The following is a 141737-nucleotide window of genomic DNA, read 5'->3' as shown; positions in this document are numbered from 1 at the left end:
ATTTCAAACGCAAGCATTTTGGTATTCTGGTTATTGTGCTCACTTTCGTACTTCTTACTTTGGTTATAACCCCGTTTTCTTCGTATTTCATGCTTTATATACTTAGTACACATCTCGTACTGACCCCACTTCTTCTGGGGTCGTTTCATGCCCGCAGTACGTACGCTCGCTTTGGTGATCCGCCGGCTTAGGATATCTATTCTCACATCTTGGAGCGCTCCCTTGTTCCGGAGCCTATACTTTGGTACAGACACTTTCGTTGTATATATATACGTCTGTTCAGGGGTATGGCGGGGCCCTGTCCCGTCATATGATTCTGTTGTTACTCTTAGAGGTATGTAGACATATGTGTGGGTTGTGAATAGTTACTGTTCAGTTGTGTCCGTATGATTTATGTTTTGGGCGGTCCCATTCGCCGTGGCAGCCTTATCGGCTCTCGTATGTATATATGTTTTGGGATACTGCATGTTATGATAGCCTTGCCGGCTTGTGCGTTATTATCTGTGGAAAGTTGTAACTTCTCAGGGACAGGTAACCGTGATATATATGCGTATATGCGGCAGTTTTGAGACGACGTCTTGCTTTTGTATATGTATAAGTTCTTAGTATGCTAGTTGTGGACTGACTATAGTAATAGGTGTGTACGAGTGTCCAGCTCGGGCACTAGTCACGGCCTACGGGGTTGGGTCGTGACAATAACTGTATAAAATTTGTGTAAAGTTCATATTAAGGTTTGAAAATTTAATACAACTACAACAATATTGTATACAACTTTCATACAATATACATCCAAAAATCAACTACAACAACATAGAATATTGAAATTACAAGACCAACAACCAGAGAGGAGTAGGCTTTCAATGTGCCGCTCTTTTTTCCTTTTTATTGGTCAACAAGCAATCACTTTCCAACTTTTTCAAACTTCAAACTTGGTGAAAATTAGTTCTTTAGATCGGCTATTCTATTCTTGTTCACTAAAATACCGAAGGTAACTTATTTCCAACTTCTAAAGTGAACAAGTATAGAATTGAAGACCTAATATTCACGAATTTAAAAGTTGGAAAGACGTTAAATACTACACTTTGCTCACACAAGATGGTGGGTGCCTAGGTCGGAGTTGCACCGTCAGCGGCGAGGTAATGGGTGGGGAAGAAGAGTCGTTGTTGAGATGAAGAAATATGGGGTGAAGGAGAATGGGGAAGGGAAGGGTTGCATTTTAATTTTTCCAGATTTGTGCGTGAAGGAGAATGAGGAAGTGCAACCCTTTTAATTTTTCAGATCTGGTATATTTTGTAATTTTATTGTCATATTTTGTAAATAAGGAAAAGTATCCCTATGTTTTGTAATATAGAGTCTTAACTAGTATTATTAGGTTATTTCCTCAAAAATTAAAGATCAGTGCGTTTGAAGGTCCATCCGCACAAAACCAATTTATATTATAGTTAAAGAAAAGGGTCATTCGCACAAATGCCTTATTTCGGGGTAGTCTTTCATTTTTGCCCTTCGGCACTTTAAGTGGCCGAAAATACCCCTGAGATTCTGGGTTAGAACCCTAGCAGAGCATAAAAAAAAAAAAAAAACCGCAAGGCAGAATAGGCATAATTTGATACGAATTTCTGCTTTGAGATTTTTTTTTTTTGCCTCAACTGGGATTCGAACCCGAATATCTGGTTTCATAGACCAGCGAATAAGGGTACTTTGGCACACAAATTTTCATTAAATGAGAAGTAGGGCAAAAAGTAAAGACCACTGATTTGAGGGACAAAAATTAAAGACTAGTCCATATGAAGGACAATCCGTGCAATTTTTTGTATAGAAAATGGACTAAATCAGATTCAATTATACTGCTAGAAAATGAATTACTTGTGGTTGATACATTTGCGCTCCTATTCGATTGCTGCACCAATTTTTTCACTGCATTGTTTGTGCTATCGGAGCAAAAATTAGTTAAACTGATAATAAGAGTGATGTGTCTCAATCCACTCGTTAGTCCTTTAATTATTTCAATAGAAGCTAATGGGTCATTTGCACTTTTGATCCAAATTTGTGTTGGTCTTTAATTTTTTACCTTCAAATAGGCTTGTCTTTAATAGTTGCCCTTCAAAATTGAATTTATGCCTATAGGAATATCCACAAGTTATGCCAGCGCCCTTAAGGAACTTATGCTTCTATAGCCATAAGTTCAATTTTGAAGGCCAAAAATTAAAGACCAGCCCATTTGAAGGAAATAATTAAAAGGGAAAACTACGTATATATACATGTTAAGGAGAAATATTTACGAAACGTAACGATAGCTTTCCTTATTTACAAAACATAACGATATATTACAAAACATGACGGATTTTCATATATTTTTCGTTTTTTTATTTTTTTTCCAGAAAATATATATATTTTTTATATATATTTTTTTAAATATTAATTTTTTTTTTTTTGCTCAATGGCTTAAAAAATTACCTCATATTTCTGTGTATGAAAGTTGTATGAAATGTGTATGTGTGAGCAAAATTTTTAATATAATTTTCATATACAAAATTTTGAGCGAAAACTTTAAGCCTTGAATATTGTATGAAAATTGTTACAATGTTGTTGTAGTTGTATTAATTTTACGTAAATCTAACATGAACTTTATACATGAAAATGTGAGCGAAATTTTAAGACATGAGCAAGATACAAATTTCATATTGTTTTCATACACACAATTTTGAGCGGATTTTTTAAGCCTTGAACGAAATATACACATTTCATACATTTTTCATACACTAAATTTTGAGCAAACTTTTTAAGTCTTGAGCGAGATATACACATTTCATACAACTTTCATACATAAGTTTTTGAGCAAAAAAAAAATATTAATTTTTTTAAAAATAAAAATAAATTTTTTTTTTTTTTTTAAAAATAAAAAAATATTTTTTTTAAAAAATAAAAAAATAAAAAATAATTTAAAAATAATTTTTTTTTAAATATAAAGCATGTTTTGTATAGGATTTGTAATGTTATGTTTTGTAAATATAAAACTATCGTCACGTTTCGTAAATATTTCTCCTTAAGATGTATATATATGTCAAAGACCATTAAACCAGTCCATTTGAAGGACAAACCGTGCAATTACTTGGAAGCTAATCACAAAGCATAGCTGAAACTTTTTTTAAAAGAAAACCTGGACTTTGAACTTACATATTAAAAAATCGAGAGCTCACTAATGAATCAACAGCGAGGGTTGTGGTGTAGTAGTAGTTACTCTATCATTCTTAACCAGAGGTCTCGGATTCTCAGGTTCCCTATGTATGGAGTCGTCTTTGTTAGCGAGCAGCCCAATGTTGGATTTCTCTCGGCCCCTCATCCTGATATCGAATACCTGATTGAAAAAAAAAAAAAAAACTGATGCATCAAGTCTGGGGTTTCGCGTATATGGGCAGAAATATGTGACGAGAGAGAGTTATCGTATTGGAATAAAGCAATCTTAGAGCCAGAGAATCAAAAAGTGGCCAGAGAAAATTGACTTGATCCATCTTATGAAAACTTTAATAGACAGACGATCAAATGTCAATGCCTAGATTTATTCGATCTCTTCCTGATTCTTCTTCAACGATCTATAAACTAAATCAAATCTTTTCAAGTGATGAGGGGAATGTCAAACAGACAGCTTGCTTCAAATGTATGTGTCAATTTTGTGGAGGCTTAAATGGGTCACTTGTTTATCCATGGCAACCATCAAGAATAACAACTGAATAAGTCAAATAGAATATATAATACGACCACAAAATGATTCCCTCTGAAGAATTACTAATTAATCTTATAACATACCGTAAACAGAGCGATTGTTATAGTTAAATTAAGCTGCTTTGGAAAATAATTTGTTATAATGTACATGGAGAGGTATGATTCTTGATATGGAGTAGTAGAGAATCATCAAATATTTCATGGAAAAATGCTTCCACACTAGCACGAAGTTATTGACATTTATGACACCTCTGTTAATGGTATCCTGATGTATTATGCAATTAAAAAGGGTAGCCAGTGCACTGACCGACTTAAATTGCCTAAATCACGCCCTTGTGGCCTATATATAATTTCATATACCAAATAATCAATGCTAGTAACAGTAAGGTCTCTAGTATGCTTACAGTTAGTAACAATAAGGTCTTTGGTAACATATTGATCGTCAAGAAACCTAGCTTGATGTAAATCTAGTCATGTTTTAACCTCAGGAATTAAGGAGCTCATTTTAGATTCTTGAATTTACAAGTTGATTAGGTGATCAAAAATATGCCTTGTTCACTTTATTACTTCCGTTCATCAATTCTTCTCATCTTTAATTATGTCTACCTCGTATTGTCGTTAAGACAACATCTTTATGTCGTACGAATCACTGTAGACATCATACGAATGAACATTACAATGATATGGCTGGTCCCTTTCACGAACACGAATATGTTCCTTCGTTTCTGTGTTGAGGATAATAAATTGATTCATCATGCAATTTTAAATAAAGAAGAAATCCAAACACATGGTAATTAAATCTTGTAAAGCCAAAAGCTTTAAGTTGTGTGTCATTTTACATTATCAGATCACCTAAAAGATAACTGTAAGTAACCGTTCATAATAGTTACAATTAGAACCTGCAAAATAAAGCATGTAATAACCTGCTATAAAAGGTTCAAATACAATTATGGTGTAAGAATTTCTTATAGTGACAGTGCATATAATTAGGTTAAATGTTTTGTAGTAGACCAAGATTATGAGAAGTCAAAAGTAATTTTTCATTTTTATTTTTAATTAAAGAATGCTTATTTTAGAGAGTTGATGTATTTGGCCTTATTACAAAAACAAAATAAGCGCTTTTGGGTAGTAAAAATTTAATTTAAGAAGTTGGAAAAAATAGTTTCTCCCTAGAAGCACTCTTTGAACCCTTGGCTAAGTACAAATTACTTTTTCTAATATTGATAAAAATATCACAAATTATTTAGCCAAATACAAACTGCTACTCTCAAAAAGTACTTTTTCAAAAAAATATTTTCTAACAAAAAACACTTCCTAAAAATAAGTAAATTTGGGTCAAACAGCTGGCTTTAAGCTTCCACCCAATCCTCCCACCCATATTACCAATCTTGCCTATATGCCTATATATAGTATGTGTTGAACGAGTCATTAACGAATATGAGAGCACAAGTAGAAGGAAGAGAGGTCTTGTATGAAGATAAAGAGTCTATTTTGATAGCCAAGGATGACTTGCCTAAAATCTCTGTATGTAGGATTTGATCATCTTCATTAATGCTTCATAAATGATTTTAATTAGGTGTCATCCTTGGCTAATCTGAGAGGCTCTTATCTATCATACAAGATCTTCTCTTCCATATATATTGTATAATGTTGTAACGAGTATTAATCATGCAGAAATAAATAAAGATTGATGAGGATTGGAAGAGAGGTCTTGTATGAAGACAAAGAGCCTGCTTTGATAGCCAAGGATGACTGGCCTGAATTCTCATTCAGAAATAATCCATGAATATATATATATATATATATATATATATATATATATATATATATATATATATATATATATATATATATATATATCATTTTACGAATTAAGCTCCTGTATGGTTTTTTGGCGGTCATCTGAGGTTATCAAAAGAGGCTATTTTTCGTCATGCAAGACCTTATCTTTCATGTACATATTTACGTCCCATATTCAAGAGATTCAATCTCATGAAAAACACGAAACATGATCAAGATGGAAGGTACCAAATCAAAGCTCACTTATATATAGTCTAAAAAATTTCGTTACACAGTCGATACAAGATTAATCCAAGATTATATTAAATATCCCTATGCATGTCCAACCTGATAGCTCTCATGATATACATACGTCCATTTTATCTCTCTTATCCTAAAATATTTCTTAAAGTACATTACTTACTCAACATGAAGAGATTTTCATTTTATATTGAGTTCCTTAATCTTTGTCAATTTTCATTAGACTCGTGACTCGAGAGTGGATCCTGCGTGACATTTATCAATGTACCAATCTACTAAGCATCAGAAGAAGTGAAACTATCATCAGAAGAAGTGAAACTATCAGTTTGTGCTAAGTTCAAAATAAATAATTTTTTTGGCACTAGACTGATACCAAAAAAGCGTTCAACTCTATTTAATTCTTTCATTTCTTATTTTCTTAATTGTCTCTTTTGATTTAGTTCTTATGGTACTGATAAGTAATGATGCCATTATTTGTTCAGATAGCTACGTTCTGGATGATTTTGCAGTGTCATTTATCAGTTCAGGAAGGAGTCATCTGGGTAAGGGGCAGAAGGCAGAGGGTAATTTAATTAGGATCATGGTTTGGCAATTGGAGCTGGAGATCATTCTATAGAGGGCATATATAGTCTGATGGTTATTAAATGATTTATCATATACTTATTCAACTGCAGTACTTATATATTGATTTGAGACTGAGGCATTGTCATTGTTGTTGTAACGGCAGCACTTACTGGAAAACTGAGGATGGAGCTAAGAGGGATGGGTACTTGTGGAGGCTCATCCTTAGGTCTCATTCACCATAAATATGATCTTGTTTGTCATGCTATATATTAGCTTTTGTTTTTTGTGGAGAAGTTTGAGCACATGGCAATAGCTAGCCAAAAGGAGGGTGTTATATTTACCACATTCGAATTCTTTGAGAACATATTTGAGAAGTTTCTTGTAGCCATTACTTCCCTGTCAGGAGTACTCGACAAAACACTTGACTTATCCAAGGACCACAACCCTAGAGAACAAATATGCAGCAGTAACTGCTTGTATTTTAGAACCATAATCACATGACTCCCGCCCCACCCCATTCCAAACTTTATTAACGCAGATACATTATTTGCTCTTCTTCCTTTTTTTTTCTCTCTCATTTGAAGGGAAGTCTTAGAGCAAAGAGTTGTAGTCGTCATGTGATCAAGATGTCATGGTTCAAGTCGCAGTAATAACTTCTTGCAAAGAATGTAAAGTGAAATCTCATCCGATAGATACAATGTGGTAGTCTTTCTTTGGACTTTGCACGTAACTTAGTTTTGTATTAATAAAGTCACTCAACTTTTGAATTTTCTCTTGCATAGTCACTCTAATTGGGTTGTCACTTCCGATCATCAAAAAAATCTTACTCGGCAAACTAAACTGATTTTATGTCACGTAGACATAGACTCTACACTAAATAATAGTCTAATATCAAAAGACCCAGGCCCATAGTCAAAATGGATCTTGAATTAAAAAGCCATCATTCCTCTTTGTTATAACAACGAAAGCATACAAAATGACCCCAGACAAAATTAATTGGCAGTGGCCCTTGTATATATATTACTATACAGGACGTTGCTCTATCAAGTTAGCTATTTGAGAAATGATGAACATTCCTAATTCTTTGGTGGGAAAACTGACATTCAAAATCAAGATGTCTACAGTTTCAATTGTTTCAATCATACAAAACAAAAGCGCCTGTTTACTCGCGATTGTGGTTTATATATTTAGGCCATTCATATAGAAATTCAGTGCTAAATAACATACACATATATACATATATCACTAGTGAATAGCATGTTGGATCAATAGACCGTACCTAGTCTAAAATTTGGACAACTATACCTTAGCTTAATCACAAGGGGACACCACCTTATTGAATACTATAAAGATAAGCGTAAAAAACATACCCTAACTATCACTTTTTTTTTAGTTTCATACCTAAACTATCATAAGATTGAGAAAACTACCTAAACTATCATTATCTAGTTTCTGCAAAACACACCCGAACTAAATGTGTAACTCACTCTCCAAAAGGTAAGTGGTTCGAAATTTTCTCAAAATATTTGTCCACATGGCATAAGCAATGCTATGGTGGCACCTACATGGAAATTAAAAAATAACATTTTTTTATAAAAAAATTGTATATTTTTTTTAAAAAAGACTGCATTATTTTTTTTATAAAAAAATCAGCATTTTTTAAAAAAACAAATCTGGATTTAAAAAAAAAAATCTGAAAAAAAAAATTTGTAAAAAAATATCAAAAAATTTAGAAAATCAGAAAAAAAAAATGATTTAATAAAATGGAATTTTTTTTTTTAAAAAAAAAAAGAAAAATAACTTTTCCATTTTTTAAACTATTTTTTATTTTCTATAACTTTTGATATTTTTTTAGAAAAATTATTATTTTTCAGTTTATTTTTTAAAGCAAATAATTTTGTTTTTAATTTCCATGTAGGTGCCATTGTGACATTATTTATCCACGTGGACAACACTTGGCAACATTTTTATATAAAATGGAGAGTGTAGATCATATGTCATTCAAGAATAATTTGAAGTGTGTTTTGCAAACTAGATAGTAATAGTTTAGATAGTTTTCTCAACCTTATGATAGTTTAGGTATGAAACTCAAAAACCAGTGATAGTTGGAGTGTGTTTTTGACCCTTATCTCAATACTATATATACATATCAATGTCACCTTCACCCTCTATATGCCCCCACCAGGCCAAAATTAAATTGAAAACATTACAAGATATCCAACCCCACCCCACAAAAAACCCAAAAAAGGACAGAAAAAATTTAAAGAGCGAAGGAAAACAACAAGAGGGGACAAGGCAAACAAAAGTAATAACAGATAATCACCAAGGATTGCGGTGGAATAACTGGTTTTTTCATGCTCGATTAAAAGTTCCGGGTTCAAGCACTATAGAGAACCTTTCAGTATAATATGAAACAATTTACCTTTAGACTATTCAATCTACCTAAACAACAACAACAACAACGACAACAACAACAACATATAAAGTATAATTTCACACGTGAGGTCTGGGGAGGATAGGATATACGCAAATCTTACCCCTAACTTTATGAGGTAGAGAGGTTGTTTCCGATAGACTCTCAACTCAAAAGAAACAATAGACCTCCTCGATGTAAATCCAAATTAATTGTGTCAGTAAATTTTAGATATTGAATGACTAAAGCTAATAAAAATAAAAGCAAATAAGGCATGTGCCATGCAGGCTGCATCTCCATCGTCAAATTAAGAGGGTTAAGGTGGGACCTATGTCCCTTTGGCCCTTAGTCATTGGCTGCAGCAACTCAGAGAGGACCACCCCAGACCAATCGACCAGCAGCCTGCATGGGATTTGAAAATGATTTTGATAAATGCCCATATACCCCATGTGTGTTCTTCACTCCTTATCCCTTCAGATTTCCAAAACCAACAGAACAAAACTACTAGTCTACTATACTATTTCTTATGCTTAATACTATGTGCCTTTTGTTTTTGTATGAACAGATTTGAATAAATGACAAGGAAGTGAGAAATGAAGAGGACATTTTGACCCAAAATGTTTTGTCTTCTTTATGATGTCTCTTAGAAACATTTATCTTATTCTCTCCTCCAGTATAAAATCACAACAATAACATACCCAGTGTGATCCCATAAGTTGGTTTTAGGGAGGGTAGGGTATACACAGACCTTACCCTTACCTCGTGTGAGGTAAAGAGGCTAGTTTCGATAGACCTTCGGCTCAAGAAAGCCGTTTTCAAAAACAAGTTTGACAAATACAAGAGGAAAAGCTATGGTAAAGATAATCCAAGTAATTAAAGAAATAGCAGTATTAAATGTCTTCTATAATAGTATTGTTTTTCTTTTTTTTTTGTAGGGGAAGGAGGGCCACGTCTCATTAAAGGTAGGTGTGCATTATAGGGACAAGAAGTTGTTTCCAGATACATAACTAGAAATGTAATGCATAGAGAATCCACAGATAAATCAATTGACATAAGGAAATGGCACCACAGAATGATCCTTAGCCTAACTCATTTGGTTTGGGGGCTGGGGCCTTATATTTGAAATGATCCAAGTTATTCAGACCAATAGTTTAAAGAACTTTTAAAATATAGAACTATTATGTTTCATTTTATACGACGAAAGTTGACTAGACATGAATCAAGAAAGAAATATTTTTACCTGGCACATACCAATAACATATTAAAACTTGACATGTTAATTTGTAATCTTAAACAAGTCTATCTTGGATTTAAAATGTGAAAGCAACTGATAGTTATTGAAGGAAACCTGGCAACTGAAATGGGAAGCTTGTACATTGCACAGAACAGTATTGAGTCAAAGGATAGGGCCTGAACCAAGGGACGCCATTTGGAAAAAGAGTTTTATAATCTGTTATAATAAATATTTTGTTATACTGTCAAATTGCCCCTTTTAATAAAAGTGAGATTTGTGATCTTCTTGAAAATAAAGCAAATTATATGTTCAACAGGTAAAGATGATCTCATATTGTCACTTTTTTTTATTATGCTAAATAATTTAATCTCTTCAAAAGAAACAAGCAAAGATAGAAATCTAATACAGTAAAGCTTACACAATTGTCAGTCAAAGTAGAAAAAACAATTGCAAAGCTAATTACTCTGTTTGTTTGCCAGGATAACTCCAAATTTACAGTAGCCCCTTTTGTGATTTTTCCGTAGTCAAAAATAAAAACCAAAATCACCGACGAAACTTCCCTTTTTACTAACGTTCTCTTTTATTTGTTACTTAATATGTACGGAGTAATAAATAGTTTAGCGGAAGCCTTTATAGTTGTCCCCATTTGTCACGTCAGAGAATGCCTGAATATGATTTGCATTAAAAAAACAAATAACTTTGATGTTCTTTTGCTTCATCTGCTTCTCTTCCGTTCTTTAAGTTAATTTGCATGAGATAGTGACCCCAAACTAAATCTAATTTGCCGACATTGAAAAACCAGAATCATTAGAGCAACACACAACGAGACGAATTAGGGGTGGATTAATGAAAATTTTAAAATTAATTATAGCGATTAAGACTATTTTTCTTGGCAGGATTTGATAAAGTTTACTATTATGATCATTAAAAAGGACTGTCTGGTGAAAACAAAATTTAGGATCACATAATCTTAAAGCTGCCAACCTTATCCTTTTCATTTCGTTCCCTAGTTTTTGATTTAATTAATTAACTAGGGAATTTGTCCGCGACTCGCGCGGGATTTATAAAATATTATTTTCTAACATATTAAAAAATCTTAATTCTTTTTCTCTAATCATTGAATCCAAATAAATTAGATTTCAAGTTTTAAATAATTTTATTAGTATGACATTAATTAGTCTGATATTTATCTAACTTTTCTAGAATTTTTAATCTTCTTGAAATACTTGATTTTTGAATAAGTTGATAAAGGTGAAACTTATATTTCTTAAAAAGCAGGTAAATAAATAAAAGAATTTAAGGAAATCTTAACTTTTTTATGCGTGAGCTTAACAAAACTTAAAATATGAATTTATCTTTGTGCATTTATAAATATCTAATTTTTTTTTTTTTATCAAAGAGTTAAACTTTTGGTGCTTCATAATTTTCACCTTCTTTAAATCAGAAAAGATAATCAACAACAACAAAATAAATTAAATTTTATGAAATCTCTTTTATCACTTCTCCCAACAGTTAACAAATATTGACTAATGGAGTCACAAACATCAAAATATTCTTTGAATTGAAAATTTTGTTCTTAAAATTTTGTAGACAACAATTTTCACATTTTTTTGTTTGTTGCATATTGGTCAACTCCCTGAAATAAAATAAAAATATAAAAAATCATTATGTGTGGAGTAAAGCATATTACATATAGTTTCTATTTTATTCAAAAGCACCAGAAACACATACCTTTATACAAAACTCACAAAACTACATAATAGCAGCAAAAAGAAATCATAAAAATAATCGCTATCTGGCTAACTTTCATTTTCTTCATCTACTTCCATAAATTGGCAAGAGGTTACCAAAACAGACTAACTAAATAAACACAAAAAATGAGATGCTAATAAATTTAATAAATAAGCAATTATTGTGTGTGCGGGGGGGGGGGGGGGGACTTAGAATTAAAACACATAAATAAGTAATAGGAATTATTTTTAAAAAACAATAAACTACTAATTAATATGTTTTGGAGCTATAGTTTCTTGCACTGCACTTACAACATAATGACTTGGCATTTGATTAAGTGTCTAAAAGCTGTCATGGTAGCACAATTAAAGCACATGAACTGTGAATTGTTGAACTAAGAAAACGCCAAAGACGAGTGTATTCATCTTGCACCTATAAGAAAATAGAAGATTACTATTATTTCTAATGAATGAAACAAAATATCTATACGTTAAGTATTAACTGACACGGGTACTAGACACAACAAAGTATTAACTCTATTTCAAAGCAATATTATACTAATATAACAACAAATATCCATTGGATGGCAACAAACTGTTTTCTTTTAGACAACTTTAAGAAATTGCATCTATTTAATTTCCTTCGTAGAGGGCCAATTGTTCAAGATGTGTACACTTTTTGGCCAATTAGCACATATGCTTGATTCTGATACACACTAGGATTTAATGGGGTTGGAGTTGGGGGTGGGTGGGTTCAATTGATCTCTCGCTGATTTGTTATTTCCTTTGCTTTATGGGAAAATTGGAAGAGTTCTTAATGGACATATGATGAGATGGAGGGGAACAATATATGCTAAGAAGCCAAACTAGCTAGGTGTCAAATCCTAATTATTAATAGATACTCATTTCTTTAATTTAGTTCTGGTGGTTCTTGTCAACTGATGATTAGTAAACTAAGGATTTGAAAATCTCTCATTGGCTTTGTTGCTAGTATAAAAAGTTAGTTATGATTGTTGATTAAATTACTGTTTTAACATGTGGCTAATACAGTCTTTTATGTCTCCCATAAACAAAAACATCCCATGGAAATGTCTCTATAAACCACATACGATTGGACCAGATACTTGTAAACAATGTTTATAATGTTTCCTTTTCACTGCTATATCTTCATGGGCTCCCTTAACATTGGAGGCAGGTGCAGATGGTATTTAAAAGATCTTATTAGATCAAGGGAAAAAAACATATATGGGCAATATGTTAAAAATATTTACAAAATTATAGCAGTATTATTTGATTAACATTTCGTAACAGTTGCATTGAATAAGAGAATTCTTCCTGTTCCATAATTTTAGGGAGTGTTGTGTTAATTTCATGCTAAACTCACAATTGAGTTTTCCTCATCATTTATCTCTCTTCCAAAATAATACTTTTGCCATAAATAATATTTTATTAATAAATGCGATCTTACTATATTTTTGCTCATAAGATATCTTCTTAGATGGTTTTTCCCCTTTCTACTTCCCCTCCTAGTTGATTAAATATATTGACAACGTCTTCTTTTTTTTCACTTCCTCCCTAGTCTACTATGGTTGATTGGTTTCATTGTTCATTCATAAGTGAATAAAATCACGGTTCTGATTCAACACTATGGGAAATGTGTAGTACAATAAAATTGTTATATAGAAAGTAACATTCGTATAATTTTGTTATACCTTGAATAATACATTTTATATACCTAGTATAATCTTATTATACCTTATATAATAAATTGTATACCTCATATAATAAATGTTATACCTTGTATAATAAATTTTATACCTCGTAAAATTTGTGTGTGAACTAATAATATTTGTATATGCAATTATACCTTATATAAAATTGTCTTTGAGATGTGTTTTTTTGAAATGTATTTGGTGGATTTTTTAGCAATAGTTGTATTTTTTAAATATTTTAATGAGTCTTTCGTGTAATAATATTTTATACTTTGTCTAGACCTTGTGCAAATCCTCAAGAACTCGCATCAACCAAAATGAAAAAATGGATATGGGGGCAATAAATCAGAGACCCATTACTAACTAGACACACAACGTAAGAAGCTTTTTTTCCCTAACCTTAACACTCTGTTTGGATGGTTGTTTCCCGTGATTTATTAATGTACAGTATGGTATGATACAATATGGGGTTGTATTGTATTGTACTGTATTAATGAACACAATGCTTGGATAGACTACATCGTTTGTTGTGGTTTAATAACATTTGTATTGTTTGGTTTGATTGTATGGTACTGTATAATAACTTATAAGTTTACTAAAATACCTTCAACTTAATTAAAAATTAGTTTATATATCAATAAAACTCAGGCAAAGGATAAAATAGGAACTTTAAAAAATAAATAGGTGGTGGATGGGGGTCATTAGGTGGGTGGTGGAGGGGTGGGGTTGGGTGGTGGTGAGGGGTAGTGGGTAGGGTTGGTGGAGGGGTGGGTGATGTGAGGTCGGTGGTTGGGGTGAGTGGTTATGGAGGGGTAGTGGGTGGTGGATTGGTAAGGTGGCAGAGGGGTGGGGTAGTTGGGTTGGGGGTAGGGGTGGGGTGAGTGGTAGGGTGGGTTAGGGTGAGTGATGGGTGGGGGTGAGTGGTACATGGGTGTGGGGTGGTGGAGGGTGGGGGCATAATGGATAAATAAAATACGTAACCACGCAAAAATCACCAAATTCGTGGTTATAAAAATTAAACTTTTTCATGGTTATATAACCACTGAATTACAACGGGTTTACAACACAATACCACATAATTTTAAGAACAATGGATACAAACATGGTTTCATAGAAAATCATACATTAATGAACCACGGGAAACAACCATCCAAACAGGGGGTAAACCTTGCGTAAATCCTCTGTAACTTTATCAACCAAGAAGGAAAAAGAAAGAATGGAGGGATGAGTAATAGGAGATGGAGGATATATTGGTTGAAGAAGATGATTCGTTGGTAGGTGTTTATCTTAAATTAGAGAGATAAATGATGTTCGTTATCTTTTAAATGATGGATAAATGAGATAAAGACTAAAAGATATGACTGAATCCCTGATTTTGGGGATATTCCCATTCGTCACATACTTCTTTTAATGTGTTATATATGTAATAAACAGTGTTGTTTTTGAAGAATATGAAAAGTTCTGCTAAGTATGTTCTTAATTCTTGTATCGTGACTTTCTAATTAAGATCATTTATCAGATTATACTGATGTTCCATATTTGAAAATATGATTTGTTTTTAGAGATCTCTCCTCATGTTTTGCTTCATAACGCTGACCTCCTCTCATTTATACAATATTACGGCTACCTCTCTTAATTTAACTTCTTTGTAATGTGCTTATTTTATTCTATTTATTATTAACAAAATATATATATATATATATCTAAGAATAAATATAGTATATTTTTACTATAAAGTGATAAACACAAATTTTAAGAAATTGAACATTAAATGTATTTAATCATATAATTCAAGGACCAAAACTAAAATTATTTGATTATAATCTTATTAAAAGGACAATTAATCTCTTACTACTGGCTAATCTACAGTACTAATTTAGGGGTCGTTTGGTAGGTGGGATAGGATGGACTAAATTATTAATCCAATGAAATTGGAATTAATCCTATGTTTGGTTGGTGGGATAATTTTTTTGATATCCCATCCAATCCCATGTAGATGGGATAAAAGGTGGGATTAGTCCCACATAAAGGGTGGGATTAATAATCCCATCTTATCCCTCCCAATCTCATCTACATGGAATAACTTATCCTCCTACCAAACGACCCCTTAACTGATGGTACAGAACAACTTTACCCAGTATATATATAAAACTTAAATTCAACATGAAATGATGAAATTTCTAATATTAAGCCCCCGTATTAAACAACAATGAAGGAATATTTATTTACTGCTAGTAGGAAAGAAGAAGAGTACATTTTCTTTCTCTACATTATATTTTCCTCCTGTTTCTAGCTACACAGAAACACCAAAACACATCACACATATGGCTCTAAGGATTGGTGCTTTAAAATTTGAGAAGTCTACTGAACAGGAACAAAAGTATCTCCACAAAGATCTGTTTTAGTTGGTCAGTTGACTCTTTTGTTCTTGATGCACTTTTGATTACCACTGATTTGTTTTGATCCATCCATAGACCTTCCTTCGAAATTACTGCACAAATTAGAGTAACAAAATCTCAGCTTTTAGTCATGCACAAAAACAAAACAAAAAAATCACTCTAACTTAATTCTAATTTATATGACATGCTTTTTCTTTTAATTCTTCTAAAAAATAAATAACATAATTTTATATTTGAAATCATTTAATTTTAGATTTCTCATTTTACTCTTAATATGATGATTTATAGCACTTAAATGTTATGAAATATTTTAGACTACAAGTTTCAAAAGTCTTTATTTCTTTCTTAAATTTCATTTCAGGGAAGGGCTGATCTCATTTATTAATACAAAAAAAAAAGTGGTTAGTATTACTCAATCCTGAATAATTAATAATAAACTTTTAATTTGTCTTTGGTCATCGTCAGTACCCATAAGAGTTGTCCGTTACCCTGAAAACGATGTATATATTTGCCCATGTTTTAGTATATAATTTCTAAACAAAAATTTCCTAATCGCATTCTACAATAATTTTTTATTCTTCTTTCTTAACTTAAAGAACATTTCAAACAGGTGGCGACAGCAGATCAATCTTAAGTCAGTGCCTTTTAGTCTTTTGTCTTGTTGAATATGACGTATGGAGAATTATTATAGATGGCATTTTCTAAGAATAATATTATATATGGGCACCTGAGAAATGGAATTTGGGAACTGGAATTGTTGAAACATAAGTGATGTTGAACTATCCAGGAGAGGATAGCCACTAGTTGAGTTCGCCACTGCTGCTTCCAAGTCACTTGAACTCTGATCATAGTTCAAGGAAAATAGAAGAGTATTTAGCTTAATACATTGAGACCGTAAAAAAAGTTACACTATCAATATAATCTTACTCATTACAATAGATTGTTTATTTTCTAGATATCAAATTAGACTTCTTATGGACAGTTACCTATTGTAACATATCTATGTAGCAAGGAGCGGATATATGTACTTTGTCCAAGTGTCACATGACACTGCTTCGTCGATTATTATATATAGATATAAACAAAGTGATTAGGTATAAATATAAAAAATGATAGCGCTTGTCATTATAGTAATTTATTCACTTCTTTAATTATTGACACTATTTAAGAGAAATTATGTATAAGTGATTAAGACACTGTATGTACCTGGTCAGGTCTGACCATGAGAGCATCCAACTCCATGCTGAAGTCATAGTACATGGGGTTCAAAGAAGCAAGCTTCATGGATAGAAACTGAATCATAGAAAACATGATCATGTTGATTAATTAAAGTTTTAGGTGGTTTATTGATAAATTTTACGTAATACATTATTTATACATAGTAGTATAATTTATACCTCAACTTGGTTTTGCAAGGACTGGACATAGTTGATAATCTCATCCAGCATGAGGGCCTTTCCAGTTACCTGATTTCATTAATGCCACATGAAACTTGTCAGAGAGAGAAAATAGAGAGCATAAATGTCTATGGCATTGGTCTGTATAGAAGGTGACAGCATGAAGAGAAATTGTTGAAACTTGGTCACCTTGTCACAACCAGGAACAAGTGCTTGCAGTTTCTTCATCCTTTCACTTATTTTCTCTCTCCTCACCTGAAATCATGTCATTTAGCTAGATTAATCACTAGCAAAAAGTTTCAACAATAAGTTGAATTCAAGAACCTTGGTTTTGGAAATTTCATGCCTATTTAATTTTTATATATTATTCCAAGTCACTTCAAATAATTACAGATAAGGGGCAGTCCAGTGCACTAAGCTCCCGCAATGCGCGGGGTCCGGGGAAGGGCCGGACCACAAGGGTCTATTGTACGCAGCCTTACCTTGCATTTCTGCAAGAGGCTGTTTCCACGGCTCGAACCCGTGACCTCCTGGTCACATGGCAGCAACTTTACCAGTTACGCCAAGGCTTCCCTTCACTTCAAATAATTACAGATAAATACTTATAATTATAATAAGTGAAATCGACCAGTTGAAAATAAAACAGCCCGCTATAACAAGTTGAAACCAGTGCACGTAAGTTGAGGCTAAGTTAATTCCCTTGTCCCAATTTATTTGATACTTCTTACTTTCTGAGATTCAAATTGCATGAATATTGACTAACATTTTAAGATGTATTTTTTCACCAAATTGATATGAGAAAAATTGCAACTTATAGTACTTTCCATGTAGTTTTCAGATATATAAAAATCTTAAAATATTGAGCTAATCTAATCCAATTTAGCTTCAAAGTTTAGTCAAATTGATTCTCGGAAAACGAAAAATATCACATAGATTGGGGCTGAGGGAGTGTACACATTGTAAGGAATTTTTACTCTATGAGGCACTTTTACATGTCGTAGCAGATAGGGCTGCTTATCGGACGGATAATTACACTTGACGGTTCGGCTTATCAGTTATCGGTTTTTAAATGTATTAATCGGCTAGCCAACTGATAAGATATCGGGTTAGCAATTATCGGATGGTGTATCGGCTAAATATAAGAGATGATAAAAATTAAAATCAACATGTAAATTGCTACTATTTCTTCAATTACTTTTGATAAAGTACATTTGCCTACCATTTTTTAAGACTTCTGTCCCGCTTTCCAGTATCTAATGTCAAGTTCTGGCATTTCTTTGAAGCAATTTAATTGGATGTGCTCTAAAAAATTCAGAAAAAACATCAAGAACTCCTGTGCTATAGGGAATATAATACTTAATGTGGCTTTAGCTTTAGGTTTATAATAGATATTTCATATATCTAGGGTAAAAATATAAATATAATAATTCTTAACGGGTTAACGATTTACCCGATAAGGAAATTGAGTAATCCGTCCCTGCCCGATGAGCCGTTAATAATAAAATTTTAATCCGATAACCCAATACTAATAAGACAATAAGCCAATTTTGCGGTTGGGTTATCGGTTACGGTTCGGTTTTGAATAGCCCCAGTAGCAGGTAACCTGTCTTATTTTCAAAATTACAATTTTCACTTTTTTAGATTGTTTTCTTATAAATATCATTTGTTTGACAATATGGCCTTAAAATGGTAGAAATGAAAATGCAAGATTAATTCTACAGTAGTAGCAATTTTTACCCTTTCAGCAAGACTGTGCCTGTCTGTTGCCTGGCCCCTTCTTGCTCTAACATGAACATATCCTGTAGGGGCCTCTTCAGGTGCATTCTTCTCATCTTTCTTGCTAACCTTAGTTTTTTTCTCTTTGGTTACATGACCCTTTTTTTTCTTTTGATTTTTTCCATGATCAGCCTCTCTTACATTCTACAAACAAGAAATAATAATTACAACTTCATCAAAACAGAGAGGAAATATCAAATCTTTAAAACTTGACCACATACATGTAAAGAAAGTTACTTAATTACCTTGGATTGAGCAGAAGTCATGGAAGAATTAGACCCTTCACTATTTCTTTTTCTGTCCATTGGAGTAATTGGTTCCCTACTTTCCCTTTTATCTGTGACTGAAGAAGAATTGCTTTTGTTTGTCACATGAGAGGGTTCATTATGGCAGCTAATTTCATGAACACTACTCATATTGACAGGTAACTGTTGCAAATTAGATTCAGGTTGGTAAAATTGAGAAATTAAATTTGGTACAGTACTTCTAGTGTTGTTTGGTTCCTCAAAAAAACCAGACATCTCAATGGGCAGGAAAACTGAGTCAAGATGAAAAGAGTTACTGTATGGAAAATTAGCTGACATTGTTCTGTTTATGATATTACTACGATTTGCTTTGGAATTACAAATGGAAAGGGTTCAAGAAAGTGATGGAACACAAAAATGGTAAAATAAATGTAGCAGTCAAGGCAAAGGAGAAAAGGGAAAATATTTAAAGGTGTCTGAGAATTAAAATAGGGTCAGGGTTTATGTAATGATGAAAGGAGAGAGAAAGGGATATCCTTTATAGCTCATTCCAATGCAGTTTCGCTGCATTTGACTGGTGTTATCAAACTTGACTTTGGGGAAAGGTGGTAATGCCTCCGATTCAAAATTTTAGCATATTTCTTAAAAAATTACAACTCCCTCCGGATTAAAACGAGTATCCACTTAGTTATTTGCGCACCCCTTAAGAAAATACTAATTTTTAGAAGAAAAAAATAGATAATTTGAATAAACTGCCCCTAATTAAATTGGGGCAAATCTAAAAAAATAAGATTAATTCTTTCTTGATTTGATAACTGGACACTCTTTTTGACCCAAAAAGAAAAGCTAAATGGACATTCTTTTTTATCCGGAGGGAGTAGTTCCTAAACAAAAAAGGTATTTTGACTAGGCAAATCTTAATTAAATACTATCTAATCAATGTAGTTTCTCGATTACATAAAAACACACTTATCTAAATTGGAGTAAATTTTGAAGAAACTAATTAGTTCCTTCTTTATTATGTAAGTGAACACTTATTTTGAATCAAAATAAACAGGCTAAATGGATATTTATTATGTACCGGAGGGAGTAATAAAGATGATACTCTCTCTATCCCACTAATGTGACAGAATTTGACTGATCACGAAATTTAAAAAAGAAAAATTACTCCATCTTTCTTAATATTTCTAAACAAAAAAGTATGTCATTCTTTTTAGGGAATATTAAAAAATATGACACATATAAATTAGGATGGAGGTAGCAACATATTATCTACCAACAAACTTAGTGTCCTTTTTGAATTATTTTTTAAAATAATTCTCCTTTAACATATTATTACTAATTTATACTTTCATGATAATGTTGTTAAAACAATACAAGCATTTAAATCTTGTAGACCTTTCCGTTAAATCTAGTACTTTTTGTTAAAATTCATTTCCCTTCTTTTATAGTGTAACTAATTAAAAGAATTTAAGTAATATTAATACAGATGGTTGGTGTAAAGAAATTTTACATTATAAATGTATTTTCACATGCTATACCTTATTCACTACTAGAAATCTCTATTTTCCTACTGAATTTTCCACTAAAAAATAATCAATGGCTATTTTTCACTGAATGTTGGTGGGAAAAATAAAAAAAATAGTGTTTTCACGTGGAAAAAATAAAAAAATTCTCAGCGTTTCAATGAGAATTTATTTCCCATCATGCATTTTCCCAGTGAGCTAGCTCGGTGGGAATAAGTTGGAAAATTCATTTTTTGTAGCACAAATTTCCCATAGAATGTCGATGGGAAAAACCTCTGTTTTTAGTAGTAATTATCACTTTATTTTTATGTTAGATTTGTAAGAACTTACAAGTTTTTTTTGTTTTTTTTGTTTGTTGAAAAAATACTACTGATATATTCACATATACCTACTTAATAGTTACATCAGCGTTAATGGCGTTGGAGCCATTTAGTTGTTCAGAAAAGGGCAATTTGCAGGATTGCCCTTCGCTGGGGGTCGTCTTTAATTTTTACCCCTCAAAATGGCGGTCTTTAAATTTTGCCCTTCGTGCACTTTATATGGCACAGTGCACTTTGTTCAGGCATTTGCAAAATTCTGCCTGAGGCAGAATTATTTGCAAAGTCTGCCTCGCGAAATTTTGCCTTGAATTTTTATTTTATTTTTTTACTGAGCTGAGGTTCGAACCTACAACCTCAGGGTTTAGGCGAGGGGTAAAACTTAAAGACCACCAATTTGAAGGGCAAAAATTAAAGACCACCCCAAATAAAGGGCAATCCGGAAAAAAAAAAGTTCAGAAAAACCACCCTCATGGGTGGTAAAAAAGATACAGATCTTTCAAAGATAGTTCCAATTTTATCTGCCCAAAACAAGTTCGCTATACGCCAACTTAATTTAACAACGCGAGAAATTTACACACTATCAATAAACATATTTTAACCTCTAACTAAAAAGAACATGGCAATATCATTTGATAGTCAATTTTCAAGTAATAAATGGCCATGACTATTTATTGCCATGAACATTAATTATAACTACTACTATGTGCTATTGTGCCAGTTGCATTTATGATCCTCTTTGAGTCATAAATGAATCACAGATGCAAACATTGGGGTTATGATGTTTCGACCCAGTTAGTTAAATGACAAGTCACAGAGTAAGAAAATGGTACTCCGTCTGATTCAATTTATGTAAATTTACTTAACTGGAGTATAAAAAAAATTTAATTTGTGATTTTAAACATGTCACAATATAATGTAAGTTAATTTGTGTATAATTTTGCAGAGTGAAGGATGTTGTATAGGCTAGCCCTTCATAACTCTTTAGATTGTGAAGATGCTCATGGTTAGAGGTTTTGGTCCATAACTCCCTCTAACATATGTAACTTTTTTGCGATGAATTGACATGGTAGGGGTCAAGCCTAACCCCCAGACCTATGGGATCACAACAATGGTGATGGCTTATTAAAAAAAACAGGTCACAATATTTGGTTGGCTTATAATTAAAAATGCTTTTGAAACTTGTAATCTTAAACATATCATAATATTTATGTGGCTATGAAAGTTTCTTGTTAAGGGTAAATAAACACATTTAAATTGCATTCAGATTTAGAAATAATTGTTCTTTTTAAATAGATTTAAAAAAATAAGTTCGCATAAATTAAAATTAATAAATGAATAATAGAACTACTATATTGTTCATATTACCGTAATTAATTCAGTGGATTCATATGTTTCCGCATGGGGTCCTCATGATTCTTTCTTGAGAATTCAAATTATTGTGGTACTTAGCAGGAATGCCAAACACTTAATCCAATAAATTTTATACCAATTCAATCAAGACAAACGTGCATTTGTAAGTCAAAAGTGGGTTAAAGGTAAAGAAAAAAGGAAGCATAATAATAAGTTAAATTGGTCTATTACCCAAAAAAAAAAAAAATGAATTGGTCAAAGTACAAGAACGCATATATGTGGAGTTGGAAATTAAAAAAAAAAAAAAAAATCTATAGCTATTTATACTTTTCACGATCCAAGTTCATGACACGTATTGTCCGCTTTGAATATCAGTCCACACGATTTTGTCTTTCGAGCCATGCCACATCCAACCCCAAAAACATGTGTATCATGTGAACTTAAATTGTGACTTATAAAGTTCTTCACTTTCCTCTCATATTCCGCGTGAGTTTTGCATAAGATGTCATGTGCATCTCATGATCTTCAGAAGCTCGCCAACCTAGAAGCCTAACTTGACCCGCATTCATTAGTCCACCCTGTGTCATGAGCGTCACATACATCCCCTTTGAGACTCAAACGTCCTTGCAGAGGTTTGCCCAGTGAAAGAGTTGGTTTTTTGTCTTGTGATAGAAAATCCATGTGACAATTTTAGTCGGATGATTTCTATTACTTGGAGCCAAAGGATGATTTACTTGGAGCCAAATGATGCATTGCTTGGAGCCAAAGATGTGGAGGAGAATTGAAATGCCATATAGCACACTTGGAGCCCAAGTCATTTTATGCCTATAAAATGAGAGGCAATTCTTCTTTGTTCATCATCCCAAAAAACATACAATTCATTGTAGTGAGTAGAGAGTTGAGAGCAATTCTCTTAAGTGTAATCGGGAAATCTCCTTCCTTTGTTAATAATATAAAGACAAATGTTCTCTCGGTGGACGTAGGATCATTTTGATCCGAACCACGTTAAATCTTGTGTTCTTTCTTTTACGTTTCCGCTAACAATTGGTGTCGAGCGTTAGGAATCTTTGAAGATCCTAGAGGAAGAACAAGCAAAGACGAGTTCCATGAAGTTTGAAATCGATAGATTCAAAGGACGCAACAACTTCAATATCCGGAAGATCCAAATGATGGCGTTATCATGAGGGAAGGTTCAATCCATGCTATTGACGAAAGTATCCCGATGGTACATCGGCTTCGACAAGGAGAAGATTGAAGGAGATGCATTGAGTGTAATCCAACTGTCCCTTGCACCTAACGTGTTTTGTGAAGTGAGTACAAGTACCGAAGAGACGTCCAAGCAGTTATGGGACAAGCTACAAGGGCTTTACCAGGACCGATCGGTGACGACAAGGATGTTGTTACAACGGCGTCTTCACACATTTAAGATGGGGTCAGGTACTTCGTTACAAGATCATTTAGACGCGTTCAACACACTTGTCATGGACTTACAGATTACAGGAATTAAAAAGGACGAGGAGACGCTTGCATGTGCTTTGCTATTTTCATTGACTTCAAGATATCATGATATCGAGAATTCAATGATGTATAGCAAGGAGCCTATCAACCTTGAGCAAGTGCGGCAAGCACTTAACTCTAGTGATGTGAGGAGGCATTTTGAAGGAGACAGAGATGAACAGGCAAGTGGGCTCTTTGTGAGAGGTCGGACTAGCCAACAGGGAAGGAGAAAATCAAAGCACAGATCAAAGTCTCGTGTGAACAAGAAGAATGCAGATTGTCGCTGCGGCAAGAAGGGGCACTTTGAACGAGATTGCCCAATGTCAAAGTCCAAGGAAAAGGCGAGTGCATCCACAACAACAATTACATGATTCTGATAATGATTATGTGCTTACAACATCAAACAATAATGGAAGTTATGGAAACAAATGGGTGTTAGACTCAGCTTGTACTCTGCATATGACGTTCCGAAAAGACTGTTAGCAGCTATGAGAAAAGTGGAGAAACTGTAGTAATGGGCAATGATGCAACTTGTACAATAATTGGCATTGGCTCAGTTCGGGTTCCCTGCCATGATGGAGCCGTGAGGACTATTACACAAGTCCGTCATGTTCCTGATCTGAAGAAGAATTTGATCTCCCTGGGTACTCTGGATGAACAAGGCTACATTACATGAGCGAAGGAGGAACTATGAAGGTGACTAAAGGTTCTTTAGTCATGCTGAAAGGCAAGCTGGAGGATGGCCTTTACACATTGGCAGGAAGCACCATTGTTGGCTCTGCAAATGCATCTACAGTGCAGTTATCTAATGATGACAAGGCAAGATTATGGCACATGAGATTGGGTCATATGAGCGCACGTGGACTAGAGATGTTGAGCAACCGTAACCTTTTGAAAGGTGAGAAGATCAACACACTTGAATTTTGTGAGCACTGCGTTCTAGGGAAGCGTAAGGTCACCAAAGACATCGGCAAGCAAAAGACGGGAGGGTGCTAGACTACATCCATTCAGATTTATGGGGTCCCTCTAAACTTCCATCGAAGGGCGGAAAGAGGTATCTTCTTACTTTTACTGATGATTTCTCACGAAAGGTTTGGGTGCGTTTTTTTAGGGCAAAAAGTGATGCTTTTGAAGCATTTAAAGAGTGGAAGATTTTGGTTGAAAATCAAATGGAGCGAAAAATCAAGTAACTTCGCACGATAATGGCTTGGAGTTTTGCATCAAGAGTTTAATGATTTCTGCAAGGTTCATGGGATCTCAAGACATAAGACTGTTAGGCATACCCCACAGCAGAATGGAGTTGCCGAGAGAATGAACAGAACTCTTCCTGAAAAGGCTCGTTGTATTCTCTTACAAGCCAAAATGTCCAAAGTATTTTGGGGCCGAGCGCTCACATCGCTGCTCATATTATCAATCGATCTCCAACATCGGCGATTGACTTTAAGACTCCGAATGAGGTATGGTCAGGTGAACCCTCTAACTATTCATACTTACGAGTATTTGGGTGTACAGCTTATTATCATGTTAATGAAGGAAAGCTTGAACCAAGGGCTAAGAAGGAAATATTCGTAGGGTATGTGGATGGAGTAAAAGGGTACAAACTTTGGTGTTTGTCTTTACTCAAATTTATAGTTAGTAGAGATGTCACATTTGATGAATCCTCTATGCTTGATCCCCGTAAAGTTTCTGTGGAGTTTTTAGGAAACGAGAACAACGAGCAGGCGGAGCTTCCGGTAGAGCTTACCAAGGAAAAGGATCAAGAGACTCAGGTTAAAGATGAGTCAAAAGATGTAGATCTTAAAGAACTTATTGTCAATAAACCATACACAATTGCGAAGGGAAGGGAGAAGAGGAAGATACGAAGACCGGAACGCCTTATAGATCAAGCAAACCTGATTGCATATGCGTTCGTAGCTGCAGAAGAAGAGATTAAGGATCTGGAGCCCTCCTCGTATGTTGAAGCAACTTCTTGCAAGGATGTTGCACAATGGCGGTTAGCCATGACTGAAGAGATGGAGTCTCTTCACAAGAATCAGACATGGGTCTTAGTGAAAAGGCAAAAGGGGAAGAGGACAGTTGGATGCAAATGGGTCTCAGAAGAGAAAGGGAATTCCCGAAGTGGAAGATGCTAGGTTCAAAGCGAGATTGGTTGCAAAGGGTTTCTACGTAGGAGGGAATTGACTACAATGAGATTTTCTCTCCTGTCGTAAGCATAGCTAGCGCGTGCTACTAGCATCGGTTGCATAATTTGACCGAGCTTCAACAACTTGATGTCAAAACTGCTTTTACATACGTGATCTAGAAAAGACAATCTATATGGATCACCAAGGTTTCCTAGCCGAGGGAAAAGAAGATCATGTACGCTAACCGGTTAAGTCAAGGTATGGTTTGGAAGCAATCCCCTGACAAAGGGTACAAAAGGTTTGATGCATTCATGACTACACATGAATTCTCAAGGAGTGCATTTGATAGTTGTGTGTATCACAAGAAGATGTCTGTAACTCAATGATTTATTTATGCGACGTTGTATGTTGATGATATTCTTATTGCTGCTAACAACGTTACAAAGATAAATGCTTTAAAGAAACTGTTAAGTAAGGAATTTGACATGAAGGATTTGGGAGTTGCATAGAAAATTCTTGGTATGGAGATTTCAAGAGAAGACGGTGTTGTACATCTTTCTCAGAAGAGGTACATTGAAAGGGTTCTCGAGAGATTCAATATGCATACGTGCAAGCCTGTAAGTACATCGTTAGCTCCTCATTTTAAACTTTCGTAGTTACAAATGCCTCGGTCCGAAGATGAGGTGGAGCATATGTCAAAGGTTCCTTATGCCAGCGCAGTTAGTAGCATTATGTATGCTATAGTATGCACACGTCCAGATATTGCTCAATCTGTAAGTGTGGTAAGCAGATACATGTCCAACCCAGGAAAGAGGCATTAGGAAGCTGTCAAGTGGATATTGAGATATCTCAAAGGAGCTTCTGATGTTGGTCTGACCTTTCAAAAAGGTGGTGGAGGTATTTCAATTCTCGGTTATGTGGATTCTGACTATGCAGGGGATCTTGACAAAAGGAGCTTCACAACTGGATACATCTTTACTCTTGTTGGCAATGCCGTTAGTTGGAAATTGACTCTGCAGTCAATTGTCGCTTTGTCTACGAAGGTAGCGAGACATACATAGCAATGAGGCGGTGAAAGAAGCTATCCGTTGAAACATTTGGTGGCGGAATTGAGTTTGGTTCAACAGAATCAATCCTTAGACGTGATAGTCGTAGTGCTATTCATCCGATTAAAAATCAAGATTTCACGAGCGCACTAAACACATTGATGTCGATTTCATTTTATTCGAGATGTTGTTGAAGAGGGAACTATCAAGGTCGTGAAGGTTATCACAGACGATAACGCTGCAGACATGTTGACCAAGATAGTCCCGCTCGCTAAGTTTGCACATTGCAAGGACTTAGCGGGAGTACGCATCAACTGATGCAACTCCGAGAGAACAGCAGGTTAGTGTGGAGGTGGTATGTTCAACAATGGTTTGATTCTTCTTGTTTCTTACAACGGGGTTGCCCAGTAAGCTTAGAAGTTTTGGCCGGAGTTGTTCATACGCATGCTCGTGACGCAAACCAAGGTGGAGATTGAAAGAGTTGGTTTTTTTGTCTTGTGATAGAAAATCCATGTGACAATTTTAGTTGGATGATTTCTATTACTTGGAGCCAAAGGATGATTTACTTGGAGCCAAAGAATGCATTGCTTGGAGCCAAAGGATGCATTGCTTGGAGCCAAAGATGTGGAGGAGAATTGAAATGTCATGTAGCACACTTGGAGCGCAAGTCATTTTATGCCTATAAAATGACAGGCAATTCTTCTTTGTTCATCATCCCAAAAATCATACAATCCATTGTAGTGAGTAAAGAGTTGAGAGAGCAATTCTCTTAAGTGTAATTGGGAAATCTCCCCTTCCTTTGTTAATAATATAAAGACAACTGTTCTCTGGTGGACGTAGAATCATTTTGATCCAAACCACGTTAAATCTTGTGTTCTTTCTTTTACGTTTCCGCTAACACCCAGTAATATTTTACTGAGGCTCTACAAGAAAGAAGACATTTGCCCACAATTTTTTTTTGTTGTCATAGTATTGACGTATTGTCCGCTTTCGGGCCTAGGGCCACATGGATTTGTCTTTCGAGTTACATCACATCAAGTTCCAAGAGCGTGCGTACCATGTGAATTTGGCTTGTGTCTTATAAAACGCTTCAGTTTCCTCTCTCATCCCAATGAGGGATTCGCCTAAGGTGTCATATACACCTCATCTTCAAAAGTTTATCAGCCTAGCTAGAAACATGTCAGTCCTACTTGACCCGCCCTCATTAGTCAACCTTTTGTTATAGACGTCAAAATTCTAATTTAAATTTATTACTATGAAAAAACTAATGTGTAATCATATTTCATACTTGTTAACTTAAAAATCTTGAATATGCCTCTCTATGCCTATTTAGTCGTGTATCTTTTTTTTAACTCCGTTGTTAAATAAAAGAACATAAAGCAATTTAGGATCTCTCATTTTTGGGCAAAAGTCATGTTTTCCTTCATAATTATCCGAACTATTAGCTTAATATTACTGCTCTAAGCAAAATCACGCATTATTATCAACTTTTACTAGTAAAAAAGTTTTACCAAAATACTATCCCATTTGATACTTATGAATCTTCAATAGATGTTTTATTTGAAGAAGTATTTTTCACACACCAGTCACCACTTCAATACCAGAAAATATTATACAGAAAATGACTTATTTTGGAACGAAATACACATGCAGCAGAGGACTATTCTCCTCCTTAATGTCAATTTACAACTTTATACACCGAAATTTTGATAAAGTTTATTTTCGGAATGTTCACATTATACCAAAAGGCTTTGAAACCCTGCATGGCTATATGGACCATTACTGCATATAGATACGGTTAAAATCAATGATCTCTAGGGTCAAAGGTGGAGGCTGGATGACAGATATCTGATCCCATAGTAACCACACCAGCATTTTCTTTTAATTATTTTTACTTCTCTAAAAGCCCACCTAAACAAAATTAAAATGGATATATGTGCAAATAATAAATACTTCTTTCTGAAATATAAATCATTTTGTTTGAATTTTGTTGTTCGGTTCGTATTTGACTTGATTTGAAAGCAATCCTATGTTACCTATGGATTAAAAGTTTACCAAACAAGGTTAGATGCACCTCTAGTGTTTATTTGATTTGGAATTCAGGTTTGAGGCCCCCTGTATCAAGACATAAAGTGTCATTCTCATCATCCAAGAAAATTGATATGTATATTCTATACTGAAAAATAGATAAAGGAAGTAGAAAATCTTAATCAGATATAGAAAGACATTACAAGAAAGTATAGAAATCGCAACAATTTTTTTTATATTTGGCAACAACTTAGTTTTATTGTTGCCAAATGATTTTTTTGTTGCCAAAGAATTTAATTTTGTTGCCATAATATTGATTATTGTTGCAAAAACTACTTTTGACAACAAACAAAAAAAGTTGTTGCACGCTGTTGCAATAACAACCATTGGGAAAAGTTCATGCAACAAAATATTATTTTTGTTGCTAAAAGTACTTTTTGCAACAATAATCAATCTATGGCAACAAAAAAAATTGTTGCCAAATATAATTTTTCTTGTAGTGAGAAGAAAGACTTTATACTAATAAGCAACGTAAAAACTTTTTATATTATGTAGTTTAGCTTATGATAGTCTTATTAAACTCATTATTTAATCATTTGGTTCGTTTGTATCTTAGCTATTTCATATCTTCATGCTGTATTGATCCCAGAAATCGATAATCTTGTTAATTATTGATCTAAGAACCGATATTCTTTTTTGACTAAGAAACGAAAATCATGCACGAATGTGACTTCCGTTTTGGTCCATCCTAATATTATGCGTGCATTTCCAACTAATTATATGAAATTATTGCAGCATTTCCAGCTAAGTAGATTAAAAGTGCAACGTGATTTCTGCTGAAGTAGCCACTAGAATCTTACTTTTGAATAATCAAACATGTCTATTAAGCACGCCTCCTACAATTTTACACTGATTTGATACCGTGACATTTTGTTTTTTTATCAAATTAGGAGTGATAAATAGGTATGGTTACATAAAGAGAGAGATCAACTACGACTATGGTCTAGGAGTGTACATTTTTGAACTATCTTATTATCCTAGTACTAACAAGTGGATTAAAATAAAAAACGGTATATTTCAATTAATTATAGAGATAAGGGTCAAAAACACACTTTAACTATATCATTTTTTTTTTTTTTTGGTTTTTGTGTTTCATATCTGAACTATCCGAAGTGAGACTTTCCTACCTAAACTATCACCAGATAGTTAGCAAAACACACCTCGACTCATATGTATATATATATATATATATATATATATATATATATATATATATATATATATATATATATATATATATATATGATGGTGCGTGTACTCTCTCTTTTTTTTGTTTAAAAATCGTGCCACGTGGATAAATAATTCCACCGTGGTAGAACTTAGGTTAAAAGTTAATTCCACATGGATAATCTGCCCACATTATATTTGCAAAAGACATTCTTCCTCATTTTTTACAAGAAAATATGACTAACGAAGAAGATGAAGGGAAACAAAATGAAGGAGAAAATCTGATTAGCTCTTACAGAAGAAGAAAATGAAGAACAAGGCCAATAATGAAGAAGAAATAAATGAGAAAATATGCATAGGAGAAAAAGAAATGAAGAAAAATGGTCGAGAAATGATGGTGTAGCTTCTTCTAAAAGGTAATTATTGATAATGACTACCTTTTAATTTATTTATATTTAGTAGCTACAATGATTTTGTAAATTACCATTCATAGCTATATCAAAATATATCAAGTTGGAGTAGTTTAACCTAGGTTCGAACCTAGCTAATAACATTACTTTTCTTATATATTTTTCCTAGCTTCTTCTCCTTATATTTTGAGTGTATTTAACTGTATTTCGTCATATGGATCATCAAGTTGGAGTGGATGAAGTGGTTATTGGGCGTGGCTCTGCCCCTTCCCACCCAGGTTCGAACCCAACCAATAACATTATGTTTCTGACATATTTTTCCTTGCTTCTTCTCTTTGTATTTGAGTGTATTTTTCGTCATATGTATTATACATATGAGATGAGTGTATTTGGTCAAGTCAAATACATTAGCTACTAATTGTAATTTGGCAAATGGTAGCTACGTATAGTAAGAGCCTCATATAAGGTAGTTATATCTGTAAGTTTGCCTTTAAAGAATTAATTGATTTTTTTTAAAAAATTAAAGAAATAATGAGTCAACTCATATATAGTTGTTACATATGCCAAATGGACGAAATTTTTGAGAAAATTATGATTCACGCGCATTTTGGTGCTTGAGGTCAAACATTTAGTCTAGTCAGTGTTTAGGTGTGTTTTGCTAACTATCTGGTGATAGTTTAAGTAGAAAAGTCTCACCGGATAGTTCAGGTATGAACCACAAAAAAAAGTGATAGTTGAGGTGTATTTTTGACCCTTATCTCTTAATTATATACAGTTTGTACACGTGCACCTTGGTGTAATTTACGATTTTCACAAAAATATCCTCAATTATGCATAATATTACCCTGCTACTATAAAATTCTAAATACACGGAACAACACATTCGTGATACTGAAGTGTATTCACTTCTACATGAGTAACTAGATACGAGAAAGAAATCAGACTTATAACCTCCCTGCAACAACTTGTAGACTTGTTTTCTTGCGAAAAGCTCAAGTGAAAACTGGAGCACCTTTCAGGCATTTTACTCCTCTTAATAGGCCACCTTAGCGTGCAGGAGCAGATTTAGAGAGTCATCTACAGGTTCAGGTGAACCCAGTAGTTTTTGTCCAAATTCAGTAAATGTGGTAAGAAATAATATCAATTAGTATATTATATTAACTTGAGATAGCTATAGAATCCACACATTTCTAATTGTCAATCCACCTATGTTAACGGGTAACATATTAGTCACCGGCCACTGGTGAACTGGATGCATGCTTAAAGCAAGAAAACTAGAATTAGGCATGATGCATTTTCAATTTTGAATAGTTACTGTTAGTTGATAAATTCTCTCTGTTAGACTCAAGCCACAGCCCACATGCAGCAGTGAAAAACAAGAAAATAATTGGAAGCGTGTTACTTGAAAGTTATTGGAAGCGTGTTACTCTCGTTAATGAAGTGCATATTAATAACATAACATTCACGTTTATTATTGGATAATTTTTAACATCAAATCGGTCCAGTTTGAGCCATGAATTATTGAGTCTACAGGATTTTGTTAGTATGTTTTTTTGGTTAAATAGGTATATTAGGGAAAGAACACATGCTTTAAATACTGCAGACGTATTCTACTACACTTTCCATAAAAAGATTCCTTTCAAATCTCAAGTCTTTAACATTGACCCTAAGTGAATAAAGACAAAGTGCACATAAGAAACATGCGAAGGGATTTAGACTTTTATATTCAACATTTTAGGTGGATCCAGTGCAGTGCCAGTGCGGACCCTAATGCGGACATACCTATAGGCTATGCTAAACCAATTTTGATAAATATAAGATTGGCAAAGGTGCAAATATACCCTCAATTTTACGATTTAGAGCAGATATATCCCTCGTTACAAGAGTGGTGTATATATACCCCTGCTGTTACAAAATGGTGCAAATATACCCCTATTATTACAAAATGGTGCAAATATACCCTTTTCGCTAAAGGGACTTTTTTAAAAAAATGCCAGGTGACTTTTAAAAAAAGTCTACCCATTTTTTTTTAGTAGTCATACTTTTCTAAAGCCACGTAGTAATTTTTTTTCTGGTTGGTCAGGTCTAGTTTGTTTAAAAAATGCGTAGACTTATTTTTTTAAAGTCACAGAGATATTTTTTTAAACAAACCAGACCCGACCCACCAGGAAAAAAATTATTATGTGGCTTTAGAAAAGTATGTCTACTAAAAAAATGGGTAGACTTTTTTTTTAAAGTCACATGGCACTTTCTTTAATTAAAAAATAACCTAAATGGTTTTTTTTAAAAAATCTCGTCAGCAAAAAAGGTATATTTGCACCATTTTGTAACTGCAGGGGTATATTTGCACCATTTTGTAACGGCAGGTGTATATATACATCACTTTTGTAACTAGGGGTATATTTGCTCTAAATCGCAAAGTTGAGAGGTATATTTGCACCTTTGCCCATATAAGATTACGAGAACGTATTAATACCAATGAGATATTATATATTCAAATATATACTAATAATATACAATTTTCATATATTATATGTTAAAATTATCGAGATGTGGTAGGATGGATGAGATTTCTCTTCAAATTAACCAAAGGTCTAGAGTCTAAGCCGTGAAAATGGAGAAATCCTCTATAAGGAGACTCCCCTAATAGTAAGTCTTATTTATGTGATGTGAGTTTAGATTACTTGGACAAGTAAATTACGGATACCAGAAGGTTAAGAAGAAAAAAGAAAAAAAAAGACACCGAGGTTCTTGAAGTTCAAAAATTGAGACAAAAGTATAAAAAGGTGAATATTAGCCGAAGAATTAGACTGGCTGTTGGGTCTGGAGCTGAGAATCCAAGACTTTCTACTAATTTAGAAGTTTGAAAGTGAAAAATATTTGAAGAACAAAATCTGGAAGCTCCGTTGAAGACCTACAACGAAGCCTGTAATTTTAGTGTACACAATATATGCAAGTGATATATATACATATACGGGTGTACAAAGTAAACCGACAAACCGCATCAAATCGATAAACCGAGTCAAATCGAGAAAAAAATCCGATTAGTGGTTTAGTTTGATTTGGTTTGGTGTTGAAAAAAATCATAATTGGTTTGGTTTGGTTTTAGCTAAAAAAAGTCAAACCGAACCAAAGTCAAACCGAACCAAACCAACCCGACATTACATATATTCAATTTTTAAACTATTTTATACATAAAAATATTTATTTGTAATGTAATTTATAAATATTTCTTAATTTTTTCGTAGTTTTTTTATCTATTATCATATTATTCAAGCTTGAACTTAGAATTTTGAATGTCAATAAGTTTTATATCTTATGGATGTTAGTAACTCATATAAAGTCCACCAAAACCAACTCAACACTAATACTAACAAAAGAAATTTAATTTACCACTAGGAATGAAAATAATGTTGGATATCTATTATTTAGTTTTGTATAATTGGTTTAGAGAGTGAAAATACATAACTTAAGTTTTTTTTTCTTGTCATGTAATTAATACTTAGAGAGGAGAAGTACTTATTTTAGCATGACTTAGTATTTTTAGATTATGGTCATTTTCTTTATGGCTTATTAATTAGCAATATTTTTTTCCCAACCGATTTTATTATCTTTTTGTTGAATATTTTATTATAATGTCAATCACTCTTCTCGCATTTTGTGTTATTTTCTTATGAAACACTTTAATTATATAGTTGTATCTTAATAGGACTAAAGAAATATTTGAAGTAAAAGTTATATATTTTGTATCAAGATTATTCCAAAAAAAACTCGAAAAACCCGAGAAAATTGAATAATCCGAGGTTGAAAAACCCGAATTTTATTGGTTTGGTTTGGTGTATAAATTAAAAAACCCAATGCAATTGGTTTGATTTGGTGTTTAAAAAAACCGAACCAACCCAGTTGATGTACACCCCTATATACATATATGCAAGTGATATATAGTGTCACAATAACGTTTTCCAGATGGATTTCAGCTTTGAATTTTAACTCCAAACCAATCCAAATTACCTCCACATTCGTGAAATTTTGTATATAGCTTTGTCCAGATATTTCCGACGAATTCCAACACTACTACTCAAAAAAATGACAACTAAAAAATTTCAGATCTAATAAGACTTCAAGTCATTCTTTAATGAAGTCATTAATAAGTGAAAACAATGGAAACTCATGGTGGTTTTTGTTTTGAAAATGTGCAGTAGTGGTATTGCAGCTGTTATTGGAAAAGTTAATCTTGGCTACCGGTTGCCAAATTGAATGATCCGCTAACAGGATGGCAATTGTTTTTGGGGAATTTGCAGGATTGGCCTCCGCTGGGGTGTGGTCTTTAATTTTTGTCCCTCAAATTGCTGGTCTTTAACTTTTGGCATTCGCTAAAAATCCCTTGGTTTCGGGTTCGAACCCTCGCTCAGTAAAATTTTTTTAAAAAATTTCTCAAGGTAGAGTTTGGATTCGCAAGATAAAGTTTTGCCTTAAGGCAGAGTTTTGGAGCAAAATTCTGCCTTGCGAATCCAAACATGCGTCTTGCGATTTTTTATTTTTTTTTTACTAAGCTGGGGTTCGGACCCACAACCTCGGGATATTAGGTGAAGGACAAAATTTAAAGACTGACGGCCAAAAATTAAAGACCACCCCAAATGAAGGACAGTCCACGCAAAAAAAAAGATTGTTTTTCACAATGGTACATCCGTGTGGATATCCCAAAAATAATTTTAAAAAAAAGAAAAATGACCTAATAATACCTATTTAAGACTCTATATTACAAAACATAAGGATACTTTTTCTTAATTACAAAATATATCAATAAAATTACAAAGTATACCAGATTTGGACTTAATGGGATACCCACTGTAACACCTCGTACCCCTAACTAGCTTACGTTCATGATTCGGGACTTAGAAACCAAGATGGAAGTGTTGGAATCCAAAAATTTCCTTCATCACGGTGAAGGTACGTGTTGCGACCAAAGTACGGGCCGTACAATGGTGGACGTACTTAGAGGGGAACTGGCAGAGAGCATTGAGACCTTTTTACCCAAGTACGAGCAGAAAAGTACGGGCCGTACTTTGAAGTATGGGACGTACCTTAAGCCCATACTTCCCTTGTCGAAATTAAAATATCACTGGAAAGTTGACCCAATGTACGGCCACGATGTACGGGACGTACTTTGAAGTACGGGACATACATTTAGACCGTACTTTTACCGCATAGACCAGAAACTATAAAAACGAGGGTTCAGATCTATTTTTCACTTTTCACATTCCCTCCAGCCCTAGGACGAAATCTTCTCCTCCATTCATTGAAATTCACCAAGGTAAGTCATTCCAAGCCATCCCAAGTTAATTCTAACATGTATCCATGATTCCTAAACAATAATTCATCCTTTTTAACTTAGGGTTTTCAAGAAAACCCATTTAAAGGATTCAAGACACAGCAGATTCTTCACAAAGTTCGGAACATTTTTATTACGAGATTGGAACATTACCAGGTATGTAGGGCTGCTATCTCCGTATGGAAACATTTTTGTTCTTTCCCACGCCACTTCTTCCATAAAGTATGAAGTTATACGAAAACTAGGGCTTTTAACCATGTTCATGATAACCCTAGGTCCATGTACTATGTTATACTATATCATGAATTGTTATTAGTCCGTTATTGTATTCTTGATATTCCATTTTGGTTATTGAAAATCTGTCCGTAATCCATGAAACCCATACTTTGCATTCCATGGGTCCTTATAGGCAAGTTATTAATTACTATGTTTAGTTTCATGAAACACTTTACATGTCTACACATTTTCATGCAAGTATATTATGTAACTATACCCATGTATAAGGCAAGTCATGTTTTATGGAAAATCATGGGCTCAGATGCCACTTATTTTCATGTTCATGTTTTTTAGAGTTGCACAGATTACCAAGAAGGCTCAAATAGCCTGAAACTACATTAGCCACCGTAGGATAAGGATCGCTCCGCCCAGTTAGGACGATTCCTTCATGTTATATTGATTTGGATCCTTTCATATCACGTTTTCATCTCATACCCTTGACAAGGCGAATAGCTCGGGTCCCAGAGGTTCGAATCCACGTACCCACGCGCCAATATCATGTTGTCGGTTTATACAATGCTCTCCCTACTTATAATGTTTTTACTCATGTTATATCTATATGTATTCATGTTCATGATCAGACTTCAGTTCTAGTTTCAGTTTCAATATTCATAATGTTATTTCCATGTCCCATGTTATTTCATTCAGTTGCATTACATACCAATACATTTAATGTGCTGACGTCCCTTTTTTATTGCCCGGGGGCCTGCATTTCACGATTTTTACGTACACGGATTTGCTGATGAAGGACGACGCATTAATTTGTTGTTTGTTCGCAGATTTTTCGTACGATATCGCGAGCCCCGTCTTCTTCGGGGTTTAGTCAGTCATTTATCCTATAGTAGTTTATGCATTAAAGGTATGTTGGGGGCCTTATCCCAAAAATTATGATTTCCATTTCAGACTCATGATAGAGGTTTCATAGACTAGACTAGTCAGTTATGTTATGTCAGATATTCAGAGTTGTTTAGCCATCTTTGGCTTGATTCATGGTATTTCCGCATTATGTTTTAAACGAGTAATTTATAAATTATTATGACTTCATGTGTTTTCTTAAAGCCCATCATGTTTCATGTTACATTCCGCTAATGTATGCCTCATGATGATTTAGCAGGTCATGTGGTTCGCTCGGTCACATGCAGTAAGGCACCGAGTGTCGTGTTTCGCCCATGCCATGGTTCGGGGCGTGGCACCCACGATTTTAGGCTTTTTTTAAGGAAGAAAATATAATTTTAAATGTGGACTTAATTCTAGGATAGTTACAGTTCAACTTCTTCTTCTTTATAAAAATATTTCTCTCTCTCTCTCTCTCTCTCTCTCCCTCCCTCTATGATAGATACCATTTTCATACCTAAAGTCCAGCCTCTCTCCTAGTATAAATTTTCAAACCAATATTACAAAGTATTTTTGATTACTAACTTGTGTATTAATTGTATATAAAAATTTATTTATATCGTTTTGAGATTTATATGATCAGTCAGGTGTTTTGAAAAATCAGATAAATTATATAAACCGTAGTTTTAAAAAATGTTGAAAACTAATATATGTATGAAATGTGTAATGGAGTCCGCTTATATATCATTTTTTAGATATATTTTCAGACAATGTGTATGAAATGCGAACAAATTCGATATCAATTAGTCTTAAAAGTTTGAAAATCGATATGTGTATGAAATGGATGGAATTTGGTTTGTATCAATCGTAAAACTTATTATACATATATACTTTCATAATCTATACATATTTTGACCGTATTTATACAATTTATATGTACTTTATCATAATCACAATATACATACAACTGTTATACATAGTTCATACGTAGAAATTATAATGAATTTATACATTTATACATATTGCATATAAAAATTAATATATATTTATTTTCTGGTGTATGAACTTTGTATGGAATCTAGTTTGTATCAATTACAAGTTTATTATACATATTTTTCTCAAAATTTATACATACTTTGATTAGATTTTATACAATTTATATGTACTTTATAATAATCAAAATACTCATATAATTTTTATACATATTTCATATATAAAAATTATAAGAATCTATACATTTATACATATTGCATACGAAAATTATACACATATGTTTTTTGGTGTATGAACTATGTACATAAAAATTACCGATTATAATGGACTTTTTGAGTAAAAGTTGGAGAAAATTAGCTAACAATATCTCTTAGTTTTGAATGCAGGAAGAGAAAGTGGACAAATAAGAAATAAAAGTAGAAAATCATAAACTATATCTCTAAATTTTGAAATGGAGAGAGAAAAGTGAATAAAATAAGAAAAAACGATTTGCTTACCTTATTTAATGTGTTTTATTTGCTTCTTTTTAATTTACCTAATTCGTATGATTTTGTAATGCCTATCGATATATTTCAGAACCGAAAAATATCGCTGCCCACAACATACCCCTTATCATGTACATATATGTCTTTTGCCCTTAAAAAAAAAGTAGGTACAGTGGGCCAGTGGCTGAAAAATTGGGAGTGGAAATACCTTCACATGCTAGGCTTGGCTTTGGTATATAAGTATCTTGCTATCTAGACTTTTTATACTTCTTTTTTAGCTACAGTCAGAATCATATGATCTTGGAACGATTTCTCATGTTTTTTTGCAGTTCACAGGTCGTTAAATATCCAACTTCGTTCTGGAGGTATCGCTTGTGGTTGTGGATATAATTACCATATCAGAAGTTTAGCATTTTTATTAATTACGCTCAAACTTTCCAAGAGATAATAAACAGAACAATTATCATGTGAAAACAGGGAATTAATACATTGTTGCAAATCAAAAAATCATCATTACAAAGTGATTCTTTAGTAGTCAGCCATCAGGAGGATCATAAAATTCATCCTCCCAAAAAAAAAAAAAATCAGATCTTACTGCAAAAGTTGAATTGATACAAAATTTTCCTAGCTACCAGTGTTCAAACTTTTAGATGGAATTAAAACATTTCCAGTTTCCCTCTGCCACTAAATGAAATATGTTGTATGGCTGGAAGAACCTCATGAAGAGATATTGAGTACTGCAGAAGAATTTTCACATTTTTCTCTTCACTTGACAGGGGCAGGTGGAGCGGCACCACCAGTCGTTGGCCTGCAAGATCAATGGGTGTAAACATCATTTCAAGATATTATAACTAGTCACGAGTATTTTGGTGAAATTCTTGAGTATTAAAGATTAATAAGTAATGCCTAAGTGTTAGCTGAAGCATAACTCATTTTTTGACTTTTGTCATACCAAAAGCACACACGTAATGTCTAAATACACCACTGCAAAGAAAAGAGAGGGAGGAGAAACTCACAGCCCAACGAAAACTTTGAAAGAGTCATAGATGCCCCATTGTGCTCCAGTGAGTGTACCAATCATGACGATGCGAAGAGGAAGACCGCGAGTGCAAAGACCCATTACGCCTAGCTTGTTCACAGCCTACAAAATGCACAATTGAGGTAAAAACGAACCAATATATAATTTTCGAGGGCGCAAACCAATTGTCAATGTACAGAATCTGTGTACTCACATCGCCCACAGTTGCGCCCTTGGCATTGTTGAGGAAAGAAACGAGGTTATCAGCAGGGTGTGACACAATAGCACAAAGAATACCAGCTAAATATCCACCAGCAAAGCTCACACCGAGCTGAGTAGATTTACTGCATTGGTCTTTTGGTGTTGGGATGACATTTTTGTAGAGTTGTTCCACAATGGTTTCAAATGATGCAAATTTCATCATGGTGTCTGTAAAATAACACATTTAAGACAGAATGTACAATAATAGGCTGATATAAGTACTTCATTGGTCCAAAAAAGAATGTACAATAATACTGATATAAGTACTTCATTGAGACAAAAAAGTTTCACATACCAAACTCGCAAGAAAGTGCAATACTTGCAAAAGTAGGCTCCTAAGTTTCAGGTTAAAGAAGGAAGCTAAATTGAGTAAATATAATCTTTGCTAATGCTCGACACGTGAAAGCTATAACTAGTCCATTAGATATAGCTAGATGAAATAGTCTTATCCCCTTATCCTTATTCAATTCTCCTCAAAAGGGTACTTTAATTTTAGCTTTAGAGAATCCGGTTAGACAAAATCTAAGCTGAGTACATATATATAATTCAAGTTGAAGGTAGTGAGAGCGCATGAATCTGTCTGAGATACTGGAGATAAGAAGAGACATAAACTTACATGGAATTTGTCGTCCCCAGAGAGGAACAAGCCCCTTGTACAACCTGTATACATAAAATTAAACGGCCAAACTTCCATTAGCAATGTACAATAATACACGTTGTAAATGAACAATTCCCGACCAATTTATTGACATAATAGGCATTACCCAGCAGCTCCTTCAGCCCTAACAAATTTGGGAAGCCCATCAGACAAGCCTCTGGCAAAACCAGGCTGAGTCTGGACGCGAACTTTGACAGCCTCAAACGGGCAGAGAGCAACATCAGCAATAACTTCAGCAGATGCAGAACCAGCAAGGAAAATCAAAGTCTTGTACTTGACAGCGTTCTCAGGGCCAGCAAGGTCTGTGTAATACTTCTTGAAATATTCATAGAATCCATATTTGCAAGCTCCCTGAGCGCTGTAACCGAGCAGGGTAGGCACCCATCCCCTAAAGAAGCCTCTAACACCCTGCTCCTTGAGCAGAACACCAAAACCCGAGGAAATGCTCTTGTATTTTGCAGGATCGATCTAGCAATTCCAACAACATCAGTAACAAAATTAGTAACATTAGTAACGTAAACTGTTCGAAATAATTCTGCAGAAACTTAAAGAAGGGTACTCCAGTATTACAAAAGATTTAAGTTAATATATACACACTTGACAGTGTAAAGATACTTTACACTTTCACTTGTTATAGCATGTTAGACCATCTTTGTCAGGACACAATTTAATAAATTTTATCAGTCACCTGATTGTGTTTGTCAATATTTTTCACACTATCGACGCATAAAACAGCTTTGTGCAGTGACCTTAACCATCCACATAATTAAAGTGTCATCTAACAACTTAAGATAAACAACCTGCAATTAAATCCTAATTTGGTACTCCATCTGTTTCAATTTGTTTGTTTAACTTTCCTTTTTAGTCTGTTTAAAAAGAATGTCTCTTTCCTAATTTGGGGACTCTTTAATTTCAACATCGCACATGACATGTTTAAAACCACAAGATTAAAGGACATTTTGATACATTATACATATCTTTAGTTTAAGACCACAAGATTCAAAAGTCTTGTTTACTTTCGTAAACTCCGTATCCAGTCAAACTAAGACAAACAAGTTGAAACTGAGGGAGTAATTTAAATTTCTTGTTCTCCTTACCAACTTGTTAAACAAAGTGGGGGGAAACTTGTTTTCTTGATCTCCACAACTCATATACACGTCAAAGTACAACTTTTTCTCGTGATCTTGATCTTAAACATAGGGGTAAAATTAAGCATGGAGAAATGCAAGATGCGGATCTAAGACGGGTTCTGTTGGTTCATCTGAACACATTGTTTTAGGCCAGCCCGGACTATGAATACGAAACAAAAAAATGAGAATTAAAATGTATACATATAATAAGATCACACGTAGAAAAAAGGTACCTGCATGTTGCACTTGACAAGATCGAGGGGTGTAACGGCCATGTGGGTGAGACCACAGCTCATAATACCTCCAAAAGTACAAGCAGCGTAATAACCAGGTGAGAACATCTCTATTTTACCTGAAGACTCCTTTGGTGCCGGAACCAAAAAGGGCTTCTTCACCGTTGATGATTCACATAATGTAGTATTAGTATCCTCCAAGTCATTGACATTTCTGTATGAAGGTAATGATGAGGAAGAAGCCGTGTAAAGAAAACTGGGGATCAAAGGTCTCCGGAAACTAGAGTTATCTGTATAGGCCATTGTAAGTAGGGTAAGACAGAGAAGTTCAACACTTGGTGTATGTGTTGAGTATTTGCAATGGAGATCAAAGAGGGAGGAAATGTGGTGAAATGATGATGTTATTTAAGGTGGAGGGAGGAAAACAAGAACGGTTCCTATAATGGTGGAGAATCGAAGAATCTGCTTTATTATGGAAGGGTTGTCCTTAATTTCCTATATGGCTTTTGGACCATATTTGGCTGCAACTTAATTTATCAAATGAAGGGTGCCTGTGGCTCTCCTCTCATTTTATTTAATTTAATCTTTTAGGGTGCCCCCTGCCTGTTGGTTTGCGTTGAATTTTATTGATGAGTTGACATTTTCTACTTTAAAAAAAAATATGTTTTTGAATTCTTACTTTCGTGCATAATTGTGTCAATTGGCATGTGCAAATCCTCGGATTCACTACTTCTATACTTAAGATAATAAATTCGGACTTGATCCGACTATAAAAGCTATATATAACTCGAGTCGAAGATGGTAAGTGAATCTACACTTGGTAGTTTTACTTTACATGTTTACTAGTGGAGCTACTGATATTTTGACATTGCAATTCGATCTAGTGACTTTAATCCTTTGGGATGTCTCCTTGTCATTATATTTGTTGCTTAATCAATGAGGGAGGATGGGCTCTCACCATCGCTGGCCATTTCTATGAGCACCTTGGGCGATAGAGATCACTCACTCGAAAATCACCGTCACTGAGATGATTCTTTAATTATTAGGCGAAAAGCTATAAGACATAATTGTTAATTGTCACGTTTACTCAATTTCTCGCCATATGCATAAGGAAGGAGGTAGTAAGTACTCGATACTCGATGGAATAGATGAAGTACGCGCTAGCTGGTCAGAAGCCACCATTATAAAAACACATAAACAAAACACAAGGGAAAACAGAACAATGGCACAAACGTAATTCTAGTTTTCCTTGGAACAGCTTATATTTTAGGCAATAGAACTTTTATGCCCACTGCAACTGCTCTATTTGGCCCCAGATGTGAACGATACCTGGAAAAGGCACGGAAGCAGCAAAAAGCAAGAATATATAAAGAACATAATGCACAATTGCACATAAAGGCAGTAATGGTCCTAATGGGGAATAAATAGTACAAGTTGTTATGTCTGGCAAATACACTGAATAGTTGAGTGACAAGTGCTTGAGACCTAATAATCAAGTACAATCTAAGATCAACAAGAAAACTAGAACATAATGCTACTTGAGCAACCATACACTCTGCAATTTCTATTAGATAATTCACATTATGCTACCTCTTCACAGGTTTCCTTATCGTCAAGCTACAAGCAGACACAGGCTAAAACTTGTAAGATGCTCTGGAGACGGCTTCTGAATCACCTTGCACTCATTTATCTTCAGTTCCCTTCATTGGACAGAGAATAAAGAGAAAAGGAAAAGATAACATGTCAGAAAAATGTGCCTATATTATGTAATTCTGTAATCCTAAATGGTTGTGCACTTCATCTGTCAAATAAAAGAGAACACTATGGATTTCACAGAAATGAAATGGAACCTAGACCATATAATATGATGTTGTTTGCTCCATTCAAATACTTCATCTGCCTCATTCAGTCATTTCACATGCATTCAGATGTAATACACAAGAATGTCTAGTAACTTCTTAAATCAAGACACCACTTTTTCGGAAATTTTGGCATAAGACTCCTACGACATAATTTAAGCATTACCAGTTGATCCAATAACCATTTTTTTTTTTTTTTTTTGTTGATAACTACCAGTTGATCCAATAAATGAAAGCATGAAAAACATGTCGGGCAACTTTGAGTTCACATGAGATGACAATCTTGATTGAGTCCTCTTGCTCTGTTATTCAATACAAAGAAAAAGGGATTGCACACCTCTAGTACAGCTTTAACTTCATAGTCAAATGTCTTGCAAAGAATCTCATAGTTTGTCTGTAACCCCATCTGCAACTACCAAACATGAAGAATGTAAAGCTTAAGCAAATAGTGATGGAAACTGAATTATTGCAGAGTCGATCTACCTGTGAGGGTGACATGGTAGATATCCGGTACCTGCAGGAGGTTGACGTATCAGTGTTATGGGAAACAGCTAGTACTTATCAGAGACATCATTATGAACAAGTAAACAAAAGCAAATATTAATGTAATGTAGCAGCTGAGCAAAGAATTTGCTGCTGGCGACTCTTCAGGTTAGAGCTAAGCATCTCTTAATTAATAATGAGAGGAAGAGGCTGAGAGTGCACTGGAAGCTGATTATGTAACAGGTTGATGTATATCTGACAAGTTCCAAAAGAATTCCTGATATAATTAAATTCCTGATTATAAGCATGTTCAACGCATCAGTTTGCAACAGTAACGATGAATGGCTTTAAGGTAATTCTATTGTATATTTATATGTTCGATCAAACAACCAAGAGTCAACAACTCAGAAATCTCCTGTAACTTCAAGAATTTTCCTCACAGTTTCTGTCCTCCAGCATGATATGCCAGATCTTATGCCAAAGATATTATGAACATAGAGGGTGTTTGGATTGGCTTTTTAAAAATAGCTTATATGCTAAAAGCTAATAGCCATAAGTAGGGAATACCCAACTTTTGGCTTTTAGGTACCTTTTTGGCCTAAAAGTAAGTGCTTAAAAACACTTTTTATTTTTCCCAAACACCACAATAGTTCAATTAAGAGGATATCTCTTTTGGGGATCGTACAAATGGAACTAACTATTGTTAAATAGGATAATTTTTTTTTTATGACAAGGGAACCCGCAGCCGCTACCTTTCGGGTGCGCACAGGGTAAACCCCGCTTCTATGCAATAGCTCGCAAACCACACAGAAGAGATAACCCGCACTAGGCAAGCCCCGTGCGACGAGCTTGACCCAGAAGGCAAATCCCCTGCTTTTTGTAGGCAAGGGGTTTCGAACCTGAGACCTCCATTATGGAAGCCCCATGCTCAACCAACTAAGCCACTCTTGCGGGTTAAAAATAGGATAACAGTTCGTGAATACAATCCTCATTACACATGGTGATGCATAAAGAAAGAGGAGGAATACTACAGTTCTCTACAGAAAGAGAAAAGCACCATTTACTTACATTGGTGTAGCCACCTAAGGTTATTATCAGTTAATTGCTTCATGTATTGATATTTCAATACCATAAACATGTAAATGATATACGCTAAACGCACACAAATTGCTACTATAACACATCAATCAATCACCTTTGTTTATTCCTATAGAAGTTCATTGCTATCATGTTTGCCTTCTGAACAGTTAGCATCACGGCTCTCATTTTGTTCTGCAAAGTATTGAATAGCTTTCGTTAGCACTGAACATGCCAAATTTCTCTAATGCAAGGCTAGTATTTCCGTTAGTGAAGAAATTTTCAGCAATGCCGTGGCTAAGTGTTTTCAAATCAATATGTTAGTCCACCACCATAATTTTAAGAATCAAAGTGAAAAAACAAACAATTCAAATATATTGGAATGAGCAAAGATCATTCCATCACCTTCTGAGCAATCAGCTCAATTAGCACCATTAAGAACTTTCCCAGCCCCTTCCCCTGAACACGATGCTCAAGCTGTAATTCATACACATAAAGAACAGGAATTTCTTCCTCGATAGTGAAGCGGTGATGTACAAAAGCCACAAGTCGACCCTTATCATCCACACCGTCTGCATTGCTCCTTCCTTTACGTGATAATTTGAACATAATATCGGTATCCACATTTGAGATCTCATACACAAATATATAACGAGCTTCAGAAGAAACCATCTCCCTGCGCTTCACCCTCTCTTCTTCAGGCCACTCTGTCCCATATGACGCCTCCATATTCACCTATAAAAGGCACATACCTTCAGAAAAGAGGAAATATCCCTGTGATCATTGATTTGTTATTGTAGCTAAATTCTAAAGATAAGTTAGCCAGTTTTGCTACCTTGAGGAGGCTTTGAATATACTGCTTCACCGGAGAAGAGAGGCTATCTCCGCATCCCGAGTCCAAGTACACAGACAAATCTAATGATCAAATCAACCATACATTACACATAGGAAAATTGAATAAAGTATAATAGTAAACAACCTTATACATAACCAACAAGGAATGTAGCGGGATGGATAGGACCCCTCCACCCTTAACCAGAGGCCTCAGGTTTGACCCTAGGCATAGGAAAAAATCCTGTTACGGAGCGCTTTCCCCTTAAATGGGCCTTATGCGACGCGAATCCGGATTAGTCGGGCCCCAATGCAGGTACTGGACACCGGGTGAGAAACAAAAAAATAACCTGATACATAGTTCGTTTTTGGCCTATGTTCATCTGCACAGGCCTATGAACATATGACCTTAGATAGGAGGTTGTGGAAATTAGGTTAGAAGGTTAGTAGGTAGTAGAGCATTGTCTCGCTTATCCTTTCATACTAGTAAGTTGTAACATTACTCCTGTAGTTTCTTGCCCTTTGATCTCTGTTACTATCTGTTTTTTCTTGTACTTTGATTATCTTCTTATTTTGTTGTAGTTGCTGTTAAGAATGCTCTATCATGCTTTATACTCCCTCCATTCCAAAATAAGTGTCTCTTTTAGCTCATGCACACCCCTTAAGAAATTGCTCACTCCTAGAAAATTAGGAGTGTTTTTACCAACTTACCCCTAATTAATGCTTAGAAAAAGAAAAGTTATTTAACGATTCTTGATTATAAATAAGGGTAAGTTTGGAAGAATAGGATTAATTTTTTCTTGAAATCCCAATGCGTCACTTATTTTGGAACAAAATAAAAAGCCTAAAAGGACACTTATTTTGGAATGGAGGGAGTATAATATTTTGCCTTAGCTTGTTCACTTCCGTTATTTCTTTTTCCGAACTGCTTTGAACTGTTTTTTCTTGAGTCGAGGGTCTACCGGAAACAACCTCTCTACCTCCAAGGTGTGTGTGCACTCTACCCTCCCCGGACCCCACTTTGTGGGATTACAGTGGGTATGTTGTTGGTGTTGTTGAATATATGAACAAAAACATGCTAGAAACTGTATTAGCTGAAGAAAGATCATAAGCTATCACCTAATGACTAAAATCATTCCCTTTACGAAAGAAGGATGACTTAATCTGTGTAAAAGGGTAAAACGGCTCTTTTTGCTATCCTCCACACAAGGATGATTTTTAGACTAGTGAAGAAGTAAGCTTTTTTCTCCACCAAAAAGATAGAAAATGTTGTCGATTCACAATTCACCAAGATAATACATTAAAGGACATCTAACTAACTAAATGAAATAACAATGCGAACCCTTAGTGTTGTAATGGCGGAAAGTTGGAAAGGAAGAAAGAGGGTCTTTCTGAGAAACAGCAGCTTTGATTATCTCTTGTACTTTCTTCTTCTTTTCCAATACCTGCCTTCATAAAACAAAATACATTCAACTGTTAATTATTGCATTGTTATACTAGCTTTTCAAAAATTAATGCGTTTGGGCAAACGTTAGTTAATGTTACCTCTTTCCTGGTCATCTTCTTGCCTCTGTTATTGTCCGATTTCTTGTTCGACTCCATTGCTGTCTCCAAGAACGCCTCTTCTTGGAAAGCTATGCACTTCCACTTTCTACCCAGGATTTTCGAAAGTGTACCCACTGTCTGCACCCCGAACTTCTTGAAAATTACAAATGGACCCTTAAAGTTTGAAATATGGTAAATATACTACTTTTTTTTTTTTTCTTTTTGCTAAATATACTACTCATTCCATGTTATGAGGCTATTAGAATTGATATTCGTGATGCCACACCTCAAATTGTGAAGCTTGAGAATATAAAGCCGGAAAATATGAATACAATATTGATGGCTTCACTTGCAATCTTGCATTAATAAGTTCTCTAAGATTAAAATTAGATGAACTTTTACTAATATTTAAAATATTTTTTTCATTAATTAAATTTAAATTATATGAAGTATGACTGATATTTAAATACAATTTTCATCATATTAAGTTGTGTTTTGTTTCATCAACATGTTTTTCGTCTATGCTCTTTTATATTTATTTATCAAACTTTTTTCTACATGATGTTCAGCATCCGCTTTGAGGTTCAATTAATTCAGATTCACTAGGAAATCCCGCTTTGGGACAAAAAGATCCCTACCAAAAGTGATTTATACCCAAATGCATCACAACTTTTGCCTTTTTGTGCTAATCAATTCATCTTCATCGTATCATATCAAGCCAGCTGAAGCTTCAACTCTTCTCTTCTTGGCTTATCGGATTAACCATCATCCCATTGGTTAAAATATGCGTTCTTTTTTGTGGTTCTAAGATTTACCTTCTTTTTTGAAGGAAATAGCAGAATGAATGATGAAGTTTGACACGTGCTAAGGTAAGGAGTAAGGTGATTCAACAAATTCTTTTAGTTATAAACTAGGAGCAGAACTGTAATCCAACACGTAGAACAGAAGAACAAGGAAAAGAGGATCTTCCGACAAACGAGCAACGGACTGTATTTATAGTAGTTTAAACATGTAACAACTACTTTAACAGACATTTATAGGCTCGAAGTTACACTACATACCCATCCACGTCTTTATCTTTTGTTATGTTTGCCATTTATTCCGCTTTTTCATTTGTTACTTTGCATGCTTATCATCCAATGCATTGAATGCTATTATTATTATTATCAGATGTACCAGTTCCAGCAGCATGCGTTCTATCCACTCTGGTTTCTAGTCTAGTATGCATTCAAAACTATGTCCTAATATAGATAGTATTAAAAGATTTATTAGCTGAAAAACGACATATCTTAAATTGTAAACAGTTTAACATCAAGCATAACCAAAAGAAAGAGATCCAAAATTTTGTTAGGTCACGCCTTTGACAGCTCAACTAAAACAAAAGCAAAACTTTAGAAGACTAGAAACCATATTCAGACAACAAATCCAAATGAAACAAGTCTAAGCTCCAGGAATCTCAGGTTCTGCCTCAGCCACTGTTTCTTCGGCTGGTCGATCTAACTTCACACCAACATCTTCTGAATAGTCACCATGCACCTGCAAAAAGAAACTCATTAGTAGTTTCGAAAACAAATGTTACACTTTTGAACTATCCAAGAATGATGCTCAATGTGGCGCATTGAAACTGAACTTACCTCCATCAGCTTGCCAAGATCGAATTTAGGGGCCTTGAGAATCTTGACTTTGCGAATATAAACATTTTGTAGAGGGAAAATGCTTGAAGTAGCTTTCTCAATCTCTCTACCAATTGATTCAGGGATGAACTTTGCTACCAACTCCTTCAGGTCACAGGAACTTGCTTGGTTCCTCATGATCTCAACCATCTTGCGACGGATCTAACACAATAAAACAAACATGTTGATAAGTAATCAAAAGTGAGCCTGCCAGACATTACTAAACAAGTCAGTCCAAGTAGAAGTACCACCAACCTGACGGATCTGGCTGCTCTGAGCATAACAGGTTCGCTTCTGCTGGTTCGGACGCTTCTTTGTAAAAGCAATGCAGAACATCCTGAGAGTATAGCTATCTGTGGTCTTGACATCCACGTGAGCCTCAATCAAAGTCTGCCACTTGCGCACCAGAGACCTCAACTTGTCTGTTGTGAAATCCATTCCCTGAAGTTACCAACCACAAAGTTAATTCTTTTTTCCAAAACAAAGTTAAAAAATTCAATCCATAAAAAGAGCTATTCTCTAGTCTTCTGAAGAAATGATAAGCCTAAAAGAATCGTCATACATAGAACTGTGTGAGGACATTCCTCCCTTGCACATCTTCTGCTCTCAATCGGATCTTCCTGAATGCCTGATCCTCATCCTTCTGAAGATCAGCCAAACTGACTTCAAATACTCTGTGCTTTAATCCTTCTGAAGCAATCTGGAGCCAGAAAGGAGACAAATGCACTAATAAAATTGCACTTGCAGTCAAATAAATCTATACTTTTGAACAGACCAGAATAGGCAACCAGATATACTTTTGAAGAGGAAGTACAGCAGTTAAAAGCCATATACAAACGGATCTAGAGAACAAACAAGATGTAAAAGTTAATAAAACAGCTTCCTGAATTAACCTAATCAAAGTAAGGGAGAAAACTAACAACTTCAACATTATGTTCTATAGAATAGAACAGAATAGGCAACCTTATATACTTTTGAAGAGGATGTTCAGCAGTTAAAAGTCATACACAAATAGATCTAGACTACAAGCAAGATGTAAAAGTTAATAAAACAGTTTCCTGAATTAACCTAATCAAAGGTGAAGGGAGAAAACTAACATCTTCCAAATTATGTTCTATAGCACAAAAAATAACTACTACTACACTTCAACTCAAACTAGTTGGTCTGCTATGTAAATCTTTAAGTGGGGCTACTTTTGGAGTCTATACAATACACACATGGTATTTTGCTAACATGTTACATAACTATAGTAGGTTAGCATTGTACCCATTTTTCTTTCCATGACTTACCCTTATCTTACACTTGCCACTTCACTATATGAGGGTTATCTTTGTACAAATATTTTCGTAGTGAAGTGGCTAGATAAGAGGGAAGGGTATTATGAGTATAGAAAAATGAGAACAATGCTAACCTGCTACAATCATGTAGTAGGATAGCAAAACATCTCTCTCTATACACACACGCACATAACGAGAAAGAACTACAAAGTACAAAGACAAACAACAGTATATACAAAGTAACAGTCCACGTTAATCAAGTTTTTAAAAGCCATTAAAAAGTTCGATCAGATGTATAACTCTAAATCCATTTCTATACGGGCTTAGTGACTAGTACTGTCATGTACAGGTTTCTCAACTACAATTTGTTGGTATGCCTCTCTTTAAGAGATAACCCATAAACTAAAGGCATGAAATGGCCTGTAAGCGCAAAGGCATCCCTTAAGCAAGTCAAAGCACCCATCCTATACTGCACTAAGCTTCAAGGAAAACCTAAGCTTTCAACAAACCACTAACTAAAATGATTTGGACGTGTTCCCTTCAAATACTATGTTCTAAGACATTCAAATATTGTGAGAACTCATCATAAATCAGTTTAGTTATGAGAAATTTAGAGGGTTGTACTTACAAAAACTCTGGGAGTAGTAGAACTCATCATAAATCAACCTACTCCTACCAGAGTTTTTGTAAGTACAACCCTCTAAATTTCTACAAATTATTAGCTCACTTAGATTCAAATGGAGGAATCAGAGTTTCCTGTGTACTATGTTTAGAAGTTCATAAAACATTTTCCAGTGTCATCAAGTTTTGAAACTTGTATGAGATACAGAAGAGAGAGCATCGACCGCTCATCAACTTCATGCTACTTCCCCAAACACTTTGAAGTTCAACGTGCAGATATGGGTCCAGTGTTGCATCTCTTATATTACAAGCATATCATAACCCTAAAGGGTCGCCTGGTTAATTGTATTAGATAATTAATCCCAGCATAAGCTAATAAGTCAGTCGGTTGGCAGCATAAGCTGCATAAATAATACAGTGTTTGGCTGGCCGTTGGCAGTATTAAATAATAACCACAACAAGTTATAATCCTCACTCAACTCTTAAAAAGCGTCTAGCCCAATTCTTGAACCAGTGTAAAAGTCCCATTAAGGAATGTATTATTTTAATTGTATATACCAGGATATTTGTCAATTATTCAACATTGCATTTCATAACTAAAGCAAAAAGGGATTTCTTTTTTCAGAGGTAAAATGAAGCAGTAACCCAAAACATCCAAAGCAACACTAGATATAAAGAATTACAGAAGCGGAAAGGAAAAAAAGTATAAAATGAGCAAGAGATAGATACCTTAGTACCCTGAGTCCTGGTGACAAGGGTTTTACCAACATTCTTGACTTCAAATACTGATGGTGCCTTTACATCATACCAATCCTTCTTAGCATATGGATCGGCTCTGCACACATTTCACCATATCCAATTAGTTACATAACACTCAAAAACTAAAACACAAACAATAATAATAACAGAGACATACGCCTTCTTCTTTCCTCCCTTCTTTCCCTTTGAAATCCTCTTGTTCTTACTGTACAACAAAGTGTAACATATTAGAATCCAAAGAAACACTAAGATAGATTAGAAATACGAAATTAAGAGAGATACCCGACAGCCATGTTGAGAATGAGATGTTTCAGATTGGGGGGCTGAGTTTGGAAGAAAGGAGAAGGTGATATAATAATAATGCTGTAAAACCCTAGTGCTACTGGACTTTTTGGGCTTACTTTACAAACCATGTTGGCAAAACCAATGGGCCACTAAGTATTGGATGGCCCTTGACTTTTAGGAAGTAAGAAATTGCACTGTTTGGCCTTCAAATGGGTTGTTCTTTAAATTTTGGCCTAAAATCGATTTTATGCTAGTAGGACATAAATTATTTAAGAGTGTGGAGCATAATTTATGGAATATTATGCTGTCAATATATCTAAAATTATACGCCGAAAAAGTTATTTGTCATGAGGAGCAAAAGTTAAACACCGTTACAGAATAGGAACAAAAGTGCAAATGACCCTTTAGGAAGTATCACATCTTACGTTGTTTTTGGACTAATTTGGCCCATAAACATCTAACACAGCTGCATTGGTTGAAGTTAGCCTGTATGATCATTTTTCGGATTGCTTGTTGAAATTTAATGCCGAAATTGGCTAGGGAATTTGCACAAATAAGATTTTTAGGTGCCACCGTTTAAATTTTGATCTCATTAAAAAAAAAAAAAATCTGCAAAAATACATTTCATTACAATCAGAAGCAAAACCTACGTGAGTTGCCATATTTTCTTATTTGAAATTGTGCAGATGTACGGAACATGCCTTAACAGTAACCCCTTTTGCTTTGATAATGAAATTCTGCCCCCAACCCCCCCACCCCACCCCCCGCGGTCCCCTTCATAAAAAATGAGAGATTTATTGATATATTTATTGGATCTGTCGTGGCTCCTGCTTCTTCAGGTAGAACTCCAGGTTAATAAGTTATGGTAATCGTCGTGATTTTGGTCATAAATCTTGATAAATCGTCAGGATATTAGTCACGAGACTTGTCTTAACATGAAGTTATGATGATCGTCAAAATTTTAGCTACAAATTCTAACGAGTCGCGAAAATCTTTTCAGCATTTTGTGGCTAAAATCCTAGCGATTTGTCAAGATTTATGGCCAAAATCCTAACAATCATGCAAATTAACTCTAAATGACACCAATTTTGAAATACAACCACCTTCTAAAAGTATCAACCCAACAATTTCCTATTTTAGGTTCACGCAAACCTTCAAAAATTAGTAGATCCACTTTGTCTTCTTCAACAAGTTTTTTTCCAGCTCAAGAAATTCAATAATTATGTTCTTTAATTTTTTTTTTCCAACCAACCAAATCCATAACAATATACACCTAATAATGAAACATTATCCACACAATTACAACCACAAATAAGCAACGGGAAGAATGAGGAAGAAGAAGCAATTTCCTAACGAAAATTTAAATATATAAAAGTTATCTTAATAAGGTCAAAAATTAAGTGGGTGTCCTTAGGAAAGATACCCAGCATAAATTTTTGAATTAGCTAATAATCATTTTTAAGACGGTTGATAAAGGTTTAGCTGTGGTTTATAATACATAAATAGGCCCTCAAACTTGACCTTATTTTTTAAGTATGCCTTCCAACTTTGGGTGTGCAGAAGTATGCACCTCAACTTGTAAAAAGTTGAATACGTAAACACAAATGCTGACGTGATACATAAATTTTGGAGGTGCCTATATGATCATTTTGTAAGTTAAAATGTTCAACTGATAAAGTGGAGACAATGTGAGGTGCCTACTTATGCACACCCAAAGTTGGAGGGCATACTTAAAAGCTGAGGCCAAATTAGAGGGCCTATTTATGTATTTAAATTTAGTCATTTTATAATAAGTAGGACAAAAATACTCATCAACTATATACGAAAAAACTACGCTTCTTGAATCTCCTCTCGATGGTTTTCGCTCGTCTGTTCTCTCTTGGTCCCAAGAGTGGGCTAAGCAATATAATGTTATGAGAATTGAGGATTTTGTAATATATTTGTATGATTAGTATCAGGATGTCTTCCACACAGTTCACCTATTATGATACCTGTGTTCACACTATATATGAAGTCAGATATTATCTATTGCTTGTTGAATAAAGGGTCATTTTATGTCATTCCGGGACATCTTGTCTAAGTTCCCAATCACATGGCACTTAAATTAGGCCAACTTTCGTAAATCTACCTTCTCAACTTAAGGCGCCGACTGAGTAAGTCGCAACATATCAATTACAACTAGTTAGCAGACCATATGTGAGCAACAGTGTTTTTAAAAGGCGTTTTTTTGCTGGGGAAGACGACCGATCAAGTTTAAAAAACCAATAGTAAGTCGCAACATATCAATTACAACTAAAGCCAATAGTAAGTTGCGACATATCAATTACAACTAGTTAGCAGACTATATGTGAGCAACAGTGTTTTAAAAGGCCTTTTTGGGGCGAGCTTCAAGGCTCACTGAAGTTTAAAACCAATAGTAAGTCGCAACATATCAATTACAACTAGTTAGCAGACCATATGTGAGCAACAATGTTTTAACAGGCGTTTTTGGGGTGAGGCGTACCAAAAACGCCCCGAGGCATACGTGCAGGGCGAAAGTAACCTTCCGAGCATTCGCCTAGGTGTAAGCCCCGAGAATTTTTTCAAATTTGAGCCAAAATTGCTTAATAATTTTTTTTTTCTTTCAAAAGTTAACTCATGGTTAATTCTCAAACTAAAAATCTCAAAAAGTCAAAAAAAAAAAAAATCTAATTGTTTATCTGAATTTCATAATCTTTTCTATTTGTTGTTTACGAAGTAACAGATACACGATAGACCTTTGTATGCAAAGGCAAACTACAAAGCAAAGAGTTTTGTCCTTCAATTCTTACTATATTTTCTATGCTTGCATTTTCCTACTTTATTTTCTATGCTTGCATTTTCCTACTTTATGCTTTATTTTCTTCAAAATCTTTTTAGCATTCTTCAGTTTATTTTTTCAAAATAGTTTTTCGTTTTAGAATTTCTTTTGGTATGGCTCTAGTTTAGATAATGTTTGGAAAACTCTATTCTGGCTATTTGTATTATAATGAATAGTATTAAATTGTTGTCTAGTTTTAAGTTTTAAAACAATAACTTTATATTATTGTCCTTTTTATCTTTGAATTATTAGGATAGAGTATCATTTTTACAACTCTAATTATGTTTCATAATAGTCATGTTATTGGTGTAATGCATCTTAACGTTATTTACTTTTTCAAGATTCGTGCAAATATTATCATGTTAATAATAGATATATATATATATATATATATATATATATATATATATATATATATATATATATATTTTTTTTTTTTTTTTTTTTCCATTAATTTTATTATTAATAATTTTAATGTATTTTTTATTTATTTGTTTATGTAGTAATTTATAAAATATTAAAAATCAAATACCCATTGGGCTTACGCCCTGCCGAGGCATATGTAAAACGCCTCGCCTTACGCTCACGCCTTTTAAAACGCTGGTGAGTAATATCCCATTTGGTCAAGCTTCCATAATTTATTTATTTTAAAAAATATTTTAGAAGTACTTTTAAAAAATAGCAATTCGTGTTCGTCTAATTAATTCAAAAGCTCTTTTAAATAAGTTCCAAAAATGGTCATGGTAAATTTATTTATTTTTCAACTTTTGAAAAATAGTTTCCCCTATTACTCAAAAGTATTTTTTGAGAGAAAAAAAAAAAACTTGATCAAACACCTCAACTATCTAAAATAAGGACTTTAAAAAAAAACACCTTTAGCTTCACAATTAAAGCTTGATCAAACAAGCTAATATATATTTTATTAGAATGATTAATTAACTTGAATTGTCGATATATAGTGTGCGCTCACAAGATTATTTTTTCATCTGAATTTATGTGGTGGTGTTTGGCTAATTGAAAATTAAACTTTTTTTAGTGGTCTAAAATAAGTCATGAACATATATATAACTATAAATCATACCATATAACTATAAATCATACCATTGTGACAAAATGCAAATTATTTTAAACAAAAAAGTACGTTATTCTATTTTTATATAATAAAGACAAAACTATATCACATAAAAAAGGAGGACAATTTTACCGCTAGTCACTATTCTTGTATTCTGTAGTACCTGCCGTCTGCTAACTTTGTCATCCAACAATTGAATCATATCAGGTCCCATTTTGATATGCATATATAGGTTTAGTCAATTACAATTATATCATCACGAACTTCTTTTGGCTTAAAGTGTATAAGATATTTTCTAAAATTTCATTTCTAATATGGAACATAATTCTACAAAAATAATAACTGTATTAGTTTTATGGTATTTCTCTATATATAAGCAATTCTTCTTATTTTTTATTTTAGAAATAGCTACCATGGTCAAAAACATTTATTTAACATGGTGAACAAAAAGGAAAATAGTTTCCTGATCACAAATGACACTTTTTTTTTAATTACTTTTTCATGGTTTAGATAAAGAGTACAGTGATTAAACTGTCACTGGACTATTGAAAAGAGGTGAATAAAGATATCTCTTTTTTCTCAAACAAAGCACTTATTTTTTTGCAAATTTTACTCAAAATGTTACTCAAGCCAGAAAGTCATATATCGATCACTTAATTACTTGACACCTGATTTCTAAGCCAAAAAATATTTAGAAAACATTAAACTCAGTTTATATAAATAAAAAAACCTTATATCCGAACTAATGCTTGGCCCATAAAATCCATTTATATGCTAAACAAATGCCGAAAAGAACAGGTTACAACTTCTGACAAAAAATATTTTCCAAGATAAACAAATCTTAAAAGTTTGAATTACTATATTTTTGTGCTTAAGGGGTCGTTTGGTTGCTGACTAGAATTATGCAGGTGTTAGTAATGCGTGAATTACTTATAAGGAAATCTATGTATTATTTTTATTTGGGATTAGTTATGAGGGAATTTATGTATTATTTTAGGGAAACTTACATAAACAGCTACCTTTTAACAGCTTCTAACAATTTATAGCTACTTTTCTATATTTACAAATCGTAGCTAGTTTTTGTTATATTTCGTTGTATTTCGCGTTTTTGAAATTACACAAAAATACAAAGTTCTACCGAGTTCGCATTTTTGAAATACAGAAATATAAAATCGCAGTCAAAATAGGTATATATAGTTCTCTTCTTTCATTTTAAATGGTAAATCAAATTAAATCAACCATGTATCACGCATAATCGTTGAAGTTCCATAATAACCCACGTTTCTCTCTCCAAATTACTCCATTCCAAACTTTTAGAAATACTTCCAAATACGTAAAAATATACACCGGAATACAATAAAATATGGTTGATTGTTTAAGAAATATAAAATTGTAGTATGCATATATACAATGGAATACAATGAAATATATCAGAAAATTGTTTCATAAATTAGAAATACATTGAAATACAACGAAATATACTGAAATATACTGAAGCATTTTATCAAACACTGTTTGAAAGCTCCACAACTCTTAGGTGGATATGCGTCTAACCACCGTGAACCACCGCCAAAGAGAAGAAGTGGCATTGTCGAAAAAGTAAAGAACAAACCAAAACGTCACTCCTTTTCTTACTTAGATTTATAAATCGGTAGAAACTTAAAAGTTTCAAAGGAATCGATTTATAGCAACATCAACAACGGAAGAGTTGCCTCCATAACTAAATCGAGAAGGGGTACGAGCTCTCTAGTGTTATTCTTCGAAATTCGACGAATTGCGGAGATTAATTCAAGAAAGTTATTGTTCTTGTCATTCACACTTAATTTTCCAGAACTTGACATATTTGGAATGAGTCACAGATACAACGGTGAAAAGTAAGAGAGAGAGAGAAAGAGAAGGGTGCAAGAAATAAATTTGAGCAGAGAAAACTAATTTAAAAGAGAAAACTGACACTAGTTATGATGTGTAATTTAAGAAAATATTTTAGCTATGAACAATAAATAAAATCAAAGGTAGTTATTATTCATAAATAGGTCTTAGAAGTAGTTATGACAAGTAAATTTTCCATTATTTTATGCCTTGATTAGTTATGCAGGGTTTAGTTATTCATGCGTTAGTTATTCCATCTTCTATCTGACATAAAATAATACATAGATTCCCTCATAACTTATAAATTTATTAGTTATGCGGGTTTCTAAATTGCGTACCACACAACGTATAGGTGTTTGAATTTTATACGTAACAAAAGAATATTATAAACAAAAGTATTACTTATACAGAATTTAATTTATGAATAACTTAGCTCCTAACCAAAGAACAAAATTAATTAATTATTGTAACGACTTAATCCAGAAGGAAAGAATGAGTCACAATACAAGGTGAAAAGTACATTTGCAAGAGCACATTCGGACCCCATTGAAGCCTGTGACACTATCACCAAACGATGTGATGCAGCGGATGGGGCTGCTTCTCCTTTAACCAAAAGTCTCGGGTTCAAGCTCTTGGTATGAAATAAATCTTTAGTAGGAAGCGCTTCCCCCCGAATGGGATTCTACGCGGCGCGAATCCGAATATAGTTGGGCTCCAATACGGATACGGAACACTGGGTGAGGAAAAAAAAAAAAAAAGAACAATGTGACACTGCAAGAGTCCGTGAACCAATGAACAGTGATAACAACATTCTTCTTCTCATAATACTCCATAGATAGTGATGACACTTTTGACAAAGACATATTTTGGAAAAGAACATTGAATACAGTTTCTCCACAGTAACGAGTTTGGATGCCTTCTCTCTCTGTCTTCAAATATTATGATTTGTGAAATTAGTAAAATACATGAAATAAAACATGTAGTAACATATTACAATATATAAATTTATATCGATGATGTAAAAAAGTTATACTAGTATAACAATGCCTCTAGTTAATTAGTTATATAATCACAAGCGAAGTCAAGATTTGAATTTTATGAATTTCAAATTCTAGGATAGCGACATCAGGTGTTAGTATTTGATCAGTTCTAAGTTTAATTTACATAGTATATTTCGTGATTTCTTAATATAAATACATGGTTTAAATAAATTTATTGAGTTTAACCGAACCTCTATGTTGGTTTCCAGCTCCACCCCTAATTATATGTGTTAGATAGAACTGATAAACTAAAAATTTTGATTCTGCATCAGAGTATCACTTAAAGAGAGCGGGCCGGGGGCACTGTAACATGGAAAACAAAGTAAGAACTGACTCATCATAGAGCCCATGAATTGGATTATGTTTCGCTTATAAATTTTTTTAAAGTTTTTTAAGTGTTTGTAAACTCAAATTAAAATCATTTTGTGCTTAACTTATTTTTTTTGGTAGCCCAAATAAGTTGATAGTTCAACTTATTTTTATTTATTTATAAACTATTTGCAGCTTATAAGCTGCTTAAAGTAAGCCCATCCGGCTCATAGTGTAAATTGTACTAAGTACTATCAAAGGTGTCCAGAATCCAAGAAGCCTATGAAATGTTCCTTTCGACAGTGCAAAAAAGAGATAAAAATATGAAGGCAGAAAAAAAGTCATATTCTCTCTCTGTATATGATAGGATAGGAGTGTGTTGCCTTTCTGACTGATAGAATAGGTCGTGCATGCATGGGTCAATCAGTTGCTTCCAAATATTTGGAGCTTTATATAATTTGCTATATTCCCTTTTTTTCCTATAACTAGTCATTTCAAGCAACCCTACTTCTTTCCATCTATAAAAGTGGACTGTTGAGCTGTGGCATTTTTGTATAGTTTTAGATTTTAGGTTCTACATAATTGGACATGGAGACAAAAAGTGACAATTTTAAAGATGGAGAGGAAGAAAAGGGGTATTACTGTAGTTTTAGATCAGGTGAATCTGTGAAAGAAGATAATGAAGAAGAAATTAAGAGGAAAATTTCTTGCCACTCTTTGTATGATCTTTTGGTTGAGACTCACTTGGACTGTTTGAAGGTATTTTTATTTTTATATAAATGCATTTACTTGCATGAATTGTTCCATTATGAGTATCTTTTTCTTGTGTTGTTTCCATCTTCAAAACCTACTGTAATAATTTTCAATTTCTCACCTAAACTCCTGTAAAATTTTGCTGTGAGTTATAATTAGCAGGTTTGTTTGGGCATCAGCGAGACTGAAATTGAAAAAGCTGAAGCAAAGTTGTCAAAGTATAAGAAACCTATCACACGCACAATGGATCAAGCAGAATTGAACAATAAGTTCAGCTCACTCACAATGGATCAACCTGCTGAACTGGACAACTTCATGGTAACATTAACTCTCCTTTTCCTTTTTCCAAGTTTGAGAATCATTACTATATATATGTATATAAAAACTACAGTTCGCCCAACTATTTTTCAAGTTATAATCCCATTTTATGGACTATATATTCAGTGGTGGAGGCATGATATTCACTGAGGATATTGACCTTCTATACACTCTGATTTTCCGGCAAAGGGGTTCAGATGAACTCTCTTCTATAACCCCTATAGCTCTGCCCCTGCGGATATTATCTCTCAGATGATCACTTGATAACGTGGCCTAATTGTATAAACAATTATATCTTATATACTACTTAGGTTTTTAGGTCTGTAGTAAGCTAAGGATAAATTATTATGTGGACAGGAAGCATATTGTGTGGCTCTGAGCAAGCTAAAAGAAGCAATGGAGGAACCTCACTTTGAGTCCCTAAAGTTCATCAATCATATGTATTCTCAGCTCAGTGAACTCATGGAACTTCCTTCTTCTGCTTCTACCACATCTTTTGGTAAGATTATATTAGTTCTATGTTTTACTAGTTAAAGCACACACTTCATGATTCAGATTACTACTCCTACTATTTTTGTAAACAAAGAAAGAAGGAATGCCAATCTTCATGCTGATAAAACTGAATTTGATAATGTAGTACATAGTGTTACATTTTATTTAGGCATAAACATCCTCATAAATGGTAAACCAAGCACTTTGTATTCATCACAAATATGGTATAATTGTTCACTGACTCACAGCTTTAATTCCCTCACAAGTCACAACATGATCATCTGTCAATTACAGTCTAGGTTGTTTGGCCAAGCTTATAAAAACAACTTATTTTAAAAAGTACTTTTGGCTAAAAGCAGTTTGTGTTTGGCCAATTAATTTAAAAAGTACTTTTGAGCAGCAATTAGTGTTTGGCCAAGCTTTTACAAAGTGCTTTTAAGTGTATTTTTCTCAAAAGTATTGTTCAAAAAAGTGTTTTTTTTTTTTTTTTTTTTATTTTCTCCCAAAAGCTAGGCCAAACACCTCACTTTTTTTAAAATAAGTACTTTTGGGGGAAAAATAAGGCTAGAAATCTGAAATTGGTTCTTTTTTTTTTTTTTAGGAGAGGGGATGAAAGCCCATGGTGACAAATGAGATGGCAGCAGAAGGAAGCTGATAGAGCCAAGATTCTATAAGCTCACAATTTAGCATCTTTTAATTATTTAAGTTACTAAACCTATATTAAGTAATGTATGTATGGTGGAATTTTCTTTGTTGTATATGTATGCTTTCTTTTTTGATGTAGCACATCATGTTAATTAATGACGAGGACTGCCAACAGCGCTGGTCGAATGGTTTCTGATATGATCAAGATACGAAAGGCTTGTTGAGTAAAAGTCCTCATGTTCTATGTTACATCCATTAGTTATGTCCATCATGTTATACATTTAATTTTAAGTGTTACCTTCTTCTTAATTATGAGGTAAAGTTGATTGGGTTACACTTAATTGCTTAACATATGGGGATAACTTTAGATGTATGAGATTAAACAGCCAAATGAATACAGGGTAGGAGTGTCATGAATTAGCTCAAGTTTGATCTTGTTGAGAGGGTTGGTCCAATAATGGTTTAAGATCTAACAAGTATATACTAAATGTTTTTGGGTCAAGATCGATTAATCAATCAGTCGGTCATAATTAAACCTACCCAGCTCAACATGAACATGCGTTGGATGGGCTGTTTGATAGATCAAAACTCAAATTTAATAGTCAAAGGGGGAAAATATTGGGTGCGTCTGTTCAAGTTTGGATAAATAAAATAGAACTGATTGAGTCACTACATAGTTGCTAACCAAAACTATGCAAAATTAATTTAATTTGCTTTAATCAGGATAGTTTGAGTAATGGATCATCCCATAACCTATTAGTTATACTCGACTCAAGTTGAACATTTGAACTAGGTCTCACTTTTATGGACCCCTCTTCTCGAACATGAGCGTTTGCACCCAAGAACAAGAAAATGAACATTTTCTTTTGTTGTGCCACCCGAGTTGGTATCCGTTTTGGGACTTGATTTTCATTGGAATTTGCACCACTAAATCTCACTTTAGGGGATATAACACTCCTTACCAATTAGGTAACTGTATTTCCTTAAAACTTGAAACCTAGATCTCTAATTAAGAATGAAGGAGTATTTATCACACACCAACTTCTTGTTAAGAAAATGAACACTTGCAATGCTTGATTATGTACCCAAATAACAACAATTAGATAAAAAGTTAGTGATGTACATCAATCCCATCAGATAAGTACTGATCCTAAGGTGTGCTTTTTTTTGGTTAGCCTAGCTCGCTAGAAATCGTGCTTCTAGTTTCTTGCACAAAACCTTTTCCTGTCCAGTCTTGTCAGATTGTAACCTTTACTAGTGATCTTCCTTTCAGTTTCAGCCTTCAGGCATGCTTCTTGCTGCCTTAGCCAAAAATTCATGTGGCTTGTAGTATACTCAAGTGACACTACGCACACTCGGACAAAAATAAAGATGCCAACACTCCATCCATTAATTATGATTTTATATAGCAGTAGGGCAAAAAGTCAAGTCTAAAGTTCATGGTGAATTTACAGCTCATGCAGAGTTTAGTAGGAACAAGTGTTGAAAATCTAGATCAAAATCCAAATATGGTTAAATATAATCCACTAAAATGTAAAGTACAAAAACATATCTCAGAAACTATCTTTCGCAAAAACAAAAAAACTTACTTTCCTTTTTCAGTACGTATTTGGTATTGGAGAGTGGATTCTTTTTCTTTAAAAAAAAAACATTTACATAGATAATAATGATAGCAAATTAGAATAGTACTTAAAAAAATTAATGAATATTTAGTACTACTAACATATGTATTTTTATTTTATAGCGATTACACTAGGTATGGGTATGTTGTTGTTTTTGTTATATTTTATCTTGTATAACTTATGTGAATACATATTAATTATATGGAAAGAAAAATAAGAATCAAACAATGCATTAACAATGACGAGTTTGATTGTAGTGATAATTTCTCCCTATTACTTAAAATAACATTTTTCTCTATTAATCATTAATGAAATATATAAATTAATTTAAAATCAATAGATTCATGTTCAATCAAATACTAACTTGTCTTGTTAAAAAAACATAACGAGCATAAGTTTTGTCTAACTTGTCCGCAAACCAAAAGCATCACATGCGAGTCAATGTTTAACAATTCATACCCTCCTTCTAAGTCCAAGTCAAAGTTAAGCAATTGGTGCTTATATTAGGATTCATGAATAACAACAAATACAAGTTATAACTAACGAATACAAGAATTAAAATTATATTAGAGTAATTAACTAATTATATCAAGACAATGCCAAATAATGGTCCCTTATGTTTAATTTGTGGTTGATTCAATAAAGTTTCCCTTTAAATATATTCCTACATGTAGTGTTAATGTCGTTTGGTACGAGGAATAAAGATAAATAGTCCCGAGATTATATTTGAGATGAGTTTATCCTCATGTTTGGTTAGGATAAAACCGCGGTATAACTAATCCCGGGATTAGTTATCCCGAGATTGTAGTGTTATTTTATCCCTGTGGGAGGGTGAAATAACTAATCCCGGAATAACTTATTTCCAACCAAACGACCCCTAAGTTTGCTAGTTAAAAGTGAACACTTTTGATCTTCATCAAATATTTAATAAACTCTAATTGTTAGATTTTGGCGAAAACTGTGAATAAAGAAGTTTACATGAACTCATATTTGGAGGTGTAGTTTTTGTTCTCTCTCTCTCTCTTTTTTTTTTTTGGTCTATTCACGGAGTATTGTGTAACTTTTTGAGGTACAATTTCTCCTACTCCCAGTGTCCCAATTTATATGATAGTGTTTGATCGGGAATGAATTTTAAGAAGATAAAATGAAGACTTTTGAAAACTTATGGTCTAAAACAAGTCATAAATAATTGTGTGGCTATAAATCATCTCATTTTCATTAAGGGTAAAATGAGAAGTTTAAAATTAAATCATTACTAAACACATAAATATGGCATTCTTTTTTAAAACTGACTAAAAAAGAAAGAAAATCACATAAATTAGAACATCCATTTACGATATCTAATGTAATTTTTGGTTTTGCTGCTTTTGAGATTTGCCGTGACTTTCCTGGTGTTTCTAACTTTCTTTTTCACAATTCCCGTTGAATCACATTCAGAGTTTGTGAGACAAAAATACTCACTTTACCATGCCAAACTACAAGGACCAAAATGATCTAAAAGTATATTCAAGGGATCACTTTGAACTACTCCAAAACAAAAGGCACCATTTTTGTCTATGTTGTCATATTATATCCACCAAAGTGAAGAACCCCTTATCCCCAACAGGCAACCGTAGAAGATTAGAAAGGATGATGAGCCTATCCATTACCTCACCTTCAGGCACTACTTCCTTCACTTCCAAGATTAACATCTCCAAGTCCTCCTTCAATGGCATTAGGATTCCTAAAATCACCCTGGCGCGTGCACCCAACGCGTCCGTTTCGTCATTGGTGGTGAAAATGTCGAAGAGAGAAGAGGAATTGAAGGAAATAAGAACTAAAAGTACTGAAGAGCTTCAAGAAGAGATTGTTGATCTTAAAGGAGAGCTCTTTATGCTTCGTCTTCAAAGGTCTGCTAGAAATGAGTTTAAGTCCAGTGAGTTTCTCAGAATGCGCAAAAGGGTACTCTCTGATTTTGCTCTATATATATTTACTCCTTTTTATTTGCGCCTGTTGCATACCAAGTTCTTGCTACGGAGTTAGATAATTTCACTGTTAAATGATACTAGTAATTGTGAAGTTTCTGCTGTGTACTTCCCTAGTTTTGATGTCACCTCATTTGAATTATTAGATTCAGGTGCATATCTGAGTTAAAAATGAAGAAAATTTTAAGCATTTCAAAATTTAGGAACACAGCGGAGATATCTTTGTGGATTGAGATGTGTGTGGAGTTTTATTGAAATCCAATTCGTGACATTTAAGTTGTAGAAGGAAGTAGGAACATGGCAAGTATTCCTTGTGTCTTGCAGCAAGGACTGAAAATAGCACTGCAAATATAGGACATAGTTGAGAGATATAGGACAGGATTTGGAATCTGAAACTCAAGAGAGACAATTAACTCTGTGAAGTAGAGCTTCACTGGCTGTTCGCGTTGTTCATGGCATTAGTGCTATAGATACTGAGTGATAGTTGCATTGTGGCATTAGACTACTTCATAGGGTAACAATTACTCATCCTTATCTGTGTGAGCTTTAACTATTTTAAGACTTAGTTGGCTGTAGATGTTCCTGTGAATTTAACAATGTTCTGAAACTGCTGTATCTTGTCGTGAGTCTAACTTTTTGTGTGAGTAAATTCGCAATTGTGTCTATTTACTCAATACAATGAATTCATGATTTATGTGAGACAATACCAGAACTTTTATCTGAATAGATTGATTCAGCCAGAGCGGATGGCTACAATCAGCAGCTTAACCAGCGTAAGGGGGTTTCGATGTTGTTCAAAAACTGGTCCTAAATGCATGTGTCAATAAATATATTATGCATTCTTTCCTATTCTTCTTTTAACATTACCCACATATCCAGTGCTTGTGTTGATTGACCATTTGCCTATTTATAGATTCATTCAGCCAGACCAGATAGCCACAATCAGCGGCTTAAAGCGGTTTCAATGTTGTTAAAAAACTTGTCTTAAATGCTTCTGCCAATATTCATTTGCGTTCTTTGCTGTTCTTTTTTTTTAGCATTATTCATATAACCAGTGGTTGTGTTGATAGACTATTTGCCTCTTGTGTGTGTGTGTATACATAACACTTTTGATAATACATTGCAATCATTTGTAATCAAATTGAGTGGAGATGAGACCCCTAGCCGTACACAAAGCTCAAACTTCACAGTGGGTGGGTGATTCCACCACTTACTATTACATTCTCTCATGAATGTATAATCATGCTCATTTTCCCATTTTGTGTACTTTAGAAATTGCAGGCTCCTTTTCCTCATATATTTACTTCTTGGTCTGATTTTACCTCACTTTGATGTGGATTTACACAATCTGTTAGATTGCAAGGATGCTTACAGTTAAAAGGGAGAGAGAGCTTGAAGAAGGGATTAACAAGAGGATATCAAGGAAGCTTGACAAGAAATGGAAGAAAAGCATTGTCCCTAGACCACCCCCCTCTTTGATTAAACTACGAGAGGAGGAGGCAGCAGAAGAAGCTAAGGAATCTACCTGATTTAAAGACACTTAAATTAGCAGGCAAATGTTGTATTTTCTTTTCTCGCTTCTCCTCCCATTTGGTTGCTTCCCCATACGTATAGTCGATAACTGCTCCTGAGTTTTTGTATTAAACCAACTTAATCTGCTAGTGATCATTCTTACTATGTTCTCAATCATTAAGGATGGTGTCAATTTTCTTCCAATCAAAATTGTACCTGAATGGCGAAATCTGTTTATGCTTCTGCCAAGTTCTCTTAATTTTTTCCTGAATATTCACTACCACAAAATATCATCTAGAAGATTCCTGTAATTTGGACCATCTCACCTACCTGGGAAAGGAAAAGTAGTAAAATACAAGGCTGGGTTGAAGAAAACTTCACCTAAGTCGAATCAAAGACAGTCTGTTGAAAAGACTAATATCCGCTCTGTCAAAGTTGATTTAACTTGGCTACAAAGATTGTACGTTGGAGGCAAATATGTGTACATTTCAGTAAGAAAATAATTGTTTCAAATTGGGGAATAAATGGCAAATTTGCCTTAAACTTATGCCCAAATTAGAAATATGAAGTAAATTTTAGGCCTGATGCTGCTATTGGAAATTGGGCGACGGGTAATTACTGTTATTTGTGGATTATGGAACTGTCCTTCACTTATGGGAAGGAAACAGGGATACATCCCATATTTTAATTTCCTCGATGCAGTTGTTATCAAATGTTGATTTTATATTTCTGAAAGAGTATAGTTTCCTTTTGTCCATTGCTCCTTTAGTATGCAAATAAGATGCTCCATACATAGTTGTACAGTCTTCTTCGTTCCATTTTAGTTGGATACAGGGTCTTTATCCTGGATAGCTTGTAATGTAGATATGATTCAAACATGTCAATGGCTAATGCCCCGCCCACTCCTCTCTGACTCACTATTTCGTGCTTCTTCGTAACTAAGTTGCCTTAACACTGTACTGCAATTGCTTTTCTTCAATGCAGATGTCTTTATGTTATTGATATGTGGAATACATAATGTTATGCAGATTGTAATGTTGTTTGCTAGGATCGTGGTAACCTCTCCATGGAATATTATCATTTAAAGAAGTTTATCTTTCTATAAAGTCATATCTCTGACCACGAACCCCAAGCATCTGACTATTGGCTTTGAGATGATGTTGGGTCAGGATCATCCATCTTAACAAAGGGGAAAATGGTGGTGGATCTTTCACATTTGCCTCATTCCATTCTCAGTAATCAAGCTTCATTCTGAATAATGAAATGAGTAATCTCAATAATATAGTAGAATCAATAACATCTAAACAGTCTTAAGAGGACTTATTACTTGTGCAATACTGCAAGCTTTGTCAATGGCGTTGATTTTGACAAAGTGATAATAGCATACAACCCAAGCCCCAAGACACAAAAGCATGTATCTACTTTTCAACCAAAAATAAAAGCCCCCGCCAAAGAGAGTAATCGATCCTGGAGTTTTATATTTGACCCCGAATCTAACCTGGTTTACTCAGACAAGTAAAATGGAAAGAAAAAGATATGCAATTCTAGTATTGCGTGTCGGACGAGCCACCAAAAATGCTTCCCAGGATTGATGATCCTTCATTTCCACCACTATTGTCACCACCACCTATGATCCCCTGCATGAAAGTCTGACCAACCTGCTGAGCTGCACCTTCTACAAGTCCTTGAATTGCAGCATTCATCAAACCATTCCCAAAACCGCTGTTTGCCCCTTGAGGCTGCTGCATATACTGGTTGGGTCTCACTTGTCCTTGAATAATAGGAGGTTGCAGGAACTGTTGCTGTGGAACTGCGCTTGTACTAGCACTATGAAACAACTGGTTTGGCTTCACTTGGCCTTGTAGGGAATGGTTGTTAGTTATTGCACCTGTACTTGCAGTATGCATCAATTGATTTGGCCTTGCTTGTGTACCCATAGTAGCCTGCTGGAATTGGTTAGTAGGCCCCAGGAATGAATGGTGGTGTTGGAGGGCAGTTGGCTGTGAAGCTGGTACTTGAACTGTCAGTGTAGGGGCAGAAATTAAGCAATCCAAATGAACATCAAACTCGCAAGCGGGACATCTATAAAGCCACTGCTTGGCTCCAATCTTGTGGCATACATCACAAGAGAAGCCTTTGGCATTAGCATAAGGATTCTTGAAGGTGAGTTCGAGCGAGCATTGGTGCAATTGGTGTGTGATTTTGAGGGGTTTAGATGCACATATCACATGGAGATCAAACTCACAATGACTGCAATGGTAGCTGAAGCCGTTTCCACGTTGCTTGCAAGCATCACAGTTGAATTGGCCACCGGGGTATTTGGACGTAGGGAGTAGGTTTAAAGGGTGGTTCGGATGAGAGGGGTGAGTAATCAGCTGTGGGAATTTAGCACAGCTCAAATGAAGAGTGAAGTTGCAAGGCCTGCATATGTACATTTGACCTAATGGTGGAAGTTTGCATCCTGAACATGGGATTAAATGTTGGAGTTGGGTGCATAACTGTAATTCATGTGGATGACTAAAGTGCTTTAAGCTTGAAGTTGGATCATTGTTCAACTTAACCCTTCCCATCTTCTTGCCTTTTTCTCTACTTTTCTCCTATTCTCCTATCTTATTAATCTGATTTGGAAATGTTAAATGTTATAAAAGGAAGTTATGAGGGGATGAACTGTATCTAAAGACAGAATGGCAGCAGTTGACTTTTGGAATTTTTGGGATTAAGTCAACGGCCAACACGGTTTTTGTCATTGATTGAGATGTGCAGTTATGTAAACAGCATTGATTATTCTTCTTTGACCGATTCTTCTAGGCTGTTTACTTCAAATTTTCAGTCGGTATGGGAGATGGTTGGCGGCTCTCTAGTTTCTTCATTAAGAATATGATACATTAGAAGTATTTTAAAGCATATCATCCATGTTTTTCAGATAATGTTGTTAGAAGGAAAGGAAAATAATTTCTTCATGGGTTTATGGAAAGGAAGTATTGGAGGAGTGTTGGCCTACTTTTAATACACTTATTTACCTGGTATTCTCGACTTCACTTGCAATAAATTAGATGTTACTCTTTCGTATATAGTACTACCACATGACATTAATAGTATTCTAAGTTTGGACCCAGAGGCCACCAATAATGATGCACAAGTAAGCTGCAACTCAAGGGTGTGACCTAGCAATCAATAAAATGAGTGAAAATTATGGGAGGTTAGGTTTCAAATCCCTATAGAGACCAAAACAGCTTGGGAGATTTCTTTATTTAGTACATATACTGAGAGGTAGTAGGTATCTGATCTGATAAATGGTCGAGGTGCACCCAAGTTAGCATTATAAGAAAAATTTCAGCTATAAGTGGTTGAGGAGCAACTTCATCACAAGTGGCTTGAATGTAGTTGACTTTACAACTTATGTAAATGACTTGACCTTTTCTACATGCTTATTCAATATAAAAAAGGATGGATTTGTGGGATAAGTGTTGGAAACTCAAAGGAAAAAGAAAGAAAAGAAAGGGTTACTAGTAGAAGCAGATTGGAAAATAAACAAACTGGAATAACAATTGGAGGAAAAAAAATAATGTATTTTCGTCAGATCTTTCTTATGTTGAATTTCTTGTGGTATACATTTTTTTTAATTATTATTATTAATTCAGATCAAAAGTCACCACTGTAGTGGGGTTAGATGTAGACTCCTATCGTATATCAAACGCCAATATGAAATACATGAAGAAGAGGGATCATATACCTGTTAAACGATGTACATCAAAACAATTCTTCCTAGACATAGTATAAAATTAAGTTCATGATACATGGACTTTGCACGAGAAGGTGATTGTCTTAATTTACCGAAGAGAAACACGATAGTATAAATCATAACAGAAAAATATATACTTATTAAGAAATGTACAATTAATCTCATTTCTGTAACTCTCCATAGTTAACCAGGTATATTAGAAAAGGCAATTAACGGTTTCTTGTTTTTTCCCCTTGCCATAGTTGATAGTTCAAGTCCCAAATAACTTAGGAATCTATATATATAAAATATAAAGATAGGCATAGACAAGATGATGTGGTACCTCTCTATCTCCAATATTGCTATTTATCTTTTTTGTCAATTTTTTGACATTTTACTCAATTTCCTGACCAATAATAATTTAATATAATAGCATGACTACATTAAAAGAAAGAAATGGTGCAAAGATTAATGGCTGTTATGACCGACCGTTATAACCTTTTCACATTCTCTGTGTATAGAACGGACACACCCTTTCAGTTTTTACATTCCATTTAATGGAGAATAAAGAATTCATAGCCAGCTACTATTCACCAAGTAAATTGGATATAAGTACCTATTCAGCCAAATGTGTCGTTCATCACAGCAGAAGTAGCACCATGAACATTTCACCAACCAAAGTAGAATGTTTTCAGGAGTCCTTTAATATCAGAGTTTGATCCAAGTTTTACATTTAATGGGTTCAACTTTTAAGATTTTTGGCATTGTATTTGTTGTATTGTAAAATTATAGCTAAGATATTACTTTTTGATTTCTTATAGTAGGTTTTATATATATATATATATATATATACCATGTATCAAAAGTTATAGATTCGGATTAATTTTATTTATTTATTATTTTTTGAAATGATAATGATGCGAATGATGAAGTGAAAGATGTAAATTCGTATGGGTAATAGTTTGTTCTTACTATCGAAGGACAAATGAAGTTCAAAGACATAATTTTTTTTTCCAAGAGATTATATTCGAATTTACAAGTGGTAATTAATTTTATTTATTTATTTATTATTTTTTGACGACATTATTTATATAGTTTGATGAGGTTTTGGCTAGCTTTGAAGTGTAGCAGATGGATATTATGTTTGAAGATGTCGAGGTGAATTTTTTTGCTCTTGTCCTTCTTCTTTTACTTTTTTCCGCTATTAGTTACGTTTCCTTTTGGTTAAAACTATTAATCTGCTTATGTGACTTATGGGTAGTCGCCGAAGAATTGTTACGCAAATTCAAATATCAATAATATTTTTTGTTAACTTGGAATGCTTTATGCACCTGTTATCCTTTAGTAATTTTTACTTTTTTATTTTTCTACTTTTAAATATTCCTTGAATTTTTCTTAGTTAGATGAAAGTTTAAATAAGTTGTATTAGCAATATATAATTATGATACATCGAAATATATAAGTATCTACTGTAAATAAATCAAATTTATGAATTAATCCTGAAGTGATTTATTAAAAGTGTTTTCGTTCTCATAGAAAAGGGGGATATTATTTAAATATATTATTGCTCATCTGGTCTTTTTATAAATTTACTTATGATTTGTTGTAGCACCCTAAATGAAATTCCATTCTAAGATTCTACACTTCTTGGATCTATGTTGAAAAGAGGAGAAAAGATAAAATTGGTCGATGAATAAATTAATTTTTTAATTGAAAATATTAATATAAATATTATGTTTATATTTTAATTTTTTTTTAATGACGATAAATCATAACACTTATACCCCATGAAGCGCCGGGCTTGCAATTTGTGGAAATAAATTCACTAGTGTTAAAAAAAAAAAATGGAGATTCCTATTCCTAGTCATTCAATGAAACCAAAAGAAAACAAGAAAACATTCCCATTCTTATTCATCTAAGGAAACGAAATTCTGTTCCTATAAATTCACTTGCAAAGTTTCATAGTTCCTCACTTTTCATTCAATTGAATCAATAATCTCCAGTAGATGGCTCCAACTAACGCAGCAGCAAATAATTACGAGCAATACCACCAATCAAGAATGGAGATGATGTCAAAGGCAATAAAAGCAATAGCATTCAAGAAACAAGAGACAACAAAAGTATTTCAAAAGGGTGATGAAGTTGAAGTGGCAAGGCAAGAATCTGGCTTTATAGGTTCTTACTACACAGCTACTATTATCTCTTCCGTTGGCGCTTATCATTATAGAGTCAAGTACCACACACTGACTAATGATGAGTATGCCCCGCTAGAGGATGTTGTCACTGCCACCGAGGTCCGCCCTCTGCAACCTCATCAACATGAATTTATGGCAGGAGACAACTTCCGTCTGTACGATATGGTTGATGTATTTTCCAAAGATGGATGGTGGTTTGGATTTATTAGTGGAAAAATTGGACAAGAGTACTATGTCTACTTCCCTACAACTGGGAATAACATTGCATTTCCTCCCCGTATGTTGAGATTTCATCAAGAATGGTCTAATGGCAAGTGGATATTTCCTCCGAGACGAGTAGAGATTTTTGACTTATACTGATTTTGATTTCAAGATGTTTGATTTAGTGTGGAGTAATATGAATAGGACTTCATCATTCTCTTTATGCCAATTCAAGTTTAGTTGCAAAATTGTCGTAAATACTGATAAAGATTTTGATTTCTAATGGTTGCAACCATTTGATTTTTTTCTCTCTTTCCTTTTTCTTATGATCTGTTTTTCCAGAATTGTCACCTTCCATACTTAAGGGATCAAAACATATAGTGTTTGCAAAACATACAGATGTAAGTGTTGATCATGTAGAACTAAAATGTAGAACTGAAACTGCTTGTCACACCTTCTTAGAGACCCCTTAGTGAAGTGCTAGTTGAGGTCAGTCAAGTGTAAAACATTAATTTGCCAACATGTTTTTGAGATACGCAGCATATGACCTTGACATTTAGCAAGGAATTGAAACACATTCAACATAAACAAACAGGTTAATGAACATGAGATTCATTTTGGAGCAAGGGCATATTTTGAATTTAACATGTATATTCTGTTAAACATATAGCCCAGACCCCACCTGGTGGAAGAATTTTCTCAACCAACTATAGAATAGAAAAGACGGGAAGATGCATTAGAAATATAAAAGAAAGCCTAATTCATTGAAGAATTTTGTCAAACACCTATAAAACAGGAGGCCTTAACATGTTATCTGTTCACAGAAGCCCTTACTACCCAGGGACCAGGCCTAAGCCCAAATTTTCAATTTTCGATGTCTATTCTCTTAAACATGTATATTACAAGAATGTGCTTCCCAAATTGCAAGTGAATCTAAAGAATAGCCAGAACTAAATAACAAAGAGAACTAAATAACAAAGACTTAAGGTTCTCTGCAGTAAGCTAAAGTGGCTAAAATGTTGGGGAAAAAAAAATGTGGGTCTGTCAGACAGCCATGAGACCATCTCAGGCCTGAGAATAGGTCCGAGAACGATCATCTACTGCACCACGACTCAATGAGGACTCATGGAAACTGTTAATCACGCTCTGGTCACATGGCTTTGCTTCATCAACCAGACTTGATTTCCTGTCTCCTTAGAACTCAAGGATACAGTGGTACGAGCCTATAGAACAGATCCTGTTCAAGTAAGGTCGTGCCCATTCTTGTGAAATTGGAGCTTATAATGCTGAAGATTATGTGTTGCACTGCCGATGTGGGAGTAATATGTTCGCCCGTGACGCAACTTCGCCAAGTATGCAATCTCCAATTCTCAACTGATCCAATCAACTGGTCCAAGTGCAACAAAAGCAGTGAGATTTGTGTTAAATTTACTCCATGTCAACTAAAAAACCTCATAATGAATGGAGCTTACTTTTCTGGATTTTAATTCTTTATAGAAAAGATAATTATGTACTACTTCCTCCCTCCCAAATTAACGGTCACTTTAGCTCAAAAAGGTTATCCCAAAATAACTATCACTTAAGGACTTTGACAATTATTTTCAATTATACCCTTAATATAACAGTGTATGGATCAAAATGCGAGTTTGATAGCTGAACAAGTCAAGAGATGACGAGTGACAGTCGAAGTCCAATCAAGTCCGGCTCAGCAAGAGTGACATTTGTCAAGCACTGAGTCGAAGTCCGTCCAGTTTCGAAATGGTGAGACCGTTAGACCAAAAATATACCACCGATCAGTCAGGATCTGCATCAACAACCGTTCTTGAAAAAATTGAGATTCACCTCAGTGGTTTCTCTGCCACGTACGTAACCACTTGGACGTATATAATGATCATTATGAGGGGCGTACAATACAAAAAACATTACTTAGGGTTATACTATAAATTTACCCCTCCCTCACTTGTATCCCATCTGATTTTCATCACTATCACTGCATTACACTCACAATTGTAACGCAAGCGCTCAAGTTCTTATAAATTCTCCGGTCACAATGCCATAATTGCACCAAAGACAACTCAATTAGATTTACTCGATTCCCTTTTCTTATTAGTTTCTAGTATGTTTTTCTTACTTATTGCTCTGATTACATTCATAAGCAAGACACTTAGCATCAGGAATATAATATTTGATCATTATATTTTGTGCACGCTTGGACTTCGAATACAATTTCAATTGCTAAACTAAGTCACCAATAATTTGGGGTGAACGATACGAATGCACGTATTGAAGAGGAAAACAACAATCTACTTTTATTAAATATGAATAACTTAGTAAATTATATCTTATATTTATTGTTTTAAATAGATGTGAAAATAGCTACATCGATAGTTAAAATGGGACTGAAGGAGTAATTAGTTTTAAGGTGAAGATCATCAATTTCGTAGAAACCATCCCAATTCCCTGTAGGAAGAACTCCTTGACAGCTTTTCCGCTTGCCATAGTTCAAGTCCATAATAAATTAGGAAAGTAAAAGGAAAAAAAAACAATCAGAAAAATAATAAATGGAAATTCCAGTTCCTAGTAATTCAAGGAAAACCAAAATAGGAAAAACAATTCCCATTCCTATTCATCTAAGGAAACTAATTTCTCTTCCAATAAATTCACTTGCAAGGCTTTCATAGTTCCTTACTTTTTCATTCAATTGAATCAATCTCTAGTATAGTCACAATGGCCCCAATCAAAGTAACAACAACTAATAACTTAGAGAAACACCACCAATCAAGAATGGCGATGATGTCAAAGGCAATAAAATCAATAGCATTCAAGAAACAACAAACAACAAAAGTATTCCAAAAGGGTGATGAAGTTGAAGTGGCAAGTCAAGAATACGGCTTCATAGGTTCTTACTACACAGCAACTATTATTTCTTCCGTTGGCGCTTATCATCACAAAGTCAAGTTCAAAACTCTGTTGACTGATGAGGAGTCTGCGCCGCTAGAGGATATTGTCACTGCCGCTGAGGTCCGCCCTGTGCCACCTCATCAACATGAAATAATGTCGCAAAATAACTTCCGTATGTACGACATGGTTGATGTATTTTCCAATGATGGATGGTTGTTTGGATTTATCAGTGGAAAAATAGGACAAGAGTACTATGTCTACTTCCCTACAACTGCGGATGACATTGCACATCCTCCTCATGTGTTGAGATTTCATCAAGAATGGTCTAATGACAAGTGGATATCTCTTCCAAGACAAGGAAGGATTTTTGACTTATAAGGATTTTGATTTCAAGCAATATTTTATTTGCTATGGTGTAACACGAATATGACTTGATCATTCTCTTTATGGCAATTCAAGTTTAGTCGCGAAATTGTTACATTTACTGTCATACTGATAAGATTTTGATATGCTAATTAACATATAGTAGTTAAATTTGTTATTGTAGCCTTGAAGGTCGTATTATACGTTTCCGGATAGTCGTAATTTCGAATTTTACTTTAACTAGTATAATGCTAAATAAGATGCATTATTTTTCTCTCGTACTAATAGGGATCAACATTCTAGTAGTACAATACAAAAGAAAATATAGATCGAGCCATAAGAAGTAAAATATTAAAGTTGGATCAGCAACTTTTTTAAAAGAAAAATATGACGATTCTTGAGATATTTTCCAGAAAAACAGGTTACGTCTAAAGCAAACAATTCCCACAATTCTTGCCTAAAATAATTTTTTTTGAAAGTAGGACGCAAAAAGAACATATCAGATTTTCAATAGTTCTACTTTCCCCCATAAATAGAAGCTCAAATTCTAGTAATTTTCTGTTTGCCGCTAGTGTTTCTATTCCCTTATCAAAAAAGGTGTAAAAGAAAACATAAATATACACCAATTCATATGAAGAATACAGGCATCAACTTACAAATCACTCCAAGAAATTCAATCCGTCGTTGTAGGCTGGAGTGAATAATATTCTCCATGTCCTAATTTATGTGGTATTTTTTGCGGGTCGAAACTCAAATTATGTGAACCTAGGAGACTGACTTTTGTCTTGTGAGGAAAGTAAAAGTGATGTTCCTCTTTTTTTCCCAATCAACCAACAAAATAACATGTACTCATGAAAAATATTTTTATTGTAAATATTACTCCTACTTGTGTCATACTACTATAACACTACTTCCTCCGATTTAAAAGAGAGGGGACTCACTCCATTTTCCTACTTATGTCATACTACTAAACACTACTCCCTCCGAATTAAAAAAAGTTTTTCCTTCATTTTCACACCCTTAAGAAAATACTAACTTCAAGATAAAAATAGATAATTTGACTAAACTATCCTTAATTAAATAGGTGTTGAGATTTAGTCACTTAACATTTAATATGGACAAATCTAAAAAATAAAAATAATTTTTTCTTGGTTTGTAAGTAAACATTCTTTTTGAACCAAAAAAGTCTTTAAAAAATGCAGGCGTTTGGCCATAGAAATCAAAAAAAAAAAATTCACTTTTTTTGGAATTTTGGAATTGGAGTTGAAGTAGAAGTTGTGTTTGGCCATAATTTTTGCAAATAGTATTTTTTTCTATTGAAATGTACTTGTTTTGGTTGTGAAAACCTTGAAAAACAAGTTTTGTATTTGAAATTTTCATGGCCAAACACTAATGTTTGAAAAAAGTGAAAAAATTTCCGGAAAAAAGTGAATAATTCTTATGGCCAAACGTCCTTAAAGTACTGGTTACTTCAAACAAATATGCAATCCATCCAGGCAAAAACAAAAAGGAGAATTTGGTCATTTCGAAAGTAGATTAATGAGTTGATCCGAGTGTTGGGTGAAGAAGAAAAGAACCTTATTCAATCTTGTCAACTAAGAAAGAGTTATTTCTGTTAAACCAGCGAAGACACCAAGGAAGAAAAAACACACAAAACTTAAACCCAAAAATAGCAAAATAAGGTAACAAAATGGGGTTGCAATGGATGATATTGACATACGTGGTAGCAGCAGAAGCAGCCATAGCTATTCTCCTGACATTACCATCTCCCAAAGCTCTAAAATCACGTTTCGTTTCTCTAATTTCACTCGCCCTTCAACCTTCTCTTTTCATTGTTCCTTTCTCTGCTTTTCAGCTCCTCGGTAACCATTTTTTTTTTTTTTTTGGGTATTAGTTTTAATAATCGTGATATTGGGACTTACGGAATTTCTTTTCTGTTATTTTTTGTTCCCCTTTAGATATTTATTGGAAAAATGAGCATCGTTTGATGTGTACGGGTGAGATTTGCACTGCTTCTGAGAGAGACCGCTACGACAAGTCGGTAAATTTTCTTCTTCTTTTTTTTTTTTCTATATGGAAGCTTCTGGAACGATTTTGAGTAGTAGTAAATGTTACAGGGCGAGTTTAAATTGTGTTGAATTTATGAATTATTGTATTGTTAAGAAAATATGTGATTTATGGTATTAGACTGGAAAGTGTATGAGTTAATTTGACTACTTATTGATTTAGTTATAAGGTAGAGAAATGCTAAGGTAAGGCGTTCTTCTTGTTCAAAGTATGTTACTACTTCTAGGCTGCATGAGTTTAGCAATAGCCAATAGTCGAGGAATCGAAAGGCGTTCTTCTTGTTCAAAGTACTGACCACTGCATGTGTCATGTCAACACGGGTCAGAAGAGTGTCAAAGCAGGAAGAGTCTAGGGAGCATTGTGATGGAATTAGATTATTTGAGAAATTGGTCTTCCGTAGTTTCTATAAGTCTCACTTTTTCCTTTCTAGTAGGTGATGGCACTAAAGGTAAGGTAGCTGTATAGAGTGTTACTTATAGAGCCAAGATGGATGCTGATGCCATAAAAATGGGAATAGTGAAGTGTTTCATCGTAATCTGGCCATGAGCTTATCAGAGATGTTGTAGTGCAGATTTCCGAGATCTGAAGATAGGTGTAAGCACAATCTACTGAGGAACTGGTGACAGTCTGACATATAAGATATCAGGTCTATTAGGAAAAGGAAGTTTCCCATAGCTTAGGAAACCACAAATAGGTAAAATTCCTAACAAATTAAGGACTGAAGGTAGTGACTATAACTTATTTCAATTAGGGAAAGTGCTTACTGTTTCATCAGTTTATATACCTTAATGTTAATGCATCAAGCCAGAAGGAAACCTTCAACTCAAAGTCGACTGTCAATGAAGCACCTGACACTAGGATGTCATAGCTTTCGTTTGGGAGGATGTTTGTTTCTAGACTAATCAGAAAGATTTCTTGATTCTTTTGTTGAAACTTTTACTGAGAATTCGCAACAGTAAAGTACCACTTGAAAAGTTAAGCAGCAGAAGGAACAATTGTTACTAGTCTAGTTCTATTGTCATTACTGCCACATTGATAAGGATTTCATTAGTCTCTTTTTCCTATAGCGTCATATGTGTCTTATCTCTCTCATATGACTTCTGGAATTTTGGGAGATAGAGAGAGAAGTTTCAAAATTCCTGTTTTTAAAGGCGACACACTGTTTCTGTTTTTTGGGAAAGGTGTGGACTATCCCTTCGTAGTGATTGTTCCATTTTGCAAGTCTTCTGTATTTTCTTCTGACATAACATCTTGCATATCAGATGAAGACTCCTGCACAAACATGTTAACTTCTTAAAAATATGAAAGTGGGGAAAACAAAGTATTCCAGCTGCAGTTCTCTTATTTTATTTAAGAACGTCATTGGTGCCATCATGGTGAGACTGAGAACATTTAATGGCTGCTAGTGGGACGAGGGATCTGCCGACTCCTTTTTGTTTGAGACTTGGCACTGTTATTGTTCATTTGTCTGCCAACCATGGATCAAATTCATGTGATATGTAAACATTTTGGAAATAAGAAATGGCCCTGATATTAATAGTGGATGTCCCTGAAGGGACAGTCCGGTGATTAAGTTCAGTCCTGTGATATGTAGAATCTCCTGGATCTGGAAACATCAGTCTGGTATATCAGATAATTTAGACTATAAAATATTTACTTAGGTAAAACCTAATTACTCAGAAGACTGATTTCCAGAACCATATGCTAAGAAAACCTTGCATTTCTGGATAATTGGGGAAACATTCTGATGTAATGTGTGGTGCATGAATACACTTGTTCCCTATTCTTTTCTTCTTTCCCCCTTTTTTCTTGCACAGAGATAGCACTAAGAGACACATTGATGCATCAATGTTATTTTATCTGGCTTATGGCTTTTTCCCTCCTTTTTGTGTGTCTGCTCATGTTATACAGATCTTCAAGGCTCAAAGAAATGCTATCTTATGTCTGGCAGCATGCTTTCTCTACTGGTATATCAACAGAATCATTCTGGAACTTATATGTGATTTTACTTTCGAGATGTGTCTCTCTTTTGTAATTTAATGCATAAACAATGTGATCGTTATGTTTGAAGGTGTATCTATCGTGTTTGCAAGTACTACAAGGAGATTCAGAGCATTGAGGAAGTAGAAAAAAGATACAAAAACCAGTAGCTTTTCTATCTATGCCCCACTCATTATTCAAGGCTAGTTGTAGCTAAATCGGAGCCTCGTAACGTTTAGACAATGTAGTGTAATGTGTTATATGAGTCGAGTTTGCTTTTTCTCGTTTGCTCAATAAAACAGAACATACCTGTAATTGGTTTCTGCCATCACACCTATATGTATTCAAGTATGTCGTCAGTTCTCTCTTATGTAAATTCAGGACATAAACTACAAGACTTTGTAAAGTTGGCTGGAGTGCTAGAATTCATGTTTTCATGAATATCAATAATATTCAATTAATACGAATTAATTTACTACTTGAGAATGCAGTTTTGAAGCCAAACTGGATTACTAACTAATTTTTGGTCGCATAGGAGGCAACTTCATTTTCGCAACAAATGCACAATATATCTTATTCTTCTCTCCATTCCATATTAGAACTTCCTGCATAATCCCAAACTAGAAAACTAAAATAAGTGAATACAAGTTCTTTCAAATAAAAGTCTTATTTGACTTCAATAAGGATATCAAAAATTTACTGAAATAATGAAATTATTAAAAAAAAATTGATTGTAACTACGTGTTTGTTGGACCTGAAATGGACCTACTAATAAGCATAAAGTTGCCGATACATGAACGAGAAAAGCAGCTTGGCTCCACCTCTAAATTACAGATTCGAAGTTTACACCACCCAGAATTACTGGGGGTTAATTACAGAAACGGAAATAAAAGAAAACTCAGACTAATCTCATAAGATTTAGCAAAAGGTGAAAGAATCCGACATAAGGAAACTCCATTGTCACAATCACATTCCAAAATCGTTGTTTTTTCACTAGTAGATGCTCAAAATCACGGGGCGAAATATAAAAGCACAAGAAAGAGAGAAAAGAAAATGAGAGAGACAATCAAGGAATTGCTAGAGCAGAGGAATTAATTAAGCAGGATGCCTGTTCTTCTTCTTCTTCTTAGTCTTCAACCTATCACATATGAAAGCCTTCTCTAATTGATCCACCCTCTGCGTCAGCGAATTCAGCGTCTTCGTTTGTACTTCATTTCTCTGGCACAATTCATTCATCATTCTCACCATCTTCTCATTCTTTTCCACCATCTTCTCCAACAACTCTCTGTTCCTTATACTCTCCTCTAATTCCCTCGTTTCATTCTCATCATCATTAACTCCTTCAATACATTCCTCCTTTACCGTTGATTTCTCATCATTTGTCGTATAATTTGGTTCCCCTTGATCCATACTCTGCTCGATCGGATCATAAACGTCACTTTGATTTGTCGATTTCTCCTGCAACTCTTCGCACTTCACAATCGACCGTTCTACACTGTGTACGCTCTCTACATCATTTGTCGTATAATTTGATGCTGCCGCTTGATTGTCTACATCCACAGTCTGCTCCATCGGATCACTTTGATTTGTTGATACAATGGAGTCAATTTTCTCTTGCAAATAGATAGCCTTTCTAATCACACCCTTTCTCAACTCTCTAACACCGTAATCAACACCACGAATGGAATCCAATTTAAAAAGCAGAGACATAAGCGTCTCATTCACACGTAACCTTTCCTTTTCGTCTTTACGAATAAACTCCGCTTTTTCGCTGCATAAAAGCTTCTGTTCAATATCTTCCACTTCTTTTCTTATTGACAGGATTTTCTTCACGCTTTTTCTCACCAAATAGCCTCTGAATACCTTCTGGATCCTTAACGCTGAACCGGACCGGTCAGGCTCGGGTTTTTCCGACCCGACAAAGTGAACGGGAATCCGGACAACCTTTGGGGTCGGTTTGATTTCGGTAGGTTGATGGTGGATTGATTGGACTGGAATTCCTCTCATGTTTGAGGAATAGCGAGGGTGAGCTGGGTGGGACCAATAGTTACCGTAGAATGGAGAATCCATTTGTGAATTTTTAGAGCTTTGTTGAGAACTTGAGATATTGGTATTGGTAAAATTATAACTAACGAAGTTTGAAGTTGTTTGTGCATACGATGAGAGAAGAGGTGAAGTTTTCTGGTATTTATGCGGTTCAGAGAGAAACAGAGTTGAATATTCTAGAAGGTTCAGGAGATTTTGTTGGAACGCATAGAAATATCTTAGCTTCAGCATTTGCTAGACTGATGTAGAATGTTCCAATAAACCGTTTTCACGGCTATAACTTAAAGCTTTGAAAAAGCAGCAGTAACGTGAGAAAGTAATGAAAGATTTTTTAAATTTGAGGTATAAAATAAATCATAGATAATCATCTCACAAATAAAAATATATTATTTTTTAGGATAGATTAGAAAAAGAAATATATCACATAAATTGAACAGAGAGTAATGTAGTATATTCCTTAATTGATAATTGTCATGTTTCCTTTCGAAATTAAATTGTACGCATTTGATCAATATTTTAATATATATTTATGTATTTATATGAAAAGGTTGAGACGTAAAATATTTCTATATAGGTTTTGAATATTTATATTTTAATTATAATATGTGTCGTTTACTGTAAATAAGTGAAATTGCATCCCTTGCAAATTTATGTTAAATCATAATCCTCTGTGTCTCTTATTATAGATCAGCGAAACTAAACACCTGTCCAAGAGACTATACGGGTAATTAAACAAATTTAATTTGGCTTTTTGTCCAGTTGAGGAATAGTACGAAAATAAGAGCATTGGGTACTGTACCATCAAAGCTAATAATTTCTAAAATACCGAATGTACCCCTTGGTTGCTCTTGTTTTTTTTTTTTTTTCTTTTTCTTGCAGTTCAATCACATTTTTCCACTAATTTGACCGGAGATTATATTTATGGTTTCAGCTTTTCCCAATTTATGTTATAAAGAACTTCTTCGCATGTCAATTGAACAATTGTTTTATGGAAAATATATACGTGAGAGTTACTTTATTACATGTAATTTGTGGAAGATATATACATGTTATTGAATAATAATTTAAAGTTGTAGGAAAATCAGATTTTTTAGAATTTCTTATTTGTTAATTTATTTAATTTACATCTAAATAGGAGTTGTAGTCAAAGTTATACAGGAATATGTTTTTCAGTTTATAATCAAAATAGTTTTTGCATTATTATAAATAGGACGGTTGAGTATAGAATTAGTATCAGATTTATTATCTTACTCTTTGAAATTTAATCTCCTAACATATATGCCTCTAAATTCGGTCTAACATAAGGTTTTCAAGAACTTTTCATCCTATTCCCTTGTTATACCTATTCTGTAGCTTTCCCACTCATACTCCCACTTTCTGTCCTATATATACTTCATCCATCAAGGTTATCTCCATCAAATTACATCTACTTAGTAATTCAAATACCAAAAAAAAGAAAAAAAACACAAAAACCCAAAAAAACAAAAAAGGGTAGGGACTGAAGTAACATATTGTATGCTTCTTTCTTGATTTCCTCTGTTGTCAAATCTCAACACAGAGCCATGGCTAAATTTTCCAAGGATTCCATGGTTCTGTGTTTTTGGGTAGTCATTGTTTTTGTAATATCTAGTGCAAGTGCATCTACTAGGCTTAAGAAATTTGATCACCCCACTAGAGGTGATGGTACTCTAAACTTCTTGGTTGTTGGTGACTGGGGACGGAGGGGTACCTATAATCAATCTCACGTAGCTCACCAGGTACATTATTTATATATATCTTGCTTTCGTCTATTCTATTTTGAGTTTTGACGTTGAATCGCGTGATCAACTCTATCAAAAGTTTAAACTGTTATAGATATCACTTCTTAATGTAAGAAATATCCGTCGATTGTCCCTTTTCGGGCAGCTATTTAATAAATAATCCTCTTTTTACAAACTGAAAATTTATGAGAAAATATAAAAGCATTGTCGAAAATTTTGTAGACGTTAGACGACAATGTAATATTTTGTCAATTTCAAAGGGTATATTTGCTCAACTTTTAAAAATAGGGACAATGGTGGCCCACAGAAGGAACATTTGTGTAAATCACCCTTCTCCAATGCTCACCACGTGGTGGTTTGATGCTTTTCAAGAATCAAGCATGTTGAATTCTTTTAGTTTGACAAATATGAAGGTTGTGGTGAAATTTTGACTTGGGGCCGCTATTTGCTTTGATATTTATATTGCACTATGTGACCAATTCATCTAAAAAATTAAGTTTTTAGACGAGATGCTCACACAATTTAACATTTGATTGATAATTTTTGTGTATGTATTCCACTAAAAAAGAATCTTACAGCTGAATAAACTTCTTTTGAATGCAGATGGGAAGAATCGGAGAAAAGCTAGACATTGATTTTGTATTATCAACGGGTGACAATTTCTATGATAACGGATTGACAGGGATATATGATCCAAATTTTGTAGAGTCATTTACTGACATATACACAGCAAAGAGCTTGCAAAAACAATGGTACAGTGGTAAGTTCCCAATATTATACTTACCAATAAACACATTTACGACTTTATGAAGACATTTGAATTAGTCTGAAATTTGTAAAATTTTATTTTGTGCAGTATTAGGCAATCACGATTACAGAGGAAATGTAGAAGCACAACTCAGTCCTTACCTTAGGAAACTTGATAGCAGATGGCTTTGTTTAAGGTCTTTCATAGTTAATGCAGGTGCAAAATCTTTTCTTTTCTCCTCTTTCATAATTACTTCAACTCTATGTGTTAACTGTTAAGCTATAGTGTATGTTTGTAGTTCTGATTTTGACAAAAAAAGTTTTCTCCATTTTGTTGTTTGAAGAAATTGCTGAAATATTCATGGTGGATACCACTCCATTCGTGCAAGATTATTTCACGAACCCTAAGGATCATACCTATGATTGGCGTGGTGTGATCCCTCCAAATGTGTACACTGCAAACGTATTGAAAGTAAGTTGAAGTTGGACTTTACAAATTTTCTTATCTAGATTTCTCATATATAGATTTTCGAGATGATTTTAAAATTTTTACATTATTTGTTTTTATTAGGAACTTGAAAAGGCCTTGAGTGAATCGACAGCAAGATGGAAGATTGTACTAGGTCATCACGCCATTAGAAGTGTGGGGCATCATGGTGACACTCGGCCACTTGTGGATCGCCTTCTTCCTATGCTTAGGGTAACTTTTCTCTCTTCATTCGCACCGATTGCTTTTGACTATGAAATATATAAAAACACACATATAAAGCTAATTAACTGACAGCGGACATAATTGAGCAACTTTCACCCATTATGCAGTGATAACAATTGAAAATTTCTTGTCAGAGTTTCAACTTTGATTTTTTCCTTGAAATTTCAGGCATACGATGTTGATTTTTACATGAACGGGCACGACCACTGCCTTGAACATATTAGTGATACCGAAAGGTAAAAATAGTGTTCAAATCTTGCAAATTGATCTATTTACTGTGATAGTGCGCAATAATAATGGCATAGACGTTGAGTGAACTACTGTATGTTCGACCAGTTAAATATTTTAAACATGATCTAAATTTTCTCTTATTTTTGGTTTAAATTGCAGTCCAATGCAATTTTTAGTAAGTGGAGCAGGGTCAAAGGCATGGAGAGGAGATGTGAAAGGATTAAATAGAGAAGATGTACACTTCTTCCATGATGGGCAAGGTTTCATGTCTGTCCAGTTGACACCAACAGAGGCAGAAATCAAGTACTATGATGTTTTTGGTAGTGTGCTACATAGGTGGAATAGATCCAAGTTGCTTCACTCTGCTATTTAAAGTTTTTTAATTGATTGTAAATACTAAGTTAGATGTAGAAAAAAATTGGATTCTTTTTCGTCGAGATTGGATTTCACAAAGCCTAATTTGGTTTTGTGAGGGGAAGTAATCTCGTGCATTTAGGGTTCGTTTAGCTTGATGTATTAGATTCAATAATCATGGAGTAAAATGAAATTGTTTTATATTTGAATTATGCATATCAAATTTGGTATAATTGAATACACGAATTAGTATATTTATTAATTACTCATCCTTGGATTGTAACTATTTCATTATTAATTAATCCATCCCTAACATGTTTCTAAACCAAACATACTGATCAGTGTTTTCATTCTTTTGTAACAAGTCCCAGTTTTTCTGCCCAGTGTGTCAATGCAATGAATTTAACTGATAGAGGCATGATTATATCGGACTCTTCCTATTATGACAAACTTAGGTAATATGCATAGCATCCAAGGTACCAAAAATTTTAGGAGGACCAAATTACACATAATATAATCCAACTTCATAAATGAAACCCAAGCAAATCTGCCATTAAAAAAAAAAAAAAAGGTAAGGAAACTGTTCAGAATAACCTAGGAATATAACTCAGTTTCATTCTCAAAGTTAAATGTTGACAAGAAAAATAGAGCTGTATTTTCGTCGAACTTTTTTCCTTTTAAAAACCAAATTAATCGTCAACACTAGTGTACACAAATGTAAAAAGCATTTCAATAGTTGGATCATATCAACTTCAGTTTGCCTTCACTATGGAGAACCCAAGAACCAGCTGGAGAACGATTACAGATGATGCTTTTATTCCTCATACAAAAACAACCTTTCAACTGTTACTTAAAAGTCCTAACAAGACTGTGATATATAGGAGAAATTTTATCAGGTAGGCCTATAGAAATGGCAAGAAAAAACAAAGTGATCGTCCTAGAGTAATGGATTAAAGAATAGAAGAAAAGTAGGGGGTCTGTAATTAATATAGTGTGACCTTGGGAACTAGCATTGTCTCAGGAAACTGTGCAGGTGAAGCTGATATTCAAAAAATTGCAATCCATTTCTTGATTATGAAGAGAAAAACGAGAAAAGAGATTCTTGAGACCAATCAGTGTGTAGCATTCCTTTCCAGTTACCTTCTTGGAAATCAATCCACCATAAATATATATTGCATGCTTTCTCTAATTCCCAGTGCTATCTTTGACGCACCTACTGAGATCTTTATATATAGCAAACATATGTTTTGATTTCTTGCAAGCTGCTCTAAAAAAAAATTTCCCTTCTTGTTGCTTCTTTTGCTTCACAAATATGGCAGCGACCAAAGTGACTATGAAGCTATTGATCGACAGCAAAAGTAAAAGAGTTATGTTTGCTGAAGCTGGTAAAGAGTGCATTGATTTCTTATTTCACATTCTGGCATTGCCAATAGGCAGTGTCATTAGGCTTCTCACGACCAAAGGGATGGTTGGCTGCTTGGGTGACTTGTACGAGAGCCTTCAGAATCTGGATAATACGTACATTCAACCAAATCAGAACAAGGACATTCTCTTGAAACCAAAATCAGCACCAGGCGCTGCTTCAGTCCCTCTGTTATCGCTCACAAACTCCCCTGTACTTGTAAGAGAGTTTTATTTTTGCAATTGTTGCTGTAATTACGTTGCTGATTATCCTGGAGCAACTTGTCCTTCATGCCGTATGTCTTTGAGCGCAAAACTGAACTACGTCGCACCTCCTGCAGAAAAGGTGACAGCATCCAGTGGAGGTTTGGTAAAGGGGGTAGTGACTTATATGGTGTTGGATAATTTAGTTGTGAAACCTATGTCCACTATTTCTAGCATCACTCTGCTCAATGAATTCAGCATCAAGGATGTGGGTGTTCTCAAAGAGAAAGTTGTTACTCTGGGAATGGATGAGGTATATAAACTTGTTCCGATCCTTTCTTGTCAATAACTAAATGTTCTGTTTCAACTATGTTGTTCAATACTCATCTTTTTTACTCCATATATGGTTTGAGATTAACTTTCATATACTAACAATTAGAATTTTACACTATCAACTTGTTTTAGTTGGTAATAGCTGAAACTTTAATGTACCAGTTTTTGGCATTGAAGCCTTCCCTCCTTTAATATTTGTTTCATGTTTTGTCAGGCTTTGAAGATGCTGAAGACTTCGCTGCAGTCCAAGAATGTCTTGACCACTGTCTTCATGGACTATGTATAAGAAATGCCTTTGCTTATTCCCCTGTTTGAGAATGGAACTTTTCTAGTATCATCTGGATGTTTTTTTTTTATTCGCTTTATGGAGTATATTTTATTAGGTTGTTCTGGATAGTATCTTTTGCTACTGTTTTATTAGGTTGTTCTAGATGGTAACTTTTGCTCCTCTTTTTGCGTTACAGACTTGTTTGGCTTAACCATCTATGAAGTTGGATTATATGTGAAGCTCAATCTAGTCCTTCTTCAAAATGTTTTTCATACCTCAGATGCTTTGCATATTACCTAGGTTTATTTTGTCATGTTGCATGTTATCTCTGTTCTTGGAAGGAAGTTTACTGCAGGAACTGTGAATGCTTTAACAGGATAAGAAAATCATATGATAACAAAAAATAAAAGCACTGAAATTGATACAAAATAGTAATCCACTTAAATAATGATTTCGACAAAATAAAAAAAGGAAACAATAATTTAACTATAGAACCTCTTACGAAAAATATAATAACAATATATCTAGTCTTTAATTTCATTATTATCATCACAGCCTACAAAGTACTCCTTCTATCTCAATTTATGTGACACTTTTTGTTATCCGAGATTCAAACTGTATGAACTTTGACCAACATTTATAATTGTATTTTTCACCAAATTGATATGAAAAATGTTACAACTTGAAGAATTTTTCATGTAGTTTTCAAATATATAATTTTTAATGTTAAAGTATTGAGTTAATCTAAATCAATTTAGCTTCAAAATTTAGGCGAATTAAGTCTCGAAAAGCGAAAAGTACCACATAAATTGAGACAGAAGGAGTACTATTATTGGTTTGAGTGCACTAAGATTGCATATGCAATAAAAAAAATTAATTAAAAAAAGGAAAATGTAAGAAGATATAAAGTAGTAGTAATACATGTAATGGCAACAGTGGTAAATGGTAAAGAGAAAGAGTCTTCCTTAAAAAAAAGATTTTGCAAAAGAAATAAAATTACAAAGTCTTTAGTAATACCATGTAATTACTAATACTAATCTTTTTCATTTGTGCACACTAATGTTGAGTGGCATATAGTCGAGTAACAAATTGTGAAATTTACCCCATTATTGAGAGCAATGAAGGATTATGCAAATAAAATCTTTGGGTATAATAGTGAAGGCCAAAGGGTGTCATAATTTAAATGGCCTTGTATATCCCAAGTAAAGAAACCGATCATCGAGGCCAGTCAATTACTAACATGCCTTTCCAACTACTACCATCATGGAAATAAATCGACCAAAATATTGCAATCCTTCTCTAATTCCTAATGCTTTTTTAATTGAAGCAACTGCTCTGTGGAGTATAAATATATATAGCACTAAACTGTTTTTCCTCCCGTATTGCGACATGAGATTGTGCTATATTACTATCGACACAATTAGTAGACGAGTTATATTCGCTGAGGCAGGGAAAGAGTGTATCGATTTCTATTTCACATTCTGGCATTGCCAATAGGCAATGTCGTTAGGCTTCTCACCACCAAAGTAATGGTTGGCAGCTTAGGTAACTTGTATGATAGCCTTGAGAATCTTGATACCAAGTATATTCAATCAAATCAGAACAAGGACATCCTCTTGAAACCAAAATCTTTAGCCTGGAATGTCTCTTCAATCCCTCTGTTTCTTCTTACAAATTCCCCTGCAATTGAAAGACAATTTTATAGGTGCCCTTACCATAACGATTATGTCACTGATGATCCTCGAACCACTTGCCCTTCGACCTCTGAACCTATCAATACAAATGTAACGTATCATCACATTCAGAGATCCGCTGTAAAAGTTATTGATCATGTGAGTACTGATGGTCCTCGAACGCCTTGTCCTTCGAGCTCAAAAGTGAGAACCAGAAAAGGTAAAAAGAAGAGAGAGACATTAAGAAAAAATGACTGCAAGTACGTGAGTGGGAGTAATCCTTCGTGCAGTGGAACTATGAATATGAATGTGGGATATGTCGCACCCCCTGCAGTAAATGTCACGTATACTTCGATTTGTGGCCGATCTATGAATACAAAATTGGATTATGTCGCACCCTCTGGAAAAATGAGCTTGGTTTGCATGGAGGTATGGTAAAGGGGGTTGTCACTTACATGGTGTCAGATGATTTAGTTGTAAAACCCTATGTCCGTAATTTCAAGCATCACTCTGCTGAAAGAATTCAGCATCAAGGATGTAAGTGGTCTCGAAGAGAAAGTTGTTACTCTGGGCATGGATGAGGTATGTAAACTTGTACCTTCCTGTTGTACATATCCTTACTTTTCGGTTCTAACAATGTACTCCATCCGTCTCATTTTGTTTGACGTCAAAATAGTTATTCTTTGACTGTAATTTTTTCATATGTCTTTTGAATATTTTAAATTATTAATTATGATAACTTATAGCACTTTTACATAGTTTCCATGAATGTAAACTTTATTTCGAAAAATTTAAAACTTCTACAAACGGTCAAAATTAAGATTTTTTGCACCGTCGGTGTGTGTAAGTTAATGCTATTCCAATGTCTTCCTTTCGTTTATTTCTTTGCTTGACAGGCCCTGAAGCTGCTGAAGTCTTCGCTGCAATCGAAGAGTGTATTAACCAGTGCATTCATGGACAATATAAAAGAATAAATACCTTTGCTATTCCCTGACTGAGAATGGAACTGAAGGATACTTTCCTTGGTTTTTCTCTGGATTGTGTCCTCTGCTTCGTTTATTTTTCGGGTGCAGTATTGTTGTAATTGTTTATCTGTGAAGTGGAATTTATAAAGTTCAAGCACGTCCTGGGAGAATGAAATTCACTCGTTGATAGATTATGGAATAACCAGGTCAATTTTAGATGTGGTACCGTCCCAGAATATCATAGGCAAAACTATGCATTATTGAATCAATTTTATCTCTGGTCTCTATTTTGTGACGTAATCTTTTGTTTATTCCTGATATATTCAAAAACAAAATTATCACGTTCATAGTAAATTATATTTCTGTTTCGAATTCACAGCATTAGGATGAGCTTTAAGGTGCCATTACGCTCCTATGCACACTTCCCTTCTTAAAATTGGTTCTGGCTCCTCTCCATTTTCTTCTCTACCATTTTGTCCAATGCATATTTGGATGAATAACATTATTTATTTTTTATTTTTTATTTTTTAATAGTCTGGGTTAAATTAATTTATCAAATATCTGTTACCAAAATTGAAAGGATAGATTTTGATAAAGTGAAAAATGTCTCTCCACAAGTTGTAGTGCCTTTCCTCTTGAAATGAAAAGGAAAATATAAATGATTTTGCAATTATGTTTCCCCTATCTTCTCATAAATTAATAATCTTAAATTAGTTTATGAGACTTCAATTTTTTATAGCAATGATACATATTTTCGTAACTTATCAGTTATTATTATGCTATGCGAAATCAAATCAAACAATAACAATATTACTAATCACAACAAATAATACAATCTACTCATTTAAATAGTGTGTTTAGAAAATATTATAATACAGTAGTACAATATTATAAGATGATACACATTCTTAAACATATTCTTTTCGTCCCAATTTATGCGGTACCTTTTATTTCTTAAGAGTCAATTTTACAAGTAATATTTAAAGTTAAATTAGATTAGATCAACATTTAAAAATTTGTATCTGTGTGGCCTAAAGGACATAGGTTCCAGTCTTGGAAGCAGCTATTAATACTTGTATTAGGGTAGGTTGTTTATATCACGCCCCTTAGGTTCGATGCGGTCCTCCCCAGAGCCTGCTAAACCGAGATCAAACCAGGTCTGCCCTTTTTACTTATTTAAAAACTACACGAAAAATACTAAAAATTACAACTTTTATCATATCAATATTTAAGTGTCTTAGTTTAACTGAGCACAAAGTTTAAGAAATAAAGAGAGACTTTTGAATCTTTTGGTTTTAAATTAAAAATGTGTATAATGTACTAAAATGTGCTTTGAATCTTGTGGTTATCATACTTGGCATACATGATGTTTTAATTATCAACTTATTAAGTAGAGAAAAAGACAATTTATTTGGGACGTAACTAAAAAAAAAAAAAAAAAAAGTAAGACACTTAAAATGGGACGAAGGAGAGTATCATATAATTTAGTATCTGTTAAAATTTATACTCCTATAATTTAAGTTTGGCCATGAAAATTAAATATTTTTCACTTTATTTGAAATTTTGAAGTTGGAGTTGTATTTTAATTTTTATGCCAAATTTTGATTTCAAATATAGTGAAAAAATTTCCCAAGGATCGTAAAAAAGTCTCCTGGCCAAACGGTCCTGGTGCCACGTGTATTTTAAAAGAGAGTACTATACAGACAAGTTGTAAAAGTTACTGGCGCCTGTGTTCTCTCTCACGCAAAATGTACGGGATTCAAGATTTTCATTCAATGTAAAAAAAAAAAAAATTAAATATACACCGTAATTTTTTGCCGAGGTGTTCAAAAGTTAATATATGCACATAAACACGTAAAACTTATCATATATACACCGTAATATTTTCGCCGCGAACACCTCGATGTCTTTCACGCCTATCAAATCGCCGCCTGATGTCGCCTGGACCATTCTCCACCACGCACCATCTGATGACGCCTCTCATGATTAGTTTATCAAACACTTTCTCTGCCATGGAAGGGACAAATCGGGCAAGAGGCGGGATAACAATCGACCTAATGGATATATATTAGGGCTGTACATATTAACGGTTAAATTAATAACTCAAATTAATTATTGAGTTATTGGGTTAATGATTCGGGTTAATGGCTTATTGGTTCGGGTAACGGGTGGTGCCATGATTATTGGCTTATTGGATAGGATCATGGTTTGGTCAACTTTGTTAACGGATAAAGCCATAACCCGATACCATTTATTTAATTATAATTTTACCTTTCCATATATAAAGTCACTTGACTAGATTTAGAATTCACTTGATTTCCACTTCATATTATTCAGTCTCTCAAGCGGCGATTTCAACTTCAGAAACCCTTCTCCTCCGACTTGCAAGACGCAAGCCCAACGTAAACTATCTTTTGCTTCTTCTACAATCTACATTGCTTTCAATCTCACTCTTGTTTCTGTGTTTTTGTATTTCTCTGGTGGTGCTAGACAAGTTTTTGCTAACTAATGTTATGTAAATGCCTGAAGAATGTTTCTTATTTCCCTTATGCATTGGTGTTTGCAGTGACAAGTTTGATAAAATCACACCTTAGTTGGTCCAATTTTGTTTACGTTCTTCATATTTCAATTGTATTATTTTGTTCGGCATAGTCTTAGGAGCTGAAGCTACTTTCAGTTTTGAAATGGGTTCTTGGTTCTTGAAATTTTAACGGTTAAACTGATAACCGAACCGATAACAAATAATAACCGATTAACCGATAATCCATTAACCAATATCTTAACTATTCTTTAACGGTTTAACATGTCTACAAATCGATAACTGATAAATTGAACCGATAACTTTCAAAACCGAACGGACCGATATGCAGCCCTAAATTATATATACAGCGAACAAGCTCATTCTTTCTTACGTTTAATTTGCTTTCTTCTTGCTGCAACCATCTTGCTTCTGTTTCACAAATATGGCAGTGTCCAAAGTAACAATGAAACTTCTCATCGACACCAAAAGGAAAAGAGTCATGTTTGCTGAAGCGGGGAAAGAATGTATCGATTTCCTATTTCACATTCTTGCATTGCCAATAGGCAGTGTCATTAGGCTGCTGACGACCAAAGGAATGGTTGGCTGCTTGGGTAACTTGTACGAGAGCCTCGACAATCTAGATGATACGTATATTCAATCAAATCAGGACAAGGACACCCTCTTAAAACCAAAATCAGCAGCCTACGCTACTTCAGGTCCTCTGTTGTTGCACACAAGCTCCCCTGTTAACAAACAGTTTTATAAGTGCTTTCAGCATCTTTACATGTCTGATAATCCTGGAACGTGTTGTCCTTCGTGCAATAGAACTATGAACAAAATTCTGGACTATGTAACACCCACCGTGGATAATGAGGTAGCTTCAAATGGAGGTTTGGTGAAGGGGGTTGTCACTTACATGGTGTTGGATGACTTGTCTGTGAAGCCAATGTCCACTATTTCCAGCATCACTCTGCTCAATGAATTCTGCGTTAAAGATGTTGGGGTACTTAAAGAGAAAGTTGTTACTCTTGGAATGGATGAGGTATTTACGCTTGCTCCTTTCTTGTGTATTTCAACTGTATGTTCAATTCTTATCTTGTTTACTTCACATCTATATATGGCTTCAGACTAATTATAGAATTTTATATTTCAGTTTGATTTAATCGGTTATAGCAGAAGCATACATTTACTACCACTTTTTTGGCATTAAAGCCTTCCTTTTGTATTTGTTTCCTGTTTTGCCAGGCTTTGAAGATGCTGAAGACTTCGCTGCAGTGCAAGAGTGTCTTGACCAGGGTCTTCATGGACAGCACAAATGAATAAATGCCTTTGCACCCATTCCCTATGTTTGTGAATGGAACTTCCCTCAGTTTTCCTGGATGGTGTCTTTTTGCTTACTCTACAATGTATGTTGTTCTGGATGGTGTCTTTTGCTCATCTTTTTGCTATGCGGGCTTGTTTTGTTTTTCCATCTTTTATATAGACTTATGTATTAATTTCAATCTTGTCTTTCTTTGAAGTGTTATTCGTACCTTGGATTCTTTGCACATTACCTAGGTTTAATTTGTCATAAGAAGGCTCAATTATATCATCATCATGTCTCTGTTCTTGGAAGGAAGTTCACACTTTACTCCCGGAACTTAAGAGTACTAACAGGATAAGAAGATCATGTAAAAGGCAAGTGATGCATGATCAGCTCCCGTTCTTGCGCCAGTCTCGCTAAGGATAAGAAAATCATGTGATAACCAAAAATTTAAGCACTGAGATTGAACATCTTCAATTAGAATGTACTAAACAAAAACTGTCCAGAATTTTCAAGAGCCTTATGACTTGTATCTACTGAGGATTTATCCTAAGGGCTCTCCAAAAAAGTTGGAGTAATAAGTAAATATCAATGGGTGTTGTACAAATTCCCTATAATAGTTCTTATTTTATAAACGTGAAAAAATATGGTAATAATTTAGGTTCAGGCTACCCCTGAAGAAAAATGAATACTGATAATATAAGATCTTAGTTCACTTATGGTGTTTGTTACAAGAAGCTCTGACTGGCCACTGCTTAATGTTTTAAAGATGTGTTTCTTAGTATTATTATCAGATGAAGGATAAAATTGAATGGTCGAAGCAAAGACTGAACATTTTTAGGACTAGAGGAATAATTAGATCAGAGGAGGTAGATGGACAACTTGAATCCAAGGAAATCAAAGCCAAGGTTGGATTTTTTTCCTTAATGGGTGATATAATTTCTTATTTTTTTCTCCAGCGTGGGGCGGTGTATATGGTAGTTTAAATTTAAAATTGACAGCCATTCAAGTTGCACAACCAAAACGGACTATTGTAAAGAATGGTTATAATACCATCATCTTTCACGATATGCCTTCATCGCGACACTCTTTGTGCTATATATGCATTGAGTAATGGGACAATAGGTCCTTCTATCCATACACGATTTTTATCGAAGTGCGTCTTGATTCATCAATTTAATAGTGTCTATTGACTTTAGGGAGAGATCCGAAACGCCAATGAAACATTGGGTAATTTGCACGAATACAAACATTTAAGGTGGTTGTTTTAATATTGTCCTCGATTAAACATTGGGTGATTTGCACCAGCATTGTTTGAATGGTTGTTGGAAATTTGATCTGTGCTTTAGATTTGTCCTCCTTGTCTTATTTTTTCTGTTTTATTGTACTAGAATGTTGATCCCTATTATGAAAGAAAAATAATGCATCTTATTTGAGACAATATAATAGGAAAATTCGAAGTTAGGATTATTCGAAAACGTCCAACAATGACATTCAAGGCTAAAACAATACAACACAACGTACCCAGTTAAATCCTACTACCCCTATTTCGAAAAGTAGGAAGACTGTTTCCGAAAGACTCTCGGCACAATAAAAAACATGATGAAAAAAAATCAGATAAGGACAAATTGATCAAAGCAGTATGAAAATAAAACTAACGGAAACAAAATAAATTATGATAAAACAATCTGAAAAGAAAGTATTTCCTTGTCTTAATTTATGTAATATACTTTTTTTTAATCTGTTCAAAAAAAATAATACATTTTCTTATTTGACAACTTAACTTTAAACTTTGCCTTTTTGCGCTTAATGAGATGATCTATGACCATAAAAATATCTTAAGCTTATTTTAAACAACAAAATTCAAAAATCTTTCTTTATTTCTTAAACTTTTTTAAACTTGATGCTTAATCAAATTATATCACATAAATTGAGAAGGAGGGAGTAGTATCTACATTATCATGGCTATTTTCGTCATGTTTTCTATAACAAACTATATGTTCAGCATATATAACAATTTTGCGACAAAATTTGAACATAAAGAGAACGATTAAGTAGCTTTTATATGACATTACAGTAAATCAAAATCAATGCAAGTCAAAAATCCTTTCTTGTCTTGGAAGAGTTATCCACTTGCCGTTAGACCATTCTTGATGAAATCTCAACACATCAGCAGGATATGCAATGTTATCTGCAGTTGTAGGGAAGTAGACATAGTACTCTTGTCCAATTTTTCCACTAATAAATCCAAACCACCATCCATCGTTGGCAAATACATCAACCATGTCGTACATACGGAAGTTGTTTTCCGTCATTATTTCATGTTGATGAGGTTGAACAGGGCGGACTTCAGCGGCAGTGACAACATCCTCTAACGGGGCAGACTCATCATCAGTCAACAGAGTTTTGTATTTGACTTTGTAATGACAATCACCAAGGGAAGAAATAATAGTTGCAGTATAGTAAGAACCTATAAAGCCGTATTCTTGACTTGCCACTTCAACTTCATCACCCTTTCGGAATACTTTTGTTGTTTGTTGTTTCTTGAATGCTATTGATTTAATTGCCTTTGACATCATCGCCATTCTTGATTGGTGGTGTTTCTCTAAATTATTATTTGTTGTTACTTTGATTGGGGCCATTTGGAGAGTAATAATGGAGATTAGATTCAATTGAAGAAAAGTGAGGAACTATGAAGCTTTGGAAGTGAATTTATAGGAGGAGAATATTGTTTCCTTTGGTGACTGGGAATGGGAATTATTTTCCTGTTTTCTTTTTGTTTCCTTGAATGACTATTTTTTTTTTTTTTTTAATTTTATTTTAAGCAAATCCGCTAGACAGGTGCTTAGAGCTAGTTTTTATTAATAAATAAACGGAAAAGAGTCAAATATAGCCCTGAACTATCAGAAAAGGATTAAATATACCTTTCATTATACTTTGGATCTAAATATACCCTTTCCGTTATATTTTGAGTCCAAATATACCCCTCTGTTATATTTTGAGTTCAAATATACCTCTCTGTTATATTTTGGGTTCAAATATACCTTTTTTCCGTTAAAATTGTCTAAGGTGGACATTATATCTGAAGTGACACTGACAATTCGGTGAGGTGGACACCACGTGACATGCCACCTCACCGCTCAACTCATTTACTCCTCTCTTCCTCTTCTTTTTTCACCACTAACATCTCTCATCATTAGCACCACCACACGATCATTAGCACCACCACACTTGCTAATAACTATAAATGTAAGGGACTAGATCGCCTTCCCCTACACCAAAATCTTCACTTAATTAGAGGGGCCATGTGCATCATTTCATGTGATAAACATAATCATTGCTGCAACAAATTAAAAGTTGCTGATTTTAATTGATGAGATCTGGGGGGGCTACCACACCCATAATTCTTTTTTCAAATTTCTAATCCAGATAGCTCTTTCGGTGACTTCTAAAGGACAAGTAATTGTAAAATCCAGCTAGATATACGTACATTTCACTTTTTTGCCTTCGTATTAGGCTGTCATAAATAATCTTAGATCGATATCGAAGTAAGCTGTCATAAATAATACTTTTTTTGTCCCAAAAAGATTTTTTTTTTTTATTTGGCACAAAATTTAAAAAATAAAAAAAGACCAAAATAAGCTTTAAATATTTGTGTAGCTGTAAATCATCTCGTAAAATTAAATTATTTTTAAATATAAAAAAGTGACAATCTTTTTTAGACAGAAGGAGTATTAAATCAATATCGAAGTAAAACCTTTTTTTTTTTTTAATGTCATGTAAGATCTAGATATGACATTAATTATTAGGAAAAGATGACCCTTGTTTTCCTACTGATAAAGGCAGAATATTGTGTGTTGTGTGTCCATTACTATGTCATGCATAGTAATGGTTATGACAGATAATGGATATGGTGGTGTGGTGGCGCTAATGGTGGAAAAAGCTATGGAGGGAAGGAGGGGAGGAGATGGTAGTGGTGGAAGAAGAAGAGGAAGAGAGGAGTAAATGGGTTGGGTGGTGAGGTGGCATGCCATGTGGTGTCCACCTCACCGAGCTGTCAGTGCCACGTCAGATCCCATGTGTCACGACCCAACCCCGTAGGCCGTGACTAATGCCCGAGCTGGGCACCCAAACACATTCATTTACCAGAATCGCATACGGATCACTTATACATATACAAATATCGGACGTCGTCTCGGTCGTCGCAAACACAAATATATATATATATATATATATATATATATATATATATATATATATATATATCACACAAATCAGCAAGGGGTAAATACGGCGCAACGTCCCAAAACATATACACTGTAGGCCGACAAGGCTGCCACGGCGAATAGGATCGCCCAGAACATAAAACATACGAACACACCTGTACAATAATAAGCGACCATATATGTCCACGTACACTCTAAACGAACAACAGAATCATATGACGGGACGGGCCCCGTCGTACCCCCCGAACAAATATATACATATGCAACGGAAGAATATATACCAAAATATGAGGCTACGGAACAAGGGGCACTCTGAACAATGCAGAATAGGTGTCCCTGGCCTACGGATCACCGAAATGGGCGTCTATACCTGCGGGCACGAAACGCGACCCCCCCCGGAAAGGGGGGTCGATGCGAATATGTACTGAGTATGCAAGGCAAGAAAATACAGTAAACAGAATCATAATCGAACAGAAGTACAGAAAATAAGTATAATATCCAAAATACCAAAACGTTTGTTGCACCCTATTTTAACCGAGGCTAAACAAAGCACAACTTATGGAGCTCTGAAATAGTTAATTATGTACAGAGTCGCCACCTAGCATTTAAGGTATACTAGGGTACCTATAAATTATTAATATATGCAGCTTAACATGATCTACGAAAATAAGTGAGATTCTAGGTAAGGGTTCAAAATTATTAGAAGTGGAAGGTGTTAGGCATCCTTCGAATCCACAAATGTGGTTTTAACCATTTGGACAATTTAACTATACGAGGGATGTGTAAAAAAAAAAGGGGGCTTGATTATTATTTACAAAAAAAAGATTAATGGAATTTAGACTAAAGAATAACTAATATGACTATTCACGTAATAAAGGGTGTAAGTATTTACATATGTAGAAAATACGTATACATGATTATTTACGAGTGAACAAAGTGCACAATTATAGTGACTAACAATTTTGGCTTTACATGAATATATCATAAGGTATTTACTTAACAATGAACGATTTACCTTTGAATAAAAAAAAAGAAAGATTCAAAACATATGTGATATAATAATTATTTAAAAAAAAAGTTATCTACAACTTAGGAGCTTGTGTGAAAAAGGTATAAGGAATGGACATGAAATTATTTTGCACTCAAGGTGAGTTAACTAATTTAACTAACTAGGTATGTACGCCTAATCAATTAATTATGAGAGTACATTCTAAAGCCTAAATATTGAGGAAAATCACCTTATTTATTTACTTAAGTGTGCTAAGCTATTGAATTAAAACTCTAGCGAAACATGATAACTATAAGAATATTAGCTACGAAAAATAATAAACCAACATGCCTAATATTAATTTATCTAAAACACATAAAATTTAAATCACTTAAACGGATCATACAAATACCATCAACCCGCACCCTAGAAAAGTAAAGTTTCACTATATTTTATGCTTGTAAGAATGTAAACAAAATATAAACGACTCTCCCAAATTTAAGAAGCTATTTGAACTTCTTTTGAGTGTCATCTTCAAAAAAGGTAACTCGGATACTGCATGAGACTTAATAAAAATGTTAGTAAGAAAATAAATAACTATCGGATGAATAAAGAAATAATGAATAAACTTAAAATATAAAAAAACCCGTCTTTGTACATGGAAGGCCTTGAAATCAACGGAAATTTCTTCATCTACCAATATAGCATCCGTTCATATCGATGTTCTTTTTGCCAAGTATAGCAATACGTTTATTTTTAGCAACATAAACAACAACATATAAGATAAACAACTTTTGTGATCATTTTTTTTCTACAGGGCAATGGCTCAATTATGAGCAAAACAACACTTATTCTTTCCAAACTATAAAATGCCTCAAATCAGCGATGTTATAACAACAAACAGTAGCAATAAATAGCCACAGCAAGCAACTGTTTGATAGCAGAATAATGTGAAACAAAAAACAGAGCAGCAACAAATAAATTGAAACAAGCACACGTCGCGCGAAAAAGCCAAAAACAGTGACAATATGCAGCAACAACAAGAAGCAAGACGGAGATTCTCCGGCAGCATAGAAGCCACCGGAAAATGCCCAAAAACAGCCAAACAATGGCAGCAACAACACCCATAAAAATCGTGTAAGAAATCAGTCCAAAAAACATAAAACAAATAGATACACATACAATAATATATGAAAAATAATAATAATAATAATAAAAATAAAAACGCATAACAGTGGGATTGTTGGAGAAGACGAAATGGGTTGTTCAGTGGTGGCGTTATTGGTTGCTCCGGCGACGTGAGTTCGCCGGAGAAGATGGTGGAGAGACGGCTCACCGAAGTTGGCAGTGGAGTTGTGGTGGTTGTCGGTTCTTGCTCTAAGCATCCGCCGGAGCTAAAGAAGACGAAGATGGGGAGATGAATACACGGAAAATGGGAAGGGCGGTGTTGTCGTTGTGATGTTGGGGTGTTAAGTTCGTGGGGATAAGGTAGAGTTCACGGAGCTCGGGCTGTATAAACGTGGAAAAGTGGCGGCGTTTGAGAGAGGAGTGAGGAGAGGGAAATGTTTAGGGTTTTGTTTTTTTTTAGAAGAGAGAGGGAGAAGCAAAAATCTGAAAAATTAAGTATCTGTGTGTGTAATAATGAGAGGAGAGAATTTGAGGGAAAGATGGGGAGAAATAGTCAAAAAGGGTAGGAGACATGTGGGAGGGCTAGTTGCAGAGAAAAGGGGAAAGGAATAAAAATCTGAAAATGAGATGTGTTGTCTGTGTAAGTGTGTGTGTGTAATAATGAAGGAGAGATCCCCGTTTTTTAGGGGAAAGAATGGGAGAAAGTCAAAAGTTAGAAAACACATGGGGTCATGCAGAGAAAGGGGAGGAATAAAATCTGAAAAAAAAATGAGAGGGGGGGGAACGAATGGGGAGACAAGTCTAAGATTTAGAATATGTCTTCCCATTTTGCGGAAGTAATGCGATGTAATCATATGCTAATTTACGCAAGATAAATTAAATATTCTTTTTTAGTTTTGTATGTGATAAACTATTTCGATTTTTATGTGTTGATCGATAGTATTAAAATATAACTAATATACATATAAAAATGAGAGTATTAATATACAATTAGAAAAAATGCGAATAAAAAATGTGATTGATTTTTATAATGTGCTGTAAAGAAATAAAAAATAATTATTTACTAAGATATAATTGCTTGTGTTATCATTATCTGTACAAATGACTCTGAAAAAATAATAATTATTTAAATTAATTCAAATGACGATAAATTGATAAAAATCCTAATATTGGCATAAATAAGGATAAGTATTAATTCAAAAAAATCAGGGACTCCGTTAACCCTCTTATTTTGCGTGTTAAAGGAGTCCACATGACCATAACGACCGTTAGGACTGGTCTGTCCATTGGACTGCTTTACCACACAATATTATTGCATTAAATATACTTTCGTCACTTTCCTCTTTTTTTGGGCAATTTAGTTTTTGGACTCTCTTCAGTTTCATAATTTTCTTTTCTTCTTCGTAATTTTAATGTTACTCAAAATCTTTTTCTATATAATTCATTTTTCGTGATTGAAAATAAAATGTTGTGGCTTGTGTTGCATCGGAGGAGGAGGACATGACCGAGAGATAAGCTTGTCCTTAATTATTTAATTATATGCTCAACGACGAATAAATTTAGAGAGCTGTTCTTACAAAACTTACCTTCGTAAAAATTATTTTGTTGGACATATTAATTTTAGTTCATTTACTTGAAACAACTTCTTCTTTTTTCAATCTTTGGGCATATTGTATCGAAAACCGTTACATTTTGTTGGATAAAAGAAATTAAATTTTATGGAGTAATAGTTACTACTACTTGCATGGGAAGTAATAATCTTGTAATGTTTTTTTTTTTCAAATTCATTCACCTTTTTAGTTTTTTATTTTCTGCATATGAGTTTTGGATACTGTCGGATTCAATTAGTTTTTTTCAATTGAGTTCGTATTTATTAGATTAAAAATAATAAACTAAAAAATTATTACTCATTGGCTGTTGTATTTATTAGGTCCCTTAAAATGAAGAGGAAGACATCTATTCGAGGGAAGGGTTAACTCTGTTTCTTTATTATTTCCTTAAAAATAAAAGATTATTCACCAAAGAAGTTGTATTTGTTAGGTCCTTTACAATGAAAAGGAAGACATCTTGGCGAGGGAAGGGTTGATTATGTTTCTGTATTATTTCCCAAAAAATAAATTATTATTTTTCAGAGAAAAGGATCGTATATTTTGGGGAAATGGTTGATTTTGTTTCTTTCATATTTTAATCTGGGTATGGATTTTAGGTCAGGTCAGTTCTTCTTAATTATATTTGTACTTATTAGATTAATAATAAAAGAGTTAAAAGGTATTGTTCATCGGAAGTTGGACTTTTCGGTATGTGTAATTTTATATTAGTAGGTTCAAAATTTTGTGATTATTGTGTTAGAAACAAACTTAAGCGTCTTTGGTAAAAAAATTGACAAACATGTAACCATCTATGAAATTTACTCAAATTATGAACCTTGGCCATTAATAGACCTCTAGATCTCATGTATCCGTTACAGAATTCGCCTTGAAAAAGTGTTACCCCATTTATTTCTTATACTGCCTACGGTACAAAATAATTGAGGAATTAACATCTAAAAGTTGGTCCAAAATAATTGAGATTTCAGTTTATCAAAAGGTATTTTATTCCTTTTTCCAAATTTACACGTGACACATTCTTAACTCAATGAACAAATTAAATTTAATGCTTCTTATAGTTTCAAAGCCCCTCTCAATTAAGGTTATTTTGATCAATATACCTATTAATTTTTAGGAGTAAGTGAATTCTTTTAATCTATGTGCTAAAGTATAAAACCTCAATTATTTTGAACCAGAAGGAGTATGTTGTATTTTCTCCTCCATAGGATGTAAGTATATTTGGTTGTTCTTGAGTTTTCTTCTTCATTGAAAGGTCAGATCAACCTACATATGTGATGTGCCGCGTAATTTTGGCACATGTGACACTTTTAGCGAAGAGTTTTACTTGTTTTCAAGCTAGTTCGTGTCGTTTTTATGTGGTTTTTGTTGTATTTCAGGTATTAAGTGTTTTGATGGCAAAAGTTGGAGAAGTTTGTGAAAACGCAGAAAGAAGTGGAGAAAATAACAAGTCAACGAAAAGGCGGTTTGACGAACCAATTAGACGGACCGCGGAACTTTACGCGAACGTCAAAATGTCTGCCCGAAGCTTTCCACGATGGCGCCGGTTCACAGAAGAGCAATCCTGCGGACCAATCATACGGACCGCAAAACATTTGACGGTCCGTCAAAGAGGTAGCGTAGAAAAGTGCAGAAGACTGTTTGACAGTCGAAGGGCAGAAATTTGGCGGAGCGCAAAAGTGTTTTACGGTTTGCAGAATGAGCCCGACAGGCAGTTTTGACTTTTTACTTGTCACGACTTAGACTCTTATAAATACCTGATATAGGTTTCTTGTAGGACACAAAATTCACCAGATTTCAGTTTTATTTCCTTAGTATTGAATACTCATAGTTTTTGAAGTCTTTTGGGATTACAAACAATTGCAATTAATTTCTCTTCAATTCTAATCAATCATTCGTAAGCATTATGATTTCAATTATTTCTTATTGTTCTTCTTCTTCTTCTTCTTCTATGAGTAGCTAAATTTCTTTACTAAGGTTGTGAACCCAATGATAGGTGTTTTGTGATTGAGGATTGTGATTGATATATGCATAATGGATTGTTAGGGTTTATTTGTTCTTCGTTTTCATCATATAGTTAGTGGTTGCAAACATTAGCTAACGACATAAACATTGGTTTATTTGAAAAAATAACATTGGTTTATTTGAACAAATAACAAGAACTCAAGGCTTTAAACCTTGTTTAATAAATTCACTTAGGAATAAGAAGAATTTACCTGGCATAATTTACCGTTCTTCATTCATACTTTCTTATATGTGGAAAAAGTATAGAAAGAAATAATCTTTTCTTATTGGAAAATAGTCTAAATTCATGTACAGGTTAAGTGCATCCATACAAACGATCCATTAGAAGTATATCAAGATCGATACCCATGATCATATACTTTATCTGACGGGGACACAACCTTAGTTCTTTTTACCCATATATTTATAATTTTAAATTTCTAGTCACTTTCAATTAGTCCACAAACCAAAACAACTATAAAATCCCTTTTTTTAGGAATACATCAGGACCGCAAGATTAGTATAATATTTATTTAGTAAACTTTTCACACCATATTCTCTGTGGGATTCAATCCCAACCTTGTTGGGTTACTATATTTGACATCATCTGCTTTACGCTATTAAAAAGTGTAATTTGAGCGTATCAAATATGATCTAATTGTCACGCCGAATAAAGTGGACAAAAATCCATAGAAACTCAAGATCAAATATCAATAGAGAAAAAAGACCGTTGATTTCTATCTATCTATCTATGTATAAATTTTTTGAAGGATTGAGTTACTAGATATTTTTTGATAGCATATACTTACCAAGTTAATTGACTTGCATACAAATTGACATTATATTTCCAACCAGCACATATGAGAAATGTTTAAAATATGTCAAAATAGTTATATGGCTATAAAACTTTTTAAACTTATATAATATTTGTGTGCTTTGAAAAAATTTCATTAAGGTCAAAATATATTTTTAAATAAACTTGTATTTGAAATATAAAAATAGATTACAGTTTTTAGCGACTGAAAATGGGCAATTTGTAGGGTTGCCCCTTCGCTCGGGGGTGGTCTTTAATTTTTATTCCTCAAATTGGTAGTCTTTAACTTTTGCTCTTTGCTAAAAAAAATTTAGTTTCGGATTCGAACCCCCTCAATTAAAAATTTTTTTAAAAATCGAAAGGTAGAGTTTTTCTTTTGTCTTTCTTAAAAAAAATTTTTTTTTTATTTAGTTAGTGATATATATATATATATATATAAACTTAAATATAACACCAATTTGAAGGAAAAAATTAAAGATCACCCCAAATGAAGGGTAATCCGCGCAAAAAAATGAAAATGAAATACGTATAATAAATCAAACACATGGCGTAAAAAAGAAAGTTTACGTCACTTTAGTTCTACTACTACTAGTAGTCTGTTCTTTCTTATTCTTTTCACGCGTCATTTCTGACTGTACAAACCAAGAAGTCCATACCCTCTGCAACCTCTCAAATCGCCGCCTAAATCCATCGCTGCCACTAACCATCTGACTACGCCGACTATTCCGTCTCTTTTCCTGTCCCAAGGAGCTATCACTTCTCTGCCATGAAATGGACAATTCAGGCTAGAGGATCAGCTCCAAAGCTCAGTTGGCTAAGTATGGAGTTTTTATAATAGAGATCTCAGGATAAAAAATTTCTGTTACCTAATGCGCGTTATCTCTCCTGTGTAATTTATGAACTTTTATACAAGAGCTAAGTTTATCCTTTGCATACCCAAAAAATAGCGACTGTGAATTTCAACGTCATAAAAAAAAAAATCAGCTCCAAAGATCAAACTTATAAATGCACTAAGGGATCTTTTAGTAGGATATAATAGCATTTTAAATGCACTAAGTAGGATATAATAGCGAAAATAATGGTTGTACTATACTCCCTCCGTTTCAAAAAGATTGTCTTAATTTGCCTTGAAATAAATTTAAGAAATAAAGAATTTTTTTTGAAATGTGTGGTCTAAAAATAGCCTTAGATATTTGTGTGATTGTAAATCATCTCATAAAGTTAAATTACTTCTAAATATAGAAAGGTTCTAATCTTTTTAAAATAGATTAAAAAAAAAAAAAGATAATCTTTTGGAGACGGAAGGAGTATTAGTTTTGTTATTGCTAATCTCTTGTTTGTTACACTTTTTCAATTATGTATAACTACAATTTATTTGGTATTATCCCGTGCTTTACTAATATTCAATGGTGTATGTAAGATTTTTCGTAAGTGGTGTCACATTTTAAAATTGAGAACAAATAAATAAAACAATTAATTTCATATTAAAAAACAAAATATAAATAAAATACTACAACTCTATCCATGAATTTTTTTTTTTTTGAAATGTATTCAAGATAATCTCAATATAAATAGTACTAAACACTTTTTTAATATAGGGCACCAAGCTATCACTAGACAATTTATTATTCTTTTTCTTTCATAAATTGTTCTTAATTAATGTCATTTTCGAGAAAAAAAAGTGAAGAAAAAAGAAGTAGCATAACACCGTGAAGAAAAATGAATATTTGATAATATATAAGAGGTTAGTTCACTTATGCTGTTTGTTATGAGAAGCTCATATATTATCAGTACTTATTTTTCTGCTTTTATCCCATCACTCAATGCCTTCATTATGCATTATGATACTACTTGTGCAAATATGCATTGAGTGATGGGATAAAAGGTCCATATATCATAATGAAGGCATTGAGTGGTGGGATAAAAGGCTATCCATACACAATTTTTCATAGGGTTGTCTTTTTTCATCTATTTGATAGCGTCTATTAATGTTGGGAGTGACCGGAAATGCCAATGGACCATCGGGTGATTTGCATGAACAGGTTCATTTAAGGTGGTTGATTAAATTTTGTCCTCGTTTAAACATTGGGTGATTAGCACCAGCTTGCACTACAAACAAATCGGTAATTTATAGAGATTGAAAATTGTAATTCGCAGAGATTGTAAATTACAATTCACAAAGATTTTTAGCCTTTACTAATTGCTAAAAGAAGCTAAAACCTCCGCAAATTGTATCTTTCAACCTCCTCAAATTACCCATTTTTTTTTTAGTGAATTATTTCTATGATTGTTGGAAACTTGATCTGTACTTATATGTATCCTCCTCGCAACATTTACGTACCATCACCCGTCCAACTTTAGTAGCCGTTTGGCCATAAAAATTATTCACTTTTTTTCGAAATTTTTTTTCACCTTTTTTACTTTTAGACATTTGACCATAAATATTCGGAATACAACTCCGGAATATCAAAAACAATAAAAACTTATTTTTCAAAAAAATTTCACTTTTTTAATCTTTTTTACAATACATTTCACTAAAAACTACAATTTTAAAAATTATGACCAAACACAACTCCAAATTCAAAAATTCCAAAAAAATAAATTCATTTTTGGTATTTATAGCCAAACGGCACCTTAAGATTTTACTTCTTATGGCTCAAATTGGATATCTACATTTTCTTTAATTGTACTAGAATGTTGATCCCTATATTACGAAAGAAAAATAATGCATCTCATTTATATATAAGCACAATATCATAAAATTCGAAATGAGGACTATTCGAAAACGTATAATACGACATTCAAGGCTAAACACAATAACAAGCTACATGATCAGCATATGTAACAATTTAGCGATGAAATTTGAACATAAAGAGAATGATTAAGTGACATTCATATCACTGTGGTAAATCAAAAGTTTCTTGAAATCAAAATCAGTGTAAGTCAAAAATCCTTCCTTGTCTAGGAAGAGATATCCACTTGCCATTAGACCATTCTTGATGAAACCTCAACACATCAGGAGGATATGCAATGTTATCCGCAGTTGTAGGGAAGTAGACATAGTATTCTTGTCCAATTTTTCCACTAATAAATCCGAACCACCAGCCATCGTTGGCAAATACATCAACCATGTCGTACATACGGAAGTTATTTTCCGACATTATTTCATGTTGATCAGGTTGCACAGGGCGGACCTCAGCAGCAGTGACAATACACTCTAGCGGCGCAGACTCATCATCAGTCAACAGAGTTTTGTACTTGACTTTGTAATGATAATCGCCAAGGCAAGAAATAATAGTTGCAGTATAATAGGAACCTATGAAGCCATATTCTTGACTTGCTACTTCAACTTCATCACCCTTTTGGAAAACTTTTGTTGTTTGTTGTTTCTTGAATGCTATTGCTTTTATTGCCTTTGACATCATCGCCATTCTTGATTCGTGGTGTTGCTCTAAATTATTTGTTGTTACTTTGATTGGGGCCATTTCGAGAGTGATAATGAAGATTGATTCAATTGAATGAAAAGTGAGAAACTATGAGGCTTTTGCTAGTGAATTTATAGGAAGAGTTTGGTTTCCTTCTGTGACTGGGAATGGGAATTGTTTTCCTGTTTTCTTGAATGACTAGGAATAGGAAGCTTCAGATTTCTTTTTCTCATTGGTTCATATATTTTACTTTCCTAATTTATTAGGGACTTGAACTATGGCAAGTGGGCAAGGATCCGGCTCTCCATTTGGTCCAGTTGCCCTCTTGATATTTGACACCTGTCACTGACTAAATCTAATGACAAGTAATTATTCTATCACATGGACCTTCATTCATACAAATTAACCCAGCTATCTCCCTTTCTCCTTTCCCTCCCATGTCCCAATTTGCATTTTAAAGCACGATAATTACATGGGTGAGATTCTTGTTATTACTGTTGGGATATATACTATTAACTATGTATTTAAATATAATATTTATTATAGAATAATTATTTATTTATTGTTTAATAAAGATTTAAATAGATCATGTATTAGTATGTGTGTCCTTTACTTATATAATAGATGATTTAGTGTATAGAGTTTAGCTTATACATGGAAGATTAAATCATCAGTTCTTATAAGTATAAAATTTATGTTCACAATCTAAGATGAAAATTGGATAAAGTCATCGGTATGATTATAGCACAAGATTATTATAATGTATCTTCATTATGAGAACGGTATAGTTCCGTCTTCCTGTGCTAGTACATTTTGTATGTATTGAACGGACCAAATAGAGATAAGTGTTTTTGTACTGAATATATAAAATAAATTCTCTCGTTCATTAAATGTACTTATACTCTTAATCTTGATATCATTATTATGATCAATGTGATTTGTTCATTATTTTAATTTATTAAAAGGTACGACTCAATTGCGCATCTATGTATTCTTGGTAAATTAGATAATAGTAAAATACATTTGTGAAATAATAATTAATTGATAGAATCCATGTCTCGGCTTTGAGATTGATGATACCCCTTTATGAATGCTTATAAGTCTCATGTGAAAACCCTGCAGGTGAATTTTGTATCCGTCACATGATATAAGTTAAGCGGAATACAAAAGTTTCAATTAGTCAATGAATTAAATTGTCAGTAATTTAATTTAATTGATTGGTATCTGTAATATTAGCATGGGGAGTTAAATAAGATTTAATAAAAGATTTCGAAATTGAATTAAGGAGTGCAGTTACGATTTTTTAGTGGAATAATTCATAATTTATTATGGTAGGATTAATTCAGATTTTTTGAATTAATTTCATAATAATAAGTCTCGTTAATTAAATTCTGTGGTCCCTATTGTGCCCGAATAATAAAGAATTAAATGGAATATTATTTCTTGATGGAAAATAAAGACCCAACAGGTTTTGAAAAATGGTGAAAACCCTAAACCTGTAGTTATAAAATAGGGGTCTTATTCCATAAGGAGGCTAAGGGTTTTATAAGTTTCTACACTTTTTTCATAGAAATTCGCCCACACGAATTTCACAAATTCTGGTATTATTCGGGTTACACAGCAGAAGACTGTGGAACTGAAGGATGACGATCTCGTGGATGGTGTGTGTTCGTGGTTGAAGATTCGATTCTTGGTCGCGGTCACGCTTCAAGAGATAAGTATCAATTTTATGTTTGATTAATATCTTGATTATGTTGTCTATATTACATGCAAATTCGATTCTAGCTATTTGCTTCCACTGCATATGCCTGTATTCCATCCGTTGCAACTTGCAACATAGATGCGCGGAACAAAGTGAGCCACTATATAATCACTATATGCCAGTTTTATTTTATTGTGGTGGAGAAGAATCTTAATTTTATTGAAGAGATAGAAACTTTAATTTTTAGAATGACAAAAAAATTGTTTTCAAATATATTGCTGAGAAGTAGTTTTATTTTCGGAATTAAATGGGCTATAGTTTTCGTTGAACTTTGCTGCTTTTTCCACGACCGTTCTATAAATATGTACTGCAAGTAATTATTAAGCTCTTTCATCTTTTTGATTCAATTCATAATAATCCCGCAACTGAATCTTTCCAATCTCACAAATCATTGTTCACTGGATAAGTTGGGAGGGAAAGGAGAAAGGGGGCTAGCAGCTGGGATTGTTTGTGTGAGTGAAGGTCCACGTGATGGAATAATTATTTGCCATTAGACTTATAAAATGATAGTTGTCAAAAATCAAGAAGGCAACTGGACCAAATGGAGAGAAGGCTCACTGACCCGGCAAGGGGGGAGGAACAAAATACCGCTAAGTGCCTTTCTTTAATATGCCTGATTAAATATGGAAAGCTACTCGAAAATCTAGTAGCAGGACTGTACTGGAAGGGCAAAAACTGTGTCAAAAAATAAAGCTAAGCAGTGCAATAATAGGAGTTATTCTTAATATAAGTAGAGCTCATTCGATTTTGTATAAATTTGTGAATAAACTAACGATTTGGTATAGAAAACTTCTTTCAGAAAAAAATTCAAAAACTAAAACCAAAGATAGTTTTTTAAAATATATTTTAGTTTTGAAAAATCAAGTCTAAATGTTTTGTCGAAACCATGAGGCATGAGCAATCAAAAAGCATGTTTTTATATGAATTTAATATATTTTGTACGCAATTATCTTGAGCTAAAACTTTATTTGATACAGAATAATTTTGATGTTTGAATCCTAATTTATATATCATACATAAATGAGATTAATTGCACAATTCTTAAGTTATGCTGATTGTCAGGATTTTGGCCACGATTAATGACGGATTGCAAGATTTTGATCCACAAGTGTTGAAAGATCCTGACGTTTAGTTGATTACGATAACTTGTTGCTAAGACAAGTCTTTCCTAATATCAAGTAAGAATTTTATTCTCGTTTATGAGAAAGAAGTTATTTTCTTGACGATAATCGTAACTTAGTAAGACAAGACTTGGGTAATATCAAAATAAAAAATCATGACGACTCGCCAAGATTTTGCTTACGATTCTTGTGTTATTATATTTGGAACTTTTTTTAACAAGGCTAAAATTTAAATGATGGCACCCGAAAATCCTATTTGTGAAAGAGTTAACTACGTATATATACATCTTAAGGAAAACGTAACGATAGTTTTATATTTACAAAACATAACATTACAAATCCTATACAAAACATGTTTTTTGTTTTAAATATATATATATATATATATATATATATATATATTTTATATTTTTTTTATTTTTTAAAAAATTATTGTTTTAAAAAAAAATTAAAAAAATTATTTTTTAAATATTTTATTCGCTCAAAATTTATGTGAAAGTATTATGAAATGTGTACATCGCTCAAAAATTTATGTATGAAAGTTATATGAAATGTGTATATCGCTTAAAATTTCGCTCATATTTTCGTATATAAAGTTCATGTTAGATTTCTGTAAAATTAATACAACTACAACAACATTGTATACAACTTTGATACAACATTCAAGACTTAAAATAATCGCTCAAATTTTTGTGTATGAAATGTGTATATCTTGCTCAAGGCTTAAAAAGTTCGCTCAAATTTTATGTATGAAGAACGTATGAAATGTATATATCTCGATCAAGGCTTAAACATTACGCTCAAAATTTTATGCATAAGAATGGTATGAAATGTGTATATCTCGCTCAAGACTTAGAATTTAATTCACATTTTTCGTATATAAAGTTCATATTAGGTTTCTGGAAAATTAATACAACTACAACAATATTGTAACAACTTTCATACAATATTCAAGGCTTAAAGTTTTCGTTGTTTTCGCTCACAATTTTTGTGTATGAAAATTATATTAAAAATTTCGCTCACATATACACATTTCATACATGTTTCATACAAATTTTCATACACAAAAAAAAGTTGAGCTAATTTTTTAAGCCTTTGAGCAAATTTTAAAAAATATAAAAATTATTTTAAAAAAAAATTAAAATATATTTTTTTTAAAAAATATTTTAAAAAAAATATATTTTCTTGAAAAAAAAATAAAAAAACGAAAAATATATGAAAATCAGTCATGTTTCGTAATATATCATTATGTTTTGTAAATAAGGAAAACTATCGTCACGCTTTGTAAATATTTCTCCTTAACATGTATATATATGTAGTTTTCCCTTTGTGAAAATCATCCTAAAGTTAATAGGAATTAGTAAAACTTACACAAATAACTACTTTTTAATAGTTTCTAACAAGTTATAGTTACAAGTTGAAGATTTACAATTCGTAGCTGTTTTTGGCTGTATTTCAGTTGTATCTCACGTTTTTGAAATACAATGAAATACAACGAAATACAGCGAAATACAGCGCGGCTGTTGAGTAAAAAAAAGGCTATATTTATGGCAATAAAAATCTTTTTCAAATTATATGGTAATTTGTATTAATGGTTCCATGATTCACGCAAACCTCATGAGGTTCCATTACGGTAACGTCTCTATCAAAATCACTCCATTCAAAAGTTTTTTGCTGGTTTTTGTTGTATTCGGTTGTATTTTGCATTTTTGAAATACACAAAAATACAAAATTTGGCAGAGTAAAAATAGGTTGTATTTATGGAACATATTCTCTTCTTTCATTTTAAATGGTAAGTCAAATTAAATCAACCATGTATCACGCATAACGACTGAAGTTCCATAACAACCCACGTTTCTCTCTCCAAATTACTCCATTCCAAACTTTTAAAAATACTTCCAAATACAGAAAAATATACACTGGAATACAATGAAATATGATTGATTGTTTAAGAAATATAAAATTGTAGTATGCGTATATACAATGGAATACAATGAAATGTATCAGAAACTGTTTCGTAAATTAGAAATACATTGAAATATAGCGAAATATACTTAAATAATACACTGAAATATACTGAAACAGTACATTGAAATACACTAAAAAAATGACGAATATACATTTCCTCCTTCGAAATACAAAGCGAATACAAAAAAAAATACATTATAACAAAAAAAAAAAATACAACCACCACAACCACAAACCCTACCGAACCACCACAACAACTGGAAAAACCCTCCTCCTTCCTCCACCCCCTTTCTTCCGATCCACCATCCTGCTCCACTTCAAAAACCCTACCGAACCACCATAACAAACTGGAAAAAACCTCCTCCTTCCTCCGCCGCCTTTCTTCGATTCACCACTGTCCTCTTCCACTCCAAAAATCATACCGAACCACCACCAAAAACGATTAATACATGAAGCATATGGAGTTCAGATCTGAAGAACTAGAACCTTTAATTTTTTTTCGAGTTCGAGACGGAGATGGTAGTAATAGTGGTGGTGGTGGTGTTGACGGCGGCGTGGGTGGTGTAGATAGAGAAGGGAGGGAGGGGTACGTGAGGGGAAGGAGAAGAGAGGCCGGAGATAGAGAAAGGGAGGGAGAGAGGCGGCAGTGAGGGGAAGGGGAGAGAGGAGAGAGAATTTTTTTTAGGGTTTAGAGAAGATGATAAATTTTAAATGTGTAGTGAGGGAGAATAGAGAGGTACATGTATTTCAAAAGTTACTAGACCAGTTATGAAATGTAATTTTGGAAAAATAAAGCTACAAAAATTAAATAAAAAATAAGGTAGTTATTATTCATAAATAAGTCTTAGAGGTAGTTATGGCAAGTAAATTGTAAATACTCTAGGCCGATTAAGGGGCTTGTTTAGATGGGTTAAATGCGCTGGAATTTGGGCCGAGCAGGCCCCACTTGACAGATTTAGCCATGGACCGAATGAGTCGGCCCAGGATTGTGGCTGGCCTAACAACGGTAGACTTGCCTTAGCTAACCTTCATACAAAAAATTGTGTCCTCCATATGGACGGGTCTTTAATTTATTTTTCCCTCAAATGGCTGGTCTTTAAATTTTGTCCTTACTTTTCATTTAATGAAAATTTGTGAGGCAATATCCTTATACATTGATCTATGATATCAGAGATTCTGGATTCAAACCCCAGCAGAGTAAAAAACAAAATCGCAAGCCAACATTTTCATAGAAACTATGCCTATTCGGGTTTAAGTTATGCCTTAAGGCATAGTTCTGTAATAGCTTGGCCGAATAGGCATAGTTTGATATGAAACCTTACCTTGCGATTTTTTTTTTTTTTAGGGTTCGAACCCAGAATCTCATGGGTATTTTCGGCCACTTTTGTATTATTTAAAGTAACGAACTGCAAAAATTAAAGACCAGCGATTTGAGGGAGAAAAATTAAAGACCACCCCAAAATAAGGGCATTCGTGCGAATGACCCAGTTTCATAAAGGAACGGAAAAAGAAATGAAAAAAATGATCAAAATGGTCCTTAACGTATGGGGGTTGAATTTTGGTCCTTGATGTATATCACTTAATTGAAATAGTCCTCCATTTATGCAAGATGTGATAGTCTCTGATCCTAAACCCTAAAATTTAATGGTTCTCTGATGGGGTTTAGGATCAAAACGATCACATTTTACATAAATGAAGGACTATTTCGATTAACTGGTATATATCAAGGACCAAAATAGTTCAACCCCATACATTAAGGATCATTTTGATCATTTTCTCAGAAAGAAATCAACATTTTGCGACCTTTGGGAGAAGGAGGAGAAGAAGTTTTTAGAAACATTTAATGGATGGATCCAACATGTGAGTTGTGGCCCCTAGCTTTAGACAAAACACACTTCAGGTTTAGGCTTAGGAGCCTGATGAGATACTACACGTATTTTAATATCGGTACAATCTGTAAAACGACTTTTTAATGATTAGCATATACTATCCAGCAACCAAATTCACCAAAAACGTGAGTCATGGGGGATGGGGGATTTGCCAATTCCAAGTCGTATGCACGCAAGCGTATCTATGCAAGTTGCAATGCAAATCTAATAGTAAGACACCTCCAGCTACATGTTGTGTCAATAATTGCATTTCTTATTCTTCTTTTTAAGTGATAACGGCACTAACCATTCATATTTTAGGACACACTTGAAAGAAGTAGACAAGAGAGATGATTTGTCTGCACTGATAGGGATATGGTTATGGATTTCTCACTTGGGATGTCAACCAATTAAATTAACTCCCAATATCCCAAAGCTCTGTGCTGGTTTATTGTCACGAATAGTGCTTTTTATGACCCAGCTTTTCTCACTAATGTGTTTGTAGTAGCCATTATCGATATAAAAGAATGTTCGTCATAATTTACACCAAATCAAATCAGCTTATCGTGATTAAATAATTAAATGACGTGAAAATGTAAATCAACTTTTTATGTTATCGAAGTTTATTTGCTAACATACATTATGCATTTACTAATTTAATGTAAACATCGTACTCAATTAGTAGTGTTTTCTTTGCGCATTTACTCATTCTATTCTATATCAAGACCTCACTTCCCACCATCTTCTTCCTTTTATGTTGTGCTTCTTTTTAATTGAAGGGAATTGTCATAGCTCATCTAATAGAATTACTAAGGTCATTTGATTCACTGTAAGATTATTCCAACTATAATTCCGGGAATATCATCTTGAGGTTATAACCCCACTTTTATATGAGAAAGATAATCCAAAGATTTTGTTACAAATTTTATTCTGATTTTAGCTAATAACCTAATAAAATACCGGACAAATTTAATCTTAAATTTTATACTGAGATAACCCCTTATCTCGATAATCAAATGGCCTCTAAGAGTACTGTATGGTTCAGGAATCAACTAGATGGTGTTCCATGTAATATCTTCTCTCCCCTGTGGTTCACAACACACGCCAAAACTTCTAATCAAGCGCCCATCCTGCTAATATCGTTGTTGATATTTTCATTAACTTTTAAACTGTTTTTATAGGCACCTGTCACTAAATAGGATATATATGATATCCTAGTGAATATTAGCAGTAAAATACTACTAGCATAGTTGTCTAGCAAAATCATAATTATTTATTTGAACATCCACTAGCCATGAGGTAGCATAAATTATGCCAGCCAAGGACGATGTGGATTCGTTGAGACGTTGAAACCCATAATCTTTAAAAAAAGAAGGTTGAAGAGAACGGGATAATTGTAGAAAATACATTCCAAGTCAAGTTTTATTGTAGGCCTGCGTTCAACTTCTACTTAATTGATAATTATAACAAAAATAAAAACTCTCAATTGTCTTCTGCTGCTAATCCAAAAGGAATCTCGTCAACAGCATCCATTGTTGTCATTTTTGTCAACTTAAACTAATTAATCTATGTTGTCATTTTAGTACTGTTTTTATGTGAACAATGATTAAGAAAACAAGCTATGTTGTCCTATTAATACTGCATTTGTATTATCAAAGTATGTCCTCTATTCATGTTCGTCGTAGATATCAGCGAGTTTGTTTTCTTTAATATAAGAAAGGAAACAGGATTAAGATTTTCGTCCTCCAATAATATAGTTATTAATCGTGATTGGTTAAGGACAAGCAATATCCATTGCTTAGAAAAGAACGGATTATTATTTTAAAGTTCACACTTTTAAGCACCATCATTGGTCGATAATTTGGGGAAGTTTGGTGTAGCCTAAGCCAATTAACATAAAAAGATCTATTAATTTGTATTTATGTTAATAAAATAAGTGCAAAAATACCAATTGATGCGCTACGTATTAGTTAATTATCTTATTACGATTATGGAATTGACCAATTGGGCTCTCAGTTTTCTCCGTCCATCCAATCACAGACATGGATGAGTCCCTACCCGTACGACATGTACTATTTAAGTAAAACACAATAAGAAATTCAGTTGTTAAAATGTTACCATTTCAAAAATAATGTCATGAGTTCAAATCCCCACTCCTTATAACAACTGTTATCTGGTTTGAGTCTTCCCTGTTCTCCCATAAGTGTGTCTACAATAAGAAAAAAATACACATTAGTTGTTCAGTGTTTCTATGATGTTCCAGTTTCAAATATCTTGCATATGAATGATTAATGGCTATTCACACCATAGTTATTAGGCTCTTTGTACAGCCTAAACTTGTGGTTGGACTAGGATTATCCTGATTTCATGGAAAACTTTAACCATGAAATAATTCAATAGCTAGACGACAATACTCCTCATGCACATCAACAACTTCGTCACAGAAATGGATGAAATTCAGAAGAAAAATTAGTATAGCAGAAAAGTGTTATTCATATCCCTTTACCTATTTTTCTATTTTTTACTCACTCATGCACTGTCCCTGAATAACCCAAGCAAGAAAATAGCTTCTTACTAAACAAGTAGATTCTTGATTCTAGTGCAAAGTTCACCAAGACCAAACAACAGAAACACAAAGGTGGCAACGATCCTTGAATGTTACAAAGTCCTTAATGTGATCAAAAGAATGAGATAACCTCTTTGGTTTTCCATAAGTAAGGAAGTATTAGTTAAAATTTAATAGAAGATCCTAATCCAACTTGCATCATTGCTCACATCACCTCCCTTATGATCTTGGCCTCTCAATAACCGACTAACTATTTTTTCATTAATTGTCTGCTTCAATTTTAATACCTTGTTTAACAATTACTCTCTCTTTATTGGTGTATTATAGAGCCCACCACAGTATCATTTACACTCTCAACATCCAAAGAAAACCTAACATCTGTAGATCTCCCTCCTTTACAAATCAAATCTTCAGCCTCCTTCCCTTTATATAGAGATATACCAACACTTTTATTTAACTTATTAGCTTCCATTATCACTGCTCTCTCTTTCTCTAACCACCCCATCCCGCACCCCCACCCCCCACCCCCACGCCCCAAAAAAAAAAAAAAAATCACATGCACTCTGCTTACATGATAATGTAAAATTCTGATTTTCTTTAGTACTCTTCTGCCCTCTGTTCAAGGTCATGTAGCTAAGTTTAGCAGCAAACACCATCCAATAGAGCAGACTGGATGATGAGAATATGTTAGCTGACTGTGACACAACATTAGCCCCCTCAGCTGAGCTACCAAATGTTACGTACGTCAATTCAACAATAACATTTATAATTCTTCTCTATGCTTCCATTTATCTCATTGTTGTTTTTTTTTTTTTTTTCCTTCTCAATAAGGATATTTGTTAGCTCATGGAATGTTGGAGGCATTGCACCACCCAACGACTTGAACATGGAGGACTTGCTCGATACTCAAAATGACTTGGCTGATATTTATGTTCTCGGGTAACCTTTAACTTTATTATACTGCACTGCACTAATAGATAAGCCGGCCGAAGCACCTGATGGCTGCATTTCGCATATGCTACCGCCCTTGGGGAGTTGGGGGTAAGGAGCCATGCAAATGCATCGCCTTCTTTGCCTATTTCAACAGGGCAGAGGGGGATGGGGCAAATCATAAACTTGGCAGGGAAAGGGAGCTCTTATGCAGGGCTGGGCGGGCAAATCAATTTTTTTTTAACTTCAAAAGCAAGTGTGGGCATAACCTGTTTTCTATGCGAGGCAGAGTGAGTTATAATAGAAGGGGAAAATAATGATAAGTGGGATATGTCGAGACAAGTTAAAACTTTGCGGGGTAAGGCTTCACCCGTCACACCCCACCCCGTTTATAATCTCAAGCCATCTGGTATCAGGTAGCCTAATCAATTAAGTAGTATATGCTGATACTTGCAGTATTTAAGGGTCTACCTTCTACTTTCAAGAACACACAACTCTTGAACAAACTACTTTTATCAGGTTTCAAGAAATTGTACCTCTGAATGCTGGAAGCGTTATAGTGCCAGAGAATACAAATTTATGCATGCAATGGAATTCTCTTATCGGCAAAGCTCTGAACAAGATAGCTGTCAACAACATCACCCTGCAGAAGTCGGAGGAAGAAGAAAGTCAAAAGGTTTACCCACTAAAGAATGGGAGTTCCTTGAAGTTCAATATGGATAATTCAACACAATTTGAATGCATAATTAGCAAGCAAATGGTGGGAATTTTTATCACCATATGGGTGCGATCTCCACTCCTTCCCTATATCAGTCATACAAGTGTCTCCAGTGTAGGCTGTGGTATTTTTGGCTACCTTGGAAACAAGGTACAAAGTTGATATTAGATTTCTATTTCTTGTTCATAATAACACATTTCCTACTAAATAATCAAGAATAGTACTGGCAAATTCAAGGAACAAGCAACAGGAGTTATTTACACACGCTGCCCCCCCCCCCCCCCCCAAAACCCCAAAACCAAAAAAAAAACAGTCCACCCCACCCCCAGGATGTTCACTCCAATAAACAGAAGTGCATATGGCCTATAAATGAAACAAACTGGATAGAAACACAATCATATGTACCTAATGTTCAGTTTACTAATTTTCAGTATTTGATATACAGGGTTCAGTGTCGGTTAGATTTTGCTTGCATGAAACAAGCTTCTGCTTTGTGTGTAGTCATTTGGCTTCGGGAGGAAAAGAAGGAGATGAGAGACAGAGAAATGCAGATGCCTCCCAAATACTATCACGCACAAGATTTTCTTGTGACTCATTTCAGTATTTGCCAAGAAAAATTCTACAGCACGAGTATGTATACCTTTTTACAATATTATTAACAATCTCAAAAAAAAAATCTTTTTCCAGAGGATGAAATTTCCTCATCTTAGGAATTTTCTTCAAAGTTATAGTTGGTGACTCTTGATACAGCATTAGCTGCCAGTCTGCAGATAACAGAGTAAACGGTTTCATTATGCTTCCTAAAGTCAAGAAGCCGACACTATTATTCTGTCCAAGACAATAGCAGTTGATTAATTGATCATAAAAAGAAGCATAATAGATAAATGAGAGAAAGATTGTTAATGCTTATGAAGCCTCATGTCAGCATTTGGGCAAATAATTTTACACTTGCATTTCTTTAGCACAACAAAGAAGACTTCACCTCCTTTTTTTTTAAATTGTTTTTATTACATAGGAGTAGGGGAAGGGGATTACAATGTGGGGAGAAGACTTCACTTCTTACATATTGATTAAGTATTATATATCAACTGGTGAATATATTAAAATATCTTCTAATAACTATAAGCTGGTTTATGTCATACAGTAGGGTGATTTGGCTAGGCGACCTGAACTATAGGATTTACTTACCTGAAGCCACAACAAGATCATTAGTCAACGAAGGGCAGTGGAGCATCTTACTACAAAAGGATCAGGTACTGGAAGCAAAAAAGAATAATTTTTTGAAGTTCCAAAAAGTATCCAAACATATAGTGAGTTTAGTACTCCTAGTATCACCACTATTTTGAAGTTTACATTGAAAACTTGGAAAAAATGAAGCTGAAGGCCGAGCTAAGAGAAGGCTGTATTTTCAAAGGTTGGCAAGAGGAAGAAATTGAGTTTGCACCAACATATAAATATTTTCCAGATTCTGATGAGTATTACGGCTGCAGTCAGAACAGAAAAAGGGGAAAGAGTCGAGCCCCAGCTTGGTAAGCTGTGACAGAACATTAGAACTTTTTTACCTAAAAGCTAATGAAACTAGGCATATCTAATAAAGAAAAACATTCTGTAGGTGCGATCGCATTATATGGTTTGGCAAGGGACTGAAGCAAAGCCAGTATAATAGAGGTGAGTTCAGATTGTCAGACCACAGACCAGTACGGGCAATTTTCACGGCAGAGGTCAAGGTTCCATCACCATTATATTAGAGGACTTGGAAAGCCTTGTTGAACAGTTTTGACCACTTGTGAAGCACTTACTAAATTTCTAATAATGGCAGTACTGATTATTGTGTATGGTAAATATACTGAAACAGAAGTATTCAAAACACCAGCAGAACACAATAAGTGGAAAAAGGGACAGTGAAAAAGGAAATTAAGAGCCTAGAATTTGGGTCCAAAATGATGAGGCAAATTTGGCCACTTGCTGACATTTTGTGTTATAGGTTTCTTTTGTGTTGCGAGAGTAAGGAGGAAGCAAGGGGATGATGAATTTTCTGGCTGATTCATTTCAAGTTTTCTTTTTGTTGCAAACAAGAGAAACGAAAAAGAAAGGGATTGTGGAAAGGTGAGGCAAGCATAATTTTGTTGAAGTATCTTTTAGGAACATCGAAGCTATATTGATCCAGAAAGGGAAATACATGGTTCATATCAGAATACATGTGGCAACAGAAACTATAAGATGCACCGATCAAAAAAAGACACGATATAATGCATGTAGATTGTACCTTAACAAATAAAGTACAAATGTTTTCACTAGGACGGAGAGTTTGCATAGTTGCACTTTCATTACACAATAGCAGAAAGGGAAAGCACAAACTACTGGTATTTGTTCTATTGTTGCAAATAACGGGGAAGTTCATAAGATGCAAACCACCCTGCCCCAACTAGCACCAATTATAGAAAGACAACCAACATTGGGATTAGTCAAAATTCAAGTCATTCTGTTAAGCAAAATGTTTAGCATGAATATAAATACAAACAGAACAACACCCAAGTAGCATCTGTCCAACTGAACAAGCTTGCTTTACTTCATCCTTATTCCTGGCAACACCAAAGCTTTAATTTTCTGTTGAACTTCCATCTAGTTCTTTTGTGCTCACATCACTGTTTGCTTTTTATTTTAGATTATTATTGTTAGTAGTAGCAGATAATATCAGCTCAAGGGTATCGTGTGAACTCACCGTGGCAAAAAAAGGCTGTAGAGATGCAACGCTATGCCTGTATCTGTTGATTCCACTTAGGTATTTGAAGTAAAGTTTACTGTTTATTAGCAATTGATAAATCCTTTTACCACTCAGTTGCCTACTAACACAAATACAACCAGCAAATAGTAGCCAACGTATCAGAAACACACAAACAAGTGTTGAAGATACTGAAAAGACTATATGAGATCAAAACAAACACCTACAAGAGAACTGACAAAAGACAGCTGCAGAGCTTATCAATTTATCAAAGATGAGGAAGCAACTCTTTGGCCATTAGGTGCCTTTGGTATTGAATATTAGTGATGGTACTGCGGGGAGTACAAACCAGTTTAGTATTACAATTCCTCCACAATTTCCTCATATCATCCAAAAAATCCAATAAGTAAGTCATATTCTCCACCTTACAACTCTTGCACAGAAAGTATAAATTTTGTAAACAACTCTGCTATATATAGGAAATATAATCTTTCTTTCCCTCAAAACATCTTGTGTGTCTCTCAAAATTAGAGTAATTCTTTGAAGAACTTGGAGAATCAAAATCATCAACACAGTGAGATTAGGCAGTTTATCGTCATAGAATATCTTGGATATCTCAAAATTTCACTTTCTTGCTTCTCTTTAACCCTCTTGAAAACAAGCTTATATAAGGTTCGTGTAGCTTATTATTGTATGTACAGTTACATTATTTTGTTGACCACTTAACGGCCTTACATCAGCAGGGGATGTAGCTTATTATGGTATGTACAGTTACATTATTTTGCTGACCACTTAAGGGCCTTACATCACCATGAGACCTTAGAGTATAGCAAATATGACATTTTTTTGAGAAGGCAAATATGACATTAAAAGGTACTTTAAGAAAAAGCGTCAAGAGTTTGTGCATGCATGGACCATACATTTGACATGTACCAAAGCAGAATCATGTTTGTACTTGGTGTATAACTTTCTACTCTTCAAGTATCTTTCCTTTATACTTGGCTAGTTGGCTTGAAATGATAGAACACTTAAAAAGCAGGCGAAAACTAGCTAATGTTGTCAGCAAAACCCTGTGAAAACCAGCAGATATGTACAACACTAACAATTAACTATATGCTTAATCCGTGGGCACCTTCTGATAATCAAAAGGTACGAGATTGAATAGCAACCGAAGTAAATTATGATATGTAGCATCAATTATTTCTGATTAATCAGTGACAGTCAATGCATTGTGGAATGAAAATTTTACACGTTCGTTTTCTAAATAAACAGAGCCATATCACGAACCTGATGTGTGATCTGATCATCTTTGCTTTAACACTTTTTCATACTTCTGTATAACCGTCTTTTTCCCTTTCCGGTTTCGCCTATCGAAATACACGGGTTTTAGGCGGGTTTATGCTGGCACTTAATTGGACAATTTTCTCTAATTTGTTTTGTTAGACTCTCAATTTCACAAAATTTCACAATTAAGCTTAAGGATGACAATTGTCACAAATCATATACTGCATTGTTGGTTCAGAAATTTTTTTGATGGAACAGAAAACAGTTGTTATATACCTATAAATATTTATATAATATTTGAGTATTATTATCTAAATTTTAAATCTCAAAGATATGCATACTTCCCTAACTAAACAGAAAGTTAATGCAATTTTAATAAATTCATAACTGAAAGTTTTAAGCAGTGCCAACTTAACCCCCAAGCGGCTAAAGCATAAGCTTTAGAGCCTGTTTGGCCTAGCGGCTAAAAACAACTTATTTTGAGAAGTTCTTTTCAAAAAAGTACTTTTCGTGAGAAGCAGTTTGTGTTTGGTTAATTCATTTGAAAAGTGCTTTTGACGGCTTTAAATAAGCAGATTGTGTTTGGCTAATCATCTTTAAAAAGTGTTTTTGAGTGTCAAGTTACGAAAAAGGACAATTATCAAATGAACGTTTACTATCAAGATTGTTTACAGAGAGAATTTTTTTTAAATATCTATTATAATACATATTAAAATTTAAATATTATAATACATATTTGTTTAATTAAAATTTAATAATCCATATTAAAATTTTCAATTAATATAATACATAGATAAATAAAAAATAAATATTAATAGTGATATAATATCAACACTATGATTTAAATATACTAAAAACTACAACCAAAACAAAATTTAAAATCATTCCACAAATTAAAATTTAACACAAAGAATTATTGATTAGAAATTAGTGGATTAATGAGGGATATACTTGGTAAATGTGTAATTTTGGCAGGGATATTTTTGTCTTGAAAAAAATAATTTTCTGCTTCTGCTTTTAGTTAAAAGTTGTTTTACCAATTGGCCAAACACCTCAAATATCCAAAATAAGTGTTTTTTCTAGAAGAAAAAAAATGCTTTTGGCCTCAAAACCGCTAGGCCAAACAGGCTCTTAGGCCCCAACAAATTGGGGGCCCCATAAATTGATCCTATCATTAATCAAAAGTTCAATATATTATGGTTGATGTAAATATGATGAAAGAAATACATAATTAAATTAATAGCTACTAGCATCTTCTTCAATTATTTGAATCAATTTTTATCTAACTCTAGCTTTCGATGATATTTTTATCCTTTCAAGGTTTCTATAGACAAAGTTTACGATATTTATTTAGAACATAAAGTGTTCTAGATTGGAATTACAAGTTGGTTGATTACATTAATTTATTACATTGTCAACTGAACAAAAAATATCATTAAAAAAAATGATTAGAGGAAAAATTAACAATTTTTCATCCCAAAAATTTAAAAGAATAGACTTCAAATGAAAAAATATATAATTTTTTTATTAGATAACTTAAGGCCTTCTTATCAAGGTTAACTTTAGGCCATCGATTCCATTGAGCGCCCCCTGTTTTTAAGCTCTAAGGCAAACATTTTAAATCTACTTGATAATTAAATTCTTCAATATTGATGGAAGAAATTTATAATTGTAACTTGTTTCGTAGATTCCAACCTTTTAATGGTGATATAACACTTGTTTTCCTTTTTGAAAATTACTTATAAATAAAACTAGAAGACGATGATATTTTTTAGATTACAAATATGCATTCATATTTAATATTCTGTCATAGATATATAGTATATTAAAGTATATTTGGTCAAAATCTCTACACTTATTATTGGTAATTATAGATATTTTATTTTTATAAAGATCGTTAATTATTATATTAGCAAAAAAGAAAGAAAGAAAAGATAGCTATTATATTGGGGGTAATTTTACAAAAAACGTACTGCTTTAAGTTGATTGTTGATGTTTTGGGTAAAATGTTGTTATAGAGAAGTAAACTATAACATAAAAAATCGATTTCAAAAAACTTAGCTATTATAGAGAGGTGGTATTACATGCGGATGATGCTGTAGTCCATTAGGAAGAAGGGAAACCGAACCTCTATGTCCTTGAAGAGATGATAAAATAGAGAAATACCGCTTTACGAGATGAAAATGACCGCTAGGCGAGTTTGAGAAGGAATAAATAGGTCCAGGTTTCCTTCTACATCAATTGGTTAGAAAGGCAAAATCACATACTTCTAAGGAGACATGTTCTAACATTTTCACACTTTATCATAGTTTAAACTCGTGACACTATAATTTAATCTAGATATAGTTTTGTTAAATATTTATTTAATTAGTAGTTTATGTAATTAATCTCAGATAAAATTACGCCTCCTCTATTGCTGCTGCTGCTTCCTCTTCTTCCCGATTAATATGCATAGTATCAAAAAATTGCTCGACTAAAAATGCATCTTAGATTTCCACTACTAGAAATGCAAAAAAAGACAAATACAAACAATTTACATCAATTTTCAGTTATCTATTCTTTCATGGAAAATCACTTTCCTTGATAAGTATACTATTATTCTAGTTATCTGCTTGTTTATCGAGTTGATTGATCGGTATTGTTATAAATATCGAGTAATTTCAAGAAATTAACTTAAGTCGAGTACTACAATCACAAACTTCAAACATTTGACTCTTATGGTTACCATGTTTACCACTTATTCATATTCTGTCGAGCTTTTCGAAATTTACTTATTTTAAAGTATTTTTATCAAAAATATTTTGTGAAATTTATTTTTGGAGAGTACGAATTTATGTTTGGCTAATCCACTTGAAAATTACTTTTATCTAATTGGAGTAGTAGTTTGCATTTGGCCAACAACAACATACCCAGTGTAATGCCACAAGTGGGTTTGGGAAAAATAGCATATATGCAAACCTTAATTTTACCTTTATGGGAGTAAGGGTTGTTTACACGATAAATGTAACCTCCGTGATCCATCAAATAAAAATGTAACCCATGCCGATTGTGAGAAAAATAAAATCCTATCAAAACTTTGTTTTAAATCCTATCTCTCGTGCATCCTCCATCTTTGCGTTTGACCAAAATTTCAAAGTGCTTAGGGAGAAAACTACTTTTTCTAAAAAATTGACTAAACATCTCGGTTTTAAAACGAAAAGGGCTAAAATTACCCCCAACTGTAAATAAATATCCATTGGTTATTATTATACCGTCAATCCTACCTTGTCTCATATAACTTTGTTTTCCCGCCCTTCAAAATTATTTTCCCCTCTAACTCGTGCATCCTCCATTACCCTTTCGATAAAAAATCGGGTGTTATGACCAAAAAATTATCAAAGGCTTAGGGAGAAAACTACTTTTTCTAAAAAATTGACTAAACATCTCAAGTTTTTAAAATAATCACTTTTGACAATTCAAAAATATGGCCGAATAGGCTATCAGTTTAATGTGGGATTCGGTATAAGAGTGTCATGGATGCATTTCAGACAAGAATAGTAAGCTAATTAGACCCCCTAATATTTGAATTTGTAGTGAAAAATAAATAAAAGATTGAATCACATTTGAGCTTCGTTTTTAAATATCCAAATAACACAATAACAACATATCTAATGTAATTTCATAAGTGAAGTTTGGGGAGAGTAGAATGTACGCAGACCTTATCCCTACCTTGAGAGGTGGAGAGGTTGCTTTCAATAGGTCCTCGGCACAAGAAACGGCATATCAAGGCAGGTCGAAAAAGGAATCAAAGAGAAAACGGAAGTGAAAAAATCGTGACAAAATATTACAGGAAGCATGACAAAGCATTTTGAATAAAAAGGACAGTGACTTCAACAGAGTAATAGGATAAATAGGCAAATAGTGCTTTGAATTAAATATTCATCATTATGTTTACTTTTTTTAAAACAAATTCTACGTTCGCAAAATCTCAAAGAGATATTACCGTACTAAATACATAAAGAAGTAACCCATTATTGTAATTAACAAAAGGTTTCTTATACATCAAGGGTATTATATTCATCCAAGCCATATTTTAATACTAGATTGCAATCATTGGTTTCTAATCAATCGATAAGATCTGACTAACTAGCCAACATATTATCAACTTAGGTCATTGTATAACTTACTTTAATTAACTATATTCACCAAATGTCTAGCAAAAGTAAGAAAATAGGCTAAAAAAACAAAATAAGTTGTTATGGTTTGAATCTACATTCTGAATATTGGTGGCCCAATTGGAGCATCCAAAATTGTCCGCTTCTTCTTTATTTCTTTTTTCTTTCTTAACAAATAATAGTGATTTTCCATTTTCGTTAATTACGAGAAAAGGGACGTCACATGCAATTTTAAAATGTATTTCTTAGTAATTTATTTTTTAAATGAAGTTTCAAAAGTAGTCAAGAGAGCAGATTTATTTGTATCTCGTTAAATCACTTGAAAATACTTTTGTCATATTAGAAATAATTTATGTTTGATTAAGTTTTTTTAAAAATACTTTGAGTATCAAATTGCCAAATTGACGTGTCAATAACAATTATGTTTATATTCAGGAAAAAGAAGAAGATGATTTTAATGAATATAAAACTGCTTATAAAAGTTAGGCCACACTTTATGTGCTCTCCAAAATGAGTACTAAGCACCTTTTCTCTAAAAAGAGAAAAAAGGAATCAATACCCTAATTTTTCAAAAAACTTAACCAAACAGATAAATGACTTTTCAATCAATTTTTAGTTGGATAAATAATAAAATAATTTCCCATAGACTGGATAATATTAAATATACTTAAATTTGTTCATATAAAGAAGAATAAGCCGTAATAATTCCTTTTACAACTTTCTTTAATTTCTTTTATCTCTCTCTCTTTTTTGCATTGGTTCAGACAAAGCATTCAACAAATTCAACTCTACACTCTACAAAACCCTCTTCAGGTTTCTTTCTAAAGAAGACAATACTTCACTTCTATAAAATCCCTTTTTCGGGTTTCCTAATTTCTATTTTTCATCTGTTAAATGCAGTAACAATAATAATAATAATAATAATCACTCACTCATTCGATGGCTTTTCAAAGCAAGAAACTCATCAACGACCCTAATGGTAACTGAAAACCCCTAAAAATTACTGTATCATTTTTTATTCGATTGTATATTATATCTTGATGTTACAAATTGTTTATGTGCATTGCTTTACAGAGGAACTTTTGTTTGTTCAAAATTTGAGCAGTTTTTTTTTTTTTAAAATTAAACTAGTTGTTTGAGTAACTGAACTTAAATCCCTAAAATTACTGTATCATTCCTTTTTTTTTTTTTAAAAAAAATTCGATTGCATGTTGTATCTTGATGTGATAGATTGTTTATGTGCATTGCTTGAGAGAGGAAGTTTTGTTTGTTGAAAATTTGAGAAAGGTGGTTTTTACTTTTTTTTTTTTTTTTTTTTTTTGATTAAATGAGTTGTTTGAGTATATATATGATCTTTTATGGAAGTAGAAAAGAGAAAATTGAAATTAGTAAGGCAAGTCAAATTTAGGAATTAAAAAAACACTTATAGTTATTAGGTAGAACTACTAATTTGCTATGTTTATCATAGAAAACCTAAAGTAAGTTGATATTCAAGAACATTTGTGAAGCCTGTTCTGGCGCTGAATTTACGTTAAATGACAAATTAAACAAGTTGTTTGAGTATATAGGATCTTTTGTGAATGTAGAAAAGAATAAAATTGACATTAGTGTTTTGTTTTCTTGGAAATGAAGGCAAGTCAAATTTAGGAATTAAAGAAACACTTATAGGTATTAGGTTGAACTTCTAATTTGCTAGGTTTGTCATTGAAAACTTAAAGGAAGTTGATATGTGTCGAAGAGAGGGAAAGGATAGAAGTGTTTTCTTTTTTTCTTTTAAAATTCCAGAACATTTGTGAAGCCTGTTCTGGTGCTTAATTTACGTTAACAGACAAATTACTGGTGTTGTAATGAAATGGGCCTGAATATGACCGAAATGTAGCTGATGGGTGCCAATTTGCTATTGAGGTGTAGTTGAGTGATATCATGTTCTGTTTCAATAGATACGTATGTAGTGGGGATCTAGTAGCTCAGTTGGTTGGCTACCTGAACTTTCATCTTGTTGGTGAGGGTTCGAATCCCCACGTTATAATCCCCTTTCCTTACCCCCTTCTGTAATAATAATAAAAAAAAATTATTATAAAAAACAATATATACGTATGTACATTTGTGTATGTCATCTGTATTGGCATGATTTTTTTTTTAGAAAGGTTTGGAGGTTGAGGATTAGGGTAGAAGGTTAGTAGGTAGCCGAGTGTTATAGCCAGGGGCGGAGCTAGCCCTTCCGGCGTGGGTTCGGCCGAACCCAGTAGCTTTGGTCCGAACCATATATTTGTATAAATTTTTTTGTCACATATGTACAAATTATTAATTTAGAACCCAGTAACTTTAAAAAATTAGAACTCCGAACCTACAAGCTTCAAATCCTGATTCTGCCTCTGGTTGTAGTACCTTTATGTGGTAGGGACAGGGGGCTAGTCTCCTCTTCTCCTTTTCTCCTTATTAGTAGTATTTTTTTAGTACTTGCGTAGTATCTTTTACTTAGTTTGTGATTGTTATCTGTTTCATTGGGTGTGTTTATCTTGATACTTTGCTGCCGATATTTTTCTACTTCTTTCTACCCTGTTTAGGTTATGCATTGTTGTGCTGAGGGTCTACCGGAAACAACCTCTCTGCCCCACAAAGGTAGGGGTAAGGTTCGCATACATCCTACCCTCCCCAAATCCCACTCGTGGGATTACACTGGGTATGTTGTTGTTGTTGTTGTAACTTGTATTATTACCAAAGTGAAACGTTTAGTATAGAAAAAAGAACTTACTACAGGAAACATCCCCAATAGTCAGTGCAGGCGCTACCAAAATATGGGCATGATTAGATGTTATAGATCTTTGTGAAGCTTATAATAGGTATTGTAGGTCTTATGTTATGTATGGAAAGCCTAAATATTTATCTGCTGTAGATACTGAAGTGCAATGATTTGCAGATGTTGTGACAGAGTTCATTGAGGGACTTATTGAGACCTATCCGGGTTTGCAGTATCTGGATGGTTTTCCTGAGGTGATCTGCCTTTAGTTACTTTCTTTACTTTTTTGTTTATATGATGCTCTACTAAGATAATAAGTGTTGCAAGTTGGTTGTAACATGTGATCTTCTGTGCTGAAAGCCAGGTTAAGGTTGTCTTGCGTGCTGATGTTTCTGGTGCAAAATATGACAAAGTTGCAGTCATATCAGGTCTTCTATTTGAACCGCGTCTCATTCTATATTCAACACTGGATTTCATTAATAACACTGATAATTTTGCATTCAGATCGCCATACATGAGTTGGAAATAGATCAAGCTGGACAAACTAATCTAATTTGTATAATAGTGAAACTGGGAAGCTTCTTATAATGAGTTAGACTATAGGTCTTTTATGCATTGCTTGCTCACCTCTTCTGAAAGAAAATATCAGTTGCTTACGAGATTCTGTTGCACTTTTTTGTTTAAAACTAAATACAGCTTTCGGTAGTTCCTTAATATGCAATGACTAATCATTTTTCGTTTGATAGGATAATAATTTTGTCAATTTGGTTGGGAACTTCACATAAAGAAGTGGTATAGAACCTAAAAAAGGATGGTTCTCTACAAATAACACCCAAATATATATACTAACATAAACCTCATGGGTGCTCTAAAAGTTTACTAGAAATAAAAGACATGCCCTCGAATGCACAAAATTGTTTTCCACACCTTCAAGGCGCTCTTGTTTGTTTCACCTTTGTACCCACATAATATTCAAAGGAGCTGCATCCCCTGCTCTGCATCTTCTTTTCCTTCGCTGGACAGAGCAACAGAACAACCTTGACCACTAATTATGTAGGAATATTCATGACTAAAAAGTATTCTTGGAAATATCAAACTCAAACTTGGGATGTATCTTTGGAACTTCAGTGTAGCGAAGTGCAGTTTAATCTGGTATCTTGGTACTTCTATATCTTAGGTGGTGGAAGTGGCCATGAACCTGCTCATGCTGGATATGTTGGAGAAGGGATGCTGACTGCAGCTATCTGTGGGGACGTTTTTGCTTCTCCAAATGTTGACTCAATTCTTGCTGTATGATATACTATTACCCTTTTGATTAGCACATAGACCTATATAAGTTCTTCCCTAATGATGTCTGCCTACTGATCTGATTCAATTTAGGGCATACGAGCGGTCACAGGTCCCATGGGTTGCCTTCTTATTGTCACGGTACCACTAATCCTAGTTGTTAATTTAATTACTGTCTCCTTGTCTAACTCTAGAATCTAGGTTTAATGGGGTTGACGATGCACGTAAAAGATCACCAATCGTCATCCTACTTTTGGTTAAACTGGAAAATTTACTGTTGAAAGAAAGCTGCTGTGGATCGCTATTACATTCTTCATTTATGGTCATAACTCATAATGAAGTTATTTCATGATTTGCTTACATTTCGTAATTACAACGCGCTTTGGTTCGTTACAGAACTATACTGGCGATCGATTGAATTTTGGTTTGGCTGCCGAACAAGCGAAATCTGAAGGTTATAAAGTAGAGGTATAACTGTGATATCAGAATATATAATTAGTTTGTTGTTATTATTGTTGCTGTTGTTATTATTATTATTATGATTATGATAAACGACGATTGCAATAGCCAATTAATCATAAAAAGCTGGAAGATTTGTGCACACTGATATACATGTGTATGTTTATCTTTGTCACCAGATGGTCATCGTTGGTGATGACTGTGCTTTACCACCTCCAAGAGGCATTGCTGGGCGAAGAGGTTTGGCAGGGACAATTCTTGTTAACAAGGTTCACAATCTCTATTTGTGCATGTCTTTAGATTTCATTTGAATAGACATAGATATTTGACTTCAGATGTGATTGTAGCTGTTACAATTTTCTTCGCAGTTTAAATCAAATTTTTTTCTTATGATACCACCTACAGAATATACTGGAGTTATTTGTGTGTTGTGTGTCTATCTAATTATCTCTCTCTCTCTGAGAGAGAGAGGGAGAGAGAGAGAGAGAGAATTATATTATGGTTTTGGATTGTAATATATCTGATTCTTTTTCCTTAAGTGCCCAGTGCATTCACATGTTTTAATGGGACCTCCTACTCCATTGAGTTTCATATTAGTGTGGCACAGCTATATAGAACAATATACTTCATTTACTGTGCCACATTACATAATGTTGTTCCAAGGTCTTGAGATTCTCTAAACTCTAATGGACTTCAAAGGAAAAACCAACTTCAATAAAAAGAGATTGATAAGGTCATAGAGGGCATTTTGGTGATTTCTGAAAAAAATCAAAATTGTTAGCTTTCTTTTTTTCAACTGCTTTTTCTTCTCACGAGAGACAATAATATTAAGCATCTCTTTAGAGTTCTTTTCTTTTCAATTGTTGATAATTGTTGCAGAATCTCTGATCATTAGAGTGACAACAATTTCAACTATTTACAATTCGTGATGAGAAAGCTGGTATTTTCAATGTTGTGAGGCAAATAGTACTTTACTAAAACCTTCAGCCCTTAAAAGCTGAAAAAGCTTATTCAACTAAAATAATATATACAGATATTCTTGATGTATTGGAAGTTCCATATTCTAATCTCGTACCTACTTGAGAATTTCCATCTGCTGTGGCCTTCAACTCTTTTGGAGTAACGAAACATGAAGCCAACTTGATCCTGTGAAAAAAAGAAGATACAGCAACCAAAAAAAAAAAGTCATAATGAGGACATTCTAGGTGTGGAACGTCCATCATCCTTTGTGTTCACATGTTTCTCTATTTCTAATTCTGGTGTATCTGTGTGTGTTTGGTTCTTTCGGGGTGCGGGTGGTTCGGGTGGGATCAAATATCCAAATTATCTGAAGGACACTAAAGTTAAACTTACCAAAATTGTCATAGTCTTTTGACAAGTTGTTCCTTCAATTCTCTGTTATAGAGGGTACTTGGAATGTTGTGTGCTTCTTATGCAGAACTATACATATTAAGAAAAAGACTAAATTGATCTTTTCTGTTTCTTTGTTGAATTCAGTTTCATGTGATACTGGCTAATTTGGGTAGCAGTCACTTTACCTATGTGTCTCACCGTATTGAAGTTTGGTTAAAGTTTGCAAATATCATTGGTTTCAGTTGCTTTTCCATGTATTTTTTCTGAATTTCACTTATCTCAGGTTGCTGGTGCTGCAGCAGCTTGTGGTCTTCCCCTTGCTGATGTTGCAGCTGAAGCAAAACGTGCATCAGAAATGGTTGGGACAATGGGTGTTGCATTATCTGTTTGTACGTTGCCTGGACAGGTGACTTCAGACCGTTTAGGCCCAGGAAAGATGGAGCTTGGTCTTGGAATAGTAAGTTCCTCCATCGGCACAAGGGCACTCATGATTGATAGTAGCAATTGGGAAGAAGTTGACTAAGTCATGCTTTTACTAGATCAAATGCGACATATTACATTCATGTTTTGGAGGCATGATAATCCTGTAATTTACCTTGGGGTGCTGTGGATATCGTTCTTATGGTTTCTGTTTATAGCACTTCGAGTCTCGATGATTCTTTTCAATGGTAGAAGCAGTTGGGTCTCTTCAAGTGTGTGTAAAATTTTTAACCTCTGTGCTACAGTTGAAACTTCCAAGATCTAAGTGGCGGTTAAGGGCTGACAGACTACTTAGAATTCTGTGATTTTCAATTCTTCATTCTCAAATTGTTTGCACTGTTTGCTCCCTTTTTCAGCATGGGGAACCAGGAGCTGCTGTAGCTGACCTTCAACCAGTAGATGTGGTGGTTTCTCATGTTCTGAAGGAGATTTTGTCATCGGTATGTGAATACTTGGAGTATGAAAGTTTGAGTTGATATGCACTAGTAATTGGTGCACTAAAAGTTGTCTGATTGCTTGAATCATCACTATGAATTGGAAAGGATGAAGTGGAATCACTTTTACTTTTGCTGAGATAAACATTTGATCCTCTTTTTTTTTTTTTTTTGGTACTAAAACAAACGAGAAAAGTGAGTCCAAAAAAGTACAACTATGTAGATGTAAGGTTTTGATCTTTGCCATTTATGTACACTATAATGCCACACATATTAATGATGAGGATTCTAATATGTTTTTTCTTACATTTTCGTGAAGAAGTTAAGTTGGGCAAAATATTCTGTTGGGGGGCCCAACATCTTGTAAGAATGAAGAGGAAAGTAGAAACATTTTTTGGAGTTATACTATTAACTGAATCACATTAAAAAGAATCATTCATTAGTTAGGTTAATTAGTAGAGGGAAAAAAGAAATAAAGAAAAGTTTTGGAGCTTTTATGCGATCAGTCTATCTTTTCATGTTTCTTTTAGTGAGGTAGTGGAGGATATCACAAGGCAATTATTCAAGTGCATCCCCCCTCCCAACAACCTTGGTGTCATTCAGCTTAGTTAATGACACTTATTCTGCAGATGGAACTTTAACTGTCACTGAATGTCTTTGTAGGAGACCAACTATGTTCCAATCACACGTGGGAGTAGAGTCGTGCTCCTGATTAATGGGTAAGTTTCAGCTCTACTCCTGTCTATAGATGACTCTGTCATCACCATCCTCCAAGTATTCGAGGCGGGTTAGTTATCCCATTCTGTTCTCATTTTCTGTTGCCTTGCCCATCCTTCCCATTTCTCGCATTTTTGGTTGAGGGGGCAGAGTTGGTTTTATAGTGTAGAAAGATCCTGGTAGCATGCTTTACTCCGTATCTGTTCCTGGCCCGAAAAGTTGGGTGTTACGCCTAAGCGAACGCCCTGGAAGGTTGGGACTTACGACCCACAATACTTGCGCCCGCCAGTACTTTTTTAGTGCGCCTTACAGGGGCTCGCCCAGAAAACACCTTTTATAACACTAACTATGTGAGCAAAACAGTCAAATTTGTTGTTCATGTGTTGAATTGCCATCGGTACCTAAATGTTTTATGAATACGAGTTTTTAAAGGCTATATTTACTCGGTAAATTAGCATGGATGGATTGACTTTGTATTATGGCACATCATGACTTTGAACAGATGGTGTTCGTGAATTGCACAGCAGGGTGTTTGTGCACTCTAGCCATTTTTTCCTTTATTCTGCCATTATAATCCAAGATGCCTCTTGAGATAACGTACTATGCTTCACAAGCTTAATATTAGTCTCTGGATTGATTGGGTTCTTTTATTGCTTTGACTCACTTTTCAAATCAATGCAAGCCCAATCAGTTTTAGATCTGAAAAGTTTCACAAGCTGAAAAAATTTCAAATGGATTCTGTTTGCATTCATGGAGACTTGATATTTGCAGTGGATGGTAACTAATTTAAAAACAGTTGTGGAGCTTGGCTTAGGCGTTTAAGTATTTTATTTTTATTCGGGAGTGTGCACTATACGCATCTTTTAGTTAATAGATTTTTCATATATGTTCTAAGAAGAAGATATTGGGGACTGCCACTATATCACCTAATCCATTGTGCTAATTATATAATCAGCTTTCTCTTGAAAATGCATATTGTAGAAAACAAGGGACTTCCTATTTTTTTATATTTTCACCGTGTACTTTTTTTTTTTTTTTAACCTCCCTACTGCAGATTAGGAGCAACACCATTGATGGAATTGATGATTATAGCTGGCAAGGCTGTCCCAGGATTGCAGCTTGAACATGGTCTAGCTGTTGATAGAGTCTATACGGGGTCATTTATGACGTCACTTGATATGGCAGGTATATCAGGTACATATGTCCTTTTCCTTTGCCCAACGACATTGATTTCTTACTTCAGTTACATGCAGGCTTTTCAATTTCGGTGATGAAGGCTGATCAAGCAATTTTAGACCGTTTAGACGCTCCAACCAAAGCTCCAAATTGGCCTGTTGGTGCTGAGGGTCAGTTTCTATGTCTATTATTGTGTTGCACTATGTATGGGTGGCTCATGCTATTTACTTTTTTTACTTCTGGTTTCTTTGCACTATTTTTATTTCTGGACAAGGAAAAGTGCCCCCCTCATTTGTATTTCTCTTAGTAAAAGAACTAGAGCAACAGAGAGAAAAGTTCATATTAGATCACTAGTATTCTCTTATATCTGTGGGTGATATAACTAGCACATAATCTGTGTGCTTTTGTAGCAATTTACCTAAGACATAAATCTACTTTACTTACTGGAGGCTAAAAATTTCAGGCAACCGGCCTCCTGCAAAGATACCTGTTCCACTTCCTCCATCACATTCTATCCAGAATGACAAGGTATGTCAAATTTATGGGAGATAACTGCAATTCTTACTCTTGTGTGTACTTCATATCTATGTATCATTACTTTGAAAGCACTGATGAATACATCCCCCAAATAAGGGCTTGATGTCACTGATACTTGAAAAATATTCGATCGAACAGTCCCTGTCCTAGATGTCAAGTGTAGCTATTGCTTTCAATCTTCTATGGATTTTTTAGGATGAGAGACAGCATAGCATATTATAATTCTGTTGCAGACCAATAATATTTACAGTCTTACTCTCTGTTTCTTCTCTTATTAGACATCGAGTCGGCCTGAAAAACTGAGCCCTCAGGGTCATATTCTTGAGGCAGCTATTGAAGCAGCAGCCACTGAAGTTGTAAATCTCAGGGATAATTTGAATGATTGGGACAGTAAAGTTGGTGATGGTGATTGTGGTTCTACTGTAGGTCTTGGATAGCCTATTTGTTTCCCTTCATTTGTTCCCACGTTATCTGCATGTAATAAGCTTCTCTGTGAAACTGCAGATGTTCAGAGGTGCAGTGGCTATACTTGAAGACATGAAGAAGTAGTGAGTCTTCTTCCCTAGATTTTTTCCTCATATAGTGTCTCCAAGAAAGTAAAAAGGACGGCAGATTATTCTTCCCAAGATTATTGCATATCCTCACTCCTAGAGGATTAAAAAGCAAGGCATCTGCCTCTCCTTTTTCTTGGGGTTTTTAGATCTCTTGTAAGATTGCTTAGAAGCAAGGTATTAGTTACATTTGAAATTATTCGGTGTACAGACAAAATGTCGTCTCTGCTTGTTTTTCCACATTTTTCCTGCTTGCACCAGCTGTGGTGTGGTTATTTTACAGTTTTCAGCTTGCACACTTCTGCCTGCAGCATTGTTTGCTGTTAGGATATCCTTATAATTAGTCATTGGGTATAGATAGGTTTCATTTTGAAACAGGGAAGGTCAAATTTCTTTGAGTTAAAACACGTGCGGTTTGTGAAATACAGCTTGATATGTAAGAAGTTGTGTTTAATCTGCTTTGTAGTCAAAAACTTAATGATATGATATGAAAAATCAGCTGCTATTGTGTGCTTTTCATTTAGTATTTTTATACTTATTTCTATTCGTTATTATTACCTTCTCTATTATGTCTCTTTCATTTTTGTTCATTTCCCTCTCTTCAGTGTAAAAGGTTATAGAAACCTTCCTGTTGGTTTTTAGCATTTGCTGTATGAATTTGAGATAGTTCCATAACAATTCTGTGACTTGAGGTATATACCTTCATCTTTGAGAAAATTTACTCGTGCTTTCTGAATTTTTTCCTGCAGCTATCCATTGAATGACCCTGCAGAAACGATAAGTGAAATTGGATCTTCTGTTGGAAGAGTAATGGGGGGAACAAGCGGTATCTTGTAATGCATTTTCCATGTCTCGTTAACTACACCCATTCTTCCGTTCAACCTAGCTTTACCTTACATGACCAATGTCACTAAACATCTGTATATCTTTATAACAGATACAATATATTCTGTAAGGCAGCATATGCGACGTTGAAAGCGGAGGCTGAGTCGGTTGTCACAGCTCTGCACTGTAAGCTGACTCCTCGGCAGTAAAGTTTAGACTTGGTGTTTGTTGCTTCCAACTGTTTCTTTTGTGTACCAAGCTACTCTTTTGGTTCAGGGGCTGATGCGCTTGAAGCTGCTATTGCTGCTGTTAGTAAATATGGAGGAGCTAGTGCTGGTTATCGTACACTTTTAGATGCTCTTATTCCAGCATTGTCAGCTCTTAAAGAGGTTACTATAATGCTTGTCCATGATACATCATTTACAGTTTTTTCTGCAGACCTTATTCATTAAGAAATTTTATGCATTGGCAACAGAGGTTGAATGCTGGGGATGAACCTGTGGATGCTTTTGTTATTTCTGCTGAGGCAGCATCCGCTGGAGCCGAGTCAACCAAGCACATGCAAGCACTGGTATAGTCACTGTATTCACTTCTTATGTGTTGAAAGAAAAATAGCATACGTGGTGTTTCAATGGTGTATTTCTATAAATGTTACATAGTTATGTGGTTTGTGCTAAAAAGGTTAATATTTGACACACATCACAAAGATATATGAAGCTTAAGCATCTTTAAAAGATGGACTGACTGTAAAGTACCTTTAGCTTGTCTTTCTTCTTCAGATACTGTTACACCTTTAAGCATCTTCACTCTATTAGACTAAAGCAATAATCCAGGATGAAAATTTGTTCGTATCCTTTTCCTATTTGGCTCAATTCAACAAGGAATCAAAGATGGGAAATGATTAATGTATTGATTCAACAAATTTATCTGGCTTTAGAAGATACCTATAGTTTATTTGGATTTCTATGATTTCTATTACCAGATATTTAGTCACGTCCTATTTTTCCAGATTTAGATCAGTACCTGCTTTTATTGCATATGAAATGATAAATCTGAACTCTTAAGGCCCGTTTGGCCATGGATAGTTTTCACTTTTTCCCGGAATATTATTCCGGAAAACTGTTTGGACATAGAATTGTTACCATTTTTTGGAACTCCAGAATTTGAAAAACTGCAAGAAGTTGTTTTCACAATTTTCACTCCAATCACTCACAAAAATCCAAAAACAACTCCAAGTCATATTTGTGTCCAATCACGACTCCAATTTCCAAATACCATTTTCAACTTGAAATCAAATACTACTTTCTTCCAAATTTCACAATTCTTATGTCTAAAGTCCAAATGCCCACTTAGAACATGACCTGACCAAAGGGTTTTTAACTGACACCTCTAGAGGGTTTAGGTATTCAAAACTAATGATTGAAGTCTTTGTTCCAAGGGGTGAAAATTCATATGATTATAGCTTGGAAATTACCGGACTTCTGAAGTTAATATAGATTGAGATTTTTTATGGAGATTTGGACTTAAGGAATTCCCAGTTAATGTATTTATTGGAAGCCTTTGCCAAGAATTTTGATTATCTATTTTCTTTACATGTCTTTGTTTGAATGGAGGTGATGGTCATTTAAATTTGAGCTGAAATGGGAAGCTTGTAACAGAAATTCTATATTTGTCTTATTCTGTCTTTACTGCGGTGTTATCTGGCTACCAATTTCTTAGTTCAGTAAGGGTCATAATCAGTTTGTTTTCTAGGCTGGCCGTTCAACCTACATACCTGGAGATGTTCTTGCATCCGTTCCTGACCCAGGCGCCATGGCTGCAGCTGCGTGGTACAGAGCAGCTGCTTTAGCTGTAAAGGAGAAGTATAATGCAGCATAAGCACTTTTAATTGGACATACCTATTACTTCCTGCAGGAGTTGTTTTTCTCTTTCTCGAGGAAGAAATTAACCCAACAATTTTTTGCTCGTAAACCTTTCTGAGGAATTAGCTTTCCGCTTATGCAGTCCTGCATAAAGCCGAGAGAGTGTAGAAAATGTATGTTACAGTCCTTTATACAGTGTGGAAAAAAAAACAATGCCATGTAGAATGCGAATGAGTGCACGAGGTTGTAAACTTCATTGTAACATTGAACTTTCTAATTCGGCACCATGAATGCCTGCTACCTTAGGATCTGTGCCCCTTCACAACTTGTTCTGATTGTCTTTGTTTATTTGCTATGCTGCCCCCGTAACCTGTTTTTGTCAATTTTTTTCTTTGTGCAGCTCTATAATCAGGTGAGTCGAAAGTTTTTGTCGACTTCTCTTGGTGTCTAGAAACAAGTAGGAGTGTGATTTGAACTATCAGTCAATTTGTCACTGAAGGTCCTGGATTTCTGTTTGTATATAATCTTATTTCATCTCCTGACAGATTTAAGCCGTGTGGCTTATGATAGAACTTAAGAAACTTATTTAATTTCGATGTACCAAAAAAACTTCTTGTAGTCTCTTGGGGTTTCCTGTTCAATATTCCAGGGGTGTGGTGGAGCATCTCACTAGGAAGGATTATATTAGACTTCTCCATCTATTGAAGTGATGGACTCACCTAGTTAAATTGTTAGCGAATAACTTAAAATTCATTAATAGTGCTAAGCTCAATGCGGAGAAGGGTGGTTAGAGTATAGTGTTATTATACATAGTTATACGGATCTGAAACTTCTCAGTGAGTTAGTAGTGCTTGTATTGTTCGTTAGAAGTAGTTAGGTACCACTAAAAATGGTCTACCTGACTGTTAAGATCGCACAAGTTAGGCCAGTTAATTTGGGATAGGCGGGGTATCAAACATAGAACGTGATTTCTCTTAGTTCTATGTTAATAAAAGCTGAGAATTAAAATTGAAAAAAGAAGTTACTTAGAGCCTGTTTGGAGGAGCTATTTAGTCGGGAGGGGTTCAATTTTTTTTTTTTTTTTTTTCGCTTTAGTCAAAATGATAGATAATTAATTTTTTGAAATTTATTTTTAAGATAAAATGGTACTACTTTTGTTCGATCGCTTAAACACTCAAAAATTTAAAATAACTTATAAGCAACTTATAAGTCAATCCAGACAGACTCTTAATGTTTGTCGACTATAAACAGTCCAACAGTCAAAGT

General features: G+C 34.0%; 17 protein-coding genes and 1 non-coding gene across 31 annotated transcripts; 9 read left to right on the top strand and 9 right to left on the bottom strand.

Annotated features, from left to right (window-relative positions):
* Nucleotides 1-15612: 15612 nt before the first annotated feature.
* Nucleotides 15613-19788, bottom strand: LOC132052534 (transcription factor bHLH137-like). Of its 2 annotated transcripts, XM_059444119.1 has the most exons (7): nt 19231-19786; nt 18947-19129; nt 17399-17464; nt 17210-17278; nt 17019-17105; nt 16540-16653; nt 15613-15904 (listed from the first exon to the last, which is right to left on the bottom strand). In XM_059444119.1, exons 1-7 carry the CDS (start codon nt 19567-19569, stop codon nt 15902-15904), a joined length of 861 nt encoding a protein of 286 aa, XP_059300102.1. In that variant the 5' UTR covers nt 19570-19786; the 3' UTR covers nt 15613-15901. The 2 variants fall into 2 exon arrangements, with proteins under 2 accessions (XP_059300102.1, XP_059300103.1); XM_059444120.1 differs by lacking the exon at nt 16540-16653 and having other exon boundaries at nt 19231-19788.
* Nucleotides 19789-39127: 19339 nt separating this feature from the next.
* Nucleotides 39128-42375, bottom strand: LOC132052532 (mitochondrial phosphate carrier protein 3, mitochondrial-like). Its single transcript, XM_059444113.1, has 6 exons — nt 41978-42375; nt 40721-41082; nt 40573-40616; nt 39910-40124; nt 39694-39818; nt 39128-39485 (listed from the first exon to the last, which is right to left on the bottom strand). Exons 1-6 carry the CDS (start codon nt 42278-42280, stop codon nt 39443-39445), a joined length of 1092 nt encoding a protein of 363 aa, XP_059300096.1. The 5' UTR covers nt 42281-42375; the 3' UTR covers nt 39128-39442.
* A 945-nt stretch (nt 42376-43320) lies between these two features.
* LOC132052533 (uncharacterized) lies at nt 43321-48008 on the bottom strand. 6 transcript variants are annotated; one of them, XM_059444115.1, is made up of 8 exons: nt 47773-47990; nt 47570-47672; nt 46232-46311; nt 45802-46131; nt 45515-45591; nt 44320-44350; nt 44174-44242; nt 43321-43677 (listed from the first exon to the last, which is right to left on the bottom strand). In XM_059444115.1, exons 1-8 carry the CDS (start codon nt 47827-47829, stop codon nt 43660-43662), a joined length of 765 nt encoding a protein of 254 aa, XP_059300098.1. In that variant the 5' UTR covers nt 47830-47990; the 3' UTR covers nt 43321-43659. The 6 variants fall into 6 exon arrangements, 4 of the variants coding, with proteins under 4 accessions (XP_059300098.1, XP_059300097.1, XP_059300101.1 ...); XM_059444114.1 differs by having other exon boundaries at nt 44174-44248; nt 47773-47987; XM_059444118.1 differs by lacking the exon at nt 45515-45591 and having other exon boundaries at nt 47773-48008.
* Nucleotides 48009-49036: 1028 nt separating this feature from the next.
* Nucleotides 49037-52507, bottom strand: LOC132052530 (small ribosomal subunit protein eS1-like). The gene is made up of 7 exons (XM_059444112.1): nt 52385-52507; nt 52260-52307; nt 52073-52178; nt 50008-50145; nt 49701-49886; nt 49407-49607; nt 49037-49308 (listed from the first exon to the last, which is right to left on the bottom strand). Exons 1-7 carry the CDS (start codon nt 52393-52395, stop codon nt 49213-49215), a joined length of 786 nt encoding a protein of 261 aa, XP_059300095.1. The 5' UTR covers nt 52396-52507; the 3' UTR covers nt 49037-49212.
* A 7478-nt stretch (nt 52508-59985) lies between these two features.
* Nucleotides 59986-62021, top strand: LOC132054634 (homeobox protein knotted-1-like 8). 2 transcript variants are annotated; one of them, XM_059446609.1, is made up of 4 exons: nt 59986-60275; nt 60429-60587; nt 60945-61086; nt 61681-62021. In XM_059446609.1, the coding sequence occupies exons 1-4, from the start codon at nt 60105-60107 to the stop codon at nt 61710-61712; spliced, it is 504 nt and encodes a 167-aa protein (XP_059302592.1). In that variant the 5' UTR covers nt 59986-60104; the 3' UTR covers nt 61713-62021. The 2 variants fall into 2 exon arrangements, with proteins under 2 accessions (XP_059302592.1, XP_059302594.1); XM_059446611.1 differs by having other exon boundaries at nt 59991-60275; nt 60432-60587.
* A 2922-nt stretch (nt 62022-64943) lies between these two features.
* On the top strand, nt 64944-67003 carry LOC132052529 (large ribosomal subunit protein uL29c-like). The gene is made up of 2 exons (XM_059444111.1): nt 64944-65287; nt 66666-67003. The coding sequence occupies exons 1-2, from the start codon at nt 64976-64978 to the stop codon at nt 66837-66839; spliced, it is 486 nt and encodes a 161-aa protein (XP_059300094.1). The 5' UTR covers nt 64944-64975; the 3' UTR covers nt 66840-67003.
* Nucleotides 67004-68095: 1092 nt separating this feature from the next.
* LOC132052528 (uncharacterized) lies at nt 68096-69507 on the bottom strand. The gene has a single exon (XM_059444110.1). It carries the CDS (start codon nt 69390-69392, stop codon nt 68367-68369), a length of 1026 nt encoding a protein of 341 aa, XP_059300093.1. The 5' UTR covers nt 69393-69507; the 3' UTR covers nt 68096-68366.
* A 3042-nt stretch (nt 69508-72549) lies between these two features.
* Nucleotides 72550-73098, top strand: LOC132053984 (protein AGENET DOMAIN (AGD)-CONTAINING P1-like). Its single transcript, XM_059446070.1, has one exon. It carries the CDS (start codon nt 72550-72552, stop codon nt 73096-73098), a length of 549 nt encoding a protein of 182 aa, XP_059302053.1.
* An 879-nt stretch (nt 73099-73977) lies between these two features.
* LOC132055064 (small nucleolar RNA U3) lies at nt 73978-74194 on the bottom strand. The gene has a single exon (XR_009414527.1). It is a non-coding gene; the product is annotated as a small nucleolar RNA U3 (small nucleolar RNA).
* Nucleotides 74195-75723: 1529 nt separating this feature from the next.
* Nucleotides 75724-76218, top strand: LOC132053983 (protein AGENET DOMAIN (AGD)-CONTAINING P1-like). The gene has a single exon (XM_059446069.1). The coding sequence runs from the start codon at nt 75724-75726 to the stop codon at nt 76216-76218; it is 495 nt and encodes a 164-aa protein (XP_059302052.1).
* A 1544-nt stretch (nt 76219-77762) lies between these two features.
* Nucleotides 77763-80728, top strand: LOC132052527 (uncharacterized). 2 transcript variants are annotated; one of them, XM_059444109.1, is made up of 4 exons: nt 77763-78065; nt 78162-78240; nt 80182-80237; nt 80342-80427. In XM_059444109.1, exons 1-4 carry the CDS (start codon nt 77894-77896, stop codon nt 80395-80397), a joined length of 363 nt encoding a protein of 120 aa, XP_059300092.1. In that variant the 5' UTR covers nt 77763-77893; the 3' UTR covers nt 80398-80427. The 2 variants fall into 2 exon arrangements, with proteins under 2 accessions (XP_059300092.1, XP_059300091.1); XM_059444108.1 differs by having other exon boundaries at nt 77776-78065; nt 78162-78244; nt 80342-80728.
* A 466-nt stretch (nt 80729-81194) lies between these two features.
* Nucleotides 81195-82431, bottom strand: LOC132052525 (uncharacterized). Its single transcript, XM_059444106.1, has one exon. It carries the CDS (start codon nt 82318-82320, stop codon nt 81346-81348), a length of 975 nt encoding a protein of 324 aa, XP_059300089.1. The 5' UTR covers nt 82321-82431; the 3' UTR covers nt 81195-81345.
* Nucleotides 82432-83710: 1279 nt separating this feature from the next.
* On the top strand, nt 83711-86269 carry LOC132052526 (purple acid phosphatase 17-like). Its single transcript, XM_059444107.1, has 7 exons — nt 83711-84053; nt 84660-84816; nt 84913-85020; nt 85148-85275; nt 85375-85503; nt 85684-85751; nt 85906-86269. The coding sequence occupies exons 1-7, from the start codon at nt 83859-83861 to the stop codon at nt 86117-86119; spliced, it is 999 nt and encodes a 332-aa protein (XP_059300090.1). The 5' UTR covers nt 83711-83858; the 3' UTR covers nt 86120-86269.
* A 7638-nt stretch (nt 86270-93907) lies between these two features.
* On the top strand, nt 93908-94784 carry LOC132053982 (uncharacterized). Its single transcript, XM_059446068.1, has 2 exons — nt 93908-94532; nt 94711-94784. The coding sequence occupies exons 1-2, from the start codon at nt 93908-93910 to the stop codon at nt 94782-94784; spliced, it is 699 nt and encodes a 232-aa protein (XP_059302051.1).
* A 2071-nt stretch (nt 94785-96855) lies between these two features.
* Nucleotides 96856-97353, bottom strand: LOC132053981 (protein AGENET DOMAIN (AGD)-CONTAINING P1-like). Its single transcript, XM_059446067.1, has one exon. It carries the CDS (start codon nt 97351-97353, stop codon nt 96856-96858), a length of 498 nt encoding a protein of 165 aa, XP_059302050.1.
* Nucleotides 97354-108465: 11112 nt separating this feature from the next.
* LOC132053980 (protein AGENET DOMAIN (AGD)-CONTAINING P1-like) lies at nt 108466-108963 on the bottom strand. Its single transcript, XM_059446066.1, has one exon. The coding sequence runs from the start codon at nt 108961-108963 to the stop codon at nt 108466-108468; it is 498 nt and encodes a 165-aa protein (XP_059302049.1).
* An 8931-nt stretch (nt 108964-117894) lies between these two features.
* On the top strand, nt 117895-122190 carry LOC132052523 (type IV inositol polyphosphate 5-phosphatase 9-like). 4 transcript variants are annotated; one of them, XM_059444105.1, is made up of 8 exons: nt 117895-118982; nt 119074-119181; nt 119692-120040; nt 120336-120520; nt 121035-121143; nt 121305-121419; nt 121503-121558; nt 121875-122190. In XM_059444105.1, the coding sequence occupies exons 1-7, from the start codon at nt 118927-118929 to the stop codon at nt 121535-121537; spliced, it is 957 nt and encodes a 318-aa protein (XP_059300088.1). In that variant the 5' UTR covers nt 117895-118926; the 3' UTR covers nt 121538-121558; nt 121875-122190. The 4 variants fall into 4 exon arrangements, with proteins under 4 accessions (XP_059300088.1, XP_059300086.1, XP_059300087.1 ...); XM_059444103.1 differs by having other exon boundaries at nt 117897-118982; nt 121268-121419; XM_059444104.1 differs by having other exon boundaries at nt 117898-118982; nt 121503-122190.
* A 6653-nt stretch (nt 122191-128843) lies between these two features.
* Nucleotides 128844-140776, top strand: LOC132052522 (putative 3,4-dihydroxy-2-butanone kinase). 3 transcript variants are annotated; one of them, XM_059444101.1, is made up of 20 exons: nt 128844-128859; nt 130968-131044; nt 131155-131218; nt 131968-132080; nt 132171-132218; nt 132474-132545; nt 132716-132805; nt 134173-134346; nt 134726-134809; nt 135467-135522; nt 136575-136705; nt 136774-136866; nt 137160-137224; nt 137512-137655; nt 137738-137781; nt 138534-138617; nt 138722-138795; nt 138886-138998; nt 139085-139180; nt 140362-140776. In XM_059444101.1, the coding sequence occupies exons 4-20, from the start codon at nt 132018-132020 to the stop codon at nt 140485-140487; spliced, it is 1557 nt and encodes a 518-aa protein (XP_059300084.1). In that variant the 5' UTR covers nt 128844-128859; nt 130968-131044; nt 131155-131218; nt 131968-132017; the 3' UTR covers nt 140488-140776. The 3 variants fall into 3 exon arrangements, with proteins under 3 accessions (XP_059300084.1, XP_059300082.1, XP_059300083.1); XM_059444099.1 differs by lacking the exon at nt 128844-128859 and adding an exon at nt 128866-129029 and having other exon boundaries at nt 130971-131044; XM_059444100.1 differs by lacking the exon at nt 128844-128859 and adding an exon at nt 128953-129029 and having other exon boundaries at nt 130947-131044.
* Nucleotides 140777-141737: the final 961 nt, after the last annotated feature.

Source organism: Lycium ferocissimum, chromosome 4 (genome assembly GCF_029784015.1).
Source record: "Lycium ferocissimum isolate CSIRO_LF1 chromosome 4, AGI_CSIRO_Lferr_CH_V1, whole genome shotgun sequence".
NCBI lineage: Eukaryota > Viridiplantae > Streptophyta > Magnoliopsida > Solanales > Solanaceae > Lycium > Lycium ferocissimum.
This window is presented reverse-complemented; position numbering and strand designations above follow the sequence as displayed.

Excerpts from the sequence above, each read along its gene's own strand:
- LOC132054634 (XM_059446609.1), top strand. The coding sequence starts at position 60,105 with ATGGAGACAAAAAGTGACAATTTTAAAGATGGAGAGGAAGAAAAGGGG. Across the intron at positions 60,276-60,428 it reads CTCACTTGGACTGTTTGAAG|CAGGTTTGTTTGGGCATCAG; the intron begins GTATTTTTATTT and ends AGTTATAATTAG. Across the intron at positions 60,588-60,944 it reads CTGAACTGGACAACTTCATG|GAAGCATATTGTGTGGCTCT; the intron begins GTAACATTAACT and ends TTATGTGGACAG.
- LOC132052523 (XM_059444102.1), top strand. The coding sequence starts at position 118,927 with ATGTTAGCTGACTGTGACACAACATTAGCCCCCTCAGCTGAGCTACCA. Across the intron at positions 121,144-121,267 it reads TCTTACTACAAAAGGATCAG|CTGAAGGCCGAGCTAAGAGA; the intron begins GTACTGGAAGCA and ends GAAAAAATGAAG. Across the intron at positions 121,420-121,502 it reads AAGAGTCGAGCCCCAGCTTG|GTGCGATCGCATTATATGGT; the intron begins GTAAGCTGTGAC and ends AACATTCTGTAG.
- LOC132052525 (XM_059444106.1), bottom strand. The coding sequence starts at position 82,320 with ATGGATTCTCCATTCTACGGTAACTATTGGTCCCACCCAGCTCACCCT.
- LOC132052527 (XM_059444108.1), top strand. The coding sequence starts at position 77,894 with ATGGGGTTGCAATGGATGATATTGACATACGTGGTAGCAGCAGAAGCA. Across the intron at positions 78,066-78,161 it reads CTCTGCTTTTCAGCTCCTCG|ATATTTATTGGAAAAATGAG; the intron begins GTAACCATTTTT and ends GTTCCCCTTTAG. Across the intron at positions 78,245-80,181 it reads GAGACCGCTACGACAAGTCG|ATCTTCAAGGCTCAAAGAAA; the intron begins GTAAATTTTCTT and ends CATGTTATACAG.
- LOC132052526 (XM_059444107.1), top strand. The coding sequence starts at position 83,859 with ATGGCTAAATTTTCCAAGGATTCCATGGTTCTGTGTTTTTGGGTAGTC. Across the intron at positions 85,021-85,147 it reads GTCTTTCATAGTTAATGCAG|AAATTGCTGAAATATTCATG; the intron begins GTGCAAAATCTT and ends TGTTGTTTGAAG. Across the intron at positions 85,752-85,905 it reads CATATTAGTGATACCGAAAG|TCCAATGCAATTTTTAGTAA; the intron begins GTAAAAATAGTG and ends TTTAAATTGCAG.
- LOC132052530 (XM_059444112.1), bottom strand. Across the intron at positions 52,179-52,259 it reads AAGGGAGGAAAGAAGAAGGC|AGCCGATCCATATGCTAAGA; the intron begins GTATGTCTCTGT and ends AAATGTGTGCAG. Across the intron at positions 49,309-49,406 it reads ATCTTGGCAAGCTGATGGAG|GTGCATGGTGACTATTCAGA; the intron begins GTAAGTTCAGTT and ends TTCTTTTTGCAG.
- LOC132052533 (XM_059444114.1), bottom strand. The coding sequence starts at position 47,829 with ATGGAGTCGAACAAGAAATCGGACAATAACAGAGGCAAGAAGATGACC. Across the intron at positions 47,673-47,772 it reads AGAAGATGACCAGGAAAGAG|GTATTGGAAAAGAAGAAGAA; the intron begins GTAACATTAACT and ends TTATGAAGGCAG. Across the intron at positions 46,132-46,231 it reads ATATTCAAAGCCTCCTCAAG|GTGAATATGGAGGCGTCATA; the intron begins GTAGCAAAACTG and ends TGCCTTTTATAG.
- LOC132052534 (XM_059444119.1), bottom strand. The coding sequence starts at position 19,569 with ATGTCAGCTAATTTTCCATACAGTAACTCTTTTCATCTTGACTCAGTT. Across the intron at positions 19,130-19,230 it reads TGACTTCTGCTCAATCCAAG|AATGTAAGAGAGGCTGATCA; the intron begins GTAATTAAGTAA and ends TCTTGTTTGTAG. Across the intron at positions 17,106-17,209 it reads CCTTGCAAAACCAAGTTGAG|TTTCTATCCATGAAGCTTGC; the intron begins GTATAAATTATA and ends TCTATGATTCAG.
- LOC132052532 (XM_059444113.1), bottom strand. The coding sequence starts at position 42,280 with ATGGCCTATACAGATAACTCTAGTTTCCGGAGACCTTTGATCCCCAGT. Across the intron at positions 40,617-40,720 it reads AGGGCTGAAGGAGCTGCTGG|GTTGTACAAGGGGCTTGTTC; the intron begins GTAATGCCTATT and ends TTATGTATACAG. Across the intron at positions 39,486-39,693 it reads TTCAAAGTTTTCGTTGGGCT|GCCAACGACTGGTGGTGCCG; the intron begins GTGAGTTTCTCC and ends TTGATCTTGCAG.
- LOC132053983 (XM_059446069.1), top strand. The coding sequence starts at position 75,724 with ATGGCGATGATGTCAAAGGCAATAAAATCAATAGCATTCAAGAAACAA.
- LOC132053982 (XM_059446068.1), top strand. The coding sequence starts at position 93,908 with ATGGCAGTGTCCAAAGTAACAATGAAACTTCTCATCGACACCAAAAGG. Across the intron at positions 94,533-94,710 it reads TACGCTTGCTCCTTTCTTGT|GCTTTGAAGATGCTGAAGAC; the intron begins GTATTTCAACTG and ends CTGTTTTGCCAG.
- LOC132053984 (XM_059446070.1), top strand. The coding sequence starts at position 72,550 with ATGGCTCCAACTAACGCAGCAGCAAATAATTACGAGCAATACCACCAA.
- LOC132052522 (XM_059444099.1), top strand. The coding sequence starts at position 128,990 with ATGGCTTTTCAAAGCAAGAAACTCATCAACGACCCTAATG. Across the intron at positions 132,546-132,715 it reads CTGAAGGTTATAAAGTAGAG|ATGGTCATCGTTGGTGATGA; the intron begins GTATAACTGTGA and ends CTTTGTCACCAG. Across the intron at positions 138,618-138,721 it reads GGGGGAACAAGCGGTATCTT|ATACAATATATTCTGTAAGG; the intron begins GTAATGCATTTT and ends TCTTTATAACAG.
- LOC132053980 (XM_059446066.1), bottom strand. The coding sequence starts at position 108,963 with ATGGCGATGATGTCAAAGGCAATAAAAGCAATAGCATTCAAGAAACAA.
- LOC132052528 (XM_059444110.1), bottom strand. The coding sequence starts at position 69,392 with ATGGGAAGGGTTAAGTTGAACAATGATCCAACTTCAAGCTTAAAGCAC.
- LOC132052529 (XM_059444111.1), top strand. The coding sequence starts at position 64,976 with ATGATGAGCCTATCCATTACCTCACCTTCAGGCACTACTTCCTTCACT. Across the intron at positions 65,288-66,665 it reads TTCTCAGAATGCGCAAAAGG|ATTGCAAGGATGCTTACAGT; the intron begins GTACTCTCTGAT and ends ACAATCTGTTAG.
- LOC132053981 (XM_059446067.1), bottom strand. The coding sequence starts at position 97,353 with ATGGCGATGATGTCAAAGGCAATTAAATCAATAGCATTCAAGAAACAA.